We start from the raw sequence: 121,896 nt of genomic DNA on the forward strand, positions 1-121,896 counted from the left end.
TTGTAGCTTCCTGCCTGTTTCTTAAATCTAATTTCTTAAACCAAGACATGGAAGGCTCACTTCCCAGAAAGATAAGAGAGTAGAGCATGTTTCCTTATGAAAAGCAGAAAAGAAGCGATGAGTGAGGGTGAGGTTGCATAAGAGAAGGGCAAAATGTTGATTCATTCTTGCACCTCATTTAAGAGAGTGAATAAACAGGAAACAGTCAGCAGATGTTCATACAACAGATTAGATAGCTTAAATGGGAAAGAAAGATTTAAAAGTTTAAATACAGGTGTTTTTAGCTTCCCTTGGCTTTAGATAAAAAACACTGTAAGACAGGGATTTTCTGCCTCTTTCAAGAAGAAAACAAGCTATCATCTCAAGAATCTATCCCCCTCTCTAAGGTTTAAAGGTTTTATTTAGTTTGTATGCCGCCCTATTCCCGAGAGACTCAGGGCGGCTAACAATCTGAAGGGGAAGGGGGGTACAAAATAAAAAGACAAACAATTTAAAAATACAGCAACAGTCGCAACCTCGGATGGGGCCGGAACAGCCAGGTCTTGGTTGCTTTGCGGAAAGCCGGAAGGGAGGTGAGGGGAGATCCTTCCAGAGGGCCAGAGCAGCCACAGAGAAGGCCCTCCCCCGGGGAGTTGCCAGCCGACATTGGCTGGCAGATGGAATCCGGAGGAGGCCTAGTCTGTGGGATCTAATAGGTCTTTGGGAGGTAATTGGCAGGAGGCAGTCTCTCAAGTACACAGGTCCGATACCATGTAGGGCTTTAAAAGTAACGACTAGCACCTTGAAGCGTGTCCGGAGACCAATGGGCAGCCAGTGCAGCTCACGGAGGATAGGTGTGACGTGGGTGTACTAAGGTGCACCCACAATCGCTCGCGCGGCTGCGTTCTGGACAAGCTGAAGTCTTCAAACACTCTTCAAGGGCAGCCCCATGTAGAGCGCGTTACAGTAGTCCAGTCTTGAGGTGACTAGGGCGTGAGTGACTATCTGAAGGGCCTCCCGGTCCAGATAGGGTCGCAATTGGTGCACCAGGCGAACCTGGGCAAAGTTAAGTTAAGTTAACTGACTCCATCGTGAGAATAATTCACTGAGTGGTGAGCCTAGCATTTCCAAATAGTTTTATCAGTTTTAAAACCTTCCATAATTGCCTAGTTTTATCGGCTTCTTTCACAAGAATAGAAAGGAACAGTGCCAGCATTCTAATGTAGAAGTGTGCAGCCTGAGTTACAATATTCAATAATGCTTCCTCATAAATCAAGGTGTATATATCACTCTTGGCTGGCTATTTTGGTACTTGAGTCACAACTTGTCTCCTCATCCAACACCGAAAAACAAAACAACTTTAATTTTTTCTGCCAAAGTAGAGTCTGTCCCACTGTTTTTATTGCTTGAGGCCATGCATGTTTGCTTATGAACAGGAAGAAAATGTCTCTGTAATGGTGTTTATGTTGTTTTCTTAAGGAAAACATTGTGGCATCATCACCACTTCATCATGTCCCTGCCCAGACTATGCACATAGAATGGCAACATCTTGTGGTGGGAATGGGATTTCCTGAACATATGTCTTCTAATGCATATTTTGTTGCTGAGACAAAATTTGTTGCATTTTGAGTGTTTGGAGAATACACGCTGTGTGAAATTAGAACAGAGAAAGGTCAATATTTAACCATGTGAAATCAAATTCTTATGTTGAATAAAAATAAAATCTTCCTGCTTTGGTAGAGGAAGAAATGATGACACAAACTCCAGTAATTAAAAATGTTGAGTCGAATAAAAGCAAATGCTTTCCATAATTTGCCACTCTTCGTTGTACCTTTTCAACTGATCAAGCAAAAAACAATAGGATCAGGAAGATTTTGCGTTGCGCAAATTCCCAGGACTAATTCCAAAGATTCTGGAAGAATTTAAAAAGACAAGTTCAGATGTCTCTGTATAACATGTTAATGCCATTTAGAAATACCTGCAGCAGGAATGAGTTTTGTTCCTACTTGGCATTCACGTCTGCGTTATTAAACAAATATATTGGTACATTATAGTTGGAGAATGTGGTAGTTTTTCAACTAATCAAACAAAAGACAATGGAGTCAGGAAGATTTTGCTTTGCTGAAACTTCCAGAGGAACAAATTCTATTGTTTTCTGCAAGAATTAAAATATAAGAGCCGAGGTGGCGCAGTGGTTAAATGCAGCACTGCAGGCTACTTCAGCTGACTGCAGTTCTGCAGTTCAGCAGTTCTAATCTCACCAGCTCAAGGTTGACTCAGCCTTCCATCCTTCCGAGGTGGGTAAAATGAGGACCCAGACTGTGGGGGCGATATGCTGACTCTGTAAACTGCTTAGAGAGGGCTGAAAGCCCTATGAAGCGGTATATAAGTCTAACTGCTATTGCTAATATAAAAAAACAGGCCCAGGTAACGTAACTGAGAAAAAACTAAAATCTCAGGCATGTTTAATGAAGAAATAAAAATAACAAGTTATAATAACAAGGAGTTTGGCCTTTTGTGGTGAGAGTATTGCATGCTGCAGTGATCCTGACAGCTATACAAGCCATAAGCTATACAAGCAAGCATGACAGACCTCAGTTGAAAAATTAGGCAAAATACCAAAACAATTAATTGATACTAGTGAATTCCAAAAATTATGCTTCTATATTGACCCTCTTATTATCTGGATCAGTAAGAACTGCCCCGGATGCTTTGGCTCCTGGGAATTTGAAGGCAACTAAATTACAAGGGTCAATCTTTTCTGCTATACTGCAAAGTGTGGAACTATAATTCAAGTTTCGAGTTTCGAGTTCGAGTTTAATAAAATTTGTATGCCGCCCACTCCCATTGGGACTCTGGGCGGCTCACAAGCAAGACAAAAAAGCTTATTTAAAAATTATAGATAAGAAATACAATGTTAAAAATTGACACTATACAACAAGTCCAGTGGGGCTGGATATAACCAACAGCCGCAGGCCTGCCGGAACAGCCAGGTCTTAGTGGCTTTATGAAAGGCCGGGAGAGTCGTAAGGGTCCGGATTTCTACGGGTAGTTCATTCCACAGGGCCGACGCAACAACAGAGAAGGCCCTCCCCCGAGAGGCCGCCAGCCGGCATTGTCCGGTCGACGGCACTCGGAGGAGGGCCAACCCATGTGATCTTATTGGCCGTTGGGAGTTATGTGGCAGGAGGCAGTCTCTCAGGTAGCCATGTCCTAAACCAGGTTGGGCTTTAAAAGTAACGAGTAAAGTAAGTGTACAGATGCTTGAAAAAAAAGGGACAAAACTGGAAATTAGTGGAAACATATTACCCATCTCGTCCAACTAAAAAGGGATTAAAAAAATGAATATTTGAAATATGGAAACAAATGTGGGATAACAATCAGAGGTGGGTTTCACACAGTGGTGGTATTCAGCTGGATCGGACTGGTTCAGGTGAACTGGTAGTGGCGACCTGGCCTGCCCACCCAGCCCGGCACTATGCTGTCGTATTTAGCCACATTTTTAAGCCACATGCATGCATGCAAGCCACACACGGGAGCAAACCCACCTCTGATTTAATATAATTTTACCAATGCTTCACCCCACACAGAAAATGTGAGCATGTGCTTTCTGTGCATGAACACCTTCCGCGCATGTTCACAGACTTCCGTGCATGCACTTTGTTTGCACATGTGGCTTGCACACATGCACACGGCTTAGAAAATGTGGCTAAATAGGACGGCATAGTGCCAGGGTGAGTGGGAGGGTCCACTGCACATCACCACTAACAGTTCGCTCGAACTGGTCTGAACTGGCTGAATACCATCTCTGATAATAATCAAATAAATGAATAACATTCCTAGGTCTTGTAACTATTCTTGTAGACCTGGTTTCAGTCCTTACACTGTTTTCTAATTCTACATTTACAATTCAGTGCTGGCTCAGGAATTCTGGAAATTGAAGTCCAGAAGTCATAAAAGGGTCATCTTTCCCACCTCTGTCTTAGAGGAAGAACATGTGAGGGTGCCTCTAATGTTGTGTGTAAAGCCCTATATAATTGAATTTTGAATTTATTGAATTTATATGCCGCCCAATCCCGAAGGACTCCGGGCGGCTTACAAAAAAGAAAGAGAAAGAAAAGGATAGTTTAAAATTCACAACACGCATTCGTTCTAATCGGGGCTGGACCTCAACAATAAAGTCAACAGCCCCAGGCCTGCCGCAATAGCCAGGTTTTAACAGCTTTCCTGAAGGCCATGAGGGTGGGTGAGGTCCGGACCTCTGGGGGTAGCTGATTCCAAAGGGTCAGAGCAGCCACAGAGAAGGCTCTCCTCCGGGGGCCCACCAGCTGACACTGACTGGCTGACAGCGTCCGAAGGAGGCCCTATCTGTGCGATCTTACCGGCTGTTGGGAGGTATGTGGCAGTAGGCGGTCTCGCAGATACGCTGGCCCTAGGCCATGTAGGGCTTTAAAGATAAGAACCAACACCTTGAATTGCGACCGGAGACCAATTGGTAGCCAGTGCAGCTCGCGGAGGACGGGTGTAACGTGGGTGTACCTCGGTACACCCAATATCGCTCGCGCGGCTGCATTCTGGACTAGCTGTAGTCTCCGAACACTTTTCAAGGGTAGCCCCATGTAGAGCGCATTGCAATAATCCAGCCTTGAGGTGACAAGGGCGTGAGTAACCGTTTGCAGTATAATTGGGCTAATGGTATAAATAAATTCAGATTGTGAGTGACTCTGGGATTATATACTCTAGTCATACACTCTTGGCATTGTTTACTCATTCCTGCCAGAAATGCCTCTTGTTATCACGATGAAGCAGGACTTGTATATGGGAGGGTAGCAAAGAATATTTTTCTCTCTCCCCTGTCTTTATTATTTTTATAAGTAAGTCAAGATGGTAAACATACCTAATACTCCTTCCACATTCCATTTTGCCCACAATATTTCATGATTAAGTAGTTCGGAACAGAAATTTTTATCAGCTTACGAAATTCAATTTCATGATAAATTATGCATCATTTACCGCAAAATATTTTCCCTCTCCAGTTCACAGTGCACAATGATATTTTGAAAGTTCCATAGATTGGTGCGTTCAGTACTGAAGGCACTCAATATTTTTCTACCAATGAGAAGCCAATATGTTTCCCATTGGGAATTTTTTTTAAAAAAACCCTACTTGATTATAGATATTTCCAAATTTTAGTTAATTTAAGAAGCAAGTTAGAATTGAGAGACCGCCTACTGCCGATCACCTCCACACGACCCATTAGATCTCATCGTTTAGGCCTCCTCCGAGTTCCATCCGCTGGCCAATGCCGACTGGCCACCACGCGGAGGAGGGCCTTCTCGGTAGTAGCCCCGACCCAATGGAATGATCTCCCCGTGGAGCTTCGTACCCTCACCACCCTCCAGACCTTCCGCACAGCCCTTAGAATCTGGCTATCCCGTCAGGCCTGGGGCTAAGATTGTAACCCGCCCGAATGGTATGAATGTTGCGTTTTAATCATGTACTGTCTTATATGTAAAAGTCTGTTTTCCCCCCCTTCCTTTGGATTGTGAGCCGCCCTGAGTCCCCCCAGGGAAAAGGGCGGCATACAAATAAACACAAATACAAATACAAATATAAATTTTGAAAAGACAAATTGTATTCTCTATATGTGTGTTTCTGTGTGGGCAGTAATAATAAACAGTATAAAAACAAATAAGAAAAAGAAATGTAATTTTTTTTCTCCCTTGCTGTGAGTCCTAAGAGAAATATATATGAGGTTTTGCTTTTGGGAGGAAAAAGGACTGTAGTAGGGGAAGCAAAGATTATATTCAGTGCCTGCACAGTTCCCTTTAATTATCATTCCCTGATATACAATTTGTCATATGTAATTTGCATTTTAAGAGTAACATGTCCATTAACCACTTCTACTTTGTGCCTAAGATTTCACATTTTAATTCACACATCAAATAAATGTAGGCTGGAACAAAGTCTAGAAAATATTTATATTAGAGACAACATATGTGAAACTATATAAAAGCAGAATGAAATTCTGGCAGATAAATTAACACCATCTGGAACACGAAATATAGTACAGGTCTTTTTTTTTTTTTTTTAGTTCTTCACCTGCTTTTCCCACCCCTAACTAATTCATCTAAATGTGAATCAGCAATTAAAAGAAGATGGTGCATTTAAATAGTTTTAAGTAGCATTCCCCGAAGTATTATTTAAAATGAATTTAGAGAAAGTGTAGTATCTTTGACATGCAAAAAAAATAGTTGGCGAATTAAAAAAACAACAACAAGCTTCTTAGATAAGGGCTAAAAGCAGTGAATTAGGAAAATAGGCAATATATGATATGACAGTTGGCTATTTGGAGAATGTAGTATAAATGAGTATGGGTAGCAGTGGTGGGTTGCGGGTGGTACGCCCCAGTACAGGCATACCGGAGCCTGTCCGGAGCACCGGGTACTATTCCAGTATGGTGCTCCGGAGGGCTCGCCCACCCGCCTGAGCTCCTTACCTGACCTTTAAGCCTTTGGTGCTTCCGTGCACTTACCCGCCTCCCTAAGCCGCACCCCCTCCGCCCGGCCTACCTTTCCCAAGGGTTCTGCCTCCTGGTCTAGGCCGCAGTGATGTCACCCAGAGCTCCACTCCCTCCAGGGTGGAGCTCCCACGGGGACGTCTTACCTCTCCAGTGCTGCCTCTTCAACTGAGGCATTCTGGGTGTGTCCGCTGTCCGCCCGCCTACCTGCAAGAGTATGCATGTGCCACTTTTGACGCATGTGCCCTCGCTGGGGGGAAAGAGATGTTAAGTCCTTGGACTTACGAATAACAGCTCGGGAACAGCCAGGCGCGCCGGAACCAATCAGGTGCGACCTGCAGTTGCCGGATTGTCAAACGCGCGGCTATTGGTCTCCCTGCCTGACAGCGCCTTATAGATAGCTGTCAGGCAGGGAAAGGGTGCCGGTCTACTTGTACATGCTTGTGAATGCCTGTTAATAAAGTTGGTTGTGTTTAACTTACCTCAGACGCCTCCAGCCTCGTTCTTCTAGGGAATCTAACACTTACCTGTCCTTTAAGCCTTTGGTCCTTCCGTGCACGCACATGGCATATATGGCGCCTGTGCGATGCTCCGCTGAGCAGCTGGAGTGTCGCAGGCAATTACAATGCAATGTATGCATGGCGCAAATATGCGCATGTGCTGTGCGCGTCCATGTAGGTGACGCAACAGCCGTTCCAACTGTACCGGTTGGAATGGAATCTGGAATCCACCACTGATGCGTAGTCCTTGATTTGCAACCACAACAGAGCTGAAAATTTTCTATTGCTAAGCAAAACAGTTGTTGAGTTTTGCCCTATTTTACTACCATTCTTGCAACAAGTTTAGTTTAATAATAATAGTTTAATAAGTTGTTACGTGAATCACCGTAGTTGTTAAGTTAGTAACACAGTTGTTAAATGAATCTGGCTTTCCCATTGAATTTGCTTGCCAGATATCACAAAAGGTGATATTTTATGACCATGGTGATGACGTGTGGTGTGAAAAGAGATTGTAAGTCACTTTTTTCAGTGTTGTGCAACTTTGTCACTAAACAGAAGGTTATAAGTCAAGACTACCTGTAGATACTAGATATCAAGTTACATCTGTTACCAAAAGTTACATTTGTTTACTGATTTGAAACACTATAATGCAGGGGTGCTTCACACATTGACCACACCCAACCCCTTTCCGCAAAAGTGAAAAAAGTCACAATATGTCACCTGACGGCAATGTGATAACACAAGTTTGACACCCCTGCTATAATGAGAAGATGCTTACTTGGCTTTTGACAAATATGATTTATATTTGTTTATTTGTAGATATATCTTAGCAATATAGGAAAGAATCACGGGACTTTTAGCAGAGTTCATACAAGACACTGAATCATTTGATCCAAAAGCCAGGATTATTTTACATTACTGAAAATAGTGTTGGAGATGCTATTTTAATTTCATCCTAGAAGTTTCTTATTATTTGTAAATACCAACTACTACAAACCCCAATTCTCCCTGAACAATAATTGAAAATAGAAGACTTAGCATTGCTCTTTGAACCAGAAAATAATATCATAATAATAAGGATCAAAAAGATTCAAATCAAAGCAACCAAGAGTTATAAACTCCCATGCTGATGTTAAATCACACTATGCAAAGCAGGGGTGTGTTCCGGTTGCTGCAGAGGTGGGTTCCTACCAGTTCGCACCTATTCGGTAGAACCGGTTCGTCAAATCTACCAAACCGCTTAGAAGAGGTTCTACCAGTGGACCCGGAAAGCAGGCCACACCTACAGAAGAGGTTCCAAAATTTTTTGAAACCCACCACTGGTCCTTGGATATGATTATTCTACACTATCATGCTCATATTTATAAAACTCAGTGCCTCTGTGAAAGGTAAGGATGACTCCTGCATTTGTGGTGCAGTCAGAACATTGCGTGTGTTGAAGTTGCTTTAACGCAAACCAAAGATGCCTTTTAAAAAACAAGTTTACATCATATTCTTATGCATGCCAGTGCTGTGTGTGAGGTAATTTAAGGTGGTTCTGACAAGTGTCGATGGCATCTTCATAGCCGGTCACATGGGCGGCAAGCCACTCCCATCCGGTCACATGGGCGGCAAGCCACTCCCACAAAGGAGGCCACACCCACAGAGACGGTTCGAACAATTTTTGAAACCCACCACTGGGCTGCTGCTACTGCTGGTTTTCTCAGGATGCGCTGCATGCATGCATGCTTGATGCGTAGCATGCGCAGAAGCAAAAAACAAGATGGTGCAGCTGTAGGCGCTGCCGAGAGAACCGATTTGGGGGCGTGGCAGGCCACGTTACTACATATTCAGCTGAACCAATCCGAACCAGTAGGAACCCACTTTTGATACAAAGGTACTTTTTACGCTCTTTCCCCAGCAGTCAACACATTTAAACTTGCATGTAAGTGTTCAGACTATGCTTATGTTGAGTTGTTTTCATAAAAATATAATCTTTTTTTATTGATTTTTTTAAAAAAAGGCTTTTACAAATATTTACCTCCCCTCCCTCACCCTCCCCACCCGAACCCCCCCCAACCTTCCCCCCCCACAACTTCCCAGAACAAATACAGGGTATAAATCTTTAACAAAGATGTTCTAAAATAAACTTTTAAAAAAGTTAGTATCATCTTTCATTTGAGCTTTAACTCCTCTTTTGTTAGGCTACTCTAAACAGATTATATCATTCCTTGCTTCTTCAGTCATAAACTATCTGGAATTTCTTAGTCCCGTATTTATTTTGAATATAGTCAATCCATCTTCTCCACTCCAGTTTATATCTCTCATTTGAGCGGTCCTTGAGATATGCTGATATTTTAGCCATCTCTGCTAAGTTTGTGACTTTTAATGTCCATTCTTGAATAGTAGGCAAATCTTCCTTCTTCCAGTATTGCGCCCATTATTAAATGCAAAATCAGGTTAGTCTCTATAACAGTACAATCAGTAGTTATACCTAACATGAATAATTGAGTGGTAAACTTTATCCTTTTTTAAAGAATGTTTTGCATAATCCACCATATTTTTATCCATATATTCTGGGTAAAAATATAATTTTGGTGGATTATTATTTGGTACTTGTAAAAAAAGTCAAGTCATACATATATCACATGTTCATCATGTACTGTAGAGATTTATTGCATGCCACTCAGAGTCAATTTTGTGGGATGGGAGGCCATATAAATATGATAGATAAAAATAAATAAATAAATAAATGACCATAAATAAATTCTTACTAAAATAAACTAACTGAAAAAAAAAACCATTGTTATCTTTACCTAGCCAAAACTAAAAAGACTTAACAGGACCATGCTTCAGAGAAAGATCACCAAGATATTCCATTACTGTAGACTGGACTAGAAATTAGAAAACCAAGACTCATCTTAGAAGAATGCCAACTGCCAACTGAGAAGAATTAGTACATGATTGTGTGTCCATGAAATCATTAAAAGCCAAGATGGATGGAGACTACGAGACTGTCTTCTGCCGCACACCTCCCTAAGACGGATAAGATTGCACAGGATGGGCCTTCTCCAGGTGCCATCAGCTGGACAGTGTCGGCTGGCGACGCCTCGGAGTAGGGCCTTCTCTATTGCCGCTCCGGCCCTATGGAATGAGCTACCTCCAGAGATCCGGACCCTACCCACTCTCATGGCCTTCCAAAAAGCTATCAAAACCTGGCTTTTCCGGCAGGCCTGGGGCTGTTGACCTCTTGACTGAGGTCCAGACCCGCTTAGACTGGGTGCATGTTGTGTTTCTTTTAATCTGCTGTGTCTTATTTGTTTTGATCTTTTCTTAATATTTTTATTTCTGTAAGCCTCCTGGAGTCCTCCAGGATTGGGCGGCCTATAAATTTAATAAATAGAATGGAATGGAATAGAATAGAATAGAATAGAATAGAATAGAATAGACTTTATCTTTTGAAGTATGTTTATCACATTATTTCGTGGCCTTTCATCTGATATCCTCATTACGGCATATAGACAGTATTTACCCATAGAATTCTGTGTTCCTGGTTTATGACTGTAATAAAACTTTGATTTGATTGATCTGTGCTTCTCTGAGCAATACAAGACAAACTTCTTATCCTACGTTGTATGATAATTTTTTTATGGAACTGTTCACTGTAATTTTTAAAAGGAAAGGTCTCAGAAGAGCTGACTCATTGTGACTACTTCCCCCACCAATTCCGTTTATATACTAGTATATCTGACTCATGTGCCAGAAGTGATTAAGCTGTGATTTGTTTCACATCACTACCACTTAACCCCACACATGGGTTTTATGGAGTATGAAAATCTTTCACTTAGGTTTATAGAAAACAGGTCAAGTGCTGCCAATTGTTTTTTTTTGTTAAAGATATTGCATTTTTAAGTAAACAATTGCTGCCTGAAACAATTGCAAAAGATATGAATAAGTGCTGAATATTAATACAACTAACCCCGAAGCATTTCTTTCAAATTCTGAAGTGATTGCATCTTTCTGCATTTAATTCATCTTTTGAGTGGTTACAAGATTCTCCTTACAATCCTTGGATTCTGCCTTCCAGACAAATGCTAGGAAATTATAATAAAGTGAAGGTTTACTGAAACATATTTTCTCTATTAAATGCTAGTAATTTGAGATGATGTCAACTTTTCAGCTTGGACATTCTTAAGTAAGATTGTAAAGATTGCAAAGTTTTCTGACTTTGGAACATTATCCCTACAGAGATAAGATGCCCCCCCCCCCCCCCCATTTTGGCACTGTTTCACAAGGCCCTGAAGCAGGGGTGGGTTTCAGGCGGTTCACGGCAGTCCCCGCGAACCGGTTGGTCAGCGAACCCGGAAGTAAGTAACTTTCGGGAACGCCGAAGGGTCCACCCGCCCGCCCACGTTTCTTACCCGGTTTTGACGAGTTCTGCGCTTCCACGCATGCGCAGGATGCATATAGCGCCTGCACGATCCTCCAGGAGCAGCGGGAGCATCGCACAGATGCTAGTACGCATGCGTTCACTGCGCGCGTTCATGAGGACGCCGCCGGCCCCGTTCCAACCTGGAGGATCGGGCGAGAAACCCACCCCTGTCCTGAAGACTTGGTTTTGCCAATTGGTCTGAGAAACCAGAAGTGGGATGTAGCTCAGCAAGTGACTTATTCAATTTACTGATTATTGTCACCAGTGGATTAGGTGCTTATTGCTTTTTATTGTTTTCATATTGGGTTTTTAACTCTGTAGCCTGGAGTCACTGAGAGTGAGTTGGGTGGCTATATAGATAGATCTTCTTAAATAAAAATATCCTAAGTTGACAGTAATGTTCAAGTCTAATCAAATTGCAACGAAGCTACTTATAACACCTGCTATTTGTTATAACGAGTAATATTGGCATTTTAAATAATATAGCAATAGCAATAGCAGTTAGACTTATATACCGCTTCATAGGGCTTTAGAATTAGAATTTAGAATTTATTAGAATTTGTAGGCCGCCCTTTTCCCTGAGGGGACTCAGGGCGGCTCACACAAAAACTGGGAAGGGGAAATACAGACATTAGGACAAACAAGTAATAAAATAGCAAGCAACATACATTCATCATTCGGGAGGGGTAACTATCCTATCCCCAGGCCTGACGGGCGAGCCAGTTCTTCAAGGCTATGCGGAAGGCTTGGACGGTGGAGAGGGTACGAATCTCCACGGGGAGCTCGTTCCAAAGGGTCGGGGCTACCGCTCAGCCCTCTCTAAGCGGTTTACAGAGTCAGCGTATTGCCCCCAACAACAATCCAGGTCCTCATTTCACCCACCTCGGAAGGATGGAAGGCTGAGTCAACCCTGAGCCGGTGAGATTTGAACAGCCGAACTGCTGAACTGCAGTCAGCTGAAGTAGCCTGCAGTGCTGCATTTAACCACTGCGCCACCTCGGCTCTATAATATCACAAGGCAAACAAGGAAAATCTAGTTTTAACAGTGGATTTTTCAAGAGCAACCCCAACTTACAAAAAAAGATGTTGAGGCCTTAGAAAGACTGCAAAGAGGAGCAACAAAGATAATAAGGGGGTCTGGAGATTAAACCATAAGATGAACAACTAAGGGACTAGATATGTTTATCCTAATGATGGAAGGCTTAGGGGAGACCTAATAGCCATTTCCCAATATTTGAAGGGCTGTCACAGGGAAGAGGAAGGTTGATTTAGTCTTCGTAACACTTGAAGGCCGGAGAAGAAGCAATGAGTAGAAGATCATCAGAGGAAGACTTAACCTGGAACTAAGGAGGAATTTCCTGACAGTGAAAACAATTAATTCACTGTTTACCTCCCAGAAAAGTTAGTGTTCCATTGTTGGAGGTTTTCAAGAAAAGGTTGGACACACATTTGTCTGGGATGGTGTAAGGATCCGTGCTTGGCAGAGGTTGGTTCCTACCAGTTCGCACCTATTCGGTAGAACCGGTTCGTCAAATCTACCAAACCGGTTAGAAGAGGTTCCACCAGTGGACCCGGAAAGCAGGCCACACCTACAGAAGAGGTTCCAAAAAATTTTGAAACCCACCACTGGTCCTTGGATATGATTATTCTACACTATCATGCTCATATTTATAAAACTCAGTGCCTCTGTGAAAGGTAAGGATGACTACTGCGTTTGTGGTGCAATCAGAACGTTGCGTGTGCTGAAGTTGTTTTATCGCAAACCAAAGATGCCTTTTAAAAAACAAGTTTACATCATATTCTTATGCATGCCAGTGCTGTGTGTGAGGTAATTTAAGGTGGTTCTGACAAGTGTCGTCGGCATCTTCATATCTGGTCACATGGGTGGCAAGCCACTCCCATCCGGTCACATGGGCGGCAAGCCACTCCCACAAAGGAGGCCACACCCACAGAGTAGGTTTGAACAATTTTTGAAACCCACCTCTGATGCTTGGGCAGAAGGTTGAACTAGAAGCCTTCACAGTGTACTACTCAGAAGGAGCAATCTACAATGAAGAATTATGCTTCAAAATTCAAGAAGCCTAAAAATTTCACCAATTCCATATTTGAAAATAAACAGAATATCCAGAAAGTAGGACTTAGGCTTAAAAGCAGATGCAGCCATTTCCCATCTCTGGTTTATATACTTAGACATGACGTGAGCAGTGAAGCTGGAGCAAACAGGTTCTGTGAATTGGCATCTTGCTCTTTTGGAGTCATCCAGGATAAATCAGAAATGTTGACTTATTGTTATGAAACAATTTCAATAATTAAGAAACCGCACATCAAAATTCTTCATAGCTCTTTGTTCTGAAGGACTATTTCATTTGTGGTTACCTTTTTTAACTGTAAAATTTATAGTGTAATTTGTTACATCATTGCTTTGGGTTTACTTTATAATTGAATAGTGGTCCAGAGAAAAAAAAGACTCTTGTAGGTTCAGTTTGTTCCTAGAAAAGAATTCTATCCAACCCAGAATTTTCCATGGGTAGCCTGCCTATTCAGAGCTCTTGCAAATGCTGGGGTTTTTTTTAGCACTTCATAGTATTTTCCTTAGCTCCTTTGAACTCTTGAAATCATGAGAAATCTATATTATATTTCCCCTAGATTTTTCTTTTACATTGGGCTTCACAATAGACCAACATCTAAGCGTGCATGTTCTTCATTAATATGCATTATTGGCAGAAATAGGAAAGCTTTTATCACATTAATGGCTTGCCAATTGTATAAGTGAGATGAATACTAATAAAGTAAAAAAAATACTTGATACAGAAGATAGTTTAATGTTGGATGGATTGCTCATATTTAAATAGCATTGGTGACATGGTGGCTCTATCCTTGATTTTAGTGTTTGAGTAGCACACAAACATTCTGAGGAATATAATTTCAAAGAATATAGTGCATCACTTAGCTGTAATAATTTCAGGTGTATAATATAAGAACTAGCTTTAAGCAATTCTCCTGTGAGAAGGTTGTAAGCCGCCCTGAGTCCCCTCAGGGAAAAGGGCGGCCTATAAATAAAAGCAATCTAATCTAATCTAATCTAATTAATTCCATTATCTGTTAAAAGTGTCTTGTGATACATTAATATTAAATCTGAACTTGAACTCTTTGAATTTATAAAAACAATATGTAGGTCTATTAAAATATTCAGTCCTTGGACATGGTGGCATTTCTGATTCGTAAAGGGGAGAAAATTAGTTTTTAAATTAGTTTCATTTTACACATACTTATTATTACCTGACAGCAATTTATTAATGTTACCACTGCTCTAGTATTGTCAGGATTTCTCTAATTAGAAAAGTAAAACAAGTTTTGTGATTGCATTGCTGAACAACTTATAACATGTATCAGTGGTAAAATGCAATTTTTTTTACTACCGGTTCTGTGGGCGTGGCTTGGTGGGTGTGGTAGGGGAAGGACACTGCAAAATCCTCATTCCCTCACCACTCCTGGAGGAAGGATCTTGCAAAATGTCCTTTCCCACCAGAGGTTCATCAAATCTACCAAACCGGTTAGAAGACATTCCACCAGTGTACCGGGAAAGCAGGCCACACCTACAGAAGAGGTTCCAAAAATTTTTGAAACCCACCACTGGTCCTTGGATATGATTATTCTACACTATCATGCTCATATTTATAAAACCCAGTGCCTCTGTGAAAGCTAAGGATGACTACTGCATTTGTGGTGCAACCAGAACATTGCGTGTGTTGAAGTTGTTTTAACGCAAACCAAAGATGCCTTTTAAAAAACAAGTTTACATCCTATTCTTATGCATGCCAGTGCTGTGTGTGAGGTAATTTAAGGTGGTTCTACATGTGTCGTCGGCATCTTCATATCCGGTCACATGGGCGGCAAGCCACTCCCGTCCAGTCACATGGGCAGCAAGCTACTCCCACAAAGGAGGCCACACCCACAGAGTAGGTTCGAACAATTTTTGAAACCCACCACTGCCTCTCACACTTCCCTTCTTCCTACCCCCCCCCCCCCACCAGTCTGCAAATCTGGAAATGTTGGGGACTGCTGGTCTTTAGCATCTTATTCTCCAGAAGAAAACGAACTCAGCAAGATAGTCTGTGACAAATAAGATTGTTTGGTACACTGAAGATTTAACACATTTTAATGAGAGATGCATAACAACAAGACTTGCTTAATAGGATTACTAGTTGTCACATATAACGACTTCATTTATCTTTTCTGAAGAAAACGCGAGTATAGATCAGTGGTAGAAAATAAACAAACAATAGAATTCAGTTCTGGCATCTCCTGTTGAAAGACCTTTAGAATTTTGTATTAAAAATATGTATTAAGCCATGGTAAGAGGATAAAGCACCACATTCCACTGGATATGGCAAGCACATACTTACTCGTTTATATTGCATAGTGTTCATTTAGCAATTGCCTTTGGTTAAAATTAGAATACTCTTTTCCTTGCAATGGTTGATGAAATATGTAAACGTTAGAATGAATTTAAAAATGTCTCAGTTTAGGATAGTTCAGAAACATCCATAATGTTATCACGTGGATATACTGTAGACCTCTACCTATCAGTTAATAAAATATGATTACATAGGCAGTAAATCTAGTTTTGAATATTGCAAACCCGAATATGCTTACTCAGGAATAAATGTCATTGATCTGAGTAGATATAGTCCTATATAAAAGAAGATAAGCTTAAAGAGCCGAGGTGGCACAGTGGTTAGGGTGCAGTACTGCAGGCCACTTCAGCTGACTGTGATCTGCAGTTCAGCGGTTCAAATCTCACCGGCTCAAGGTCGACTCAGCCTTCCATCCTTCCGAGGTGGGTGAAATGAGGACCCAGACTGTGGGGGCAAGTTGCTGACTCAATTTGCTAAAAAATTTGTAAACTGCTTAGAGAGGGCTGAAAGCCCTATGAAGCGGTATAGAAGTCTAATTAATAAATAAGCTCTTTATAAATACATCAGTTTTGGCAAATTCAGCCTTCATTGGATAATTCCCACTGTGTCTTTATTGTGCTTCGGGAATCTGGGTGCTCTTTGTATGCACTTCTAGATATGCATGTATTCATATCTGTAATTACATTTCTTTTTCATTAATTATTTACAGAATAAAAAGCATGTAAAAAAACACTGAAAAGTATTGAAAAAAATGTACAGTGTTTAAAGCATTTCAACATTTGAGATGAAACCTCAGGGTTTTTTTTTTTTTTTAAAAACTAGGAGTTGTTCCAGAAAGCATAAATAAAAACTATTCTAATCTATCATGATATATGCTATGGTTGCAAGAACAATTCTACCTCAATACTGCAAAAGAAACATTTTGCAGCAATATCAGACTGGGAAATCAAATTTGGGAAATAAGCAGCTATGGCAAAATTAACAATACACATTCAGAAAGAAAGCTTGACTAAAGCTCCTCTGTATATATCATACATCACACACCTGGTCAAATTTAGATACTTAAATTATCACGTTTTAAGAGGGAAACAATTGTTGTAAGAATGATAATCAGAAGTAATTTCAGTGCCTATAAAAATGTTGGTTGCAATTATCAGTTGGAGTACAATGGGAAGGAACATGAAATTAAATGGTTTTTTAAAAACCTATGTTTAATTTTATTTTCTTTCCACCTTTTCTCTATGATTATGTGTATTTATCCTTAAAATAATAATGAACAGTAGTGATGTATCAGAGTTTTACAAAGTATTTTGTTATTTTTGTACCTTTTGAGCCATTGCTAATTCCTGGCAATTACAAGCCTCCATTGCCTGCTTCCTAGGGCTGAGAGAGTAACTGGCCCAAGATTACACAGTTGGCTTTGTGCCTAAGGACAGAATACCAAAATTTCTTTCTACTGAAATTTTACCACTTTATCCACTAAAAAAAGGGGTTTTTTTTTCTGGCAAGAGTACATTCAACAAGAAATTACTAAAGAATATGAGCAGATCTTGCCTATTACATTATGGACGTGACCTGTCAAATGCGTGCATGACAAAAGCGTGCCAGCAAAACCGCGCCGACAAAACCGCTACGTTGAAATCACGCCCACAACAGCGCGCTGACATCAGCACGCCAACAAAAGCGCAATTAGGGTTAAGGTAAGGGTTAGGTTCAGGGTTAGGTTTAGGGTTAGGGTTAGGGATAGTACGTTGTTTTTGCGTTGTTTGTTGAAGGCGTGCTTTTGTCGGTGCGCTGTTGTCGGCACGCTATTGTAGGTGCGATTTTGACATAGCGGTTTTCTCGCCATGGTTTTGTTGGCGCGCTTTTGTCGTGCGCACATTTGTCGGTGAATCCATTATAGAAATATATTTTCAAAAAATACTGCATGTGGAAATTCTAACAATGTATTTACAAAGAGCAGGGATTGTTATAATATCTATGAAAGTTTCACAATAGGGAAGAATGAAGACTAATATGATATTTTAAGGTAATCATATACATAGATGTGCCCCATTGCTCTGATCTAAACAGAATTCATGCAATACTGCAGGGGAAAAAAATCTACAATTAAGTCATTCAGTCAAGAACAGCAGAGCCTGTTATTAAAAGTCTGTTGCATGTAAATATCCATTTGCATTTCAGTATTTGAGTTTCCAGTTTTCGAAGCATTTTGGAACAATTATGATCCTGACTATAAGTAAAAAACAAAAATAAACCTGGTTTTATGGAATCGTGTTTACTGCTTATGCAGATCTGTGGGGGACGGGTGTTATGTGAAAGGCAAAAACCCTAGTCTTCCATACCTCCTTAGAAATAAGCATTACTTAATAATCTAATCTAATTTAGATAAATGTGGGGGCTTCTGTTGCTCGTGTAGTTAGAATGCTCAATTAGAAGACCATTGAGAGGTTGACCACTTGGCAGTTTAAGACCTGAGAGTGGGAGCTGTGTGATGGAATGAGCTCCCATCAATTTTCCTTGGTTTTGACTGTCCAACATTCAAATGCAAGTAGATAAATAAGTACCACTTCGGTGGGAAATATCAAGGGCATGAAAGAAATCCCCTTGGGCATCTCCTGGGCAATGGTGATGTCTCCAGCTAAAAATTTGAACCCAGCAGTGCCTTGAGATACTTCTGACATAAACATGATAGTAGTTTCTAAATAAATAAGCCTGAAATCCATGTCATCTTTCTCCAAGTAAGATCAACTTTTTGGTATATTTTTTATCTTCAAGAGCTGTAGCAATAGTAGGCAGCATCACAGAAATAGATAATGTTGCATCATAAAAACGGGTGGACCTGTGATCTGTTCTTCCTCACATTCTACTTGGCTTAAGTAACAAGTTAGCATCGTAAGTCTATTTTAGGGCTTGCAATATTGTGATAATCTTGAAATGGCAGAAAATTATACCACTATTATTCAGCATTTTGGCAATATGATTGGGGAAAGATGATTGGCAATGAATGATTGGAGATCTAGTGAAATTTGAGAACCTCAAAAGGTGGCTTGAAATGACAGAATGCAGATTGCTCATCTCTGTTATACATGCTTGTGTGGGATAAGCCCTATAGGTTTCAATAAGGTTTACAGTATTTATTTCTGTGCGGGCATGGATAGAATTGTACAATAACAGCCAAATAAAATTAATTGAATGAACTGGTGCATTTCATGAATGGACCCCCCCCCCCCAAAAAAAAATCTCCTACATTGCTGTCATTGAAGGAGGCATGCATTGCCTCTTCTTAACGCTCTAGATTTCCTATATATTCTGCTGAAATGAATGAATTAATCAATAGAAGAACAAACCTGAATGGATATGACTCAAAAAGCGTGAGACCAATTTCATTGACATTTAGCATGCTTTGTCATCATACTCTAGTTCCTCTATAAAAGTCAGCAAATTCTATCAATTACCTCTCGGTATTCAATGGACAAATGAGATCATTTTAAGGAATCTCTGCATCCAGACCACAGATTCAATTCTAACTGTCCTAGAGGAAACAGCTGAATGTCTAATTTTCAGACTGAATCAGCTGAAATTCCATTTCAGGTTCTTGAAATGTACTGGTGGGTTCTAATATTTTGGGAAAATTGCAAATAAGATATATACAAGATATAAGCTCCCCCGCCACCACTAAATAGAATATTGCAACACTTCAAATAATGACTAAATATATATCTGTTATTTACATTGATTAGATACTGAGCTACTTGTAAAATTTATTTGCGGAAAGTGTCAAATAAAATAAACTTGATTCAGTCCTTTTGGGTATCCTGTCAATATCATAAATTGCATTAATTGACATATCCACAAATACAGTTCTTGGAACACGAAGATTGCAACAAAAGCATATTTTAATTTAGAATATATGACAGAAAATTTGTTCTCCAAAGGTACACTAGAGCATTATTTTTTAGTTTTTGTATTTCTGCCATCAGGAATATAAAAATAACTGATGCATTTTGAAATAGATCCGCTGAATGCTTTTCTACCAGTAATGGAGAAGTTTCCCTCAATGTATTGTTAAACCAGGGAGCCTGGCAGGTTTTGCAGTACGGGAGAACTGACTGAGTCATTACTGTTGATTTTTTGTTCTTTCTCACTTCTCTTTAAAGTAAGATTGGAGTTTTGACAAGATTACTAGACACACTGCCTGTAAACTACTTAAGAACATTCACAAATTCATCAGGTTTCATAAGGCCTTTATGGGTTGGCCATCCATTCTTGCAAGATTCAGTGTTGTTTGTTTGTGTGTGTGTGTGTGTGTGTGTGAAAGAGAGAGAGAGAGAGAGAGAGAGAGAGAGAGAGGTGGGTTCCTATCAGTTTGCACTTATTTGGTAGAACCGGTTCGTCAAATCTACCGAACCGGTTAGAAGAGGTTCCACCAGTGGACCCGGAAAGCAGGCCACACCTACAGAAGAGGTTCCAAAAAATTTTTTGAAACCCACCACTGGTCCTTGGATATGATTATTCTACACTATCATGCTCATATTTATAAAACTCAGTGCCTCTGTGAAAGGTAAAGATGACTACTGCGTTTGTGGTGCAATCAGAACATTGCGTGTGTTGAAGTTGTTTTAACGCAAACCAAAGATGCCTTTTCAAAAACAAGTTTACATCATATTCTTATGCATGCCAGTGCTGTGTGTGAGGTAATTTAAGGTGGTTCTGACAAGTGTTGTCGGCATCTTCATATCCGGTCACATGGGCAGCAAGCCACCCCTATCCGGTCACATGGGCGGCAAGGCACTCCTACAAAGGAGGCCACACCCACAGAGTAGGTTCGAACAATTTTTGAAACCCACCACTTGTGTGTGTGTATTTGTACTGGGAGATGAAAAGCCACACTTAATAACATTCCTTCTAAAGCTAAAGACATCTTCAAATTGAATTTCACTCCTTGTAATTACGGATAGAGTTTTGTATAATGGTTCAGGCATCAGCCTAAAAACTGGGAGACCTTGAGTTCTCCCAACTTTAGGTACAAGAAAACTAGCCGCATACTCTCAATCCAAGAAAAGAAGGAATGCAAACCACTTTTTGAAAAACCTTGCCAAGAAAACTGCAGGGATGGGTCCAGACAGTTTCTGACAATCATATACAATTGAATGTAATAATAATAATATACATGGATAGTTCCACATATTTTTCTTGATATGGGCATGGTTTACAATTTTTTTTTCTCTAGAGTTTATTTTGACTCCTCAAATATACTTATAGTTCTGGAAATTCTTGATGGTCTTCTATCCAAGTACTAACTGACTGAGCACACTTAATATCAAAACCGTGAGAAAAGCAGCTAGTGCTGTCATCTACTAAGTTAGCAATAGCAATAGCAGTTAGACTTATATACCGCTTCATAGGGCTTTCAGCCCTCTCTAAGCGGTTTACAGAGTCAGCATATTGCCCCCAACAACAATCCGGGTCCTCATTTTACCCACCTCGGAAGGATGGAAGGCTGAGTCAACCTTGAGCCGGTGAGATTTGAACAGCCGAACTGCAGAACTGCAGTCAGCTGAAGTAGCTTGCAGTGCTGCATTTAACCACTGCGCCACCTCGGCTCTACAAAACTATAAACATTATGCCTGGTTAGTAAATGAGACCTGGATTTATTTATTTTAGCAGAAAAGCAGAAGACAACTTTTTTTTAAAAGCAGAAAAGCACCAGAAAATACCACAGAAATTCCCTGATTCAAATTATTGAAACTATATATCTTTGGAACAGTCTTTTCACGCTTTGGAACAGGCTTCAGTTTAACAATTGCAAAAGAAATTATTTCTTGCAGAAGTAACGTCTCATCCAAGGTTAGGAAAATAGTTTTGTGTGTTTGAAAGCTCCTTTATCTACCTGAGACGCACAATGTGTCTGCTATGTGAATAGTAGCATTTCACATATTGTAGTACTTTGTGGAGATGTGGTTGCTATGGGCTCTGTTGCTTAGAAATCCAGTTGACTACGGTTCTTCAAATGCTAAATAGGGCTTCATCCATTTTTATTTAGCATGTTGTAGCTCTTCACAGCACTTGTGGTTAAGAGAAAGTTTATTGTTCAAGCATAAATAGATATATTTTTTTTAAAGAAATCCTTGTGGTATAGGAATTCGAACTTGGAAAATGAATCAAATCAGTTTGGAAGTCAGATTCAGTGTAACACTAAATTACAACAACAAGAATAACAACAGGGATAGTCATAACTGATCTCTAATAAAAAAAAACCTGTAATTTCTTTGTAGAGGAAAGCTTATAGTAGATAGGAATATTTTTGAGTCAAATAATGAACTATGAATTATTGTCACGTCTTGTATTCAGAATACATTCCTGGAGTCACAACTTTTCATCGTAAGGATATTTCTTAGCTAGTCAAACGTGAAACAAATTCTAGAAATCTGAAATCTAGATACCTTTTTGAGCATGGAGGAGGCATATTAAGTATCCTATGTGTAAAGCAGGATCCCAGCCTCCTCTATGTGTGTGTGGGGGGCGTGTGAGTCCAGCAGGCACTACTATCAGTTTGCTCGGGGGTTCGGGTGTGTGGCAGGCCTGGGTTGCTGCCAGTTCCAGGCCACCAAACCATACATGTTTGGCTTAACCAGTCTGAACCAGTAGGAACCCACCACTGCTATGTCCTTTCCAAGACAAGATAGCCACACACAAAAAACAGGGAAGAAAAAAATGTCATCCATTCCTAATATAATTGAGTTTTTAGTTCCATACTGTACATATATCCTTTTTTCTGTTTGCAGGATTTGATATGATATGACCATTTGGCAAATTCAGACTAGCAGAAAACGGTATTATGCTTTGAGTATAATTTGGAAGCCCGTTCTGTAGTTCCCTAGCAACTACGGCTTGATTTTTAACTCCCAAGGATAACCAAAATGCAGTATACTTTCCTGAAAGATAGCAGGACAAGCTGGTAGCTTAATATCTACAATAAATACCTGCCTCTCTCTTTGGCAGTGTATGTCTGCATTCAACTCCTCTTTAAGAATGGCTATTTCTCATGCAAGTTTGAGAGTTTATAGAAATTGGACTAATTCTGGTAAACTACCTGACTCAGCATGAAAGGAACAATGTGTGGTGCCCTTCAATTTGTCTTTGTTCTTTTTGTCACTAAAGTGACATTAGCACAAGGTGCAATATTCTCCTGAAACAGACCAGTGCTCCATCTATTTTTCAAAGGGAGTAGAAAATTGTCACAAGTCTTGATACAGGAATCTTTCTTACCCATTCCTTCTCTAGATGCTAGAGAATGAAATTATGTCTTCTATATGCATATGGATCTGTTGTGGCCCGTCAGGAGCCGTTGGAGCTGCCACCAGACTCTGACAGCGAGGGGCCCTATGAGTCGGCCCTGGAGGAGGTGGAGGACCCTGGACAGGGTTCCGACTCCGAGCAGGGTGCAGAGAGACTGGTTGGCCACCAGATGGCGCCTGATCCTTGGATCAGTGGAGAGGAGACAAGAGTGAGTGATCCAGAATCCAACTGTGAGTTGTTCCGGGATGCACGCCATCGAAGGGCTACTCGGCGTCAAGAATAACTACGTAATTACAGGAGGTAATTATGCTCAGCTGATGGTCATTAAGCTCTTCTCCCAGACTATAAAAGAGACTGCTTGTGCCACGCCCTTCTTGCAGAAGTCAACGTTTGGGACTAAAGAGAAACGAACTTAGCAAGCTGGATTGCTGCCAGAGTTTGTTTGCATTGCTGCCAAGGTTTGTCGGACTTGCTGCCAAAGTCCTTATCTATTTGCTTATTTGGCTTTCAGCCACCGAGATTCTGGTCTTGTTAATTAAAGGACATTCCATTTTACGCTTGTCTCGGCTTTCGTTACTGGATGGAGGAGGGGGTCAGAACATGGATCTATATCAATAATCTTTCAATAAGCCTATCCAATGTGAAGCAGGGGGTTTGGTATTCTGCAGGAGAATATCTCCCAGTCTTGGATGGGTAACAGGGGATCCACAGACACATTTCCTAAAACTTCTATTTGTTTATTTTATGTCTCCCCTTACCTTTCTATTCCACTGAGTACCGAAGGCAATTAACAAAAAGTAAAGAAGTAAAATATTAAAAAGAATACAAAAAGTTTAAACATATGTTGAAATTATTACTAACATTGATTTCCGAATCAATAGGTTTTATCCCCTTCATCCCCTATCCCCCAGAGAAGAACTGCAGATGTTTGATGGCAAAATTATGAGGAATAACTCTAGCTTTTCCAGGAAAATAATATGGAAATAAGTGGTTGAGATAACTGAGCCTCTTGCAACTCTAAATCATGAAACAATGGATCCTTTTTCAAAAGGAACATCTGATCTTAGAAAAAAAAATCTATCCTTGCTTGAATAAATGCATGACTGCTTTGTGTTCCTGATTTGCAATAAGCAAATTCATGACTGAGTTCAGAGCTTGAGAGAGATTCACATTCTGAATGACTGGACATTCCTCTTATCAGTCATGAGTTCATAAGAACTTTTGAGTAAAAGACTGAATGACCTTTCCCTTGTTATCCTGGGAAAGAAAATGGATTTTAAGGGAAAGGAACCCAGTTACTGACATTACTCTAAACATTATCTACACCTTTCAATAAGAATATTGCTTTCCTTTGAGGACCAACGACTGAGGATTGTCTAAGATTTAAACTCAGACCTTTGGTTTCACGTGTAACATTAAATGATTTGATAGATGATAACCAGCACTTTGAACTGGACTTGAAAGCACTGTCAACTGTGTAGATCTTGCAATATATATATATATATTATTGTGCTGAACTAGTGAACTAGTCAAGACTTACTGGCAGGCTATAAGAGCCGAGGTGGCGCAGTGGTTAGGGTGCAGTACTGCAGGCCACTTCAGTTGACTGTTATCTGCAGTTCAGCGGTTCTAATCTCACCGGCTCAAGGTTGACTCAGCCTTCCATCCTTCTGAGGTGGGTAAAATGAGGACCCAGACTGTGGGGGCGATATGCCGATTCTGTAAACCGCTTAGAGAGGGCTGAAAGCCCTATGAAGCAGTATATAAGTCTAACTGCTACTGCTATTGCTATGCATTTTACACCAGCTCAACTTCGGAGTTATCTTCAAATAGTATATTTTCATTCAGTCCCTAGACTTCAAGACCTTTATAAGGCAAAAACTGAATTAATTTACTTACACTACATTATTTGATTAATATAATCTTTGTCTTCCCTCATAGTGGTTCTAGTACTTGTTTGATTTTATTTACTATTATGTGTCTAAGTTGTTTCTGTTATATTTGTACATGCTATATCTAACTCTATGCTAAATAACTGTAAATTAATTTACACTACTACAGTCCAATACTACTAGTACAGTATTTCCATTTATTTGACATTGTTCTCTGACAGCTGACCTTTCCCTGCTACTTTGCTACTGATATTTATACGTCTTAAAAATTTTCCATTCTTTATCCCATTTTCAGAAATTATCCTACAAAGGTACATAAATTAATCTACTGATCTAGTTTTTTTGTAATTTATTTATAATTTATTATGGTTTGTTTTCTCTGTCAAATACTGCTTCTTCAATAATTGATATATTGATTTCTGATTTCTTATTGCATCATACACTTTTTGTAAGGCCCAATGAAAATCATTCAAATTTCAAACAAACAATATGATATTGCCTATATACCAGAGGTGGGTTCCTACCAGTTCGCACTTATTCGGTAGAACCGGTTCGTCAAATCTACCGAACCGGTTAGAAGAAGTTCCACCAGTGGATCCGGAAAGCCGGCCACACCTACAGAAGAGGTTCCAAAATTTTTTGAAACCCACCACTGGTCCTTGGATATGATTATTCTACACTATCATGCTCCTATTTATAAAACTCAGTGCCTTTGTGAAAGGTAAGGATGACTACTGCGTTTGTGGTGCAATCAGAACATTGCGTGTGTTGAAGTTGTCTTAACGCAAACCAAAGATGCCTTTTAAAAAACAAGTTTACATCATATTCTTATGCATGCCAGTGCTGTGTGAGAGGTAATTTAAGGTGGTTCTGACAAGTGTCATCGGCATCTTCATATCCGGTCACATGGGCGGCAAACCACTCCCATCCGGTCACATGGGCAGCAAGCCACTCCCACAAAGGAGGCCACACCCACAGAGTAGGTTCGAACAATTTTTGAAACCCACCACTGCTATATACAAAAGTACATATACATTTGTGTTCACACCTCTAATATCACTATAGTATTATTACTTATTTACCCCTAAGTACCAAGGAGAGATCAGCTGTTTTTGCCTTACTCCCTGTTCAATTCTGAACGACTCATTGGGCATTCCATTTATTCTCAAGCATACTTTATTTCAAGGATACCACATTCTCTCTGTAGATGTTGTATAATTTGAATTTTGTTCCTCATTTTTCGCAATTACACTTCTCTTATATGCATTTTTCTCACACAGGCACTTTCAGTTCCCAATTTCATCATGCATCTTTTTTTCTTACTTCCCATTAGTGTGACTTCTGAAGCACTTTGAAACATACTTCCTTTCACTCTCTTCCATACTAACTTTTTCTTACCTGCCCTCTTAAGTCTATTATCTGTTCATTTTGTTGGAAGATCAAAGATCTTCTAATAGTATCACACAGAATTGTACCTTTTCTTCCTGTAGTCGTTCTACTTTTAGTCTAATTTCTTTCTCTTCTTACTTTTTTCGTTTTTCACAAAGATAGACTCGATACGTACCAAAGCCCTACATTCAGAATCAGCTTTCTTATTAGCTTTCTACCTTCACTAATTATTTCCAGTTTTTCATAATAAACTACTAAACCAATTACACTTTTGGGTTTATATTAATTTCTTTTCCATTTTTACATATGAACATATTTGTGCTTAAACCACAAATGCAAAGGAAACAGACTTTCGTCTAAATAGATATTCACCAAACAGCAACAATTCTCCAGAAAAAAAACCTGCACTTTCCGTCTTGTTGCCATCAATTTATTCATCCACTGTGAAAGATATATTCTTCTGTCAATTAAATTCATTCAAAATGTTGCACAATTAGCCCCCAAACTCGTATCTGTTTCTTCTATACTCTCACTGGAGCTAATATGCAATTATCACCAACTTATGGATTTCTACTTTGATATGCAGTTACAACAATCTTAAAAACATTATTTCAGAATTTATGACATGTATTTTAGCTTTTTCCTAATGAAACCTATTCAAAATTAATCTTTCATTTTCATTTTCCTGTATGTGTCCATTACTATAGTATCAGATTACCCTTATCCAGATCCATTACAACCTTTGTCCTTTTTTTTGTTTCAGCTTTTCAACATATCTATTTTTATTTCGTTTCATTTGTACATTTCATTCTCCTTATCCTTTATTCCTCTCACATTCAAGGTTACAATCTTCCATCTTCTATGGTCATCACCAGTTGAGGAAATAGCTATTGACCTATATTGCTTCCTGTGGATTTTGGTTGACTTCACATGACATTTTTAAAATAGAGAATGTACAAAGAAAGCTATCCTATTTTGTCATAATCTGCCATATAGCAATAGCAATAGCAGTTAGACTTATATACCGCTTCATAGAGCTTTCAGCCCTTTCTAAGCGGTTTACAGAGTCAGCATATCGCCCCCACAGTCTGGGTCCTCATTTCACCCACCTCGGAAGGATGGAAGGCTGAGTCAACCTTGAGCCGGTGAGATTAGAACCGCTGAACTGCAGATAACAGTCAGCTGAAGTGGCCTGCAGTACTGCACCCTAACCACTGCGCCACCTTGCAACCATAAGCTCCTTTTATGCAAATGTGTCAATGAGAAGCTATATGTTCTTTCTTGACACATACTGAATTTGTGCCTAGGAAATTCAATATTCTTGGAAAAATGCATTTCTCTTGACTTATTATTATGATTTGTGGCATGATAATATTCAAAATTCTAGAACAACTGAAAAAAAATTTCCTCTTTCTTTTTATTTTCCACTCTGGAATGAACTTGTGTGAGATAAATTCTTCACAGTGTGGGTGGAAGTAGAGAAAGAAAGATATCTTTCTGGTTTAAAATCCATGATCATAATAGTAATTTTGTTTTTCAGGACATTAAGGGTTCATAGCTAAGGAATCATTGGTTTCAATAAAATATTTGACTTGAGTCAAAAGCTTTTCAGCTTAGGTGATAATGATTTCCTGTTGTAAGATATAATCCAAAGGAGAAAACAAATATCAGTGTGGTGATGCCATTATTTTCAGCATATTAATAAAAAGATAACAACACTCCTGTCTAACAGAGAAGCGGGCATTTGTGGTTTTAATTCATTTTCACACAATTAGCCAGACATTCCTAAAACTTTTAAGGCAATTTTGCAGTATTCGGTGAAAGAAGTGAATTTTATGACATTTTCCAATCATTCTGTTAATATTCTTCAATGATACATTTTGTTGCAATAAACCGAGATCAGATTCAGCATGACTTGTAAGGCTGAAACTGTGACTTAAAAATCAGATTCATATTCAGTACACGAAACTTTCAAATTGTATTCAGGGAACTGTTGGAAACCTATAATCAAAGCTGATTTGGTGACCCTGCTGTTCTATGTGAGAGGAGGTCAAGGCTGAGTATGGAGGAGTTTGCTTTGCGTTTAATAAAACTTCAAGTGCGATCTGACAATGTAGCTGGGATGATATTAAAGTGAGATCCAAAATATTATCTTTGAAGTTGAGCTAAGTATAGCAATAGCAATAGCAGTTAGACTTATATACCGCTTCATAGGGCTTTCAGCCCTCTGTAAGCAGTTTACAGAGTCAGCATATTGCCCCCAACAACAATCCGGGTCCTCATTTCACCCACCTCGGAAGGATGGAAGGCTGAGTCAACCCTGAGCTGGTGAGATTTGAACAGCCGAACTGCAGAACTGCAGTCAGCTGAAGTAGCCTGCAGTGCTGCATTTAACCACTGCGCCACCTCGGCTCTAAGTGTGTGGATATTTTGAACCATGTACTGTATGGTCTTCAGATAGAAGTATAAATCTTTATAAGAGTCACTATGAATTTTGGATGTCCTTTTAATCATCTTTCAGAATTGGTCAGGGAGATCTGGACAAAGATCTGGTGAAAGAAATAGTTATGTTCTTTGCCGCAAATGCTCCATAAATGAGGGATGGTGTATTTGATCTGTCTTTTATAAAGTAAAAATAATAAACTTTCTGATGGCATCTGAGAAATATTTCTCTGGAAACTTTTTGTTTCTCTTAAAAAATGAATATAATTAAGTAATATGATCTTCAGAAAATTTGCAGTTTATTTGTTATGTTATACCATTATCGGGGACTGAAAAGGATGCTACTTCTCTTGATATCTAAGAGATTTCTTACATTCTTTTCATCATGAAAATTGGATAGACATGTTACAACTCATCACATCCTTACAGTTTTCCCTCATTATTACTATGAAGCGAAGAAGAAAAGGGGATGCCAGCCCAAGATTATATGTTTTTTTTAGATTGTTTTAACCCACTTTACAGCTAATCCTTGATGTGTGACCATAATTGAGCCCAAAATTTCTGTTATTAAGCAAATCAGTCGTTAAATGAGTCCTGCTCCATTTTATGATGTTTTTGCTATGGTTGTTAAGCAAATCTCTGCAGTTTTTAGGTAAATCATGTAATCATTAAGCGATCTGGCTTCACCGATGGACTTCACCGAGGTGGCGCAGTGGTTAAATGCAGCACTGCAGGCTACTTCAGCTGACTGCAGTTCTGCAGTTCGGCTGTTCAAATCTCACCGGCTCAGGGTTGACTCAGCCTTCCATCTTTCCGAGGTGGGTAAAATGAGGACCCGGATTGTTGTTGGGGGCAATATGCTGACTCTGTAAACCGCTTAGAGAGGGCTGAAAGCCCTATGAAGTGGTATATAAGTCTAACTGCTATTGTTATTGCTATTTATTCATCAGAGGTTCCCTAGGAAGGTTGCAAATGACAATCCCAGAATCCTGGGATGTTGCAGCCATCATAAATACCTGCTGGTTGCCAAACACCCAAAGTTTGATCATGTAATTGTGAGGATTCTACAATGGTCATAAGTGTGAAAACTGGTCAAAGATATTTTTTTTTCAGTGCCATTGTAAATTTGAATGGTTATTAAATGAATTGTTATAAGTCAATATTATTTTTGGGGAATAACTCAAGGAGGTAAACATACCTAAGGCTCCTTTCTTCTACTATTTTCTCACAACAACCGTGGGAGATAAGTTGAACTGATTGGCCAAAGTCACCCAGCCAGTTTCCCTGCCTAAAGCAGAACTAGAATTCCCAGTCTCCTGGTTTCTAGCCTGATGCCTTATCCAGTAGAACAAACTAATTGCCTATTCCCACATATGGCAGCTGAGAATTGAATTGAACTTAGGTAGTAGGTCTGCACAGCTGCATCCAGTTGTGTTTTTGTGCTGAAAGAATGATAATCTGTCAATATTTCCAAATGCAGAACATATTTCCATCTTCCATAAGGGCAGAGGTGGGTTCCTACCAGTTCGCACCTATTCGGTAGAACCGGTTCGTCAAATCTACCAAACCGGTTAGAAGAGGTTCCACCAGTGGACCCGGAAAGCAGCCCACACCTACAGAAGAGGTTCCAAAAATTTTTGAAACCCACCACTGGTCCTTGGATATGATTATTCTACGCTACCATGCTCCTATTTATAAAACTCAGTGCCTCTGTGAAAGGTAAGGATGACTACTGCGTTTGTGGTGCAATCAGAACACTGCGTGTGTTGAAGTTGTTTTAACGCAAACCAAAAATGCCTTTTAAAAAACAAGTTTACATCATATTCTTATGCATGCCAGTGCTGTGTGGGAGGTAATTTAAGGTGGTTCTGACAAGTGTCGTCGGCATCTTCATATCTGGTCATATGGGCGGCAAGCCACTCCCATTCGGTCACATGGGTGGCAAGCCACTCCCACAAAAGAGGCCACACCCACAGAGTAGGTTCGAACAATTTTTGAAACCCACCACTGCATAAGGGGTATGATGACATCAAAACTTTGCTTGGTCATTATAAAAAAGTAGCTGAACCAACTTTTGGTAAACCAATTTAGGGGATTTCCAATATATGTGTTTCTGACTGCTAAGGAACTGTGTCTTTTTCATGTTGAAAGAAAAAAAAAATGGGTTTATTAAGGATGGGAATGAGTGACATTTTGAAAATATAAATTTCTAGGAAGGAAAGTATTAAATAATATTTCTTATTCTCGTTATTTTGCTGCTTAACTAACAGCTGCTATGAAATAGTCCTTTGTAAGAAGAATTGGAATACGATAAGAATCTAAATGTACCGATTAGAAGAAAGTGATCATGTGAGGAACAGTGGTAAACTTTTGCCATTATTGTTGCCTGAGGAAAAGAGTAGGTGTGAGTCAACATCACAAATATGTTTTACAATAATGCACCAAAATAAAATAGCCTTAACCAATCTGTCATCTTTAAAAGATGTAGTCCTGCAACTCCCACTTCCCAGCTGCACTCATCACATCTGAAAGTTTTGAGTTTGGTGTGATAAAGCACTGAAGGGCAGTGACACAAAGACAAAGGAATTACTAATGCAAGGAACTGTTTTGCTAAATTTCATTCCCAGCAGGGCTTCTAAAAGCCAGCAACTTAACAAAGGCATAGAAATAAGCTTCATACGGTTAAATCCAGCACATGTCTTCCTGCTTTAAAGATGAAGGAAACACCTGCTTAGGAAATCATTCAAAAAAAAAACCCATCACAAATAATATGTGAAAGCTATGGACTATGTTGTTAGGCATGGAGTATTTACAAGGGATCATTCTGTCAACATGTACTGAAAAACTGGAAGCTTATTTTTTTTGTCTGTGTGGCTATTTTTAAAAACCACATTCTTGGAGTCAACAAAGTTCCTTTGTGGTCTGTCTACAAAGAAGATAACTCCCAACTTTTATTCAGATTGTTCTTCCCTGACCGCCAACTGTTTTCTAAAACTGGATTTGTTTCAGAAATCACCTTGAGGCGAGGAGGAATTAATTATACAAAGTAGTTTTTTTTAAAAAAAATTCTCTTAGTTCATCCAGAGATTCAGAGTAGCAGCTAAAAATGTCCAATCTATCCCCTTTCTTTCTTCCTGGAGAAAAATGGTTTCCGATATGCACATTGCTGGCCAGAATCCACAAATGGCCCACAAGAATTTTGTTGAAAAAAGTACAGCAGCATCCAATGGAGGAGAATGGCTACTTTTTACTGGTAAATAACTAGGCGTGTGCCCTGTATTCTGTTTTTCCCATGCTACATTTTTCTCAATCATTCCCTTCAAAAGCACTGAGTCATCTTTGTCTTTCCAACTTATTCCTGAGTCTCTGTACACATATAACGCATAACATTTCTGGGCTATAAGCAAACAATGATGTGTGATGAATGCTTAGGGCTAAGCAAGTTTTCAAGTGATTTAAAACTTAGAGAGCTTGTGGTACACAAGCATAATCATAAAAAGCCTTTGGTCTGAATTTCCTGTTGGGAAAATGTCTGCCAGTTTTTCTTTACTATCCAAATGGATGCAACAGCGTCTCTGCAAATAAATACGCTGGCAGCTGACACTTTACCTATTTTAGTTATATTAAAAGAATGTAAAGAAAGTACTGCAGATACCAAGGGACATGCTGATATATTGCCTTGCCTTTCTTTAGGATCTTGTATGCTCCAATGAAGCCATCTTGATGGGACTGATTTTCTGAAAGACTTTGGCAAATGAGCATCCTTGGTTTTCCTTTCAGATGTTGGAGGTAACTTTTAAGCTAATTTATTTTGGAAATGTGGGAAGTTATCATCCAGCCCTCTCCCAGAAAAATGAAATATCCTAGGAAATATTGAAAAGGCAGAATATTTCTCTGGATGTGAAAAGAAACATGTTTTAAAACAGTGTTTTTCAACCACTGTGCCGCGGCACACTAGTGTGCCGTGACATAGTGTAAGGTGTGCCGTGGGAAAAACTCTTTATATATAGTCAATATAGGCACAGAGTTAAATTTTTTTAACATTTTCTAATGGTGGTGTGCCTCGTGATTTTTTTCATGAAAAAAGTGTGCCTTTGACCAAAAAAGGTTGAAAAACACTGTTTTAAAAGACAGAATAGTTGCCTGTAGCTTCCTGCCCATCCCCACTGTTAATGGGTCATCAAGACGGCCAGGCTAGTCCACTTTACATAATAAAGACTTCACCAGCAGCTACAGGAAGGCATGACAATATTGGAACTTTACTCAACTGACCACATGGCATCTGAGAACTCATCCATACCTGGATTCAAAACACAGCCTAGAGAGTAGCCCCTGCATGGCCCCATGGGAGTCTGACAACCAATCAGAATACATTTCTTACACAGGAACAGGAAACAGAGAGGCGGGACTGAACAGGTTATAAAAAGCCTAGCAAGCCCCTTCCTCAGCCCTTCTCTTCTTCTCCACCAACATTGAAGCATGTGATCACCTTTTCTGTTCAGGGCTCAAGCCATGTGGCCCTGTCCAACAATAAATCATCTTTCCAAGCAGCCTCCATGTCTCCAGTGTCTTTTTCCCCACTTGGAGCCGAACCCAGAAGGACATTTCTTTCATCAGAAGGCTGCAGTACTTATCAGGTTTGATAATCTGAGTTTATCAATGGTAAATATGGTAAACAGAGAAATGGAATCAGGTTAAAGATAGGCCAAAGGGATGGTAAATATCAAACCAACGTAGTTTAAGCCAGTTTAAGTAGAGGTGGGTAACACTTCAATTCAACGATGAAAATAAATGGCAGAGATTGAGAGAAAAAAATACCATAGTAGAACTACTTCTGAATAATCTCTTATGATAACCTATTTACTAAAACAACTGGGACTTTCTAAGGAAGGCTCTGGGGCTCATACTGAATGGAATTTTGTGCATAATTCCTAAATCAGATGGCTTCCAGATGTTTTAAGCCTGTAATTTTCAGCAATCCTGTCCAATGACCACTTCAGGACATGGGGTTTTAGTATATCTGGGAGGCAGAACCTTAGGAAAATGCAAGGCAGTCTTCACAACCTGCAACTGAATTGTTTTATATTGTTGAGAATAATACAACAATGAAGGGTTTGAAGGATACCTTTCTTTCAACAAACCACTTCCAGGACCAATAAATAGGGGACAAGTTGCAGACTCTTCCAGGGCCTGGAAGGCATGATTTGTTGCTATCATGGCATCATCTGAAAACTATGTGCTTCCCCCCCCCCCCAAAAAAAAAGCATCTAAGAAAAATAAACCAGATGGGGCTTTTCCCTTCTTTTCTGGCATAGAGCCAGATTTCTGGAAGCAAACATGCCTGCTGTTAGGAAGCATTACATTTCATACTCAGGAAACCCTTTATAATCATAACTTCTGGTTCTTGAGCTAACAGTTCACCCAGGGGCAGTGGAATCATTACCTCATGCCCTGCGGCTCTAATTTTCTACTGATGCCCATTTTGTGGCTGTCCATTGGCTAATAGGTATTACAACTTGTTAATATTATCCCCATATTTTAGTGGGGAGAGAGGACTGAACTATTTCCTTACAACAAATTACTGCTTTAAATATTTGGGACAGTACTGGAACTTTATGATTTTATCACAGCCTTACAACAGAATAGATGTATAGAGTTCTACTGTTTAAGTTTCCATATAAACAGATAATTGTATGTATATAAACAAAAATAAAGAGATTCCTAGACAACCATATAGGTATTTTAAAGTTAACAAAGTTGTTTGGAAAGGAATGTGATTATTCTTACCTCCTGTACTGCTTTGTAATCTAATTTCACAATTCCAATTTAGTAGTTTTGGAAAGGAAAGGAAAGGAAAGGAAAGGAAAGGAAAGGAAAAGGAAGATCTTAGGAAATATTTTTTCAGGCACATCTGTTGCATTGTGATAAAAGCCTTGTGCATGCCAGGGCATCCATAGCTATCCTAGATGTTGTCCATGACTTTGTCCCAGAATATGTTTTAACACACACACACCCCAATGTATATAGATCACCAACGTTTTAAACTTAGCCAATTTAAAAGTAGTGATAGCAAGAAATCCTGCTATCCTCCAGATGATTGAAGCAATTTCCATTTTCCCTAACCATAATGTGTTTGGATTCCTGAGGCTGAAGGAAGTTGGACTCAATCATATCTAGCTTGTTGTTAGTTTGGGAAGACTTAGTTAAAAATTTTCGACTTGGAAAATTGTATACATGTATCCACTCAGACGTTTTTAAAAATTTATATGCCGCTCATGTCACCTAGAGGTGACTCTAGCTTACAAACATTAAAGACGTAATGGTTACTGGCTGATTTTAAGCAAGCCATTCTCTTCTTTATACAAATCTATTTACATAATTGAAATAAAGATAACATCAATGAGGAAGAGTTGTATTAAATTACACTTGTATTTTGTAGTCAATTATAATTTATACAGTTATACAACCAATTTTGTTGTATTTAAGTACAATGACAATAAAGATTATGCTTAATTCTTAATCATAATGTGGTATTTTAAGGAACCTTGAGGAGATAATTTTTCCTAAACTAGATTAAAATACCAATTGTGGTTTTTCTGGATTACAGCCATCGCCTGAATAATGTTGTGTATCTCCTATATAATAGAATATTTACAACTTACTTGCCATTGCTTTAAAACTAAGGTTTTTAATAGACTGATTTTGTCTGAGGATGAATCAGCTAAGTCTCCTATATCCACTTGTACATCAAAATATGGCTCTTAATGGACAATTATAACACTGAAAACATTGAATTTCCATGAGCATGTCCCTCAAATCTCTGTAGTATTTATGCAGTATGTCATTCCGAAGTTTTGAAATCTTGGATCAATTCCCATTACTCTATAACTTGAAAATCGCTGATTAAATAGGTAGAACTAATGACATATGCCTCTGAAGTAATGCTCTTGTCTGTGGAGATGTGGTGAGATCATACCAGCAATTCCTTTTTTCTCTAGAAACTTTATTGCCAAAAGACTATATTCTCATTCTCTCTCTCTCTCTCTCTCTCTCTCTCTCTCCCTCCCTCCCTCCCTCTCTCTCTTATCTATCTATCTATCTATCTATCAATCATCTATCTATCTATCTATCTATCTATCTATCTATCTATCTATCTATCTATCTATCATCTATCATCTATCTATCTATCTATCTATCTATCTATCTATCTATCTATCTATCTATCTATCATCTATCACAGAGAATTTATGGACCAATAATACAAATAATTGATAATAGAAAGATTGTGATTTTCAATAAACAATTAAGATGAGTTAAGTCAATAAATAAGGGATGCAGTGGCTCAGTGGTTAAGACGCTGAACTTGTTGATCAGAAAGGTCGGCAGTTCGGCGGATCGAATCCCTAGCGCCGCATAACAGAGTGAGCTCCCGTTACTTGCCCCAGCTTCTGCCAAACTAACAGTTCCAAAGCATGTGAAAATGCAAGTAGAAAAATAGGAACCACCTTTGGTGGGAAGGTAACAGTGCTCTGTGTGCCTTTGGCATTTAGTCATGACCACAACATGACCACGGAGACGTCTTCAGACAGCGCTGGCTCTATAGCTTTGAATGGAGATTTACACCACCCCTAGAGTCAGAAACCACTAGTACATATGTGCGAGGGGAACCTTTATCTTTACCTAAATCATACAATTTGGCTCAGGAGGGATTACAAAAAAGTAATTCCTTTGACAAGAAATAACACTATACTTAAAAGTTCTTTAAAATTGGCAATTTTGATTGTTTCATCCACTATTTAGAACAAACTTCTTTGGATTGAGTACTTAGACTCAATTTAGACTCAGGATTTAATTCAGAATTCCCAAGCCTGCAAATGTAATTTCTAAGGGCTACTATGCAAGCAAAAAAAATTATGGTTGAAAATTTTAAAAACTTTTAACTTTTTCCCCCCAATTTTTTATTTTATCAATTTCATATATACATTCACAATTATATGGTCTCATAACTGTTATTAATAATATGTATTTATAACAATTTTTCCCTACAGTTGACAATATACTTGAAAATAACTTTCTTACCATCCCATAGATCCATCTTATCTTACAACGGTCCTACTTCTTCTTCCCTCCCTCCCTCTTTCCTTCCCTCGTTTCTTCTCTCCTACTCTCCTTCCTTCCCTCCTTCCCTCCCTCCTTCCCCTTCCCTCCCTCCTTTCTTCTCTCCTTCCCTCCTTCCCTCCTTCCTTCCCTCCTTCCTTCCTTCCCTCCTTTCTTCTCTCCTTCTCTCCTTCCTTTCCCCCTTCCTTTCCTCCTTCCTTCCCCCCTTCCTTCTCTCCTACATTCCCTCCTATCTTCCCTCCTTTCTTCCCTCCTTCCTTCCCTCCTTCCTTCCCTCCTTTCTTCTCTCCTTCTCTCCTTCCTTCCCTCCTTCCTTCCCTCCTTGCTTCCCAAGCTTGCAAATGTAATTTCTAAGGGCTACTATGCGAGCAAAAAAAAATTATGGTTGAAAATTTTAAAAACTTTTAACTTGTTGCCATTGAACAAAGCACAATAACCTACCTTGAGATTTCTTTTTACAGTGCTCTTTGAATGCTGCAGGAGCAATTAACATCTTTCACCTTCATGACAAGAAAACCTGACTGCAGTGAAAAGTGGAGATACCTCATTCTATTCATTTCAATTAATATGGCATTAAAACCTATCCAAGAACCGCTACTTGAAGCAGCTAATTGGAATCACATTACATAATTTATGCTAATAAATTAATAATATCATAATGCTGAATTTGGAAGAATCTAGACCAATTGTTCCTTACCTAACACTCACTTATTTGGGGGTTTACCAATTTCAGAACTCTCAGCCAAAATTCTGGGATTTTTTTTTCCAGCATATTCGGCATTTATATGCTTTGGCATATAAAAGAGACATGAATCATTCATGGGATTCTTCACACAGGGACTAAGGTAATGTATTAGAGAAAAAAAATCTGAAAAATAGGCTAGTGGAAGTAATTTGGTAGATTGGAAAGCTGTTTCCTAGAAGCATCTCTGTTCAGTGAGATTTTACCTTATTTGGAAGAGACATTACTACTAAACCAATGCAGGAACAGGTGAGACAGAGAGAAAAAAAGAAAGGGAGGGAGGGAGAGGGAGATGGGGAGGGGTAGGGAGAAAGGGAGAGGGAGGGAGGGAGGGAGGGAGAGAGAGAGAGAGAGAGAGAGAGAGAGAGAGAGAGAGAGAGAGAGAGAGAGAGAGAGAGAGAGAGCTATCATTAATCTTTTTTTAACCATGGGAGAAGATAGAACTCAATTCCAAGAAAAAATCTTGACCTATACATAATTAGAGAAAGATAAAGCCTGTGGAAGTGTAGGGGTTTTTTTTTGGAAGTTTTTTTCTCCAATTTAGTGCCTTATAGAATGACAGCCTGGGTTACCATAATCACAACCACCACCAAGAAAAAATAAATTAAAGGATGAACTAGACCAGTGTTTTTCAACCACTGTGCCGCGGCACACTAGTGTGCCGTGACATAGTGTAAGGTGTGCCGTGGGAAAAACACCCGCCTATAGTCAATATAGGCACAGAGTTAAAATTTTTTAACATTTTCTAATGGTGGTGTGCCTCGTGATTTTTTTCATGAAAAAAGTGTGCCTTTGCACAAAAAAGGTTGAAAAACACTGAACTAGACACACAAGACAAATTGCTAATTTGAACAAACGTGATCTGATCTTAGATGTATGGTATGATTTTATTTTATTTGAAGCATCCCACCCATAGTTTGGGAACGGTCCTTGAAGCAAGATTACCTTAGCTTGGTTTCAGTCAGTGAATATCTTGCAGCCTTTCTTTTAATGAGCATTACTGAATGTTGTATTCATTCATTTAATGTGTACAAATTGGATTGTTGAAATTTGTAGTCAAACCTTGAAGAGAATGTTGTAGATTTCTGCTGTTTAAAAATAATAATAAAGTCTATTTTTGGTTTGTTTTTCACAATGTGTCCTATCAGTATTTCTGTTCATTTGTTCTGACTCCCAGCTTATTTCTAGGCACATTTCTATGTGCTACTTATTATTATGTACAAGGCTTGGAATATAGTTGTTTATTCCACATACAACATTCTGCTCTATATCCCATCATCTTTTATACTGCATTTTGGAAACACATTTGAGTAAGATTTTTTTGGGGTGACATAATCATTGTAGAGCAACCTCATGAAAATTCATTAGGTTCCTTTTTTGTTAGGATGGAAGCAATAAAAAGCCACCAAAAGCTACTGTGCTGTTAATGTACTTTAAAACCTTTCTATTTTAATAATTTAAGTGATGATTTTTTTTTGTTTAAATAATCTGGGATTGGACAATAGGATAGGTATTTTATTTTATAAAAAATTAATAAAGGAGAAGAATGTTGAAGCCAAGATTCTTAAATATGTGAAATTTGAAATGCATGCATAATAATTTGGATATTTTGGTCTCCATGTTAATGGAATCACAAATAATAAGCAAGCAAGAAAACAATGATAAAAACAGGAACATCTTTTTTCCTATTTGCCTGGAGAGATCCAATACGTAAACCTATTTTTAAAATGACATAAAAATATATACTAGATGAAATTAACCAATGCCAAGCAGTTACAAGGTTGTTTTACAGTCATGTTTCTCTGTGACTGATGTTATATTGCTGCTTCAAGATCAACAAGATCCTTTAAAAGTGCAGATAAAGAAGAACTTCTAAAGTGACCCAAAGATAATTGATAAAATTGGGCCTTTTAGACCAGGCCTTAACTGTATTCTAAATAAAAAGGATAAAATCACCACAGGTATACCTCTCTTTCTGACTCATTCCTATTCAGATCTACTTAGAAATATATTCAACCGTTTTAAATGAGTTTTACTTGCCAGTTCAGTGGATAAACATGCAATTACAGTTCCTGTTATTAAAGAAAATGAATGACATTCAACCAGAAATATAAGTTTCTTAGAGTTAAAATTAATAAATGAACAAATGCTATAAAGGAACTGTTGAAAATAGAGGCTGTGCGATACAACCGTCAATATATCTAGGACTGAGCACTGAGGTGAATTATAATGGTTTCAAGTGCCTAGTTTTGTAAATTCCAAGAAGAAAATGGGGAATTCTGAAGTAATTAGATTAGAAACCAATCTTTTACATCAGAATTAAGCAGTGTTTGGCCTTCCAGGTGTTGTGGGATGTAATCTCATCAGCCATAGTCTGCAGGGTTATATTAGATACAACTAAGGGGCCTTGAAAATCTAAAATGCTAAAATTGTCCACCTATTTTACACTGTTATTATGTTCGTGTAGGAAAAGCAATGTATAATATGTCAAATGAACATAAATAATATTTTAATAATTACTTGTATTTATTTTGACCAATAGAAATAATTTGATGACACTGATTATAGGCAAAATGTACAATTGTGAATGCATTTGTGAATGCATTCAACATGAAAATTTTCCAAACAGTTTGTTCAGCCCTGGAAGTATCAAGACGTTGTAATGCTTGGTTTATTGTATGCAGATTTTCTGAGCTAGGATAGGTAAGATATGCTATGCGGCTCATTCTTTCTCCTGACCTTCAAATATGCATTATGGCAACCTGAATAAGAAATGAATTTGTAAGAAAATTTTGGTAAGTAGAATGGACTTGATTGTATATATAAACCTCTTATCAATGCCTTCTTTTTTCTTCTGAATGGAAAGCTAGAGAGGGAAAGACTGGTGTTGAAAATGGCTAAGAAGGTAGTTGTACAGAAGACAGGTAATTATCAAGTGCCATTCTGCAGTATTACTGATGTGATGATCCATTTGTGTGTAACGCGGAAGTATTTACTTTGTACACGATTACTTAATAGTGAGCGCAAAGGCAATACTGTAAGGCATTCCTTTTCTTCGACAGACCATTGAAACAACTATTGCTGGAAGCTGCTGCTTAAATTTAAAAGTTTACTGTTCCAGAGATTTTGTTTCAGCTGCACATTTTTCAGAAGTTGCAAGAACAAGGAGGAACACCGGCGAATAATCACTACAATATGCCTTTGGGATAAGGTTTGCCATGAATTTAATTAAACTGCTATAATTTATAAGTCCTTCCAGGGCCAAGCTTCAACTGAAGTGCTAGATATTCGGTACACAGTACCTGATGCCAGTTCTGCCCAACTGATTGGAAGTTAGCAAAGTGCATGCTTATTTAACATAGTTAAATGTGATCACAGTGTTGCAGAAAATGACAGGCGTTAGACTTCTCAGGATTCAGGAAAAGTTTATTTGGCAGCCAGGTTCAGAAAGCTAGCCCATGGCTTAGCATTGCAAGTTCTGAACAACCTTCATTATCGAAGCACGCATTCTTATACATTCTCAAAAGCATTGCAACATGGAGATACTTAGCACATTTCTTAGTGGTTACCTTGAGGAGAAAGCCTTATAAGGAGATGGGGTCTTACTTCTCCTTTTGTTTATGGAGTACGTGTCATTAACGAACTTTAATTGAACCTTGGAATTTTGACATAGATTTTGACACCTTGTGGTTAGGCACTGGCTTCCTGCTCTTTTGCAAGCTGCAATTCTGCCTATGTGGCTTTAATATAGAGCCGAGGTGGCGCAGTGGTTAGGGTGCTGTACTGCAGGCCACTTCAGCTGACTGTTATCTGCAGTTCAGCGGTTCTAATCTCACCGGCTCAAGGTTGACTCAGCCTTCCATCCTTCCGAGGTGGGTAAAAATGAGGACCCGGATTGTTGGGGGCAATATGCTGACTCTGTAAGCCGCTTAGAGAGGGCTGAAAGCCCTATGATGCGGTATATAAGTCTAACTGCTATTGCTATGTCCCATGCTTGGACACTCCAAACAGCGCCTAGGAGAATGACCGTTGGCTTACCTGAATGGTCATTCTCTAGGCGCTGCTATTGCTAATATAGAAGTAAAGGGGCTCTAAGAGACTGTCCAGCCTGACCCAGTAGGTTTCACACTTAATGTCCAAATCCCACTTTACGTCTGATCTAATGTTGTTTCAATAAAGTATTGCGAGGGTATGCATGATTGGGTCATTTTAAATATTTATTTTAATATTTTAATTAATTAATAGCATATTAATTAATTTTCTCAAAAGGCCTTATGGAGTTTCTCAATCAATCCAGGCCGTGGTTGTCCCAAAGATGCTTTTTTTTCATGAGGCAACTCGACTTTCTGGTTTTTCTTTGAAGACTTCACTTCTCATCCCAAAAGTCCCTCGGCTCTTTCTCCAACCGCGCCCTCGTCCTAACGTCTCCAAAAGCCAACTTTAGAATGCCACAGCCGAACGGAAATTGGCAACGTGTTTTCTTTTTGTGAAAGACCCGTCCGAGCTTTTCACGCCCATCTTTGTCCAAAAGTTGAAGCAACGCAAGGGCAGCAAGAAAAACAGCAACCCCAAAGTGCCGGGAGACAACAAGGGCTTTTCTTGGCGGCGCAACGGCGAAGCTTCCACCCCTGGAAGCCGTCGTAACGCGTGCTCGGGAGACTCCAAAGAAAGTTGAACCAAAGTTCTTCGTTTTTTGGGTGGGGGTTTGAAGCCCGAGGCTTTGCGGCTGCTCATCATTTCATCCCCATCTTAGGGATCTTCTGCGCTGGGCTGCAACGCGCGCCGGGAACGCTCCCAGCCCGCAGCTCTGGCTCGGCTCTCGGGTGATGCTCGCCCCGTGCCACCCTGCGAGGGACGGTCGGGCGGCGGAAATCGCGCTTCCTCCTCCCGTTAAGCAGCGAAGCGAGGAAACGGATGCAGGCGCCGTGGCTCTGCCAGCCTGACTCTCAAGCCGGGCGGGCTTGTGCGAGGGAAGGCGGCAGGTCAGGGGGGAGCCACCACGCCCCCGCCTCCCTCCGCTCTCCCGCCGCCCGCCCCGCCTTCCTCCGCCCCGGTGTGTGGTGCAGCGCGCGGCTGGAGGCGCAAGCGAGAGCGCTTCGGAGACTCGAGCGAACCCCCTCCGGCTCTTCCCCTCAGCTGTTCTGAGGTGGGGAGAGTGAGAGAGTGGGGGGGGGGCGCGCAAGGTGAAGGGAGGGGCTCCGCCAGCCGAGCAGGCGGGAGCTCCGCGAGGGGTGGTGAGGAGAGTGGAGTGGAGAGGAGAGGAAGAGCTCCGTTTGAGGTGAGAGACCGCGAGGGGTGGTGAGGAGAGTGGAGTGGAGAGGAGAGGAAGAGCTCCGTTTGAGGTGAGAGATGCTGCTCCGCCCGAGGGAAGAAGTTGCCGGGAGGAGAGGAGAGGAGGCCGCGGCGGTGGGTTGCGCCCGACCTGCGTCGCCTTAGCAAGGTCAGCGTTGCGGAGGGGAGGGAAGGGAGGGCTCGAACCCGGGCTCCCCACGACTCTCTCCGCCTGAGGAAAAGTTGCGCGGCGCCATGAGGGGCGCGCGCCTCAAGCCCGCGGCGGCGGGGGGTCCTTCAGACCCGGCACGTCCCTCCTTTGGTTGGCGGGGGAAGGAAGAAGGGTTCCTTCCTGAGGGGAAGGGGGCCCAAGCGCCGCTCTGTCTCGAGAGAGCGAAGGGGGTGCTGAGGAAAAGGCTTTCTTTCCTCCGGGGTGAAAAGGGATTTTAGAGCGGGCAGATGCTTCAAAAGTCCAGGCTTCCCCTTCTTCCCTCCCGATGCGGCTCGGCTGGGAAAAGAAGCCGAACTTCGGGACTGAGTCAGTTGCGTGTATTCTCCCTGTTGGTCCCATGGATGGGCTTGTCCCTCCCAGTCAATGGGATGAGGCAGCGGCCGTGCCTTGCCGACTATCCAGCCATGGGGATTTTTTATTTATTTATTATTTTTTTTAGACTGTAATTCAGTGTTTCTCAACCTTGGCAACTTGAAGATGTCTGGACTTCAACTCCCAGAATTCCCCAGCCAGCGAATGCTGGCTGGGGAATTCTGGGAGTTGAAGTCCGGACATCTTCCCTGGCTGAGGAATTCTGGGAGTTGAAGTCCGGACATCTTCACTGGCTGGGGAATTCTGGGAGTTGAAGTCCGGACATCTTCACTGGCTGGGGAATTCTGGGAGTTGAAGTCCGGACATCTTCACTGGCTGGGGAATTCTGGGAGTTGAAGTCCGGACATCTTCACTGGCTGGGGAATTCTGGGAGTTGAAGTCCGGACATCTTCACTGGCTGGGGAATTCTGGGAGTTGAAGTCCGGACATCTTCACTGGCTGGGGAATTCTGGGAGTTGAAGTCCGGACGTCTTCACTGGCTGGGGAATTCTGGGAGTTGAAGTCCGGATGTCTTCACTGGCTGGGGAATTCTGGGAGTTGAAGTCCGGACATCTTCACTGGCTGGGGAATTCTGGGAGTTGAAGTCCGGACATCTTCACTGGCTGGGGAATTCTGGGAGTTGAAGTCCGGACATCTTCACTGGCTGGGGAATTCTGGGAGTTGAAGTCCGGACATCTTCACTGGCTGGGGAATTCTGGGAGTTGAAGTCCGGACATCTTCCCTGGCTGGGGAATTCTGGGAGTTGAAGTCCGGACATCTTACACTGGCTGGGGAATTCTGGGAGTTGATGTCCGGACATCTTCAAGTTGCCAAGGTTGAGAAACACTGCTGTAATTGCTTTGCCACACCGTCTATTTTACCATGCCTGAATTCGTCTCCCGAGAATTTTCTTTTTTTTTTTAAACCGTATTTTAAAGAGTTTCCACAGGGGGAGCTATGCTAGCTTGTTAAATGAAAAATCAACAAAAAATCATCTTGGGGCATCTTTAGGGTTCCCAAGCTTGACTTGGCGGAGGTGGACATCACTTCTAATCAAAACGTTTCACGATACAGTCACTGTAATAGTCCGCGGAATCTTATGCTGTGAGGAATGTGTTGATGCTTTCAGGGGTTGCAAGCATTTGTAGGACTGGCAATAATTATACAAGGCGCTGAACGTGAGCGAGCTTTATTTCCAGAACTCTGCAGTAATCTTGTTATTTCTATCTTTACTTTTCCTTCTTCGCTGCCATAACTGAAACCACAGTGTCATCGCTAACTGTTTAGCACCATCATAAGCACACCGTGCCACTGAAACGGTGCATTCATAATATAGATGGGACGTTCCTTCCTGCTGTTGTCAAACTGATTTAATCCTGATCCAAAGACGATGTCTTTTAATGTCTTAAGTGATCCACAGCCTATACATTTGTGCTATGGACATCATTTAGAAACATACGGTGCATTTAGAAACAAGGGTTTTTCTAGATCTTCATAGCTGTGGAATCAATAGGGTTTGTGATAAGTATAATATATTCTGTGGCTTGACAGTAAGAGCTCCCAAGGTATTTATGCAGCTGTAAGATGCGTATGAAGGTGCCAGGTAGGCTGATCTGGAAATGGGTGTGTGCATTTTTCAGTTTTTCATTTGACCATTCAGAAGTTGATGGATTGGTTTCTGGCAATATCAGTTAATCTTTTCTGTGGAAAATGCTATTTCTTAGGCAGTTTTAGATGGTGGATTGATTAAACGGCAACAAACTTTAATGTTTCATTTCTTTTTAAACCATTCTGTAGAGAAGGTATTTTGTAGCATTAGTATCAATCAATTGGATATTGATTAATTAGTGATGTTCGCCGTTCAATGACAACTCCCTACATGTTTTAAAAATCTTTTCCCATTTCCGAATGTTGGTGAAATAAAAACTGAAAATGACTTATGGATAAAAAAGGAGAAATAATATTCTGCATGGTATGATCTTTTAATGTCCTAATAGGGTTTTAAGATCACCCCTTGCATAATTTAATGTGTTAGATAGTAATAATGAAAAATGTAGATGGTTCTGTCTGTTCCTTAATTGATAAAGGATATCATTAAACATCAAAGAATTCAGTAGAGACATGGTGTTTGCATGTTATAAACAGATAAGGACACTTAGTTTATATAAAAAAAAGAAACCTCATGTGTCCTTTCAAAAACATTGTCAGTGTGAAGTGAGTCCTTGGAGGAATTGCGTAATAACTGAGATAATGCAATTTTGCTGGTCCGCCAGTCGGGAATCACTGATTGATTAATTGAAACATTTGTATGGCAATTTTCTGGGGATAAATATTGAAACAAGGTATAACTTGGGCAGGATAACTTTCTGTTTTAATACTTAGATAAGTATTAGAAAAATCTATACTTAGATCTTTGTGGTTAACAGGTATAAGAATGAATATTTGTCAGTAATTCTTTAGCTGAATGAAATGAATGAAAAATTAATTTTATTTGCTGCAACTGCTTTAAACTTTGTTAAGTTATTATAAGGCCCAAACTTTAAGCAGCTAAATATTATCTTTCATTATGGTTATTTGATTTACAGAAATGTTTTTTTAGAATATAAGATCACTGATAAACATGAAGGACCAACATTAATATATTTACTCTGTTCATTACAAATTTGTTTTTACATTTTTAAAGACCGAGCTCTTTATTATTATTGTATATAAACAATGATTTCAAGACCATCAGTGAAAGTGAAATCTTATTTTGGATTTGGGAAGAAATAGCATATCTCCATTATTTAAATAAACACGTATCAAAATAATTGTTTTGTTTGGTAACTGGAAAGTGACTAGAAAAATATAAAATTCCATAATTAAAATCATAGTTTTAATGTTGCACACACTGTTTTTCTATAATTCTTAATAGATATATATATGTTACCTTCCTTTGGTGGTAAGGTAACAGCATTCCATGTGCCTTTGGTGTTTAGTCATGCCGGCCACATGACCGAGACCTCTTTGGACAGCGCTGGCTCTTCGGCGTTGAAACAGAGATGAGCACCGCGCCCTAGAATCGGGAACGATTAGCACATATGTGCGAGGGGAACCTTTATCTTTATATGACAATGTCATATAAATGTTTCTTTATTTATTACTGTAGGATGGAGAAATGTTTCCATAAATGACATTCATCTGTGTACTAATTGCTGATTTTAAAATCAAAACCCTAAAGAAAATTCATAGGCTTCATTATGCAAACTGAATATCATTATTAAAAATCAGCCCTTTCATGGTAGTGAACAATAATTCTGTATGATATCCTTATTGCTTCTGTCTTATCACAATCTTGTTTGTACATTTAGAAGGCATTGAATCAGAAGAGTCATTTGATTTATCACAAGCCGAGTGATGTAAATTAATTTACATGCCGAAAAGAACACTTTCTGCATATAAGAGTTACACATAATCATTGACACTAAAGAATTGCAGTAGAATATTCAAGGCAATATGTACCAAAATATACAAGTCGTTTTCTATTTATGAGCCGAGGTGGCGCAGTGGTTAGGGTGCAGTACTGCAGGCCACTTTAGCTGACTGCTATCTGCAGTTCAGCGGTTCTAATCTCACCGGCTCAAGGTTGACTCAGCCTTCCATCCTTCCGAGGTGGGTGAAATGAGGACCCGGATTGTTGGGGGCAATATGCTGACTCTGTAAACCGCTTAGAGAGGGCTGAAAGCCCTATGAAGCGGTATATAAGTCTAACTGCTATTGCTATTGCTATGATTACAATTGAACCCAAAATTTCTGTTGTGAAGCAGGACAATTGTTGAGTGAGTTTTCCTCCATTTTATGACTTTTCTTGCCACAGTTGTTGAGTGAATCACTGCTGTTGTTAAGTTAGTAACATAGTTGTTAAGTGAATCTGGTTTCTTCATTGACTTGTCAGTAGGTCCCATAACCCCAGGACACTACAACTGCCATAAATATGAGCCAGTTGCCAAGTGTTCGAATTTTGATCACTTGACCATGGGGAAGGAGCAGTGGTTGTAAGTGCGAAGAATGATCATAACTCACTTTTTTCATCGCTGCTGTAACTTCAAATGGTCGCTAAACGAATGATTTCAAGTTGAGGACTATCTGTATTTAGCATGAAACTCAAACCTGTTTTGTAGTTCTAAATTTAAATCAAGATTCAGAAAACAATGCTAAGAGTCAAGGTGGCATAGTGGTTAGAGTGCAGTACTGCAGCCACTTCAGCTGACTGTTAGCTGCAGTTCGGCGGTTCAAATCTCACTGGCTCAGGGTTGACTCAGCCTTCCATCCTTCCGAGGTGGGTGAAATGAGGACCCAGACTGTGGGGGCGATATGCTGACTCTGTAAACCGCTTAGAGAGGGCTGAAAGCCCTATGAAGCGGTATATAAGCCTAACTGCTATTGCTATTGCTATTTTGCATTATGACTTGTTATTAATCATAATATAAAGCTTTAAAATAGGTTCTATACTTTTATTCAGGTGTAATGATTGAATGCTTTCAACTGAATACAGATACAAGATGAAAGTGAAATTCAAAAAATAGGTATGAAGTGGGATGACTTGACAACATTATGAATGTCACTTATTTTTGAAATAAATGTGCCAATGAACATGAAAGAATAATTATTTATCCCACCTTTATTATTTTTAGAAATAACTCAGGATAGGGAATATATATCTAAAACCTCCTATTTCTCCTTCTCCTATTTGCCTCACAACCATCATCCTCTGAAGTGGCTTGGGCTCAGAGAGAGTGTGATTGGCCATAAGTCACCCCGCTGGTTTTCATGTTTAACGGTTAGAATTTACGGTTTCTCATTTTTAGCCTGATGCCTTAACCACTAGATCAAACTGACTCTTTTGTTTCAATAAAAGATTATTGACAGATTTTAGTTCATCTGCTGTGCTGCTGATTGTTTTTTCTCCATCCTTGTTCTGTTTTTCTGACTTTGATATACTAATATCAAAGTCCTACGGGATTGGGCGGCATATAAATTTATTAAAAGTTAAAGTTAATATATGTGTTTAGTTCTTAGTTTCAAAATACAGATATATGTGGAAAAAAATTGTGTTGATGGTTACAGGCTGTCCTTGATTTATGGGTCACAATTGACCCTGGAATTATAATAATAAATTGTTGATCTAACTTTTTTTATGACCCTTGGTACAACTGTCATTAAGTGAGCCACCATGGCTGTTGGGCAAACCACATGGTTAAGTGAATAATAAGCATATCTAATGGGTGGTTTTTTTTTTGCCATAATGACAAAATAGTTGCAAATCACAGTCACATGACTGTGGGATGGTAGAATCAGTTATAAATGCAAGCCCGTTGCCAACAGCCTGAAATGTGATCACATGATCCCATAATATGTCTGTATGGCAGTCATAACTTTTGAGGATTGGTTGTAAGTAGTTTCGAAGTCCATTGTAACTTCAAATGGTCATTCAAATTGACTTGTCATTAAGCAAAGACTAGCTGTATTGTTGAAGAAATATAAGGGTTAGTTTTGTCCTTGTGATACAGATTATCTATTATTTGGAGAATCTTAATTTGCTGAGCAGTTGGAACAGTTAATCAAATTCTAAGAGACTGAAACAAGAATGAAGATCCTGAAGCAAAATATAAGGGTTGACTTTTACGTTGGCAGTTTAATTATAACCAAATGCTGCTGCATTCCAGTGGCAAGAGAACTAAGGCAACCACTGATATGCATACCTTGGTAGGACTCAGCATTTGGTAAGGCCAACCTAAAGAAACATTTATCCAGCTTCTTTAAAAATTGGCCCTTTCATGGCAAGAGATTATACTGTGGAAATTTCTCTCCTGGTTTTAAGCGGGCTAATTGCTGCAAGAAGAAAATGGTGCTTGTGCAAGATGCTATGGGGGTATTGTAAGCTGGTTCCATATTGTTGTCAATAGACTGTAGCTGAGTATGATGCAATGGGAATGACTTTTTAGCTGAATCGTATGAGGAGTAGAGCTAGGATACTGTGATGGAATGTGCACCTGGAGAAGCAGTGAGGCCAAGTTTTGGCAAGAAAACTTTCTCAGAGACCGGATTAAGAGAGAGTGCAGATCTGAGGTGGAGGGTAGAAGGGGGAAGAAACTCAGGATAACCACACCCTAAGATCTCTCAGGATATATGAAGTAGGTTAGAAGGTTATAGATTTAGTTTGACAAGATTCTGTCTATTAGATATAAGCATAATAAAGGATTGAATTTGGATTTCTCTGTGTCGTCTATGGATTTGGATTTGACAGATAGTCTTAGAACTATCTGAGGTTCAATCTCCCTTCTAAAAAGGAAAACATACTGGTCCAATCTAGAAGATTATAAATCTAAATCTTATAATCTAAAGATTATAATCTTTAGATTATAAAAGTAATATATGATTTTCAAGTAATTTATGTATGAGAAATGTTAAATTATTGATAAATAGTGTATTGTTAATGTAGTTCTGAAAAGCCTTGTTGGCTAAAACGTATTTATGTCAGGGATGTCATTAGCTATTAAAAGTTTTAACAATCCATGTTTAGACAGCAGTTGTGATATAGCAGAGTTGTTAGCTTTTTAAAGTCCAGTAAAAAATAATTTGTTAATATCACATGCAGTATTTACTAGATTGCAAAATACTAAGAGTTTTAGAGAAACGGAATTGTTCTGCCTCCACTGATGTTGTAAGATATATTCAACCTGCTGACCCCCATTCTGCCTGCAGTGGCCAGTTAACTCTTTAATTTCATTTTGCTAAAGTACAGCATGCTATTTTGACATGCACTTAAATTATCACTTTCCTTCTATTTAATCAACTGCGCATTCTTTAACATTATAATTGGGCTTCATTGTCAAACATTGGATGCAAATTGAGCATGCATCCAAAACTATCTTGGGGCCACACGTGGTCCCATTTCCTAAAGTTTTATATTCCTTGTCTAGCTATTCTAGTATATCTGCTTGTTGTTCAACTTTAAGTCAACATCCAGTTGACGTAATAGTCTATTGCTGTATGATAACAGTCTCCTTAATCTTTAAAAAACACTTAGTATCTTGACTTTGAAATAATTGTAGGACTACCTTTTCTAAATAGAACCAAACTGTGAGAATATTCATCCTAGACAAGAATGTTGTAGGTTACCACTCCATGAAAAATTAGAATAGAGATTGGGGCAACTTCCTCATTTGATCCTGGAGATCAAGTTAGCAGTTGACTTAAATCTTTTTTGAAAGGCAGTAAAGTTATTTCTTACTGTGTTTATTTTGCTTTTATGGTAGTTTTCTTTTTCTGTGATTTAGAATTTAGAATTTTAGAATTTATTAGAATTTGTAGGCCGCCCTTTTCCCTGAGGGGACTCAGGGCGGCTCACACAAAAACTGGGAAGGGGAAATACAGACATTAGGACAAACAAGTAATAAAATAGCAAGCAACATACATTCATCATTCGGGAGGGGTAACTATCCTATCCCCAGGCCTGACGGGCGAGCCAGTTCTTCAAGGCTATGCGGAAGGCTTGGACGGTGGAGAGGGTACGAATCTCCACGGGGAGCTCGTTCCAAAGGGTCGGGGCTACTGCTGAGAAGGCCCTCCTCCTTGTAGTTGCCAGCCGACATTGGCTGGCCGATGGAATACGGAGGAGGCCTAATCTATGGGATCTTATCGGTCGCAGGGATGTAATTGGCAGAAGGCGGTCTCTCAAGTATCCAGATCCACTGCCATGTAGGGCTTTATGGGTGATTAATAGCACCTTGAAGCGCATCCGGAGATCAACAGGTAGCCAGCGCAGCTCGCGGAGGATAGGTGTAATGCGGGTGAATCGGGGTGCACCCGCGATCACTCGCGCGGCTGCATTCTGCACTAGCTGAAGTCGCCGGATGCTCCTCAAGGGCAGCCCCATGTAGAGCACATTGCAGTATTCCAGCCTAGAGGTCACAAGGGCCCGAGTGACTGTTGTGAGAGCCTCCCGATTCAGGTAGGGTCGCAACTGGCGCACCAGGCGAACCTGGGCGAATGCCCCCCTGGTCACAGCCGTCAAGTGGTGGTCAAATGACAGCTGTGGATCCAGGAGGACTCCCAAGTTGCGAACCCTCTCTGAGGGGTATAAAATTTGACCCCCCAGCCTGAGTGGTGGAATAGCAGCCAAATCTTTGGGAGGGAAACACAACAGCCACTCGGTCTTTTCTGGGTTGAGCACAAGCTTGTTAACCCTCATCCAGTCCATAACGGCCTCAAGGCCCCGGCACATCACGTCCACCGCTTCATTGAGTTGGCACGGGGCGGACAGATACAATTGAGTATCGTCCGCATATTGATGGTATCTAATCCCGTGCCTGCGGATGATCTCTCCCAGCGGTTTCATGTAGATGTTGAATAGTAGGGGGGATAAGATCGAGCCCTGAGGCACCCCATAATTTAGGGGCCTAGGGGACGATCTCTGCCCCCCCACTAACACCGATTGTCAAGCATATTTAGTTTTTAGTGGAATATAAATATAATGAAATAAATAAAAGTTCTTTAGAAAAGAAGACTAGCTCTTTAGGAGAAATAGCTATCCTACTTAGTTTAATAATTCAATATCTGTTACTATCACGGCTATATTTTTGTGGTAAGAGAGTGCTACTTTATCAGCAATTTATTTCTTTTAAACTCTGTTGACCAGGCTTAAGAAATAAAATTGGCAATTCAACAAATTGTTTATCTCTAAATGTAATACCGATCTTTAAAAAGTTGTCTCATCTTTTTAATTTTACTTCATAATTTTTACTTTTGAATGTGGGTAGTGAATAAACCTTTTTTTTGTGAAAGCCCTAGATCCAGCCCAAATCTATGTAGTTGAATCTGATTTTAACGTTCATAAAATAGTACAGTATCTTTTTTTATTGAGAATTTTGGAAAAAAAAAACCTTTTACAAATATTTACTTCTCTCCCCCCCCCCACCCAACCCCCCCTCCTCCCCCCCCCCCGACTTCCCAGAACCAATACAGGGTATAAATCTTTAACAAAAACATTCTAAAATAAACTTAAAAAAAAGTTAATATCATCTTTCATTTGAGCTTTAACTCCTCTTTGCTAGGCTAACTCTAAACAGATTATATCCACCGTCCAGGCCTTCCGCATAGCCTTGAAGAACTGGCTCGCCCGTCAGGCCTGGGGATAAGGACCATTGCCCCGCCCGAATGTTGTATGCATGTTGTGTATTATTTTATTATGTGTTGTTGTTTTAGTATTGTATTGTTTTGTATTCCCCTCTCCCTGGTTTCTGTGAGCCGCCCTGAGTCCCCTCAGGGAAAAGGGCGGCCTACAAATAAAATCAATTCTAATTCTAATTCTAATCATTCCTTGCTTCTTCAGTCATAAGCTATCTGGAATTTCTTAGTCCCATATTTATTTTGAGTATAGTCAATCCATCTTCTCCACTCCAGTTTATATCTCTCGTTTGAATGGTCCTTGAGATATGCTGATATTTTAGCCATCTCTGCTAGGTTTGTTACTTTCAATGTCCATTCTTGAATAGTAGGCAAATCTTCCTTCTTCCAGTATTGCGCCACCAACAGTCTAGCTGCCGTTATTAAATGCAAAATCAGGTTAATCTCTACAACTGTACAATCAGTAATTATACCTAACAAAAATAACTGAGGGGGTAAATAGTACAGTATCTTAATATTTAAATTAAATGCCATCTCCAAAACTTAACATTAGTAGTTTTGTTCCTTTTGGGCCACAATTTTGCTTTGTTAATTTTCTTGCCATAATGGGAAATTTAAAAGCCTGAAAAGTATTACTCGACCTTATGTGGCTTAATAAATATATCATGTTTAATACGGATTTTAGAATTAACCGCCTGGTATTTATAATTTAGTTTTGCTTCTAGTTGATGTTCAGTTTCCACTACTACTTATATACATTTACTGAAGTAATTTTAAGGAAAAATATCCCCATAAAACTTTACTGGAGGCTCTTGTTGCTGAGGCTGATGATATCATGAATGATGGGGTGGTTTTTTTTTGGCTGATTTGAGTTCCTAAACAATAAGAACAACTTCTGACTGTGTTCTAACAAGCTTCAGCTCAGCTACAGCAGATGAAATTGGAGATAGGATCTTAAGCAATTTCATGCGTGTTTCATTGCCTTAACTCTGCTTCTTTAAACGCTACGCACCTTGCAAAACACCGGCAAACTATAAACTCTTTGTGACGCCCTCGCTCCTATCACAGTCAAATTGAGATAATAATAACTCCTATCTTGTCTTTTCCTCCCCTCACTCTTATAATTTCCTCCTTTCTGCACCTCCTTAACCTTTGCAAACATTTATTATTCTTTCTGCAAAGTTACTATCCGGTCAGATGGTCAGAGTTTCTCATAGAAATCTCATGATTTCCAGGCATGACTCCTTTTTTTTGAAAGACAACCAGATTGTGTTAAAATATGAAAACAAGCACTCTGGCTCCATTCAGTACTCTGGAACAGTCATATTCTTCTGTATTCAGTGTATTTTGACATGAAATGGGGAAGCTAGTTTGAAAACAGTATGACGAAGGCATTCGCTGGTAACCTTTCATTTGTCTTTTAATCCCTGGGGATTACGATTTACACTTGAGAAACACTTAGACTGGCTAAAAGATAACCTGGTGAATCACCTTTACCAGCTTGATTCCTTCCAAATATGATGATTATGACCACAATTTGGAGTCAACCATTTTAATCTCAGCATACCTGAAGAACAGCAGGCTTGGAAGATATATAATTTATTTGTTTGTTTGTAACTTTCCTTTATTACTTTTACAAATAACTCAAAGTGGTGAATATACTTAACATACCTTCTTCTTCCTATTTTCTCCACAACAACATCCCTGTGAAGTGGATTGGCTTGAGAGAGAGTGATTGGTTCGAAGTCTAGTTCTGGCTTACTTTCATTACTAAGATGGTACAAATTGATGATCTCCTGCTTTCTAGCTTGGTTAGGTTAGGTTTATTGGTTTTGTATGCCACCCACTCCCGAAGGACTCCGGGCGGCTCACAATAAGCAGGGGAAGGTATAAATAAGACAATACAACAATTTTAAAATCCACAACAGTCACAATTGGTACCTTAAACGCTAGGCCAAACTGACACTCTATACTAATATGCAAAGATTTTTTCAAAAAAGACACCAAAGTCTACTCTGATTCGCCATCTGGTTTGAGGACTGTTGAAAATCTGCATAGAAAAGAAATGTGTATAAAAATAACTTTAGTAGTGTTTTTTAGCTTGTTTCAAAATGTTTTCTAATCCTAACTGTTCTGACCCCCTTCTCCGTCCAGTAACGAAAGCCGAGAAAAGCGTAAAATGGAATGTCCTTTAATTAACAAGACCAGAATCTCAGTGAAAGTGAAATAAACAAACTGATAAGGACTTTGGCAGCAAGTCCGACAAACCTTGGCAGCAATGCAAACAAACTCTGGTAGCAATCCAGCCTCCCAAGTTCGTTTCTCTTTAGTCCAAGCATTGACTTCTGCAAGAAGGGCATGGCACAAGCAGTCTCTTTTATAGTCTGGGAGAGGAGCTTAATGACCATCAGCTGAGCATAATTACCTCCTGTAATTACGTAGTTGTTCTTGATGCCGAGTAGCCCTTCGACGGCGTGCATCCCGGAACAACTCACAGTTGGATTCTGGATCATTCCCTCTTGTCTCCTCCCCACTGATCCAAGGCTCAGGTGCCCCCTGGTGGCCAACCAGTCTCTCTGCGCCCCGCTCAGAGTCGGAACCCTGTCCAGGGTCCTTCACATCCTTCAGGGCCGACTCATAGGGCCCCTCGCTGTCGGAGTCTGGTGGCAGCTCCAACGGCTCCTGCCGGGCCACAACACCTAACTATATGTGCTATATAGAGTTATGTGCTCTACAAAACTATAGAACTTTTACTACTCTAGAGTTATAATATCATGTTAACTAACACCAGCCTATATATTTTATTACTAGAAAATGCAGAACATGGGTCCTTGATGAATCATGTGAAAAGAAGACCAATATTTACTTTTTGGGGGGTCTTCTAGTCTTTGAAGCCAGGAAACCGGGATAAGGGATGAGTATTGGCACTATATGTGTCAGACTTTGTAAAGCCTACTTGATGCATACATGGGGGACAACTGGGCCTGGAAGTGACCAGCCCTTTTATACTGATTGTCTCTCTTAGCAATTTGAACTAACCAGTTCTTTAGTACCCTTTGTGCATGGAAATAATTTGCCAACATACTTGATTAATATGTCGTGTTATTGAGAAATGCAGACAAGATCCAGTATTTGTGTCAACATTACTCAAGTCTCTTACCCAATGACTGAGAATACTTCATTCAAGAAAATTGGGGCTAAAGGTTGTATTATTTTATTGTAATTGGCTAATGTAAAAATAAATATCAAACTTAGGCATTGATAAGAAGCACAATCCTATCGGGTAGGTTTTGGTTCAAGATCGATAATTTAATTAAGTATACATCTGCACATTTCTATGCGGTTCTTTAATTCTGGAAATATTCTTTATAAAGCAGCAGTTGTCAGTTATAGTTGTGGGCTTTGGTTTCGTGGATTTTGAATTTGTGCTGTTATGCTTAAATGTTTTGACAAGTACTAAATTTTGGATGGCTTCAGGTAGTAAAAATTATCTTTCCTTAAGCCTTTATGGATATTAATAAGCATTCATTAATTGGGATGTTTTGGATGCAAAATGTAATAGTTTAGATATTGTTTCCTGTCATAAACAGTGCTTTAATTAAACATGTCTTTGTGTTATAACTCATAAAAAAGTTTTTATTTTCCATTTTCATAGCATATAATCACATGTATACTATTACATAGTCAATATCAAGTTATATTATTAAGTATTTACATCAATTCATCTTAAACTACCAAAGGAAAAAAAAACCCAGTTATTGGCTCTTCTGCTCTCCATACACCATATTTATACCTTATCCGACACTTTCGTCCCCTTCTCTCCTCTCCCTTTCTACATTCTGTCTTCCCTCCATCATTTTCTATTCCACTTCCCCTTCCTTTCTCCTTCTCCTCTCTCCCCTTACCACTCCTCCTTATAAACCTCATCTTCCCCCTTCACCCTCTCTCCTATCCCTCTCTTCCTATCTTTCTTCTCTCCTCTGCTTCCCACTCTTCCTCTAATTCACTTGGTGTATTTCAGCTTCTGAGCAAACTCCCTTTTGTGTTGATGGTATTTATAATTCCATTTCAATATACATAAAAAAGAAAAAAATAGCAGTATACATGTACAATCATCCAACATCCCTCCTCCAACTTAGTAAACTCCACTCCCTCCCACCCTCCCGTCTTTGTGTTATAACTTGTAACATATGTATATTCATTCATTCATTCATTTATTCATTCATTCATTCATTCATTCATTCATTCATTCATTCATTCATTCATCCTGTTGAATTATATAATACATAGAAATGGCATCCAGCTATTAGAAATTAATTTTCTGTGTCTAAAGGACTACTCCTTTAACATTGGAAGGATACATTCTGGGTACCATTTACTCAGTGGTTTGAAGATCTAATGTTACTTGCAACATATGAACAAATTGTTTATGAATATAGTTTCATTCCATGAAATAGATATGCTTTTTTTGACTTATTATCTTGCCTATTTTTCCAATATCAACCTTGTGAAGTGGGTTGAGATAAGGGAAATTTAATGAGCCCAAAGTCATCCTCCTGGCTTTCATAACTAATGGAAAACAAGAATTCAGTCTAGTGGTTTCTAGCTTGACATGTTTACTACATCAAATTTTCTGCTTTTTCTTTCATTGAAACCATTGTCTTTCTCATACACACTATCGATTTATATTATATATATGTACACACATACATATGTATAGAAAACTGTATGAAGCCCATATTTCCTTCCTTCCTTCCTTCCTTCCTTCCTTCCCTCCCTCCCTCCCTCCCTCCCTCCCTCCCTCCTCAGGAAAAAAAAGTTCAGCAGGTTAAATATCAATGCACCATTATAGTACTATTTAATTGAATGGTAGTATGTATGTCTTCAAAAACTCACTTCTGTAATGGTTACTCGGCAGGAATCCATTACGTTTCAATTCACAAATAATCAATCTCCTCAAAACAAATCCCATTAAATAAATTTAGATGACTGGAATTCAATATATGCTCTCCTAAGAGTGAGTTTCTTTGAACTGATTATGAATTAGTTTTGCATAATATTTTAATGAGAATGCAGTATGCAAATACGGGGTTGAAAATGTGAGATGGCTGAATAAGTCAGCATGATATACAAGTTAAGATTAATGAAACCATAGTGATACTAGACGTTTATTTCATTTGTTTTGCAAAACTGTATTTCCTGGTGAATTAGGTGTATAATACGAGATCTAAAATCTAACACAAGGTTCATGGGTTTTAGAGATTTATAGAAAAGGTTAAAAACTCAAGTGCAGTGTGTTAGGCTATTTTACGTACGTGTCAATGGAAGTCTCCGGGGGAAAAATCATTCTTTATTTTGAGTAGCAACAATAAACATTTTGGCATCACCTGGTTCTATATTAATTCTTTGTGTCTGTTATAAATCTTCAGAAACAATGACATTTGTCTTCAAAAAACATCATAATGATATTTTTTTTCTGAAACTTCTGTATGAGACTTTGTACGTGTCTAAAAATAATGCACTGAAGTCCTTTGAATTCTAGGCTGCCACTTCCTGTGTCCATCAGTTCAGTTACTCCCTGCCCTTCTTAGTTGATGAAAAGAGGAACTGGGTCCCAGTAATATCCTTTGGAGATGTGAAATTACTGCTCTCTCTAAAAGAGGCATTCATGTGGCTTCTCCTCAAAGAATCCTATCACTTGATTCTCTTTATTGATATGTCTCAACTTCCTGTTTTTAAGCGGTTGAAGTGCAGCTGAAATGGACGATATGGATTATCTGATCAGGCCCAGGTTTAGCACAGAGGCATCACTGAACACATACATAAATCATATCTGATAAGACAAAGTTAAAGATAGTATAATTTTCCTGCTTCGCCTTGATGTCTCAACAGCTTTTGAAGATATACAGTATATCACAAAAGTGAGTACATCCCCTCACATTTTGTAAATGTTTAAGTATATCTTTTCATGTGACAACACTGAAGAAATGACACTTGGCTACAATGTAAAGTAGATTGTATAACAGTGTAAATGCGGGTCCCCTCAAAATAATGCAACACATAGCCATTAATGTCTAAACTGCTGGCAACAAAAGTTGTGAAAAAGTTTATGAGAAATGGTCATAAGTCACTCTTTTCAGTGCTATTCTAACTTCAAACAGTTGCTAAAGGAAGTACTTCTTGAAATGAAATTCCTTTCTCTTGAGAAGAAATAAAACAGAATTGGGAAAAATTGGTAATGTTAATGGATTTAGACAAATAGTTTATTCGAATTAGAAATATAATTCACAATCTTGCACATTATAGATGCAGCTTAACTTTTTACTTGAGGAATTGCACATTTTTTTATAGTTTCCCCCAACTCACAATCCATTTGATCCTTTATATATTTTACCTTTCTATTAATGAGTTTTCCAAAGAGATTTTCCAGCTGTTGTTCCCAGTCATCACTGTAGATCTGTCTTTTTATGTAAATTATTTTGATATGGGGTTCATGCAAAACAATTTATCTTTGCTTGTAGCCATCATGAGAGGATTAATGTGTGAATATTTTTCCAGGTTGTGTTTATACTAACTGTAGGCAACTTGGGCTGGTTGATATTCTGTTTCAAGGTTGTTCACATGGACATGCAAAAGTACACAGAAGGAGAAATATTTACTACAACTTTGGCAAATAAAGCGTAGAAGAATGTGATCAGGCCTATGAAGAATGCCTTCCTGAAGAGAGCCAAGGAACAATAGTGTAGTTCGAATACAGTTTCAAAAGTCACAGGATGCCAAATCAGCTAGTCAGCCAGTCCAAAAGTCAAGAATCACGAGCCAGAATTTTGAACAAAACTCACAAGAATTCAAAAAGTCATCTTCATCAAAAAGGAAAAGCAAAGGAAATATCTAAACGTATCTGCAGTTACTTGTGGGTCAGGCTTAACTTAGCAAGAAGCCTCCTTGAAGAAAGAGCTGTGGTGACGCAGTGGTTAGAAGGCAGCATTGCAGGCTAATTCTGCTGACTTCCGACTGCCCGCATTTGGCAGTTCAGTCCTGACTGACTCGAGGTTGATTCAATCTTCCATACTCCCAAGGATGGTAAAGCGAAGACCCAGATTGTTGGGGGTAATATGCTAACTCTATAAATTGCTTAGTGTGAAGCGGTATATAAGTGCTATTGCTAATACTTTTTTATAAAATGTGCCTACACTTGAGGCTTGAAGGGTTGTGTCTCTAATCCTATTTCTCTTGCTCGTTAATCAGCTTCAATTGAATCCTGGTTTACTGATTCCTGCAGATAACAGATAAATGGAAATAACATCATAGATTCAAGGGAAGACTTAAGAATGTAAGGTTTATTTTTTGGGTCAAGGGGGTCTAAATCGTAACCCTAATCCTAGATGACTTTTTCATTTCAAGTAGAGTTTTCTCATGCAATATGCTTAGGATTTCTAGGGAAACTGAATGGAAAGCCGAGTGGTCCACTAGGAGTAAAGAAGCTCTCTAAATTGAAACATCAGGTTCATTTTTGGGCCAGATCTCATGAGGGCATAACCCTTCTTTTTCCTTTCAAATCAGGTTATGGTTAGGATTTTGTAATGCATTATTGTTTATCTTTTTTTAGCTTCTAGCATCACACTACCACAATTTACCTTGTTGATTTACTTCCAAAAATAAGCTTTCAGTTGTAGGCAATTGCCATTCTTCAAAGACTGTTTGAGGTCTATGTGATGTGGGAGCCTTCAGACATTCTTTTGATTGGAGGCTGGTACTGGGCACAATTCTGAGTCATCTTCCTCTTGAAAAATTAATGTCACCCAGGTGCCTGGCATTTGTCCACAGAGGTAGCCAAGGATGGTTGACCAATTTGAAGTATTCACACTTGCAATACTTCAAGTTGGTCAACCTTCCTTGGATAACTCTGTGGACAAATGCCAGGCACATGGGTGACATTAATTTTTCAAGAGGAAGATGACTCAGAATCGTGCCCAATACCAGCCTCCAATCAAAATAATGACATTTGGACTGGCTGACTAATTTTGTGGAGCAAATAACTCTATATAGCACATATAGTTAGGATTAAAAAACATTTTGAAACGTGTTAAAAAACACTACTTAAGTTATTTTTATAAACATTTCTTTTTCATGCAGATTTTCAACAGTCCTCAAACCAGATGACGAATCAGAGTAGACTTTGGTGTCTTTTTTTAAAAAAATCTTTGCATATTAGTATAGAGTGTCAGTTTGGCCTAGCGTTTAAGGTACCAAGAGCTAGAAAGAAATTATTTTAACTTCCATTTTATATGGTTATATATAAACAGTTTAAAGTTCTGTTGTTTTCTAAATTACACATCTTAGAATAAAAAATTAATATAGTTGACAAAAAAATTAAATAGATTTTTTTTTGTTGCATTAAAAAAAGTTTGAGGCAGAAATGGGATAGAGAGGTTGTGAAACGAGAGAAACAAGACATGTGCAAAATTTATATGGATTAGAAGCAAATTGAACCAGCCATCTCTATTTCATTATTTTAGTATTCTGTCTTGGTAGTAACCAGAATAGATATATTTTTCAATGAGGAAGTAAAAGGGGATGTCAGGTCCCTGCCAGAACGCTGCAATTCCAAAGGAAAGAGGGGCTGCTTCTTGAGGTTGAATGCTTTCACTTTTAATGTAACCGCGTGGGAAATAGGGAGGGGGACTGAGTCGGCAGGATGGACTTCTTCTCAGCTGGTTCCAGGCAGTTACCCAAGGTTGCGGTGTCCTGAGGATGATCTGCTACCACCATCCTACCTCAGAGTTCTCATAATACCTTTGCTGCATCGTGTTGGCTACTGGTGGACATCAGCACAGGGTGGGAGTTGAACAGGGGAAATTAGCTTAATGCTTCGGGTAGTAATTTTCAGACTCCGCCTGACTTCTATGCAATCACTTCTCTCAGTAAAAGTTCCTTTTGAAATACCATTTGTTTCAAGAGTCATGTTTTCCTGAAAAGATAGCTGAGGCAGGTGATTACAGGGCGAAAATATGTCTGTTCTAACTGATAACATTTTTAGCAGGGGTGGGTTTCTCACCCCGTTCCAACCGGTTCGGTTGGAACGGGGCCAGCGGCATCCTCGTGCACGCGTGTGGCGCACGCATGCGTACTAACGTCTGTGCAATGCTCCAGCTGCTCCTGGAGGATCGCGCAGGCGCTGTATGCGTCCTGCGCATGCGTGGAAACGCAGAACTCATCAAAACCGGGTAAGGAGCGTGGGCAGGCGGGTGGGCCAGTCGCCGTTCCCGGAAGTTACTTACTTCCGGGTTCGCCGACCAACCGGTTCGCAGGGACCGCCGCGAACCGGTTGAAACCCACCCCTGATTTTTAGGATTCTTGAAGTTTTATGAACAGCTTTTAGCTTAGTGCTCCTGCAATTCAGTTTTGTTAAATGAAATTTCAATGATTTTATGATGAAAGTATTTTCTATAAATGTATTTTCTGTAACCATTCACTAACTATTATTCCACACAATTTTAGCAGTTCAAAGAACTCTCACTAAATAATGTACAATTTTTGACTGACACAATCTTCAATTTGAGGATAGCTCATGTTGGTCTATATAATTAAATGTATAAAAAACTTCAGAAGGAATTTAACAAAAGAATTCAAGTGAATATAATGTCCCCATTCTTTTGGGTTTTATCTTTTAGCAGTGATCCATTCATTATATAAGGAACGATAAAATATGTTCTCAGGTAATATAGGTTAAAATTTTGCATTCTCCTATTTGAAGCAATTTTGCTACATTAATTTTATTACTTTCAGGTTATTGGGAAAGGGGACTTAAATTTTAAGATACTCCTTTGTAGTCAGTCAGCTGAATTATATTTCAATCATTGACTAGCATAAAACAGAAATCAAACAGCAAAAAGAAGAAGAGAAAATTGTGAGAAAACATCACCTCAGATGACAACCTGGATACAAATATAAAACATATTAAAAGAATAATACAAAATTATTGCTAAGTGAAATGTCATTGAAAAATTGGACTATGATTCTAACAAAAACCTAAACATTGTAAATACATTATATTAATGATACTAAAATACATTACATTAATGATACTTGGTCGCCAAGATGTAAAAAAGATGTGGAGACTCTAGAAAGAGTTCAGAGAAGTGCAACAAAGATGATTAGGGGACTGGAGGCTAAAACATGAAGAACGGTTGCAGGAACTGGGTATGTCTAGTTTAATGAAAAGAAGGATTAGGGAGACATGATAGCAGTCTTCCAATATCTCAGAGGCTGCCACAAAGAAGAGGGAATCAAACTATTCTCCAGGCCTCCTGAGTGTAGAACAAGAAGCAATGGGTGGAAACTGATCAAGGAGAGAAGCAACTTAGAACTGAAGAGAAATTTCCTGACAGTTAGAACAATCAATCAGTGGAACTGCTTGCCTCTAGAAGTTGTGAAAGCCCCAACACTGGAAGTCTTTATGAAGATGTTGGATAGCCATCTGTCTGAAATGGTATAGGGTGTCCTGCCTAGGCAGGTAGTTGGACAAGAAGACTTCCAAGGTCCCTTCCAACTCTGGTATTGTATTGTATTGTATTGTATTGTATTGTATTTTGAATTTAAAAGTGCTGCATATGGGGAAGAGAGAAGCATAAATCCCATTGACAGTACATTATACAACAATCCTTTATTCTATCTCTTTTAGTCAGCATGTGACAACAGTCAAAGGGGTTTCAGATCCCAGATCCACAGAGATCCAACTGGAAGAATTTGCATGTTGAAGGAATTATGATGCCTGAATGAAGGTTAGATAAATCAAGCTCTAGATTCTCTATAAAGCTCTCAGGATAGTAATATATGGGCAATGGATTGTGGTGTCTATGGACATGGATATCATAGTGTTTTCTTTAATCTGCTGTCTAGTATCGCCAACAACAGGGCATTCATCCAAACTAGTGTTAGAAACCTCAGTTTGGAAACAGGGATAGAATTTAAATATCTTTCAGGTCCGTTAAATATTTAAAAATATATATGTTTGAACAGATGAAATAGTTGTACATCCATATAAAATACATACATACTCTATCCAAAACATACTCTATCAATATAGCAATAGCACTTAGACTTATATACCGCTTTACAGCCCCCTCTAAGCGGTTTACAGAGTTAGCATATATTGCCACCAATATATCCTCATTTTACCCACCTCATAAGGATGGAAGGCTGAGTCAGCCTTGAGCATGGTAAGTTTTGAACTGCCAAATTGTAGGCATTTGGCAGGCAGCATAAGTAGCCTGAAGTACAGCACTCTAACCACTGTGCCACCATGGCTCCTATCCAATCCTATCCTATCTGCTCATATCCTGGAGCTAGAACGTCTTCCTAGGATAATCCATAAAAATACAGTGTAGACAAGCTTCCATCTGGCACGGAATCTGTCTGCTAGTGACTGGATTTAAACTACATAGTTTCATATTGTTATAGGACCCTAGCTTTGCATCTTGGAACACATTTCTGCACAGAATAGTTTAATGTAGCTGGGATAAGTAAGATAGCTCTTGACTGATAGTAAGTTAAAATTGCCAAAGTTGGTTTGAATAGCGTTCTGAGCTATATAGTCTAGATGAAATTTCTTCCCTATAATTAATTGCCACTTTTTCATCCATAGCCCCCTCAAAATTTGAGAGGTGGAAGAAAATTGAGTTCTAATGTGCTATGTAAGAATCTATATCAAACTTTAGAGTAGAATAGATGTCAGCGTCCCTCCATAATATAATTAGGAAAGAAAGACCCAAAGATTTCATGTATAGGAAATCAAAAGTACTTTTACTAATTACATATGGCTAGAGAGCGGTTGCATAGCAAAGTCTGGTTAATTAGGCGCGAAAGCAGTTGATATATAGAATAGCCCTTTCCACACCCCCTGGCATCATAGGCCCAGTCCAATCATAAGTCCTTCAAGTGTCAGGTGTGAGATAACTTCAAAAGGCATCATGAAGATGGAATGTCGGTGCCGTTAGTCTAAGCGGGAAAACCCCCACGCATGCGTAGTCCGTCCATCCAGAGAACTCCAGAACTTTCCTCCAGCACAATGAGTAACCCCACCCAAAATACCGTGCCCTCCCTCCCCGTTTCATGGCAGCTGAAGTAACAGCAAAGCAGAAGCTGACAATAGAATAGAATAGAATTCTTTATTGGCCAAGTATGATTGGGCACACAAGGAATTTGTCTTTGGTGCTTATGCTCCCAGTCTAAAAAGACAAGATACATTCATCAAGAATCATAAGATACAACACTTAATGATAGTCATAGGGTACAAATAAGCAATCAGGAAATAATATCAATATAAATCATAAGGATACAAGCAACGAAGTTACAGTCCTGCAGTCATAAGTGGGAGGAGATGGGTGATAGGAACGATGAGAAGACTAATAGTAATAGTAATGCGGTCTTAGTAAATAGTTTCACTGTGATGAGGGAATTATTTGTTTAGCAGAGTGATGGCGTTTGGGCAAAAACTGTTCTTGTGTCTAGTTGTTCTGGTGTTCAGTGCTTCATAGCGTTGTTTTGAGGGTAGGAGTTGAAACAATTTATGTCCAGGATGTGAGGGGTTCGTAAATATTTTCATAGCCCTCTTTTTGCCTCATGCAGTGTACGGGTGGAAGGAAGGCAGGTTGGCAGTAATGGTTTTTTCTGCAGTTCTGATTATCCTCTGAAGTCTGTGTCTGTCTTGTTGGGTTGCAGAACAAAACCCGACAATTATAGAGGTGCAGACTCAATAATTCCTCTGTAGAATTGTGTCATTAGCTCCTTGGGCCGTAGTGTTGCATACACAATAAGTTGCCATGGGCGAATAAGCGGCAATATAAATCCAATAAATAAATAAATAAACAATCCTGCCTAACTCCTCTCACTGAAGCAATGGCATTATTTAAGTGACCTTGTGGGATAAATGGGATCTTTAAGTGGGAGCTTTCTTGAAGCTTATATACAACAGTAATAACCATCTGTCATAGAATTGATAGGTTTATCCTATAGCCTAGCTCTTGATGTTGAACAAAGAAAAAACTAAAATCGATAAAAGCAGCACATACAGTGAATTGTGCTTTGCCATGTAGTTAGCCATGTACTTTTCTGCCAGATGCTGTAAGATAAAACCATGATTAAGAGAAAGTGATCTGTTTCCAGATTGTTTCCGTGAGGATTTATTTTGTTTCTAAGCCACTCTTAACAATTTTGCATTTAAACGTTTTCCATACAATTTGCTGATAATACATAGTGAAGTAATTGGATAGTAATTAACTAGTAAGTTCCCTTTCATTTGTTTTATTAGTGGGAAGTATATCTCAGTCCTTGGGACCATTGTAGAGCAATCAGTAAAAATGAGAACAGAGAGCTGAGACCGAAATCCATCATTCTATGACATTTTTTAATGATGTCTGCTGTTACACTTATTTATTTATATCCCATCTTTGTTATTATTTTTACAAATAACTCAAGGCAGTGAACATATAATATATATTCCTTTTCCTCCAATTTTCCCCACAAAAACAACCCTGTAAGTTGTGTTGGGCTGTGAGAGAGTTACTGGCCCAGTAACTCTAGTTGAGTAAGGTGCAACTTGGAACTCATGGTCTCCAAATTCTAGCCTGCCCTTAACCATAGATCTAACTCTCTCTCTAATGAGTAATTTAATCATTTTTGGCTTATATTGGTTCATTTCTAAGCACATTAGGGGAACCAATAGGAATTCGTATGCATCATATAAGTGGTGACAAGTGTTATTTATATATCTCCATATTTTGCTTCAGCAGTTGAAATTAAAACAGCCTACTTCAAAATAAGAGATTTTCATACGTGTTCAGAAGTAACATATTAATATTTACATAACATCTGGAATGACGAGAGAAAAATTGTGCAGGGTTTTTTCTGAAAACAACAACAACTTCTTGTATTAGAAGTATAAATTGTTTTGTACCAAGTTATAGTCTTTGTCAATTTATCAATAGCTCTACAACGTCGTAGACAGAAATAAAGCCATCATATATGTCTTGATCATTTACACTTGATTTAAAAAAAAAAGTTCCTCCATTAAATTAGAGTTCCTTTCCTCAATTTTATCCAGAATCAAAAATAACTACTATGCCCACAGGAATTGCATATGCAGTAATATTTCAAATATAAAAAGTATCAAAAAGTGGGAAACATGAAGTTTTGACTTTGAGCCACAGTTTTCTTTCATTGTTAGCTACTGAGAATATGATCTCTTGTGTAAAAAAATCATAAATCAAGTGTGCAATCCACAGGTTGCCTCTTTGAAAAATTAAACTCTTCAGCTGTACAATATTTCTTAATCAGTTTATTGCTTTATATTTTTCAGAATCTAAAGAACCAAGTATTTATTTTCTTTTAGGGTGTGTTGCATACTCTCATGGAAGTTGTAGGAAAAGACTTAAGCCCAGTTTCCATTGCATGCTATATTTCATTTTGTGCAAAAGTGTTCTTTTGTTGTGGAGACATTTAGATAAGAAACTTTTAACTGCAATCATGAATTGTTCAGGACAGGAAAAGGGTTTTGTTTTTTTTGATTGCCAGTTATTTTTACAGTAGTCTAGGATAGTTTTTCCAGTGCCTGAACAAAGTAAGTTTAGGTTTAGGTTTTAGGTTTTATTGGGATTTATATGCCGCCCTTTTCCCTGAGGGGACTCAGGGCGGCTTACAACCACAGGGGAGGGGAAGTGCAAGGTCAAAACAAACACTTTGTGAACAAAAGAAAAATAATAAAACACAACTTTCATTCAGCAATCAAACACTCGGGCGGGTAATTGGAAGCCTATCCCCAGGCCTGCTGGGAGAGCCAGATCTTGAGGGCTGCGCGGAAGGTCTGGATCGTGGTGAGGGTGCGGATCTCCGTGGGGAGCTCGTTCCATAGGGTCGGGGCAGCAACAGAAAAGGCTCTCCTCCGTGTGGTCGCCAGTCGACATTGACTGGCAGATGGAATTCGGAGGAGGCCCAGTCTGTGCGATCTGATTGGTCGATTTAGGGAGGTAATCGGCAGAAGGCGGTCTCTCAAGTACCCAGATCCACTACCATGGAGTGCTTTAAAGATGGTCATCATTATCCTGAAGCGCACCCGGAGACCAACAGGCAGCCAGTGCAGCTCGCGGAGGACAGGTGTAACGTGGGCGAACCGAGGTGCGCCCACTATCACTCGCGCGGCTGCATTTTGGACTAGCTGTAGTCGCCGGATGCACTTCAGGGGCAACCCCATGTAGAGCCCATTGCAGTATTCCAGTCTAGAGATCACAAGGGCTCGAGTGACTGTTGTGAGGGCCCCCCGATCTAGGTAGGGCCGCAACTGGCGGACCAGGCGAACCTGGGCAAATGCCCCCCTGGTCACAGCTGACAGCTGATGGTCAAAAGTCAGCTGTGGATCCAGGAGGACTCCTAAGTTGCGGACCCTATCTGAGGGGTATAAAATTTGACCCCCCAGCCTAAGCGTTGGTGTATTAGCCAAATTATTGGGGGGGAAACACAACAGCCACTCGGTCTTATCCGGGTTGAGCACCAGTTTGTTAGCACTCATCCAGTTCTTAACGGCCTCCAGACCCCGGTTCATCACGTCCACCGCTTCATTGAGTTGGCACGGGGCGGACAGATACAATTGCGTATCGTCCGCATATTGATGGTATTTTATCCCGTGCCTCCGAATGATCTCGCCCAGCGGTTTCATGTATATGTTAAATAGTAGGGGGGATAGGACCGAACCCTGAGGTACTCCACATATTAGGGGCCTCAGGGACGATCTCTGCCCCCCTACTAACACCGACTGCGACCTGTCCGAGAGGTAGGAGGAGAACCACCGCAAAACAGTGCCTCCCACTCCCACCTCCCGCAGTCGTCGCAGAAGGATACCATGGTCGATGGTATCGAAAGCCGCTGAGAGGTCAAGGAGAACCAGGATGGACGCATAGCCTCCATCTCTGGCCCTCCAGAGATCATCGGTCAATGCGACCAAAGCGGTTTCTGTGCTGTAACCAGGTCTGAAGCCGGACTGGAAGGGGTCAAGTTAACAAAGTAAGCAAGTATCCTAACAGGTTGGGCAGAGAAATAGCAAATTATTGTAGTGACTGACTATTTCATAAATCTGATAAGGTTTGAAATAATAAATATCTTGCCCATACCTTACTGCTGTTACCATTTGACTCTTTAAGTTTTCAGGGGTTTTTTCTGCCCTATTACTTAAAGAGTTAAGAAACCTGGTATTCTCCAGATGTTCGGATTGTTTTTAATCCTTGATTATTAGACATTGTTCTAATGCTTACAGAAGTAACTGTCCAATCTAGAATTGCCATATTTAGTTTTTCTTGAAAGTATTTAAATAATATTTTCATTAATGTTATTAAATCTAAACTGTACATGGAGTACATGTTTCCCATTGTTCTCAGTCAATCCAAAAATGTGAAACACCTGTATCAGATCTTGGAAGGCCCTAATTGGGATTTTATAGTACAATTGTTTTCAAACTTTTTAAAATCTGATTTTAAATCATTATTTTCTATTATATTTGAAAATCTAATTTTATCATTAGCCCTGCTGCCTAACAACTGAGCCTCAATTCAAGAAAGACAAATCTTTCATTAATCAGAAGGCAACTTATTTTCTCCTAAGATCAGATCCTGAGCTGGAGAGCACCTGTTCTTGGTACTTTTTGAAAATCGTTGGGTAGCATTCTTGCTTGGAATCTTTATCTGGTATATGACGTGGCTTTTTATAATGCAGTAGCAGAAATAACTGGTCTAGCCACAGTGGTTCATCTTTAATTATGTCTTTATCATGCAGAGAGTAAATCAAATATACATTTTCATACTGTTTGATGCTTGAAAATAGTAATTGAATTAAAGCTTGATGAACTCTCAAGCGTGGTAGATTGCATTAGCATTAAACTTTTTGTTGAATACTGTAGTTCAAAATTTTGTAAATCCAGTTTTAGATTATCCCATGTTACTATCCCATAACTCTGTTTTTCTGCGTTTAATATAATTCATTGAAGTGTTATGCAAGCAGAGCAGGTTTATGAAATAAGAGTGTGAAACTGAAAAAAGATTTTGCTTTTAATGCATAGCAAAACACTGCATTAAACATGAAATTTCATATAGTCACAACTAATTCTGGTAATAAATTAATTATTTGCTTCAAGTAGTTCCTGGAGTTCTCCTCAATGATTGTTCCTTCAGAGACGTTTTTCCTTAATAAATCAGATTTCAAAATATTTCAGTGTTCTTTTTGTTTTCTTCCTTTAATCATTCTCCTAGGCGCTGGGGAGTGTCCAAGCACGGGTTAACTTCAGCTTGCTGCCCAAGGACTGAGTTTAACATTTTTGTAGCTCCGCCTCTCAGAGGCTCAGTTTTAAAAAATCCAGTCGCCCTACAGGATGCTTTTTCCAGTGGAAGAGAGCGAGTGGTCACGTGTGGGTATTCTCAAAGCCTGATTGGTCCAAGACTGAGAGTAAAACTTCTTAAATGCTCCTTCCTGCCTTTCTAGCCCAGTGGACCTCCTCTCAGTCTATTGGTCCAAGCACTGCTTGAGTTTAGTGAGTAGAGAGTTAGTGATTTTTGTCCTGTTTGTTTGAATTGGCTTACTGTATTCGGTTTAATTGGGCTCCATTTGTAAAAAATCACAGACTTGATGCTTTTGCCTCCGTTGAGGCCTCATTTAGGAGAAGAGTTCTACAGCAAGTCATCGCAACCCCCGCGGGCTTGGACAATTCTTCCCTCCCTCCCTGGGACAGCATAGCTTTGGCAAGAGCCGAGGTGGCGCAGTGGTTAGGGTGCAGTACTGCAGGCCACTTCAGCTGACTGTTATCTGCAGTTCAGCGGTTCTAATCTCACCGGCTCAAGGTTGACTCAGCCTTCCATCCTTCCGAGGTGGGTGAAATGAGGACCCAGACTGTGGGGGCGATATGCTGACTCTGTAAACCGCTTAGAGAGGGCTGAAAGCCCTATGAAGCGGTATATAAGTCCAACTGCTATTGCTATTGCTATGTCCCATGCTTGGACACTCCAAGCAGCGCCTAGGAGAATGACCGTTGGCTTACCTGAATGGTCGTTCTCTAGGCGCTGCGCGAGTGTCCAACCCCACCCGAAAAGTGTGCCCGCGGGGTCCTGCACACCAGTGGGGGCATTCTGCATCTCCATCTACAGACCTTTTGGACTCTCCTTCGTTTTCTAAAACTGAGCCTCTGAGGGGAGCAAGAGGCGGAGCTACAAAAATGTTAAACTCTGTCCTTGGGCAGCAAGCTGAAGTTAACCCGTGCTTGGGCACTCCCGCAGCGCCTAGAGAATGACCATTCAGGTAAGCCAACGGTCATTCTCTTGTCCATATTTACTTTTTGTATCCTGCTATGGCAACTATGTATCATAATTTACATCTGTCTGTGACAACATGAAAGAATGAGGTGTTAATTTGGGTTCACCCACAAAACCGCGCCCGACTAAACCACGCCCGACTAAACCGCGTCGCTGACGTCATCAACAGGGCGACAACAGCACGGAGACAGAAGCACTCTGTAAACCCTAAAGCGCTATTTAAAGCACCCTTCTTTCTCCGCGCTGGCTGTTGTCACCCTGTTGATGACGTCAGTGATGCGGTTTAATCGGGCGCGGTTTAGTCGAGCGCGGTTTTGACGGGTCATGTTAATTTGCACTTCCCCACTGACTTTGCTTCCTGGAAGCCAACTCGGAAGTCACAAATGATGATCACATGTCCCTAGGATGCTCTAACTATAATAAACAAATGCCATTTGCCAAGTGACTATTGATCACATGACCATGGAGGTGCTGCAATGGTTGTAAGTGCAAGGATCAGTTGTATGTAACTTTTTTTAGTGGAACAGTCTTTGCCTTGGTTTTTTGACATTTATGTATAACTTAGCAATAGCAATAGCAGTTAGACTTATATACCGCTTCATGGGGCTTTCAGCCCTCTCTAAGCGGTTTACAGAGTCAGCATATCGCCCCCACAGTCTGGGTCCTCATTTCACCCACCTCGGAAGGATGGAAGGCTGAGTCAACCTTGAGCCGGTGAGATTTGAACAGCCGAACTGCAGAACTGCAGTCAGCTGAAGTAGCCTGCAATGCTGCATTTAACCACTGCGCCACCTCGGCTCTATACTTGCAATCATTACTCTGTTTCCCTGTTCATTACGATTACATTGGTTTTGATACATTAATTTTCAGAACAATACTCATGTCTCTTTGTTTTGTTAGATCTATATCCGCTTTTTCTCTGTGAGTTTAAAATATATTACACTATATGCCTTAGTTGTTGGTTTGGGTTTTTTTCCCCAAAAACAATACTGGGAGTAGGTTGGATTGAGGGATAGGTAATTGGCCTAAACCAGGGGTGTCAAACTCACAGTGTCATGTCATGATGTGACGTACCATGATTCCCCCCCCCCACACACACACTTCGCTAAACCAGGGGTCAGAGCAGAGGTGGGTTCCTACCAGTTCGCACCTATTCGGTAGAACCAGTTCGTCAAATCTACTGAACCGATTAGAAGAGGTTCAACCAGTGGACCCAGAAAGCAGGCCACACCTACAGAAGAGGTTCCAAAATTTTATGAAACCCACCACTGGTCCTTGGATGTGATTATTCTACACTATCATGCTCATATTTATAAAACTCAGTGCTTCTGTGAAAGGTAAGGATGGCTACTGTGTTTGTGGTGCAATCAGAACATTCCGTGTGTTGAAGTTGTTTTAATGCAAACCAAAGATGCCTTTTAAAAAACAAGTTTACATCCTATTCTTATGCATGCCAGTGCTGTGTGTGAGGTAATTTAAGGTGGTTCTGACAAATGTCATCGGCATCTTCATATCTGGTCACATGGTCGGCAAGCCACTCCCATCCGGTCACATGGGCAGCTAGCCACTCCCACAAAGGAAGCCACACCCATAGAGTAGGTTCAAACAATTTTTGAAACCCACAACTGGGTCGGCATGGCCAGCGCATAACGAGTTTAATACCCCTGGCTTAAACTAACTCAGTAAATTACTGTAGAATTAAAAGGAATGGGGGGGAGGGTTTTTTACACTGCTTAAAATATACTAATTACACACTTACATGTAAACAAACTTTTAAACAGTACAGATAGATAATCTGGGAGATGGCTAAATGAGTGAAGGAAGATTAAATAAAGCCACAACTGAAAATATATTGTTTTTAAGAAAATTAGAGTCTGAAATACCTATGTTTGTAAGAGAAAGGAAGAAAGGAATATAAATGCAGTGGAAAGTTAAATGAAGGATAATCAAGAGAGAATAGACTAAATATAACAACAATGAAGGAGAGAAAAATCATAAGGTGTACAAGGGAGAATTCTATCATAGACAAAAGTATTCAAGAGAAGAGATTGGATAACAATTACAGGAAAAAGGGACTGTAGAATTTAAAGAGGTGTGCAATCACTAATGGTCTGATAGCAAGTATTATTGATTTAGGATAATTCTGTTGACCCTGTGTCACTGAAATGCATTACATAGGCAAATGGCAAAATGTTTTAAACTTCATTGCCACTTTTTCACCTGCAGTATATCCAGGGTTTTTAAATAAGGTAGCAAATACCAGAGGTGCTGTGGCTAATTGTCTTAAAGATATTGGACATGGTCATGACAGAGCCGAGGTGGCGCAGTGGTTAAATGCAGCACTGCAGGCTCCTTCAGCTGACTGCAGTTCTGTAGTACGGCTGTTCAAATCTCACCGGCTCAGGGTTGACTCAGCCTTCCATCCTTCCGAGGTGGGTAAAATGAGGACCCGGATTGTTGTTGGGGGCAATATGCTGACTCTGTAAACCGCTTAGAGAGGGCTGAAACCCCTATGAACCGGTATATAAGTCTAACTGCTATTGCTATAGTTCAAGTCCCAGCCCCATGTGATAGATTGAGCTACCATCCCTTGCCTCAGCTTCTGTCCACCTAGCAGTTCACAAGCATGCTATATGTGAGTAGATAAATAGGTACCATTTTGGTAGGAAATGTGGCGGCATTTTGTGTGGATGTTCAGTATTAGACCTTTTTGGATTCAATGCCCAAAAGTAAGGTAACATCAGTGGTGAGAGAAAATACCCTGGATGATAATAACATTCTAATATCATTCATTTGAACTAATAACAGAAGTTAATAGAGTAATTACAATGCTACTTTTTATTAGTGATATCTGTAATTGTACTTGTTTTAAGTTTATCAGTATGAAATATATAGAACTAATTTTTTTTTTTGGAAAGTATCCTGCCTTAACAGTGAACTGGAGGGTTCTATATGATCTGTAATTTATATAAGTGAATGGATAACACTGTTTTAGTTCAGCATCCTAATTAGGCAAATCTATAGAAATATTGCAAGATTTAACAATCTTATGCTAGATATCAGTGAGTTGTGAGAACATAATGGTGTTTTAACAAATTCTAAGAGAGATACTTGGACTGTCACTTGAGATGGTACTCAGGACCCAAAATGTTGCTGATTTCTAATCCAGAAAACTGCATTAATTCATTTTTCTTTCTTTTTTGTTAACAGAAGCTTTTTATATAATAATTCCTAAGAATATTATTTAGGTATGCTCTATCAAATGTAAAAAAGGTTAGTAGTGGTAATAATAATAATAATGGATGCTTTAAGTAGTTTGTACTAAAATAGTTTTTTTTAAAAGAAATTTAAGACTGATGATATCTCTTATACATTCATGCAGTTAGTATTCTAGAGCAGTTTCAAGTTGACAGAAAGCATTAGTTTTTGGTCTAAAATGTTCTTGAGCGGTGCTGCTAAGATCAAAGAAAGCTTGAAGTGACAGAAAAGCAATACAGGAATCTTAAAAGAATAATGCTATTTTTAACATCTGTTGTCTAACAAAATGTCAGAGGCGACAGAAGTTTGGTGGGACTTTTGAAAGAAAATTTCTGAAACACTCTGTTAAAAGAATAGTAATTGGTAGTAAACATAAACTCTTGATGAAATACCCTGAATTTTCATCTATATTATATTTTACAGGTATCCTCGACTTACAATCATTCATTTAGAACCTGTTCAAATGGCATTGAAAAAAGTGACTATTGGTCTTCTTAAGACCTCTTAATGTATTTAAGACTTATGTGTCTCATGATCAAAATTCGGGTGCTTGGCAACTAGTATTTGATGCTTTCAGTGTCCTGAGGTCAGGTGATTATCATTGGTGTCCTTCATAGCTGGCTTTTGAAAAGCAAAGTCAATGGGGGAAACCACATTCACTTAACAATTGCATGATTCCCTCAACAGGTGTGGCGATTTGCTTAACAACAATATCAGAAAAGGTTTTAAAATGTGAGTCACTTAACAACTGCCTTGCTTAGCAATAACTACCTATATAATATTTTTTTTTTAGTTTCTGAAAACAAAAGAAGAACAAATAAAACAAGTAGAGAGTTTTAAGACCCGGAAGCTTTATTCTGATTTCAGAGAATTCAGAGAGAGCTTGGTACACAAAAACTATATTTAGAATTTAAGAATTCTAAGTTGTGGTGTTTGTTTTAAATACCAGAACTGAACAAATCCACCCACACAAAAATCAACTTCTGGCTATCCCAAGCATTGTTTATGTCTGCATTATAATTTAGCCTTCCTTGTGTGGGATACATTTTGTTACTGCTACTGTAAAACAGTTGGAAATCGGAAATATGCAACAGAACACCCAGAGATTTCTGTGTTTCAATCCAGAACTATTTTGTGTCATTACTGGGTGTGAAATATGTGATGAAGGAGAATTAGATTCTCTAAAAGGTGTCTTGATTTAAATAATTTCAAACAAGGAATTAGGAAATACAACAACTAAATGAAAACTTATCAACAATTTTCTATTTACTATATATTTTAAGAAAAATCTGTGCACTATTATATTAATCCATTTAAATTTAAACTTTCCTTAAGTTTGTATAGTTACATGATGAATTAATGGCAAATATTTAATTGTCTAAGTGTATTTCATTCTAAAAGATTAAAATCTATGCAGATTTGTAGACTGTAATACATAATCAATGCCAAATAGTATTTGTCACCTAATATAATTACAGAACTGGAAACAAAGCATCTTCCAAATAACCACCGGACAGAAAGAAAATTTGACTTAGAATCGAATTACAGACCTTCTCATTAATTTTTTTATAGATGTTCTATTTTTTTTTCTTTCAAGTCTATGAACTTTTTCTCAAGCTTGTGATTTATATAATTCTGTCCACCAAAAGGCAACTTTGGCACGCGTGTCATAGGTTCGCCATCCCAGGTATAGGGTTTCCTGCCTAGGTAGGCAGGGGGTTGGACTAGAAGACCTCCAAGGTCCCTTCCAACTCTGCTATTGTATTGTATTGTATAATTGACGATAGTTTTAAATCTGGATGCTGACTTACTATAGATTCTTGAAGTGTTTGCTATTGTGAATCCTTACATACATGATTTTCCTAATACTTCTCAAACTGCTTTGCTCGTAAAGAAAAAAGTTGACGTGACAACATGTTTGTGGGGTTATCTGCTCAGTCTATAACTGTCCCAGTCATATTTCAGTTTTCAATAAAATAAATATGTTTTTAAAAGGTTGGATTGGAGGAAGATCTTTTCTTACGTGCACCTAATTTGTCAGGTTCTAGACAATTCTTCGCCCAAATGGGTTGGATTTTTGTTCTGTGGCGTTATCTGATTTTATTACTTTAAAAATGTCTTTCATTGTTTTATGACAATAAATTATCCATAAATGTACAGATGAAGTTTAATTAATTCAATTCAATTCAATTTATTAGATTTATAGGCCGCCCAATCCAGGAGGACTCCGGGCGGCTTACAAGAACAAGAAAAGAAAAACAAAATAAAAATAAAAAATAATTTAAAAATTCCCCAACACGCATACGTTCTGATTGGGGCTGGACCCTACATAATAAGTTCAACAGCCCCAGGCCTGCCGGAACAGCCAGGTTTTAACAGCTTTTCTGAAGGCCACGAGGATGGGCGAGGTCCGGACCTCTGGGGATAGTTGATTCCACAGGGTCGGAGCAGCCACAGAGAATGCTCTCTTCTGAAGCTCCGCCAGCCAACACTGTCCAGCTGATGGCATCCTAAGGAGGCCCACCCTGTGGGATCTTATCGGCCGTTGGGAGGTACCGGTATGTGGCAGTAGGCGGTCTCGCAAATACGCTGGTCCTGAGCCATGTAGGGCTTTAAAGGTAATGACCAACACCTTGAATTGAGTTAGGAGATCAATTGGCAGCCAGTGCATCTCGCGGAGGATAGGTGTAATATGGGTGTATCTCGGTACACCCAATATCGCTTGCGTGGCTGCATTATGGACTAGCTGTAGTCTCCGAACGCTTTTCAGGGGTAGCCCCATGTAGAGCGCATTGCAATAATCCAGCCTTGAGGTGACAACTCCTGATTTTTCTGCAGTAAGAGGGTAAGAAAGTTCCCATTCACTCCCAGTTTCTATCAAATAGCTTTGTTAAGTATGTTTTTTAAATTTATGCAGAAATATAGCTATGCCAGAATATGAGATTATGGAGGTGGAAGTGAGATTGGTATGACAGGGAATAGGTAAGAAAAGATGATGATCAACAGAGGACTATATCCATTAGATAAACTATTCCAAGGGTAAGGAAACCAGCATTTATTCTTGGCTTGTATGTGTGGCTCCAAAGCCTTGATTCTGGCTCCAGCATGATGGGTCACTGGTGATTAGCTTTAAACTGCTAATGGTAAATGCCAAGTCCATTTATAGTAAGACCACGTTTATTTACGATCTGGTAAATGAATGAAGTTAGATTAACCCCCGACAAGAGAGAATTACTATTTGCCAACAAAACCTCTAGCCCTTCGAAAACAGTGGTTCTGGAATTAGGTCTAAATGGGATTGTGTTCCTTCAAAAATAAAGTGTGCATCTTGGCCATTCCCCCTGGATGTATGGTTCCTACTGAGTAGCACAGGGCTGTTGAACTCCCGTTTTAACGAAGGGTGAAAAAGTCCTGATACATCACGTGACGCCGCTGTGACAACGTGAGTTTGACACCACTGGAGTTGCAGATATAAGGTGTGACCAGGGAGAATCTTTTCTCCGCTTCAGCTGATGAGTCAGTTTTAGAGCAGGAGATCTTGATGATAGCAGCTTATGCTCCTGACACTACACAACTGAACTATTGCATTATACTTTACAATAGGGTGCCTTTAAAGATTACTGGAACAATAGGAGCCGAGGTGGCGCAGTGGTTAGGGTGCAGTACTGCAGGCCACTTCAGCTGACTGTTATCTGCAGTTCAGCGGTTTTAATCTCACCGGCTCAAGGTTGACTCAGCCTTCCATCCTTCCGAGGTGGGTGAAATGAGGACCCAGACTGTGGGGGCGATATGCTGACTCTGTAAACCGCTTAGAGAGGGCTGAAAACTCTATGAAGCGGTATATAAGTCTAACTGCTATTGCTATTGCTAGAGTTGGTGCCCATTTCCTGCAGATAACAGTCACAGTAGTCGTGTAACAACTGTGTTGTAGGCCCTGCTTTTTCTGCTAGTAGGTTGTTGGACACTATGTAGCTTGGTTCCTAGACACCTATGAGATTAAGAAGTAGAATTGACTGATCCAATGATTGCTTCCTGACTGAAATATTAATTGTTCTCAGTTTTTGAGAGGTTGTGTCTACAGCTTATTGAACAGTTCTTTCTTTACCATGCCATATGGGAATTCTTATTATGTGATGCAAGAAGATATTATATATGATTATAATGGTTTTTCATTGGCCAAAGACATAGATACTTGTAATATATTACTGTTTCATGTATAAGCTTAAAATTACATTTGGGAATAACACAATTTATTATAACTTAGTTTCAGTAATATCTTCATGGGCACATGGGGAGATTCAATAAGCTAAATTATATATGGAATATTATTGTTTCCTATAGAAAGGAATATCAGGATGGATATGTGCTCATATTATCGAGCTTTGCAACATATTCTCTATGTATAATCATATGGTGTTGCATATGATTCAATGGAATCGAACTCCCATAAAGCAAGGTAAGCAGAGCTAGGGTAATGCTTAGGTAACTGGTTTTGGATTATGAAATCTGGATTCAAGCTATAAATCTTGCTGGTTATGTTGGACTACTTGATGTTTATAAGACTAAATTCTGTGATGAGTTTACTATGAGAAGAAAGCAGTATTTTCCTCTTTATATCTTTTAACCTATAAGCCAGGATGCATGGAATTCTCAGAGAAGATACTCTGTTATTAAGGAAAATTTTAATGACTTTTTAAAAAGCTTTAATTTAATTTATTGGTGCAATCAATTATTTATTCATTTCCATGTTTGATTTTAATTGAACTTGATAGATTCACGTTACAGTCCAAAAAATGCCCCCAACGATAAGCTTACCTTTTAAAAAAGAAAATCTTCGAAAGTAATATATTCAACTTAATTTGGGATAATCTGTGCCATAATTGTTTCCTGTTTTTTTTTTGTGTTTTTAGCTGCCATTATAAATCAACTGAAAACTTTAAAAAGACAGTGAAGATGGATTGTTGTAAATAGTATAGCATATTTTCAAATTGTCTTTATATCTTAGTTCATATTAATTAGAATTTGGAGGAATTACATACTGTTGGAATTATTTATTCAAAATTTGTTTGTTTCAGATAGTCCGTATAAACTTATTGTAGCAATGATTTTGAATGGTCTTTTTGATATAGAGATGGAATATATTTTTAGCCTCAGCTCTTTTTTCTGAACTTGGTGTACAGTCCCAAGAGTAGTGTGGGATGTTCAGGAAAATTGCTCATTGTGGTTACAATAGTGGTAAAATTATATATACATTTTCAAACACACAGAATGTATTTTTATTCATCTGTGCTATTTGTGTGTACTTTATATATAGCTACTGCACTATGTAGATAGCTTTTCCCACCCAAAAAACAAAACCCAGTATCTTTGATAATAGAGTAGATGATTTAGCTAGTTCTTTAACACTTGGATATGAAGGATAACATCAGTTTTGGTTACCTTGGTTTACCAAGGTTACTTGGTAAAAATGAGTCACAGTTCCAATTAAACTGACTTTCTAAAACATCCAAATTGCCTTCCTTTAAAAGTCCAGGCAAGAAGTATAGTTTTACTTTGAAAGTAAAAGAATTTTTTAATGAACTGTAGAAATACAGTTCAAAAATATTCAAACAAACAAGTTTAATAATGGAAATGAGAATGTTTCAATTTTCCCCCAGAAACAGTAAGACCATACTTGGAATACTGCATCTAGCTCGGGTTACCACAATATTAAAAAAAACGTTGAGACTCTAGAAAGAGTGCAGAGAAGAGCAACAACAATGATTAGGGGGCTGGAGGCTAAAAAATATGAAGAAGGGTTACAGTAATTGGGTATCTCTAACTAATGAAAAGAAGGACTAGGAGTGCTATGTTCCAATATTTGAAAGGCAACTACAAAGCACCAAAATGCAAGACGAGAAAGAGTGATTGGAAACTAACCAAGGAGAGAAGCAATTGAGAACTAAGGAAAAATTTCCTAACAGTGAAAGCTATCAATCAATGGAATAGCTTGCCTTCAGAAGGTGCTCCATCACTGGAGGCTTTTAAGAAGTCTGAAATGGTATAGAATCTTCTGCTTGAGCATGGAATTGAACTAGAAGACCTCCAAGGTCCCTTTCAGCTCTGTTCTGATAGATTGATTGAATTCCTCATTTTTCTATTACAGTGTAGGTTAAATCAGCTCTATTTTTCTATGTTGTATGAGAATAGATAAGAATAAGAAGGAGCAACAAATTTAATAATTATATTTCTTTTATCATTAGTGAATCTATTCTGATTTACAAAGATGCTTTCTCTTTTTTTCCTATATTTGTATGGTAAATAATTTGGATTTATTTTAATTAATTTTTTTTTAGGATAAATATGCCAGTTGAAATATAACCCATACTTGAAAGTTTTACTAGAGAAGATTTAATTTTTTGGCAAATTATGGGACAGGTAGTCGCATTCTAATTTGGACCAATGAAAGATTTTTCATCAAGGCTACATTTCAAAGAAAAATTATTCATGTTGGATGTATCAACATTTCTTTTGGCTAAACTAAATAAGTTACTCTTGAAGAAAAGTAAGAACATTTTTTTTATACTGAGGTTTGATATGTAGATTATTGAAGATATTTAGATATTTTATATTGGAAATTTTCCCAATTCTTTATTATATATTTTAAAATAATGTAAGAAATAAAATATGCGCACACAGAGAGAAAAAACAAGAAATTCAGGTGTAGAATCCAAATTTTGAGTGGTTAGCTCACAAATCTGAAATATAATAAGATAGTTGATATCAGTTTTCTAGTAAAAATTCGCACATGGTTGAATTATATATCAAAATTTGTTTGATTAAAATGATAAAGAAAAGAAGCTTTCCTCTTTGTTAAGATCTAGTTGTCATCTTGGTGACTGCACCTCAAATCCAGTTCGGCCATAGCATTCTTGTGTTGTGAAATTTTGAACACTTTTCGTTGGCACTTCTATATAATGCATACTGGGCAATTAAAATTCTGCTTTCCCAATTTGCAAAGGGGCAAGGCAACATTATTAGTTCTTTAACTGTTTTTCAAATAATTAATTTCAGTCAATTTCCTTTTTGATTGGTATTTGCCATATGTTGAAAAGAATGGAGGGAATTCCGAACATATCTTTCTTTTTGTATCAAATTGCCTTTTATATTTTCCTCAACCAGAATTGTTCCCAAAGGCTTCCCAGGAAGAGATGGTGGACTATTCAGGGAAACTATTGTTAGGACACCTGAAAGTAGAATCCTTGTTTAGAAAAAAAATATTTAGTTTTCTTCTTGTAAATTATAGTCTTGTTCTTTGGTTCTTTCATGCCACTTTGTTTTTCTTTATCTTTCACTCCAAGCAGGATACAAAAAATGAGACCTTTGTTTAATGCAGAAATCATACCAGAGGTCTTCCAATTCCCCGCCTCCTAATTCAGCATAAAAAAAAAGAATTCCATGTAAATACAATAATCTTTTGAGGAGTTTTCTATTTTTGGAAATGAGTGCGCAGCCACACCTCATGGTAGAAAAAACAAGGCTTTATTTGCAAGTAGATGACTGCTGTGAAGTATTTTTCCCCTCCCCAAAATCATTGGTTTGTGAGAAAAGCTCTGTCTATGCTCTGAAACCTTATCTAATTACCTACCTATCTGAAATTACTTAAATACATTTAATCTGCCAAGATAGCGTAGAGATATAGCCTGAATTTCAGAAAGCTTATTCTGATTTCTTGCTCTACGTATCCTTCAGGTGAGTGCATTAATCAACTCTTTTCTTAATGTTTTCCTGTTCCTTTTATAGTTTCTAACACTCATAAACACACCCAATCTTTGACTGAGTATCAGAAGCTATTTCTTGGATCCGTACTTTCCAAATGATGTTTCTTCAGAGAAAGAATATGATAGTGAATATGAAATAAACTGAGTCAGTCTCATTCCTCATCTCATGCTGTCCTATTACTATTATTATTAAAAGCCTACTCAGTTTTAAAGACAAAAGTCTAGTAGAATTCCATGAACAAATGTTTACAACTCAGACTCTCGTTTCACCGACAAATGCGCGCTCGACAAAAGCGCGCCGACAAAACCGCGGGGAGAAAACCACGAGTTCGAAATCGCACTGATGAATGAGCGCAGAAGCGCACCGACAAGGGTTAACCCTAACCCTAACCCTAACCCTAACCCTAACTCTAAACCTAACCCTAAACCTAACCCTGAACCTAACCCTAACCCTAACCCTGACCCTAACCCTTACCTTAACCCTGATCGTGCTTCTGTCGGTGCTCTTTTGTTGACGCGCTTTTATGGGCGCGCTGTTGACGTCGCGGTTGTATTGCCGTGGTTTTGTGGGCGCGCTGTTGTCGGGCACGCATTTGTCGGTTCACGAGACTCTCACTATTAATATATCTTGCTGCTCCAGCAAGACATTACTATAATCTGTTGATCCAATCCATACATTTTATTCATTGTCTCCCCCATTCTTCTATCTTGCATAGTGCATAATGGTTCCTTGCAGTGGTTTTACATTATGCCTATAATAACTTTGGGTTCTTTTTAAACACCATTCTGGAGTTAGCGTTCTGTGTATTTATATGTGCTGCTTCTAAACGAGCAACAAAACCTCGTGATGGGAATAGTCAAATTTTGAATTGCAGTATAGCTTAATTAACAGCAGACTCTGCTGGCAGACATGCTATTAACCACATTTCTGAGTAGTGCCATGAGATGCTGCATATCACATGACTTTTAGCAATTAAATGTAATGTTGCTATTTACCACAGTGGTTGCTCAAGCTACAATTTACATTCTATTCGCTTTTGAAAAGCTGTTTTAACACCTGAGTGCAACAATGAGGACCATTAAAAGGATCTCTAAGTCCAGGTTTTCAAATAGTTTGCATTCTGTTAAAGACGGTGCTTTTGTTATAAAAACAAATTGTCCTCAAAACAACAAGAAAATAAGTCCATGATTCAATTTTTAAACATTTCTACCTGGAGGAATGAGAACCTTCATTGACATTTAGCACAATCATGGTTTCACCTAGCAGCCATTTCAACAACCAAGTAGCTGGTTCCAAATGTAGTTGTTAAATGAGGATCAGATGCAATATGCCCATATTCTGGGACCCTGAAATAACGTGGCTTTGTGTGCTCGCTTCGGCAGCACATATACTAAAATTGGAACGATATAGAGAAGATTAGCATGACCCCTGCACAAGGATGAGATGCAAATTCGTGAAGCGTTCCATATTTTTAAATATGGTGGATTATGCAAAATGTTCTTTAAAAAAGGATAAAGTTTACCCCTCAGTTATTCTTGTAGGTATAACTACTGATTGTACTGTTATAGAGACTAACTTGATTTTGTATTTAATAATGGCAGCAAGACTGTTGGTGGCGCAATACTGGAAGAAGGAAGATTTGCCTACTGTTCAAGAATGGATATTAAAAGTAACAAACTTAGCAATAGCAATAAGACTTATATAGGGCTTTCAGCCCTCTCTAAGCGGTTTACAGAGTCACCATATTGCCCCCAACAATCCGGGTCCTCATTTTACCCACCTCGGAAGGATGGAAGGCTGAGTCAACCTTGAGCCGGTGAGATTTGAACAGCCGAACTGCAGAACTGCAGTCAGCTGAAGTAGCCTGCAGTGCTGCATTTAACCACTGCGCCACCTTGGCTCTAAGCAGAGATGGCTAAAACATCAGCATATCTCAAGGACCACTCAAATGACAGATATAAACTGGAGTGGAGAAGATGGATTGACTATATTCAAAATAAATATGGGACTAAGAAATTCCAGATAGTTTATGACTGAAGAAACAAGGAATGATATAATCTGTTTAGAGTTAGCCTAACAAAAGAGGAGTTAAAGCTCAAATGAAAGATGATACTAGCTTTCTTTAAGTTTATTTTAGAACATCTTTGTTAAAGATTTATACCCTGTATTGGTTCTGGGAAGTCAGGGAGAGGGAAGGTTGAGGGGGGGGGGGGTCGGGGGAAGGGCAGGGGGGGAGGTAAACATTTGTAAAAGTTTTTTTTTCTAAAAAAATGCAATTAAAAAAAAATTACGTGGCTTTGTTTCCCTAAATCGTGGCAAGTAGTCTATATAAAGTGGCAGATCTGTTATAAATATTCAACCCCACAGAATCAGAATGCTTTATTTTGCTATTTAGTGAGATTTCTTACCCACTGCCCAGGGCGAGTGATGTCGTCTATGGTACAGTATCTTTCTACAGAAGAGATGCACAAGCGGGGATCACTTTTTAAAGTCAACAGTACACCTTGTGAAGCTTTCTCCTACCTACCTTGTGATTTCTGCCATCCTGCACATCTTGTGAGGCTTTCCTCCTACATTGTGATTTCTGCCATAAAATCTAAAGTGTTCAGCAATAATGGAAGATTGTGGTTAGCAGTGCAGTGACAGGACCATTCTGATATCAGGGCTTTATAGGAACAGTGAGTTTTTAATGTTAATATATTGTACATTCTGGTGTAATTTATAGACAAAACATCCTGCGGTTGTCAACAGGAGAAATCTGAAGCATAATTCTGTTGCTTTTCCAGTTGCTCATTTATATTGTAGTAGGTAACTCATATCATTCTGTCTATTTTAAGCTTGCTGTTCATTTTTGTTCCCATACGTAGCTGTATTTTTCTGGATATGATCTTAAGCAAAAATGTATTTATGTAACAGTTTACAGGTCATCCTCTACTTACGACCGCAGTTGAGCCCACAAAATATATATTGTTAAGTGAAACATTTGTTAAGTGAGTGCCTGGAGATTCTCAGTCATTTAGGTCATAGTTACCTGACTGATAGTTTCTGGTTTTTCTTTGAAGGCGTTTTGTTTTTCATCCATCTGAAGAGCTGAAGAAGCTTCTTGGATGAGAAGCAAAACGTTTTCCAGTGGAAGAGAGGGAGGTGTCACGTGTGGGTATTCTCAAAGCCTGACTTGTCCAAAGACTGAGAGAAAACTTCTTAAATACTTCTTCCTTCCATTCTTGCCCAGTTTTCCTCTCAGTCTTTTGGTCCAAGCACTGTTTGAGCATTGGTTTAGGTAGGAAAGTTTTTTTATTCGATCAGATCCTTGTAATTGGTTCAATAGGAGATTCTAAATTTAAACAAATTCTACATTATAGCTGCGGCCCAAGGGACAGTTCTGCCTCGTGCGGTTGGGGAGAGCCCTGTGGGGCGATCGTCCTCCCCTCCGCGGGCTTGGAGCCCTTCTTCCTATCCCCGGGCCAGCGTGGTGGCTCTCCCCTGCCCTGCAACGGGGGTGCTCCGTTTGGGAGCCGGATAGAGTGACGGTGACCACAGATGTGAGTCTGTTTGGTTGGGGGGCACTGATGGGCTCCAGACTAGCGCAGGGTCGGTGGACTGCCTCAGATCTCCAACACAACATAAATTGTTTGGAACTGAAGGCAGCGCGCCTGGCCCTACAGCACTTCAGGATGGTTTAGAGGGCCGTCATGTGCTTCTACTGACGGACAACGTGGCCATGAAGGCCCACATAAATCGTCAGGGAGGGACTCACTCTCAGGCTCTCTGGATGGAGGCCCTGAGGATCAGCGCATGGGCGGAATGGCATCTGTCGTCCCTGGTGTCGGAACACATCTCCGGCCTATCCAACCACCAGGTGGACTGGCTGAGCTGGGCGACCCTGGACAACCTTTTTCGGGAGATCTGTCGGGGCTTCGACACCCCTCTGGTGGACCTCTTTGCCACGCCGGTGAACTCGCACTTGCCAAGATTCTTCACCTGATTCCAGAGCCGGGCTGCGGAGAGTTTTGTTTGTAAAAAGGTTGGGAAAGGAGATCACATGACCTTGGGACACAGCAATGGTCATAAGTATGAATCAGTTGCCAAGCATCTGAATTTGGTTCACATGATCATGGGGATGCTACAAAGGTCATAAAGGTGGAAAACAATGATAAGTTACTTTTTTCAGTGCTGTTTGTAACATTTGAATGGCCACTGAATGAACTGTTGTAAGTCAAGGACTCTCTGTACTTATTTGTACTTTCTCTTGCATCTCCCTCCTTAGGTTTACACTTAAACATAGGTCATTTCAATCTCTAAGCCAAATTTTACCCCATACTTGTCATATAAATGTTAGCAATCAAACTGTCTCTTGTAACTGTAAACCAGGCATATTTCATCCCACCGGGTGCTTTTTTATTTCACACCTAATCTCTTGCATGCCATATTGTTCTGACCTAGGCTTCCCAAGAGCACGAAGCAAATTCCTTTTCCCAACAAAAAACCCTTTTATTAATTTACTGTGAATTCTGCTCATTCACATACAGCAAAGTCTTTCGAGGGAGGATTTACAGTCACACACCTTATCTGGCTTGGAGAGCTGACCGAACTTTTCAAGGAGAACTAATTGTTTCCTGCAAACTCCTCTTTCACTCCTCTTTTATTTCTTTTGGGAGGGGGCCATTCATTGTCTACTGATGGCCTTGCTCCCAAGTCGACCCCTGTTTTTTAACTGTTCCCTTCATCTGGCAACTCTGCATATTTGCACACTGGTGTCTGACTCCGAAGGCAGCTACTAATTGGCATATGGCTCTGGCCCCCTCTCTGCTTCCAACACAGAGCCCTCATCAGCGCCTTCCCTAGACTCCAGGAATGACCCATGTTCCTCCCCAACCTCCTCATTGTCCGAATCTGGCGGGCCACAACACATATTTAATTTATTAATGGAGTAAATTCATGACTGCATTATCTTTTTGCAAATGTAAAATTTAAATATGACATCTTTTGTATCTTCTGTTAAATCTCTTTTGTGATTATTCTTCTTTGGGTATCTTTTCCTTCATTTCTTATTGTCTAAATAAGATTTTCCTTTCTTGTTATTTGCTTCCTTTGCTAATATCTCGATTGAGATGCTTGTACTAGTCCTTTGTGGCTTGATATTGCAAACATGAATTCAATCATTATTTGTTCTTGTGGCTGAAGATCTTTATTTTCTATCTTTCTTTAGTTATCTTAATAGTTTATTTTGAAATAAACTTGAGTTTTTTTCCTCTTGGAAACATTAGGAATATTTTTTTTTAGTCTGTTTTTCATCATGCCTCTTATTTCTTTCTATAGTGCACAAGATCTCTTTCACATAAGGTAAACATATGGAATATGTTCCTTACATAGATTTTAAATTTAAGATGCTATGTCCTTCAGGTCAAAACGTGTTGGCACACTTACTCTCTTTATTTTTCCAAGTTACCATAAATTGGACGCCAACAATTTCACATCCCGTGCCTGAAGTGATTAATCAACTGGATTGAATTTCTCCTGCTTCCTATTTTATAGCCATACAGTTTCTTATGTTGTACATCTGATCATGTTGAAGTGTAGAGTTTGCATTTACATAGCTTGAGGCAGTACTTATTCTGTAATTCCTATGGCCATGTTCTCCATTTTCCCCACTTTTGCATTGCAATCATGTACTGCTAGTACCAAATCCTTTACTATTCTTTCATTTAGCATCTCTTGTAGTCTGCCACGGAATTTATCCAAATTCTGCATACCCAAGCCATTTTGAAAATAATCCATCTGTTATTGAAAATATGCACAGGATATTTCCTCAGATAGCAATGTCTTATATTGTTGAATACTCTCCCAGTTTCAAATAGTCTTTCACAACAACATTGAAGGTAAAACAAAGGATTGGAAAATGGACTAATTTCACCTATACAGGTCTCATATTATTTAACCTAATTTGGAAATCAAATAGCATTAATCAAAGAAGTGTACATTATTTAACATTAACTGACATAGTGTATTCTGATCAGATCATTTTTCACTAAACAGTTTATTATTTGTATTTAAATATAGCTATGAAAAATGTTTATTTATTTAGTTAACATCTTTTATGTAATATTGTTATACTGAATTTATAATAGTTCCTGAGGGTAAAATATTAATACACTGGGAACATTTAGTATTCCAGTAGTCTACTATATTACTTAAACACCCTCTGTACAGCAATGTGTAGCAATAATAGTACAGACTCAAATTTTAATTGCACAGATAGTTCTGGTTTGACATGCCAAACATAAAGAAATGGACTTGCGTAAGATAGTTGTGGAACTATTGCAAAACCATATATTTGAAATCTTGAGAAGGATCTCGGGTTGAGATAAATTAGGAATGTTATGTTCTTCTTGGAATTACTGAGAAGAAAGAAAAATAGAGGTTCTCTTGAATAGATAATGCTGCTTTTGGAACAAAGGCTGTTAATGAAACTGTTAAATCTCCATAAATTATTCCATCCTTCACAAACCATCTAGGCTTCCAATCACCCATTTCATCTTGGGGCAGTCAGTTCATCATTAAATGTTGAATATAGTAATACTTATATACCTTGAGCTAATTCACATTCAAGAAGAAAGACGGAAAACTGTGCAGTGTAAGGTATATTGTTTTTAGTTTATTGAGTCAGGAAAGTGCATTGCTAGAATAACGAGAATGTCAGTGCAGCATTAGCTAAAATATGCTTCATATACAGTACTAGAGTAACGTACACACACACACCAGGAGTGGGTTCCTCCCGGTTCGCCCCGGTTCGCACGTACCGGTTGGTTGGTGAACCCGGAAGTAATTAACTTCCGGGAACGCCGGCACCGGTCCTGGCCCTTGTCGCTGCAAAACGCCCTTTGTGTGTGTGTGTATACACATATATAAAGTATATAGCCCAGGTTCAAATCCCAGTAAGGGTATGGCTAGCTGATGAGAGCTAAATAGCTTGAAATAGATCTAGACTAGTCTCCCTTTATTTATTTATCAGCACAAATAAAAAACAGTATATACATATATGCACACACACACACACACACATACAAAGAGAGAGTTAACACTCTATTCAACATTTGTTCATGAAACATAAAACAATATTTCTCTTTCTATTCCCAGCTTTTGATACAGTTCTAATATCAGAAAGCTCAAGATTCAGGAGGATCTTTATAGACTTCAACACTGGGACCTATATAACAAAAGGAAACAAAAGTACGAAATGAAACTGTGACAAAAGTGAAGTTCTACATTTAGGCAGGAAAAACCAAATGCACAGACATAGAATAGGTGGTACCTTGCTCAATAGTTCCAGTAACTGTGGCAGGGCTCTTGGAGTCCTAGGGACAACCACTTAAATATGAGCCATTAGTGTGCTGCAGCTGCCAAGAAAGCCAACACAGCCCTAGGATGCATTAATAGAGGGATAGAATCAGTGGTGGGTTTCAAAAATTGTTCGAACCTACTCTGTGGGTGTGGCCTCCTTTGTGGGAGTGGCTTGCCGCCCATGTGACCGGATGGGAGCGGCTTGCCGCCCATGTGACCGGATATGAAGATGCCGACGACACTTGTCAGAACCACCTTAAATCACCTCACACACAGCACTGGCATGCATAAGGATAGGATGTAAACTTGTTTCTCAAAAGGCATCTTTGGTTTGCGTTAAAACAACTTCAACACACGCAATGTTCTGATTGCACCACAAACGCAGTAGTCATCCTTAGCTTTCACAGAGGCACTGAGTTTTATAAATATGACCATGATAGTGTAGAATAATCCTATCCAAGGACCAGTGGTGGGTTTCAAAAATTTTTGGAACCTCTTCTGTAGGTGTGGCCTGCTTTCCGGGTCCACCGGTGGAACCTCTTCTAACCGGTTCGGTAGATTTGACGAACCGGTTCTACCGAATAGGTGCGAACTGGTAGGAACCCACCTCTGGATAGAATCAAGATCAGTAAGTATGTATGATACACCAAATTAAATCCAATTAACTGAATGAAACCATTCAAGAAGGAAGAAAATTTATTTTATTTGAATTTGGAATGGTGTATGATATGTTCCCACCTACTTTTCAGAAGTCAGCCCCCTAGAATAGTAGTCCAAACTCTTGTCTACAAAAGGTCGCAGAGTTCCCTTGGATAACATTAGGTAACATATGAAAAACAGTGTTGCACAAGGGCCAAGAAAAATGCTGATTTTAGTACTTACTAAAATCATGAAAACTTAATTTACTATCTTTTCTTTAAGGACAGAATAGAAACTTATTTAATACTTTGCATTTCTTGGGACTTAATTTCCTCCTGGCTTGATGCCAGGACTTTTCCCACCCTCCTTTCAGCATTAGGCTTCTCACCCTGAATTTTGAAAATGCATAGATATTGTACTTCCACAAAAAAAATAATTGATTTTTTCCCCTCCCCAGCATATTAAGTAAGGTATTCAGTAACTTCCTAACGAAATTCGTAATCAAGTCACAGATGGAAATAACTTGGCAGACTTTGATCTTCTGTTGGAGTTGCAAGATCTTTTCCATCAACCCTTTTTAACCTTTTTCATGGATTTGGGGATATATTCTTTCTCTGTTTAAATTGTTTCTGCAGATACTACTGTAGCAGTTGTCCAAAATTTCATGCATAAATTTGATCCATATCCAAACAAACATCTAACTGTTGACACTATTTATTATCATTGTATTGCTTGTATCAGGGAGCAAATCATTCTTAATTGTTTTTAGACAGAGCAGTATCACCTAGTGAGTTTTATTACATTCCCCTCCCGCCATTTTATTCCCACTTGAAATTTCAAATATATCTGCTTTTGGAAAGATGTGAATGGGCTGGACTTGGAAGTCGTATTCTGTATTCTATAATGTTATTACGACAGTTCATTTTGTTGGATAAATGATATTTAATGTCCTATAAAGCTTTTCTTACTCCAGCAATGACATTTCAAGTAATTGTTTCACTAATAGCTTTAAAATAAAATTCCAAGTCTTGTTTCAATCATTTTTCTTCATAGCATGAAGCATAGCAGTCTTCTCCTATTTCTGGAGTAATATGAAAAGAGTAAGAAACATTAAGCAAAATAAATTGCAAACATTAGTCAAGGGTAACATATATAAATTTGGTTTTATCCACACAATTTGAATGCTGAACTCCTTACCACATTGTTTTTGAGAATCTTAAAATCACTTCTGTATACTTTACCACTGCAAATCTGTTTTCAATCTCAATCAGCTCTCATTCATTTTTAACTTACATCTTTCACTTTCAGGATTCACACTTCTGAAGTAATTTATTCCCACTATATTCAATTTACTTCTGTGATTTTACTGCTAAACCCACATCATAAAGTGCCAACTCTTATACATAGCTGTTTTTTTTAAATTCTTTTGGCAACACTTACTATTTTCAACAGACCACATACAGCCCATTATCTTAACATTTCATATGTCACCGTTTAAAATCTCCAGTTCCATCTTTAGCCTTCCTAGCAAATAAAAAAGGCACAGTCTTTACATCTGGGTGGTAATGATGAATTATAGATTTCTAAACCTTAGTTCAAATGCTGTTAACTTTAGAGTATATTCAGAAATGCAATATATAGACATTTATCAGCAATAGCAATAGCAGTTAGACTTATATACCGCTTCATAGGGCTTTCAGCCCTCTCTAAGCGGTTTACAAAGTCAGCATATCGCCCCCACAGTCTGGGTCCTCATTTCACCCACCTCGGAAGGATGGAAGGCTGAGTCAACCTTGAGCCGGTGAGATTAGAACCGCTGAACTGCAGATAACAGTCAGCTGAAGTGGCCTGTAGTACTGCACCCTAACCACTACGCCACCTCGGCTCTTCACATTGGTCACATTGATAAAATTGATGGTGATAGCTTGTATATATTGTTGCAAACATTTAATTTGAAATGCTATTAAGATTTAGTGAAATGTGTAAACCTATGTCTCCCCTCAGTCTACCAAGTCCTACGCCAGGCACTGCAGCAGAGTTTTGAACCTATTTATATAGATTGGTGTGGTGGGTTTGAGGTGAAGATGCTCACCTCCCATTCAGAAGGTTGAGATTTCAGTCCTAGGCAGCAGCAGATGTTTCACTATCAGGGAACAAAGAGACATATCTGCTGCAAATTTTACATAGGCGTCAGGAAGGGCTTCCAGCCAGTAAATGCTCAGCTCCATTCAGTTGCCCCAACTCCACCCTGAATAAAGAGATTGAAGCACTGGTGGGTTTCAAAAATTGTTTGAACCTACTCTGTGGGTGTTGCCTCCTTTGTGGGAGTGGCTTGCCGCCCATGTGACCGGGTGGGAGTGGCTTACTGCCCATGTGACCGGATATGAAGATGCTGACGACACTTGTCAGAACCACCTTAAATTACCTCACACACAGCACTGGCATGCATAAGAATAGGATGTAAACTTGTTTTTTAAAATGCATCTTTGGTTTGCATTAAAACAACTTCAACACACACAATGTTCTGATTGCACCACGAACGCAGGAGTCATCCTTACCTTTCACAGAGGCACTGAGTTTTATAAATATGAGCATGATAGTGTAGAATAATCATATCCAAGGACCAGTGGTGGGTTTCAAAAATTTTTGGAGCCTCTTCTGTAGGTGTGGCCTGCTTTCCAGGTCCACTGGTGGAACCTCTTCTAACCGGTTTGGTAGATTTGACGAACCGGTTCTACCGAATAGGTGCAAACTGGTAGGAACCCACCTCTGGGACACACCATCCGTTTCAGCAATCATGAGAGCATATTTACTGGAGAGCAAATTAGATGCAAGAGTACTATGGCTTCTATTGCCATAGGGTAAACATTGCTTAGCAGGGTAATTCTTGGGGCTCAAAAACAATGGGTAGTACAGGTTGGGACTGTAGTGTAATCAACACTATGAAGTGAAACTCAGTAGCCAGGATTGACCAGGGCTTGTTATCAAATTCCTTCTTCTTTGCACATTTATGTACCTGAAATCCTGAACTCAGAAGTGACTAGGGAGAGGTATGTGAATGCTGGATTTGTAGATGGTTTCTAATACATTTTTAAAAAGCTGTTCTGCTGTGAGATGTCTAGCCTGGAGAATAAGGTTCCTCCTGGATTTTTATCACCCTCTGAAGCTGTGTATTTCTAGTTTATGTCTGGGAAGACTCCCTATCCCAAAGGGGTCCCAGCTGGTCCTCTTTTGGAATCAATAGCAAGTTTGGGAAGGATGCTCAGAACTTTTTCTTTGAGTAAAAGAATCAGTGATTTCTACTTGAGTTGTTAAATGCACGTGTAAAACACATCTTATGTTGCTGATCAGCTGCATGTAGTCTGATAGAATGACTGTTTTCCTACATTCTTAGTGTTGGTTGTTTTTCTTGGTGTTGTTACTGTTACAGAATGGAAAGCTTAATTCACGGACTTGACGTGATGATGACATATTGTTTAATATGTCAGCATTTTGTTGTGCCACTGTTATTAGTTGTAACTGACCATCTCCAGTCATTTAATGTATTTAATGGATTATCCCCAGCTGGAGAAATTAGTTGTAAAATAAAAGAAAACTGATGGTGTATACTGATAATGTATACTGATCAAAACTGATAAGGTATAAATAAACAACTTGGAGGTGTTCCTTTTAATAGTTGCTGTCTCGCCACTGTTTTGGCTCCTCCTCCTTCTCCAAGCAAAATGTATTTTAAGACTGAAGATGCATTTGGTAATGAAACATATGTTAATATGTCAAGTTTCATAACTTAAATCTGCCATCTTTTATATTGAAATGTATTTTTGAAAACCAATTATAAATCTTATTTACATGCAATGCTTTCTATTATTTTTGCCCGATTTTCTGTGTGCATTTTTGCTCAGTCATAAACACAGTTGGTCTAAATATTTTGCCAGAATTGAGAGGTTTTTTTAAAAATTCTTCTGAAACTAGCTTTCCAAAGTATCTTTCAGTTGTTAAGAATGCAATTTGAATATAGAGATTTTACCTAAGCATTCAACTGCTCTTGATATGCAATCATGCAGACCCTATGGCTCCTTTAATAGTAGAATTAAAATCTTGCATTGACTTTTGCCTATTGAATCTATGAACATTTATTGCCTACTAAGTTAGCTGACACTTTGGTTAATGTCTGGTAGATTATTCAGGATATTTACTTCTGAATATTTACATTGTCTCTGTTTTCTTTTAGGTCGTGTAACCACATTTCGAAGCGTTCTTACAAAGATGGAACTGTCTAAAATTTCAGTCATCTTTCGGTGTATATTTTAAAGATTTTTTTTTCCAAGCTTAAAAAATATTATTCTTTCTCACAGAACTGACTGTGTAAACTTTTGATGAAATCCAAGGACAATGAACTCTTTTTCATTTTGGGGTGTTTTCTTTCGGTACAGTGAAATCCCATTCTCACTGTGTTCTTTGGGGGAAACCTAAACCAGTCTGGGGTGTTTTTGTTCAATCTTAATCAACTTGCTCTCAACATTGATCCAAATTATTCATGTCAAAGGTCCATGTAGTATGCCTTGATTTTCAAGATCTCTGAAGTATTTTCTTTAGCCTCAATTTTTTTTAAAAAAAACAACAACAACTATCACACAAGTATTTTTTTAATTGTTTGCAGAAAATGACTTTTAGGTACTTGACTTTCCTCCCTGACTACTGTAAATGGATCCTTACTTCAATGCTTTAATGGTATTAATATGAGGCATTGCATTCATTGCTGCATAGCATTGTTATCAAATGACTTGCATAAACTGTGTTTCAAGTGTCGAGGCCCAAGTCATAATATCCAGAAGTGTCCTCTATGCAGAGGAGAAAATCAAGTTTTGTTTGTGGATAGCAAGCAGATGAACTTACTTGCAGTTTTGGAAGTGAGGACTGATCATAACGATAGCTGGACTGGACTGTTTTGTTTGAAGAAAGGGAAGATATGCAGCTTATTCTTTGGATTATTAATAATGATGTTGGTGACTGCATCTTATATTCTGACCGGAACTAAAAATGGTCTTTTGCTTATGCAACCAACACTCCATTATGGAGTTTTTACCAGCAATTCAAACTTAATGGACAATGGCAATTTTTGTGATAAGAAAGAACATTACCAAAAATCTAAAATGAATATTTCATATGCAAAAGATTATTCCAGCGTTAAAGTAATCATTGACACTATAGCTTCACACATTGAGTTCGTATCAAGGTATCCTCCTGACCTGGAAGATCTGAAGAAACAAGAGACACATGTAAGTTTAAAAGTGGTCTGTTGTGTGTTGTAAAAATGTTTATTGTATTGGAATAGACTTACCGCATTTTTCAGAGTATAAGACGGATCTTTTTTCCTCAAAAAAGAGGCTGAAAATCTGGGTATGTCTTATACATCTAATACAGCATTTTTGCCTCCTGAAGCCCCGCCCCTTCACCAAAATGGCTGTTCATGCCCTTATGGAGGCTTTCAGAGAGCTCCTGGGGGTTGGGGAGGGAAGAAATGAGCAAAAAACCGGCTGTTTCTTCCCCCCAGCCCCCAGCCCCAGCAGCACTCTATAAGCCTCTATAAGTGTCAGCCTCTGCTTTCCTACTGCTTCGGCTGCCATTGAAACGGGGAGGGGGGGGCATGGTATTTGGGAGGGGAATCATTGATGTGCTGGAGGAAGTTTCTAGATGCTGAACTGACCACCTTACTGCGCATGTGGAGCAGGGGTATTTCCTGCCAAGGCCAACGGTCCAGCATTCCATCCTGGTGATGCCTTTCGAAGTTATCTCACACCTGACATTTGGGGGACATATGATTGGACTGTGCACGGGGATGCCAAGGGGAGAGGAATGAATTATACATTATATTATTAGCTTTCACGCCTAATTAACCAGACTCAGCTTAGCTTTGCAACTGTTCATTTATAATTAGTAAAAGTACACTTGATTTCAATACAAATGGAGTCCAATGGTTTTTCTTTCCCGATTACTGAATGAAGTGATGCTGACAATAAGGTTATGCATGCAATTTTTTTTGACCAAAAAATGGGCTCGTTTTCGTGAAAAACAGGCCGTTTTTTGCTCATTTTTTGTCCCCCATCCTCCCAGGAGCACTCTGTAAGCCCCCCCCCAAGGGTATTCATGCCTTATTGGGGGGGAAAAAAACGGGCCCGTTTTCATCAGTTTTGCACAGTGCAAAAACTTTTTTTTTCCTTTTGGAAAGTTCTTTAACTAATTGATGAGAATTACATTGATCAAGTGCTGGGCCAGCAGAAACACCTACCTATCTACTGTATTTCTCTCTACCTCTATTTCTCTTTCTCTATCCTTGTACCTACCTACCTACACACATACTCTCTCTCCCTACCTACTGTATTTCTCTATCTCTATTTCTCTCTTTCTATCCCTTTATCTACCTACCTAACTACTCTCTCTCTCCCTACCTATCTACTGTATTTTTCTCACTCTATTTCTTTCTCCCTATCCGTCTACCTACCTACCTACTTACACACACTCAGTCTCTCCCTACCTACCTACTGTATTTCTCTCTCTCTCTCTTTCTCTCTCTCTATCCCTTTATCTACCTACCTACCTAACTACTCTCTCTCCCCCCTACCTATCTACTGTATTTCTCTCTCTCTCTCTATCCCTTTACCTATCTACCTACCTAACTACTCTCCCCCCCCACACCTACCTACTGTATTTTTCTCTCTTTCTCTCCCTGTCTATCCCTCTAGCTACCTACCTACTTTTTTAAAAATTTGCCTCTTCAAAACCTTGGTGTGTCTTATACTCCAGTGCGTCTTATACTCTGAAAAATACAGTATATACCGATCCATAGTGCTTTATAGTCCTCTCTAAGCGGTTTACAAAGTCAACATATTTACCGCATAGTCTGGGTCCTCATTTTACCACTTTGGAAGGATGGAAGGCTGAGTCAACCTTGAGCTGGTCAGGATCAAATTGCTGGCAGTTGGCAGACTTAGCCTGTAGTATTGTATTCTAATCATTGTACCAGCATGGCTCTTAATAAGGAATATTTCCTTATTAAGGAAAGAGGTGATGCTATTTTAAATAAATATGCTACTATTTAACTGAGTAGAAATCATATAGTTATATTTAATTTTATCATATCAGACATTTAAATACACCTTACTTTATGTTCCACATGTTTTTTTATAATTTATGTTATGTTCTTTATGTTCTACACATTTTCTTATAATTTAATAGGCATAAAGGAGATAAAGAAATGGTTGCTACCTATATAGACAGATAGTCAAATAAGCAAACTCAGAGTTCCTTATTTAGTGAAGTGTCAAGAGGAAGTTTTCAATGCTAGGAAATGTGGATAGTGCTTCGATGCACCATGTATGTAGAAGCTTGTTAGAGTTCTAGTTGTGTAGCTCAACCTTCACCAAGGAAAGAAATTCTGGAAGTTGAAGTACAAAACATCTGTGTAACACCAGTTTGGGAAGACTTGTATGATACAATTGCTATCGTGCAAAATTAATATATTTTGTCTCTGGATATTCCTTCTGCCAAGACTTTTTAACTTACACAGATGAACAAAATTCAATTGTGACAAGTATTAAAAATGATAAAAAACTAGTTTTTATATGGAAGAATGCATAGTTGCCCAATTCATGCTAGATAATTGTATTAATCCTTCCTGATTTTAAAAGATTGTTGAAATATATTCTTCTTTATATCCATCACTCTGTGTCACCTTGGTTCTGTGTTTCTGTACTATAGGACAGTTAAACATCAAACTAGGAGAATATGCAAACAATTGAACTATCATAACAAGAAATATAGCCATAATACTTCAACAAAGCTTATATTGTTTCTGTTGCAGATGTTCTCAGTAATTCCCAACAAATTTCTCACAAACAGCAAGAATCCTTGCTGGTATGAAGAATACAAAGGAAACAATACTATAAACCCTTATGCCACAAACTCCTACGCCTTGTATTCCAAACGTTTTCGTACAATATTTGACTATCTTCGAAAGGTATTTTGGAATCATTTATATCAATATGATGACAAATATTACCGGCTGCGCTGTCTTCCTCATTTTTATATCATTGGCCAACCGAAATGTGGAACAACAGATCTTTATGATAGGCTCAGACTACACCCTGAAGTGAAATTTTCAGCAATTAAGGAGCCTCACTGGTGGACCAGAAAACGTTTTGGTGAGTAAACATGGTGATCTGCAGTTTGGAGTTTTATTAACTTAAACGAATGCCTAACAATCCTTAGGAAGCTGTATTCGGTAATTTTATTTATTTATCTATTTAATTAATTAATTAATTAATTAATTAATTAACTTGTATGCCGCCCACTCTCGGAAGACTCAGGGCGGCTTAAAAATAGAAGGGAAAGGGGGATATAAAAAATAAAAACAACAGTTAAAAAATTCAACAACAATCATAACATAAGATGGGGCTGGATAATTCAACAGCCCCAGGCCTGCTAGAACAGCCAGGTCTTGGTTGCTTTGCAGAAGGCCGGAAGGGTAGTGAGGGTCCGGATCTCAACGGGAAGATCGTTCCATAAGGCCGGAGCAGCAACAGAGAAGGCCCTCCCCCGGGGGGTCGCCAGCCAACATTGGCCAGCAGATGGAATCCGGAGGAAGCCTAGTCTGTGCGATCTAATGGGTCTCTGGGAAATAACTGGCAGGAGGCAGTCTCTCAGGTAGCCATGTCCGATGCCATGTAGGGCTTTAAAAGTAACGACTAGCACCTTGAAGCGTGTCCGGAGACCAATGGGCAGCCAGTGCAGCTCGCAGAGGATAGGTGTGACGTGGGTGTACCTAGGTGCACCCACAATCACTCACACGGCTGCATTCTGAAGTTTCCCAACTAGTAAATGATGCAGGAAAAATAATCAAGAGATCTGACTTCATGTTCTGAAATCTGTTTCAAGTTGCCTTAAAATCCTACCAGCGGGCATTTTCATTGATATGTGTATGGCACCAACAATATCATTACCTTGAATTATTTGCCCAGGGCACAATGTGTTGATGTAAGCAAAAGTCTTTGTCTTAGTTTAATAAAGCTTGGAATTATTTCTGCAAGTTGTGGGGAGAATAGCTTAATAAAACATCTTAAAATAACATTTAAAACAGAACTTTCAGCTCTTATTTGCCATAATCTAGCTAAAAGAGGTTAAAATGGATAGCATTTAATGTTTATTTGATGGTCATTATTTCAGACATTTATTTCAGTTTAGGGTAAGGTTGACAACAAAATGTGCTTCTTGTTATTCTTTCAGACAATACCCTTTTACTAACTTCTGTTGAATATGCCTTGTACTCCAGAGTTTTAATTATACTTCCATCTTAACAGTCCTCTAAGGAGCTCTCACTCAGATTCTCTTTTATTTTATACACACAACAATGCTATAGGGTAGATTAAGATGCAGGCTAATGACTGCTCCAAGTTCACCAAATAAGCTTCATGGCTGAGTAGGGATTTTATCTCAGGTCTTGTCAATTGACTTCCAGCAGAAGTGAATAAACAGCACTTTTAAGCTCTCTAGCTATTGAAATAAATGATTTGGCAGTAGCACTGAACAATGAGATGGCCAGGTTTTCTAATGGCCTAATTATTCAAAGTAGTAAAAACATAAATGGGATTAATGTTCCTCTGAGGAATCTTTCCAGATAGGAGAAAATAGGCAATGCAGTGGCAAAATGTGATTCAAAGCAAGTAAGACAGAGTCAGATTCAGATTCAGATTTAGTTTATTTGTATGCCGCCCTTCTCCGAGAGGGACTCAGGGCGGCGAACAACTCAAAGGGGGAAAAGGGAACATAAAGCACAATACACGTAATTAAAATAAACAAGAATCACACAACCATACAAGTCGAGAGGGGAGGGGAACTCATCAACCCCAGGCCGGCCGGCACAGCCAGGTTTTGACGGCTTTCCGGAATGCCTGGAGAGAGGTGAGGGTCCGAATCTCCGTGGGGAGTTCATTCCAAAGGGCCGGAGCTGCTACAGAGAAGGCCCTCCCCCGGGTAGTAGCCAGGTGGCATTGGCTGGTGGACATCTTAAGTTTGCATAACCACTACTCTAGCACAAGGTCCGCCTTGGAAATATTGTGTGCAGTTGCAATCCGCGTATTTCTAAAAAGGGATATCACAAAAGAGCAATTAAAATAATTATAGCATTGAGGTGATCCCTAAAGAAAAGGCTTTTAAATTTTAAAAGGAAGAGTGAGAGGGACATGATAGGAGTAGATAAAAATGTTGCATGGTATGGAGAAAATAAATAACTTCCTCTAATAGTATTAGATTTCTAAAGTAAGAATCTGGAAATTTAGGAAACAGCAATATCTTTGCCTAAAGGAAGTGATGTAGTTATCATGCCTGACTGGAGAAAAGGACATTTGAGAAGCCAATAGATCACTTCTTTTAATCTTTTGTTAATGTTGTATAAGCACAACAGAGGAATTTACATTGTGGGTGCTTTTCTACTGCTGCCTGGATTGGTGGTTTATGCTGTGATCTGTGGCTTGCATTCTTAAAATGATTAGTTGCTGCCCAGCTGCAGAATTATGTTGCCAGAACAATATAAACAGATAGATTGGTCATAAAGTAGATGCTTTTTCTGGAGATGTGGGGTGTTTTGGAATGAGAACAATCATGTGAGCACTTTCCTTCAACAGCTTTTTCTTTTTAACCTTTATACCTTGGAAGAACCTTGGAAGTAATTTTCAAGCCTAAGGAAATCCCTATATAAAACCTGCAAAAAATAAGAAAACTTCATGATACAATTAATTTCTGACTTACATTATCCACATTTCTGCCATATTTACAGCAACAGCAAACTTGCAGGCTGGCAGCTGAATCATGTCTCATAAAAATTCCATCAGTCACAATTTCTTATGAGCCCTAGCAGGCTTTCAGGGAACCCCAGTTGAGAATAGCTGATCTCAGTGGTTTAGCTGTAGAGTATTGATTCATGAAATCTGGCTCTTCCCAAACTCAGCAACTAACACTTGGTGTTAGTTATCATCTGACGATGAGCTGTTTCAGAGACACAATTACAAGATGATTTTATATCTTCTTGTTTGAATGCAAATTTGGCAGAGTGCATACACTGAAAGCAATTAGAATTCTTGTATGTAGAATAAAGTTTATGACTCACAAAAATATTTTGAAATAGTCATAGATAATTGGATGTGTCCCAATTCCCAGATTCAACTCAAATTCGGAATTACAGTTCATGTGCCGTCGAGTTGGTGTTGATTTTTAATAACTACATACACCATTGATGACAAACCTTTATGGCATAGAGTTCCAAGGTGGCGCAGTGGTTAGGGTGCAGTACTGCAGGCCACTTCAGCTGACTGTTATCTGCAGTTCAGCGGTTCTAATCTCACCGGCTCAAGGTTGACTCAGCCTTCCATCCTTCCGAGGTGGGTGAAATGAGGACCCAGACTGTGGGGGCGATATGCTGACTCTGTAAACCGCTTAGAGAGGGCTGAAAGCCCTATGAAGCGGTATATAAGTCTAACTGCTATTGCTATTGCTATTCCAAAAAGGGAGCGTGCGCATGCTCGTCAGGTTGCAACCTGGAAGAGGAGCTGCCCAGGGGCCACGTGCACCGGCGAGCTAGTCTTCCGGTTATTGCTGTGCATGCTCATGTGATGATCAAGCTGCCCGGCATGCATGCTCACGCCGGAAAATGGAAGACCAGCCACTTTGGGCACACATGCCATAGGTTTACCATCACAGAAATAGACTTTCTTCAGGATGGTCTCTTCCCAACCTGCTCTTCAGATCTTTGACAGATTATCATTTTAAAGTCCAAACACTTTATGGCTGTCCTTTTCTTTTTGCTTTCACCTTTTTTTTACTGTTATAGACTTTTAAGGAACTGGATATTTGCATAATGTGACCAAGTATGATAATTTCAGCCTGGTTATTTATACCTCCGTGAGAACTTTGCATTGACTTAATTGTCTCTTTTATATGTTAAAATTATCTTTTCCCCCCCTTCTTGCCATCCACATTCCCACAGCAATTTAACTTAAATTTGATTATATCTTTTTTTTTAAACAAGAAAGATAACAACTAATAGAAACTGTTTCAGTAATTAAAGATGCTGAGTTGTCAGCTAGAAAGCTGACAGCCTGAGTTCAAGATCCAAGTGCTGTGTGACAGGGGGAGTCCTTTTACCTGCCCCAGCCACCCAGCAGTTCGAAAGCAGGCACATGTGAGTAGATAAATAGGTACCACTATGATGGGAAGGAAATCGCCTTTTGTGCACATCGGCTGGCCACATAACCATAGAAATGTCTTTGGACAACACTGGATTCTTGGTTAAGAAACAGAGATAAGCATTGCCCTTTAAAGTTGGACATGACTGGACATGGGAAACATTTACCTTTAAGTTTTTATCTTAGAATATAAGAGTAGCATAGTAACTTGGTGTATATTTTTTTATAATATCAGGTAAAAAAATGCAGAACCTTTATTTGCCTCTCTATATATTGGCATACGGGAATTATCAGATGTTCTTTATAATCATGTTAAAAGATTAGATTGCATTAATTTCTTATGTGGATTTGAAAAATTTCCAAATTTCTGTATCTAGATATGCAACTTTGTAGATGCTGCAAAATAATTATCTAGAATTTGCCTATTGGTGGCATATGGGAAGAAGTAAACACATTCCACAACACACACTGACTTTTTATTACTTATTCCTATTATTTTGCTATAAGACTCATGGTAATGCATAACTGACTTTATTCGCTATAGACAAAGAGATGGCACTTATAGACTAAAAATTAAATTATCTGGGTTATCTGAGTCTAACAATTGGCAATAGAATTCAGAGGCACTGATGACATCATTTGGTAATCAGTATCCCTAATTATTTCTTTTACTACTATTGATTTGGACTTCTACAAGGTTAATTCATCTAAATAGTCAGGGGAGAGGCCAAAACTGCAAAACTCCAGCTGTGCAGGTGCGGTGCGCAACGGGATATCTAACAGCAGCATGCAGAGGTGGATTGGTTCAGGTTCGGCCTTAATTGGGAGAACCAGTAGTGGTGGTGGTGGGAGGCTCCACCCTCCCGGACACTTCTGTGGATGTGCAGAAGCATCGCACGCGCACATGCACAATAGCAATAGCAGTTAGACTTATGTACCGCTTCATAGGGCTTTCAGCCCTCTCTAAGCGGTTTACAGAGTGAGCATATTGCCCCCAACAACAATCCGGGTCCTCATTTTACCCACCTCGGAAGGATGGAAGGCTGAGTCAACCCTGAGCCGGTGAGATTTGAACAGCCGAACTGCAGAACTGCAGTCAGCTGAAGTAGCCTGCAGTGCTGCATTTAACCACTGCGCCACCTCGGCTCTCTCAGCATACAAACATACTAGTGGTAAAAATAATAGAAACCTGCCACTGCAGCAGAGGCACCAGCCAGTAGGATCAAACATGATTCTGAGATTAGACTCTTTGTCCAGATTTGAGCTTCAATACTTGGGACCATTAGCTTCAAGCCTCAATGCTGCAATCATCATTTGTGCAAACATAAGTTGTGTCTGAAGCCATTGTGACTTCAAACTGTTGTTAATTTTGAACTGTTGTTAATTTTATTGAGGGCTATCGTATTACAGTCTGTAATCTACAGAGCTATTCAGATTAGATTTCCAGGCACCTAGAATTTAAGATGTCTGTATAGTATGGCACCTGGACATGATTAAAGCCTGACCACTTCAGATAAATAATCCACTTTTAGCCAAAATTCACTGGAATCCCTGGACATTCTAAAATATTTGTCTTGGATCCATTCCCTTGCTTTTTCCTCAGAAGTCTTTCATTTCTTTGTTTTCTATTTATAATTCTGTAGTGATTGATTTTATAGTGACTCATCTGGACCTCCACAGCTAGGAATTACTTCTTGTTGTTGTTCATGACTTTCTTACATATCTTGTCTAATAAAACTATTGTTCTGAGAAAAGACATTTTTATACTAATATAATACAGTATTTTGTCAAAAATCTTTTTTGTAATGTGCCTTGGGCTTAATGGTTTGCTTTTGTAATATAATCTCCACTCTAATCCTATTAATAAGAAATATTTTGATAAAATCTCAGTAAAATTATAACATAGTGGTAGGATTCTAATTAAATATATAACTAAATTATTAACCCATAAAACTTTTCCTGTGAATTAAGTTCTCAAAAACATGAAATTTACAACTTTTGTGCTATGTGCATTTTAGAAATGAATAATGTAAATTTGATGTACTGTATTTTTTGGAGTATAAGACGCACTCCACCCCCCTCCCTAAAAGAGGGTGAAAATTTGGGTGCCTCTTATAGACTGAATGTAGCCAAAAATTTGAGGCACAGAGGACACAATGGTCTGTGGAAATCCCTGCAGCCTGAAACAGCTGACTGGAGGTATTCAGGGAGGCCGATCCACCCGCCAATCAGCTGTTCATGCTGAATCAGGCTGCAATAATGTGCTGAAGCTGACCTGCTTTGCTATTTACTGCAAGGACATGTCAGAGTTTGCAGCTGCAATCACATCCAGCAAGCACACACAAGTAAGTGATTCAGCAGGATACAATAACTTCTCTTTATATAAAATATAACACATTAAGTAAATATAAAATACCAAAAGCACGTTTCCCGACAAGGTAGTTCAGCAGAGAAGTTTCACTTTCAGTTTTAGTTTCAGATATCAGCACAGCATGCAGCTTTAGTACAGAACAAGCCATGCCCTGGCTCCTTTCTGGCTCCTTCCTTGTTGCTCACACAGCGAATACTGTTTGTTTCCAAACAGACCTCAACTCTCTCACACACTTACAGGACGCTAGCCAGATGAATACCGTGGATACTGGTAGGCAGAGGCAGAATTTTTTTTTTCTTATTTTCCTCTCCAAAAACTAAGGTGTTCTTATACTCTGGTGCATCTTATAGTCTAAAAAATACATTATATTATTCATTGAAAATGTTTATCCTGTTCAATAGCCTGTAGTGTCTTATTGTTACCCTCAGGGTAACATGTCACATTAAAAATATGAGATACCAAAAATGGGTGGGAAAGGAGGAGAGGACAACAAGCAAATCCAGATGCCAATTTTTAAAATTATTTGGAAACAGTCCCCACTGTTCTACACAGAAATTAGGATTGTATTTTAATGCAGTCTTTCTATTAATCTAAAGTAATTGCATTCTTTGAACAATGTTTAATAGTTTAATAGAATTTGTATGCCGCCCACTCCCATAGGGACTCTGGGCGGCTCACAAGCAAGATAAAAAAAGTTTAAAAAATTTAAGAAAATATACAATTATTAAAATAATACACTATCCATTCAGTCTAAGTGGGGCTGGATATAATCAACAGCCCCAGGCCTGCTGGAAGAGCCAGGTCTTGATCGCTTTCCGGAAGGCCGAGAAAGTAGTAAGGGTCCAGATCCCTATGGGTAGATCATTCCACAGGGCTGGTGCAGCTACAGAGAAGGCCCTCCCTCGGGGGGCCGCCAGCCGGCATTGTCCGGTCGACGGCACCCGAAGGAGGCCCCACCTGTGCGATCTTATTGGTCGTTGGGAGGTGAATGGCAGGAGGCGGTCTCTCAGGTAGCCAGGTCCTATACCATGTAGGGCTTTAAAAGTAACGAATAGCACCTTGAAACAATGTCTTTTCTTGTTCCAAAATGTCTGTATTATATAATTGCTGATTTTCTAAAAATTACTTCTGTGTGCCTTTTATTTTTAGGGATAATTCGTTTGAGAGATGGATTTCATGATCGCTATCCTGTGAATGACTACCTAGATCTCTTTGATTTGGCTGCCCATCAGATTCAAAATGTGCTGCAGAGAGATTCTGAGAACAGCCACGAAAAGAGGAGCAACATTATTATTGGTACAGAAACTGTCGCTTAGGATGGCTTTTCTCAATCTGGTGTCATCTAGATGTTTTAGAATCTCACATTTGAGGAATTTAACTTTGAAAAAGGCTTATTTATAGAAATGGTATTCCTGGTTCTGGTATTGCTATGATTTACAGTTTCTGGTGTTAAAATGGGAAGTCAGACTTTTAAAATATATTTTAGCAATTTATATCTGAAATACATACTAGATAACAAAATATGATGCATTTTATTTCAACAAGTTCTGTTAGCCGAGAAAGGAATAAAGTTTTCTTTTACAACCAAGAAGTAGTTTTAAACACCAGTGAAAAGATAAAATATTTCCTCTATTACAAATCTCTAAATTCTTTACTGATACTGATTCAATATTTCCAACATTTCTTTTAAATAATTATTGATAAACATACAGCATATATATACAGCATATATATATATATACAGCATATATATATATACAGCATATATATATATATATATATACAGCATATACATATATATATACAGCATATATATATACAGCATATATATACAGCATATATATATATATATATATATATATATATATATATATATATATATATATATATATATATATATATAGCATATGTATGTATGTATGTATGTATGTATGTATGTATGTATGTATGTATGTATGTATGTAGTATTTGTGCTGATAAATAAATAAAGGGAGACTAGTATAGATCTATTTCAAGCTATTTAGCTCTCATCAGCTGAAATAGATCTATACTACTCTCCCTTTATTTATTTATCAGCACAAGGACAACACAAATTTAACAAAGACAACAGTAAAATATTGGGCTTTCTGTCTGGATGGTCTCTTGTGACGAGCCGATGGACAGAGAATAGAAGCAGTTAGCTTCCTCCCATAATTGGGGCATACCAGGGGTTGTGACTTTATATATATATATATATAGTTATTATTATTATTTTTTACAACACCCGGTATGCCCAAATATGGGAGGAAGTTCACTACTTCCATTCTCTGTCCTTCGGCTCGTCACAAGAGACCATCCAGGCAGAAACCCAATATTTCTACTGTTGCCTTTTTGTTACATACATACATACATACATACATACATACATACATACATACATACATACATATTCTGACACACACATACCCCCGTCGCTGTCCAGGAACGAAAGCCAAACGTTACTTAGTCCAGACTCTTGTTGGCTGCAAGCCCAAAATAAACAAAGAGATAAGCACTTTGGCAGCAACTCCTATGAACCTAGGCAACAAATGCAAAAATAATCTGGCAGCAATCCAACTTGCCAAGTTGATTTCTCTTAATCGTGAACGTTGACTTCTGCAGAAAGGCGTGGCACAAGCAGTCTCTTTTATAATCAGGAGAGAATCTTAATGAGCATCAGCTGAGCGTAATCACCTCCTGTAATTACGCAGTTGTTCTTGACGCCGAGTAGCCCTTCGACGGCGTGCATCCCAGAACAACTCACAGGTATTTTCTGGATCACTCATTCTTGTCTCCTCCCCACTGATCCAGGGCTCAGGCGCCACCTGGTGGCCAACCAGTCTCTCTGCGCCCTGCTCGGAGTCGGAACTCTGTCCAGGGTCCTCCACCTCTTCAAGTGCCAACTCATAAGACCCCTCGCTGTCGGAGTCTGGTGGCAGCTCCAACGGCTCCTGCCGGGCCATAACATACATACATACATACATACATACATACATACATACATACATACATACACACACGTGCACACACACACACACACAGAGACTACATTTCACTGAGTTTTGTCATTGCAAGGACAATCAAGGCAGCAATCGTAACATAATTAGCATTCCCTTTCAATTGACCATTCTCACTAATTATGTTACGATTGCTGCCTTGATTGTCCTTGCAATGATAAAACACGGTGAAATGTAGTCTATTTAAAAATATTCAAACAACATCATAAGATAGCTATCAATAAACATGATAATAAAAAGCATGTATAATTAGAAGTAGTTTGCATAAGGTTTCATGTTTGTGTGTCTTCACTTCCCAGTAGATTCTACATGGGCTTTTTTCAGTCTATGCCTTATTCTAATATTCCGGCACAGAATGCTAAGGAAATTGTCTCCTGATTATCTTAATTGAGTCACCTAAATCTATATAAAAGGATTTACCTCTGTTTCAGCATTGTTGTTTTGAGACTGGCTCTAATTAGTTGCAACTGTGGAGTCAGCATGACAAAAAACGAAGTTTAAGCAGGCTCTATGTACAAATAGCAAGTAGCAATTAGAACTCTTTCTAATTTGGAAATTAGAAATGCTTTATAATTTTTGTTACAGTTATAAGATTAAATACATATAGATATAGATCTTTGCATGAATTATAGCATTTGTTCAGGACAACAATTGTTTAATTGACACTCTGAAATGGAAAAATGCCTTAAGATACCCTAATGCAAAGCAGCATTTAACATGATCTAATACAGGTTTCCCAATCTTGACAACTTTGAGACACATGGACTTCATCTTTAGCTATGTTGGCTGGGAAATTCTGGGAATTGAAAACCACATATTACCAAGGTTGGGAAACCCTGATCTAATATGTCTTGACTTCCTCACAAAAGCTGTTAAACCTAGCTTCACTGATCTGGAATCTTGCTTTTATAAACAAATGTTAAATGCTCTTTCTAGGGTTTGTATCTCAAGGTCAAGGACAGGCGAAACCATCTGTATTAGTACTAGAGATATCGCTTACATGAATATAGATTCGTATTAATTATGAACATTATTATGAAACAGTTGGATCTCTGCTGCAGCTTTATAGAAATGAGCTTTTCTAAAAATTGTTGACTTCAGCTCTTCATCAACATGCATACTATATTAAACTTTTTATTAACTTGTTAAAGGTAATTTATTTCATAATATATCCATAGGATATGAAAATCAGAAGGTCACTTAGGGAACAATGTTATTAAACTTTATATAATTAAAGCTGTAAACATGCTATTGCTATTGTATTGTATTCCTCTTACTTTAACAGTCAGTGTAACTTTCCATTCAAAAATACCTCTGAATCAAATGATTACTGAGTTATAATTATACTGCCAGATAAAATGATGGCTATTGCCTCAGTGACAAAGCTCTAAGCATTCTAGACAGGATTTGTTAATTTAAAATCATTATAGTAATGAATTCATCAGAATGTTTATAATGGATTTTATATGGACAGCCTAGAACTATTCTGTAATAAAAGGGAAAAGTTTAATCATATGTTATGTACTTTTAGCTTCTATGAAAAATTTGTATCATTTTTTTACTGTGCAATTGTGACTTGATAGATCAGTGCAACAGCAATTAATTTATCTTATGTTGAATATGAATTCCTTTTCATCAATATTAATTCAAATTCATAATGGATCAGATTCTAAAACTTGTAGGAAATGTACTTCTGAATGCCATTGCCAAGTTAATAAGTTTTGAAGAGCTGATTGCCAAATATAAATTATGACAAAATATACAATAGAAATCTACATCTCAGCAATTAAGGCAATTAAAGGGACACAATAAATGAATACATATGTGCTACATTTCATAGCGGATGTGCTATATTATAGTAGTGCAAATTCAATAAAAAAGATTGGACATGAACAATAGATTGGTAAATTTTATTTCATTCATTCATGCAGCCTTAGTTAGCAAAACTCCTCATCAATATGTCTGAGAAACTGACATGTTCCAGAATAATATTTTTTGGATTGTGTATGTACTAAGAATTTGAGCAGGTAGCAAGTAAAGTTCATTGGAATTTACAGGAGTCATATAAGTAATACATATCAATAATTATACTATTGTTTTTCAGGATGAGCAGTGTTACAGAACGTAGAAAATAATAAACAGTAATCCACAGAAATTAAAAACTTGAGAGAAGGGAATGAAAACTACTAAATCTAGTTTACAAATATACTTTTTGAAACCTTTCTGCATTTGCAAATCATCCTTTTTCTGCATCCACACATCACTTTATACATTGAGTTTCATTATTTATTTGTATAAATGTTCTTTAAAGTGTAGACATATTTGAAATATATCCAAACATTGGGACTTATAAAATATAAATTTGACAATATCAAAAGAAAGTAGACTTAATATTTCAGAATGTTTTCTACATTAAAAGGAAATGGAATATATGGCTCATTCACATCTATATACATCATAGATACCAAAGTCTTTATGTTATCTTGTGTATACTTTTAAATATATTTCTGCTTATAGCTTTCATACATTTTTTTGCTGAACTGTTGCTTTCTACATGTTGAATTTTAGTACCAGTTAAGTCTATGCAGTTTCTGTGATAGAAATCGATATACAACAAACACATGGATAATGACAGATTTGGGAAGTATGATTTATAGCAAATTCTACTTTGTCTCTAAAATTAAGGGTAACCATCTATAGATTTTGTCATTTCTAGGAGAGGCGAGTGCTTCAACAATGTGGGACAACAATGCTTGGATTTTCTTTTATGACAACAGTACAGAGGGGGAACCTCCTTTCTTAATACCAGATTTTATTCATGCCTTCCAACCAAATGCAAAGCTTATTGTTATGCTTAGAGATCCTGTTGAAAGGTGAGCATCCAATATTGCAAATGTTTTCTATTTTTACATATCATTGTAATTAATGTTGATAATTATTTAAGATTAGAGAGTTTCAATTTAGCATAGTCATAGAGATGCAATTTTTGAATAAATGTCACATCTCCTGATTTGGTAAGAGAAATATTATGATTTAAGTGTTCTCGCATATTCTCTGTGTATGAGAGAGTGAATATCTATGTTTGTTTGTGTGTGGTGATGGGTAATTATTCTAGCAGGCCTATGCATTATTTGTCTTGATATATTGATTTATTTACAGAGATTGTGCTTTATCATTAGCATTTTGACCTTCACTGTATATGTGAAGTTTTCCATCCCATCTAATATTACACAATATTCATGCTTTGTACATATAAACATATATGGCAACAGCTGCAATGATATTTTGCCCATTTGTGTGCATTACATGTGCAATACATGTAAAAATTGTGGTCGAATTTCATGCGGTATTTGTAGCAGCCACCTGACATTTTCAAACTCTTCTCTAAAAACATCCCTGCACTTGAACAAAGAATTAGCTATTGCTTTGCACTAATATTACTTGTGTTAGGCATCTGTATTACTTTTTCTAGATCTGTTTTTAAACTTGGAAGTGGCATATTTGATATAAATTCTTCATTTACCATCATTCTGGCTACAAGCTGTCTTTCCAGTTGTAAATCATAATGTGTAAACTTCCAGGTATTCTAAATTGTCATATGAATAATTAATCAACTTGTTCAACTCCTGTATGGCTTACCTCTCTGCTACAACATATGGAAAAAAATACTATTAGATATAACTAGTAGTTCAGAATATTAAACTTCATTTAATGAAAGCTGTCACAAATAAAATTCCAACATGCAATGATTGCATTTTTAAAGTTTACAGTCATTGCTTTAAAATTAATTATTTTAAATAATAACACTTATGCAAATGTTATTTTAATGATTCCTGGATAGAAAAATATAGTCTTCCCATATATCTCTTAGTGGAATAGTTTGCAACCAACATTTTGTATACGAAAAGGAAATGTTATGCCAATCTAATAGAGGATGTTCACATGAGTCATTCTTACCCGTACTAATTGATATAAGTTCTTAAAGCAGCATCTGATCTAGGACAACTGAATGAATGAAAACTAATTTGAAAATAAAGTGAAAAAATTGGAATTTGTGCAATTTCAGGCGTAATTAGATTATTCACTTCCTCACACCATCTTATTACCCTATGGGCCCAGGGATACAGTATGTGTAAAACAGTGGTGGGTTTCAAAAATTGTTCGAACCTACTCTGTGGGTGTGGCCTTCTTTGTGGGAGTGGCCTGCCACCCATGTGACCAGATGTGAGTGGCTTGCCACCCATGTGACCGGATATGAAGATGCCGATGACACTTGTCAGAACCACCTTAAATTACCTCACACAACAGTGGCATGCAGAAGAATATGATGTAAACTTGTTTTTTAAAAGGCATCTTTGGTTTGCGTTAAAACAACTTCAACACACGCAATGTTCTGATTGCACCACAAACGCAGTAGCCATCCTTACCTTTCACAGAGGCACTGAGTTTTATAAATATGAGCGTATGATAGTGTAGAATAATCATATCCAAGGACCAGTGGTGGGTTTCAGTGGTGGAACCTCTTCTGTAGGTGTGGCCTGCTTTCCGGGTCCACTGGTGGAACCTCTTCTAACCAGTTCGGTAGATTTGACGAACCGGTTCTACTGAATAGGTGCGAACTGGTAGGAACCCACCTCTAGTGTGAAAATTAAAGTAGTCAAAGATAGTGTGCTGTTAAATGGGTTTGCTCTAGATTTTAATCTCTCTTTTAAAATGGGCAGATTCTATAATTGGAGTTACTTCAACCTATGGCAGTTTCAGACTAAAAGTACTTTCATCTGGTTTAGGTTTCTAGTTTGCCTGTTTATATGGCAAAATAACTCCTTTATGGGCACTTTCATTATTATATAGGTCAGGGGCAGTGGTGGGTTTCAAAAATTGTTTGAACCTACTCTGTGGGTGTGGCCTCCTTTGTGGGAGTGGCTTGCCACCCATGTGACCGGATGGGAGTGGCTTGCCGCCCATGTGACCGGATATGAAGATGCCGACGACACTTGTCAGAACCACCTTAAATTACCTCACACACAGCACTGGCATGCATTAGAATATGATGTAAATTTGTTTTTTTTAAAGGCATCTTTGGTTTGCGTTAAAACAACTTCAACACACGCAATGTTCTGATTGCACCACAAATGCAGTAGTCATCCTTACCTTTCACAGAGGCACTGAGTTTTATAAATATGAGCATGATAGTGTAGAATAATCATATCCAAGGACCAGTGGTGGGTTTCAAAAATTTTTGCAACCTCTTCTGTAGGTGTGGCCTGCTTTCCGGGTCCACTGGTGGAACCTCTTCTAACCGGTTCGGTAGATTTGATGAACCGGTTCTACCGAATAGGTGCGAACTGGTAGGAACCCACCTCTGGTCAGGGGTCCCCAGCCCCTTGGCTGCGGTCTACCACCAGGGCGTGTCTTGTTTGGAATTGGGCCACTCAAGTGGGTGGCTGGAGCATGTGCAACTCAACTTGCATAAGTAGCAGGCTACCAGGCACTCGCGCAGGTGTGCACCGCCTGCTGCTTATGCAATTTGAGCTGTATCTCCCTCCACCCCACAACCAGGCTGCCAAGCTGTAAAGGTTGGGGACCATGAATGTAGATCTTTAGAAAAGAATGATAGGATAAAAGATTAAGTAGAACAACTGAAATTATTACACAGCAGCAATACAATGATTAACGTGACTATTTTATTCATCTGCCATAAAAAAGTGGAGTAGGAATATATTTGGAATGACTATTATGGTAATAAGGATTTGATTTGATGTTTGGAAAATAAATTCCACTATTGATGGGAGAATTGCAGTAGCTTGACAGTTTGTGTTAGTTTTGTCTAGAATGAGGATTACTTGATACTTTCAAACAGCAAGTAAATCAGAAAGAAGCTCTTTCCTTAACATATCTGAGCCAAACAAAGTTCTGCGAAAAACAAAATTTATGATATAAATAATATCATTTGTTTTATTCCTGGACACTAGTTGTTGATTTATCATTTCTATTAACTAGATGGCATGGTTTATAATTGCAGTTCAATTGTTTATGTATTTTTTCTATTAATAGATTATATTCTGATTATCTCTACTTTGCAAGTGCTAATAAATCTGTAGAAGACTTCCATGAAAAAGTGGCTGACTCATTACAACTCTTTGAGAATTGCTTGACAGATTTCTCTTTGAGAGCCTGTGTGTACAACAACACTCTTAATAATGCCATGCCAGTATGTATATTTCATTTCAGATTTTATATACTGTTCTAAAGCCAAGTATTACCAGTTTCAGAATATATAAGAACCAAGTACTTTATAAAACCCAGTAACTGAAATTGCATATGATTATTCTTAAATAAAAATAATTGCACAGCTAGGCTAGAGATCTTTTCTCCAACATCTGGTTGTTGAGAATAGTTTCTAAGGATACACATTTTGCAAGAATGAAATGTTGATTTAATTTGAGTGCTATACATTTCTTTTCCTGTTTTAAGTCCCCTCAAGAAGTTGGACATAAAAAAATGACACTAATTAGAGTAAGAGGGAAGATTCTTGGGAGCTCATATAAGATAGAAATAAATTCATCTGTTCTATGTCAGTTTGTGCTGTTAATAATTTGAATCTTGTTTTTGTATAGCTCAATTAATTAAACATTTTTTTGGAAAATTATATAACATGAATTCATGTCTTTTCTGTTGTTTATTCCCATTCTCCAACCTGACCCTTTTCCACACCCACCTGCCAGTTTATTCTCTGCTAATCACTTCCCAATCAACCATTTCATTTCCCCTTGCATCTCCCACTCAGAATCTTCCTACTATGTGAATATAATTGTATCTGGAATAACTTACTACAGCTCTTTCCCTCCCTCTCTCTCTCCCCCTCTCTCTCAGGTAAGACTTCAGGTTGGTCTGTATGCTGTTTTCCTCCTTGACTGGCTGGCGGTTTTCAATAAAGATCAAATATTAGTGCTCCGATTGGAGGATCATGCATCCAATGTAAAATTAACTATGCACCTAGTGTTCCAGTTTCTTGATTTAGGTATGGATTTTAATTAAGCATATCCATGATTGATTTATTGTGATTGTCTTGTATTTTCTAAGGCTTCCTTTCCTCTGTGCTATCTGTCTTCAGCACAGCTGTAGATAGAGTTAGCACCAAATACATTCATTTTGGGAAGGTATTGGAAACTGTCCTATTTCTACAGCTCAAAGCTTTAAATGTAATATTTTAATTAGTTCGTTTGCTATCTACTACTCTATTCAATTCATGCATTCTGATTGTTATTTTGAACTGAGCAGCGTTATCAGCTTTACTTTAATTTAGTCTTTAAATTTCCTTGAATTTTATATGTACACTAATTTTTATTTCAATATAAACCACTTCCAATAACTTTCATATGTATGTTCTTTGAAAGAAGAATTTGTAGGTAGATTTAAGAAAACTTTCATATGTATGTTCTTTGAAAGAAGAATTTGTAGGTAGATTTAAGAAAACTACATGTAAAATAGCAGCAATGTCTAAATAGAAAGGGACTTCTGTGAATCAACCCTTTGTCAATGGGAGCAATATGAGTTTTTCTCCATAGTGAGGGGAGGAGTATCCAGGATGGGTTAACTTCGTACTCATTGATTGGACTGAGTCCGATAAGCCCTTTAGGCCACGCCCTAGTCACCAGGTAATACCCAGTTATTGACTCAGTCCCCAACTGGACGGCTGTGTCATCCTGATTTCCTTGAAAAATTGCAAAGAAAGAAAGACTGATTTAAAGTGCAACTTGCTATTCCTCAGAGGCATGAGTACCTTGGCAGCCAGCAAAACCCCTGGCAGGGGTAGCGCCTATCACCATTAGCCTACAAAGGCGGCGGACAGATTTGGCCACTAGGATAAATCCTGTGGCCACTCAGGGCTTTAACACCTGGGAGAAGGAAAAAGCATCACGAAGCGCTGGCACGCCGCTCCTTTAAACAGCAGCGTAGGGTATTGCAGGTGGTGCATAGAGTGGGAGAGACATCTCACCAGGCATAGGGTTGAGCATAGACCTACATTGATATATACAATAGGTGTGAACGTTTGGGCTTTGGTACGTCCCATCCTGGATACTCCCCCCCTCACTATGGAGAAAGGGCATTGGTACTCACATGATAAGCCTATTCTCATAGTGGGGGAGGAGTATCCAGCCCGTCCCTGAGTTGTAATGTATTGGAAACATTATGTTTTGGTTGTATATCTAGAGCAGGGGTAGTCAACCTTTTATACCTACTGCCCACTTTTGTATCTCTGTTAGAAGTAAAATTTTCTAACCGCCCACCGGTTCCACAGTAATGGTGATTTATAAAGTAGGGAAGTAACTTTACTTCATAAAATTTATAAAGCAGAGTTACAGCAAACCCCTACCGCCCACCATGAAAGCTGGAATGCCCACTAGTGGGCGGTAGGGACCAGGTTGACTACCACTGATCTAGAGTGTTAAAGAAATACATGAGCAAATAAAGGTTTGAAACTACATCAATGTCTAAGAGTGGATGACACATCGAGTCTGATAGAGTTCGTCGTCGAAACTGGGTATTACCTGGTGATTAGGGCGTGGTCTAAAGAGCTTATCGGACTCAGTCCAATCAATGAGGATGAAGTTAATCCATCCTGGATACTCCTCCCCCACTATGAGAATAGGCATATCGGTTCCACCACAAAACCGCGGTCGACTAAAGCGCGCTCGACGAAACCGCGTACCCGACGTCATCACAGCGCGATGAAAAAAGCACGCTGTGAGCGGTACAGCTAAAATTAACGTGTAAACCTAAACCTAACCCCCCCAAACCTAACCCTAAACCTAAACCTAACCCTAAACCTAAACCTAACCCTTAACCTAACCCTAAACCTAACGCTAAACCTAACGCTAACCCTTAACCTAACCCTAACCCTAACGCTTAATGTAACCCTAAACCTAACCCTAACCCTAAACCTAACCCTTACCTTTACGTGAATCGGCTTGCTTTAAAAGCGCTTTTTAAAGCGCCCTTTTTTCTCAGCGGTCCTTGTTGTCGCGCTGCTGATGACGTCAGCGACGCGCTTTAATTGGGCGCGCTTTAGTGGACCGCGGTTTTGTCGTGCCACGGGCATATCAGGTAAGTACCAACGCCCTTTCTCATAAAAATTCACTTACCTATTTATTGAATATTGTATAACTTGGAAAATGCTTAAGAACATAAATAAGCAAAATTAGACATGATTATATATATTTTTATCGTAGGTGCTCTAAGCGAAAAACAAGAAGCTCTAATTACTAAAAGTCCGGCATCAAACACTAGAAGACCTGAAGATCGGAATCTAGGTCCTATGTTGCCTGTCACAAAAGAAATTCTGTGCGATTTCTATCAGCCTTTTAACAAAAAACTTGCCGAAGTTCTTTCTGATGAAGCTTTTTTATGGAAAAAGTCCTGATTCGACCATTTGAGAGCCAACAACTGCAGTGCTTGGAGAGAGAAATATATATTTTAGAAAACTCTTGTTTTTCAAATGTAAATAATTGCCATTGTGAAGTTAGTAAAATCTGCATTTTCATGTTTCTCTCACTTGCTATTATACAATATTCTTTTCCACACTGGAGCCCTTCAAGTGTGTTAGGGCTATAATCCCCAGAACTTAAGTCAGGGTGGAACTCAGTATTAAGGAATGCTGGAATATGAACTGGATTTCCAAAGACAAATATAATGATTTTTGCAATTTTTTTTCTCAACAAAAGAAGAGCGCACAGATAAGTTTGGTTGAAGCAATCTTAAGTCCTCTGGTTTTAAAATAACTATTATATTACAGAAATGAGCACTAGATACCTAAAACGCACATTCGTTCACACTTTTAAGTATACCTTGCAATATTTGGAACCTGCTTAAGACGGCTTTTTAACCATTAAAAGTTAATTAATTTTAACCTAGTGGTTTGATTTTTCTTTGACACACTATATTTACTTTAAATGAGGATGACTCCAAAATTCCCAAATTCCCAAAGAATATTAGACAACAATAAATACAGTAACAATTAAATTTCCTTCATTACGATGTTCCCATGGTATCTAGGACAACTGTCTCATTCATAGGTAAAATTGTATTTATTGTATTTGTATTTATTTGTCTTGTGTGCCGCCCACTCCCGAAGGACTCCGGGCGGCTCACAATAGACAAGGGAAGGGGGAAGACTAGACAAAGACAACACTTTAAAAATAAAACCGCAACATTCACAATTTCCGCGGGGCTGGATGTTTCACATCCCCCCCCCCCCGGCCTGCTGGAGCAGCCAGGACTTGGTGGCTTTGCGGAAAGCTGGGAGGGTCGTAAGGGTCCGGATCTCGACAGGGAGGTCATTCCAGAGGGCTGGAGCTGCAACAGAGAAGGCTCTCCCCCGGGGGGTCGCCAGCCAACATTGGCTGGCGGATGGAATCCGGAGGAGACCTAACCTGTGAGATCTGATCGGTCTATGGGAGGTAATCGGCAGGAGGCTGATTAAGAATACATTGTTTCCCCTCCAAGTAAATACAGTATTTCTCAGTAGGCAGATTGGACACCCACAATAAGCCTATGAAATTTACCAAAATTTAACTTGAAGTATAATGAAGCAACTTGTTTAATGGAATGTTTTATTCAACTGGACTCCAGGCATAATGATATTACTATTAGCAGCATTCCAGTAAATCATTTTCTGAAGAATATCCACTTTCAATAACTAAATCCAATAGGTTTGATGCGAGTTTATACAAAATCAATACATTAAAGCCATCAAATGTTCCAGATTAATTTACAGTAAAATTGAATAAAAATATGTGAGTGTTTGTGTGTGGGAAGTGATAAAATGATGTCTTCCCGTTGCTTTACTTAAGTGTTATTTCAGTCTATTCAACATGGTATAAGAGCCAAGGTGGCGCAGTGGTTAAATGCAGCACTGCAGGCTACTTCAGCTGACTGCAGTTCTGCAGTTCGGCTGTTCAAATCTCACCGGCTCAAGGTTGACTCAGCCTTCCATCCTTCCGAGGTGGGTAAAATGAGGACCCGGATTGTTGTTGGGGGCAATATGCTGACTCTGTAAACCGCTTAGAGAGGGCTGAAAGCCCTATGAAGTGGTATATAAGTCTAACTGCTATTGCTATTGCTATGGTATAAAAATCCAAAGCCTACGGAAAAGAGTGGGGGTTTACTTCGAAAAGTCTTCAATTTTGTCTCTGAGGAAATAGCTGAAATAATTAAAAATGCAAACAGAATTAAATGTAGCAAGCCAAATTTTACCTGATTAAGAAATATTGACTAAATTACTTTTGTGTTCGGGCCAAGAAGAGCTTTGCCTGATTGACTTTTGATCAGTTTCATTAGCTGAAAACCTGTTTTCCGTGCAAGAGCAAAGCACAATAATAGTAATGAAAATAGAGAAAGAAGGAAAAAAATAACTTGAGTCTGGCAATTTAGAAAGGTAGCTCTTCAGTATGTCTTTATATTGATATTAGGGTATCATCTACCATTAGATAGAATGTGGAAGAGGCCCACAATATATATATTTTTAATGTTGTGAAGAATCACACTATTTTTAATGTCTTTTATTACCTTTTCTTACTCCAGTAGAATATAAATAGAAGAAAAGATATTAGGCCTGTGTCCATCATTTTATCCAATAGCAGAGTTATTCTCTAAAACCTGAACAGAATGGAACCAAAGTTGATGTGACAGGAAAAACTTTATCAGAAAAAGCAGGATTGTAAATGGAGTCACAGCTGGCTTGGGATCCAAGACAACACTGTTTGTATGCCAGTTATTTATTTATTCAGTTTATACAAAGCATCTAGTATATTTTACTATACCTTGATCTTCACACAACTACTAAAGCAAAGGAGAATAGTACAAAAATTATCTTCTTCAAGGTGTATTTTACTCAGATAAACATGATTTTCTTTCCTTCTGGTATCCTTTGTTCTACTCCCCTATTTCTGACCCTTTTTAGTTATCTTTTCCACTTTCAAGTCCAGTAGTTGAAATATATTTGTAACAATATAGACAGCTTGTGGTGAATCTCATGGGAGCTGATTAGAACATTTTCTGCTATAAACAACTAATTCTGTGATGCAAAGAGTTCCTTGTTTGATTCAGGACAGAGAAATCAGCTGAAAGCAGCTGATCTGGGCCTTGCTGTACAGTTAAAATGTGACATGAAAATCTTGACAGATTGCCCAGTTTGAGAAAATGTAAGAGGGGAAAAACAAATATCTGAAAAAGAGCATAGACCTAAAGGACAATGTGGACCATAAAATTACTAGAATAGAGAGGGAACAATACTTCCTTTTGTATCGGTCTCACCCATGGTAAGTTCATTTCAATTTTTTTTCCAATTGCCATTTTTTCCCAGCCTGTTAGATCATATCCTTGGTATTTGTAGTCTGTTTTTGTAGGTCTTGGAAGGTCTGCTGACGATTACACTTTTTCCTGTGCGCTGCTCGGAGAGTCCAAGCATGGGTTAAATACAGCCAATCTGCTCAGGACTGAATTGAAACTTTAACCAGGGCCTATCTCCGCTGTCCTTTGCAGCCCCTTTGGAATTTTTTGGATATTTTTTATGGACTTTTGTTGGTCAACTTCTCAACGTGCAACAGTTCCACACCTTCATTGAAAACAACTGGAGACTGATCAGCACCAGAGGCGTGGTTAAAGTTTCAATTCAGTCCTGGGCAGATTGTCTGTATTTAACCCATGCTTGGACTCTCCTCTCAGCACACATAAAACAACATACCTTCAGGTAAGCCAACGGTCAATTTGATTTATAGTTAGGCTCTGTGTTTTCATTTTAACTTGAACTTTGATTTGAAGAAGACTCTGTGCTCTTCTACTAATTGCTACAAATACCCTGATCAAGGCTGCAGTTCTAGGGGAAAATATCTTACTGCCATTTCAGTGAACAGATTATAAAGAAAAGGTAGACTCACGCTGATGAGCTAGAGACCTGTTATGACTCAGCAGAAGTTTGCTGTGAGTTGAGTTGGGATGCAGGAATAACAATGCAGCTGGGGCTCGTTAGTGTCGTCTTTTGGAGATAAAAGGACTGATGGTGCCACGCCCTGGTTGCAGAAGTCAACGTTCGTCGTTCGTTTATGGAGAATTCAGTTCTGATCCTATTTGAGTTTGTGAGACACTTGGATAAGTGATTTTGCTTCTTGAAAACTTGGTGCTGTAAGAGTTTTGTTTCTGCATTCTGCTGTGTAACCCTTGTTTGAAAGAGACTTTATCTATGTTTATTTTGGGCTCGCAGCCAGCATGAGCCGAGACTGATAAAGGCTTTCTTTTGGCAAGCTTTGTGTGACTTTAGTTTTGGAACAGGCTAAGTGGGGGCCAGTACAGAGACCTGTCATTAGAATCTCCTGAACATGGCATACCATAATAGTAGCATACACCCACTTCATTATTGTCTCTTTCTGTTCTACTGGTATTAGCTTTCTTGCTGTCTATTTGTTTTTCTGATGTAGCATGTAAGAGCAAACAGTATTTCTGTCTCTTATATAGGCTTTTATCCTTTTGTTTTGCTGATAAGAATTATCTATCCTCTACAATTTTAACTATATCAGGTAAAGAGCCGAGGTGGCGCAGTGGTTAGGGTGCAGTACTGCAGGCCACTTCAGCTGACTGTTATCTGCAGTTCGGCGGTTCTAATCTCACCGGCTCAAGGTTGACTCAGCCTTCCATCCTTCCGAGGTGGGTGAAATGAGGACCCAGACTGTGGGGGCGATATGCTGACTCTGTACACCACTTGGAGAGGGCTGAAAGCCCTATGAAGCGGTATATAAGTCTAATTGCTATTGCTATTTCCCTTTCAACTGTTTTTTTTTTACGTGCACTTGATTGCAAATGCACAGTTTGAAATTTACGTTTTCCTTTTGACTTTCATCTTTAACTGTTAATCGTCTGGTTGAATGAAGATTTATTCTAACCCCTTGCTGGATATTAATACAAATATTTTGCCCATTTTTACTGCTTTATTTTGGACTTGTGAATTGTGTTAGCTTTTGCCATATGGAAGTCATTGACGAAAAGACTGGGTAGTGAAAGTTATTTTATTTGATGTACATTTACATTCACTTTTTACTACAGAGATTTTGTATTCTATTAGCTTTAAAAGCTCTGGTCTTAGTTATTTTAACCTCTGATGGATATTTAGTAATAGCAG

At 38.8% G+C, this 121,896-nt stretch overlaps 1 protein-coding gene and 1 non-coding gene across 3 annotated transcripts; both read left to right on the plus strand.

Annotated features, from left to right (window-relative positions):
* Positions 1–42,256: 42,256 nt before the first annotated feature.
* Positions 42,257–117,633, plus strand: CHST15 (carbohydrate sulfotransferase 15). 2 transcript variants are annotated; one of them, XM_032225763.1, is made up of 8 exons: positions 42,257–42,859; positions 94,313–95,360; positions 97,943–98,282; positions 105,838–105,984; positions 110,440–110,596; positions 113,778–113,934; positions 114,597–114,744; positions 116,957–117,633. In XM_032225763.1, the coding sequence occupies exons 2-8, from the start codon at positions 94,821–94,823 to the stop codon at positions 117,145–117,147; spliced, it is 1,680 nt and encodes a 559-aa protein (XP_032081654.1). In that variant the 5' UTR covers positions 42,257–42,859; positions 94,313–94,820; the 3' UTR covers positions 117,148–117,633. The 2 variants fall into 2 exon arrangements, with proteins under 2 accessions (XP_032081654.1, XP_032081653.1); XM_032225762.1 differs by lacking the exon at positions 42,257–42,859 and adding an exon at positions 42,890–43,153.
* On the plus strand, positions 83,468–83,574 carry LOC116514479. The gene has a single exon (XR_004256118.1). It is a non-coding gene; the product is annotated as a U6 spliceosomal RNA (small nuclear RNA).
* Positions 117,634–121,896: the final 4,263 nt, after the last annotated feature.

This window comes from Thamnophis elegans, chromosome 10 (genome assembly GCF_009769535.1).
Source record: "Thamnophis elegans isolate rThaEle1 chromosome 10, rThaEle1.pri, whole genome shotgun sequence".
Lineage (NCBI taxonomy): Eukaryota > Metazoa > Chordata > Lepidosauria > Squamata > Colubridae > Thamnophis > Thamnophis elegans.

Excerpts from the sequence above, each read along its gene's own strand:
- CHST15 (XM_032225763.1), top strand. The coding sequence starts at position 94,821 with ATGAGGCATTGCATTCATTGCTGCATAGCATTGTTATCAAATGACTTG. Across the intron at positions 95,361-97,942 it reads TGAAGAAACAAGAGACACAT|ATGTTCTCAGTAATTCCCAA; the intron begins GTAAGTTTAAAA and ends TTTCTGTTGCAG. Across the intron at positions 98,283-105,837 it reads GTGGACCAGAAAACGTTTTG|GGATAATTCGTTTGAGAGAT; the intron begins GTGAGTAAACAT and ends TTTTATTTTTAG.